Source organism: Ambystoma mexicanum, chromosome 6p (assembly GCF_040938575.1).
Source record: "Ambystoma mexicanum isolate Mex_15411 chromosome 6p, UKY_AmexF1_1, whole genome shotgun sequence".
NCBI lineage: Eukaryota > Metazoa > Chordata > Amphibia > Caudata > Ambystomatidae > Ambystoma > Ambystoma mexicanum.
The window spans coordinates 79,137,413-79,281,591 of NC_090935.1; the positions used below are offsets into that span (position 1 = coordinate 79,137,413).

The 144,179-nt window shown below is 45.0% G+C and overlaps 1 pseudogene; it reads left to right on the forward strand.

Annotated features, from left to right (window-relative positions):
- Positions 1–12,388: 12,388 nt before the first annotated feature.
- LOC138510679 (vomeronasal type-2 receptor 26-like) lies at positions 12,389–96,482 on the forward strand (annotated as a pseudogene).
- Positions 96,483–144,179: the final 47,697 nt, after the last annotated feature.

A 144,179-nucleotide genomic window follows, 5' to 3' on the forward strand; every position in this document is an offset into this window, starting at 1 on the left:
AAAATTCAGGTGATATAGATAGTCTATGATCGACTGACCCATCAGCGTCCTCCTTATTGCCTACAGTAGAGTTGTTAGATATGGCTTGAGTTGACTGCGCTACAGGGCGTATAGGATGAGAAGGTATACTTGATATCGGTAGTGGGAGCACCGAATGAACCTCCAATTCTGCCTCTTCAGCCTGAGCTGACAGTCCTCTAAGAATTTCCAAATAGAGGGGCAGAGGAGTAGGCGAAATCATGGATTGTGACTGAAAGATGTTGTGCTCAAACTCAGAATCCCAGATGGAGTCAGATATAACTACACAGGGATCCTCATTTCTGTGAATATAATAAGAGTCATAGGATGCCATAGTGTGGTCTGAAAGAGATTGTATCATAGGGGCAACATTTCGCGAGGTTGGCAAGTGAGAGGGCAGCTCGCATGTACCATGTGGGGGCTTGGTTGATAACATAGAAGCAGGAGGTCTCACAGTGTGGATGCCCATAGAAGCTAGATGAAAACCATGGCGTATGTTTAAAGGCATCCGCTGGTAACAGAATGAAGGAGCAGGCATACCCGTAGTAAGCCGCATCATGTGCAGTAACAAACTTAATATTGTTTTTTTTTGGTTTTTTTTGTGGTTAGTGTATTAAGAAAACAGAGGTTGACTCATTCGCTGGTGAAACTCCAGTGAGTAATGAAGCCGTAGAAGACAATGGTAACAAAAGTTGCAAGAATGCAAGTATTTAAATTTAGAACTGTTGCTTTAAAACAAACCACAAACTAATAGCGTGAGAGCAAACTCTTCCGTGTGCTTACTTGGCTCGGGAGTAGTCACGGAAGGTTTCTGCAAGGCCACAAGATGCAATGAGATTGCTGGCAGCTAATATTGATTTAAACAGAGCTCTTGGTGAGTTAAGATAATGCAGGTTCGACTATCCACCGGTGCCAGCCGCTGCTTTCTTGTGAGTAAGAAATGCGGATACTTTAGTACCAGGGTCTGGGAGATGGGGAGGGAGAACGAGAAATAAGAGCAGGGGAGCCAAAAGGGTGCTAGAAAAGTAGTAAAGAAAGGGGGCAGACTAGCTAGTGAAGGTAACTTCGAGTCTAATCAAGGAGAGAATAGAAGCAAGGACAGAAACAGAAAGGACAAAGGACAAAAGCAAAAAGCAAACAGCGGACAGCAGACAGTACTCGTCGGTACTCGTTTCTGGTGCGCGCACGCTAGTGCGCGCGGGACTTTGCTTTATAGTCGGATCACGTGCAGAGGGGGCGTGGCTAATAAACAAGAGAAAAATGAACAGTTAAATCGTGTTGTTAACGTTCTTAGAGTTCTTGAATGTTCATTGAAGGCTTAATAATCCAAGTGGCAGCTGTGAAAGTGTGCTAGTTGTACCCAGTCTTAATGTTGTAGTGCAGCAAAGCAGGCCAGGCAGTGTGGCCAGCAGGACAGCAGACATTACTCATCGGTACTCGCTTCTGGTGCGCGCGGGACCTTGCTTTATAGTCGGGTCACGTGTAGAGGGGGCGTGGCCAGTCTTAACGTTGTAGTGCAGCAAAGCAGGAGTGGGACAGGCAGCGTGGCCAGCAGGACAGCAGACAGTACTCATCGGTACTCGCTTCTGGTGCGCGATCTAAGCAAAGGTTGAATTGCTAGTTCACCTCCTCCAAGTTGGTTTACCGGGGATATCACCTTCCACAGTCCTAGTTAACTTAAATAGGCCCAGATTTCCCAGACTTCTCAGCCATCTAGCGCCTTACGCGTATTTCCTTTATCCGGCACCAGCCCGGCTTCCATATCAGAGCAATTAGAGTATAAATCCCCTAAAACAATCGCATTGCCCTTTTTCTTTTGACCTAGCCAGTTACTAACACATTTTTACAACCTCTCTAGCATAATATCAAGGGTGCAGTTCCCTTCATGCCAGTAGATCTTCCCTCGTGCCTAACGTTCTCAGGCCCGATTGCTGTTACATCCATACTGCTTGGGACAAATCCGACATTTCTTGTACTTGTGGCCCTACCTCGACTGCTAGTAGTGCCTTTAAGATCTCTCCATTTGGAGCCGCTTCAAGACGTCCTTGGATTTTCTCCAGAAGAATGGTGTGTTTTTGTAGCTCAATTTTGATACCTTCTTACATAGTCACAAAAGAGGACACCACATAGCTTAACGCTATCAGTGCTTTTTCCACACTCTGTCTTCATGGGGTCCCTTCGTACAAATGGTGGGTCAGCGTTGGCTGACGGTGGATTACTAAACATATATTTTCGTTTTTTGGGGTGAGGAGTAGAAATATAGACTGTAAATTCCAACACCAATAAATCGTCGCTCTCCGAGTAAAACAGCCCTGACTGAAAGATAATTTCTTCAGCCAAGCATCTGCTCTACACTCCCGTCAATAACTATTGAGTTGTTCAAATGCACCTCTGAGCCTTTAGACACAGTGCCATAGAGAAGTTCCAATGGGACAGCTGATCCCATGCCCTCATTTACAGATTGCACTTCCAAGCATTTTAGCATGTGGGGAAAGTGTCAAAGAAAGATTCCTCGCCATTTCAAGCATTTCCACTGCAATTGGCTTTTCAAACGTTATGGTGAGGGTTTTTAACACACACATGGCAATAACCACCCAGTAGCTAAACATTTAAGAAAGGAATGCTCTTACTATGAAGGTCAGAGACTGATGTCCAGATCTTTTCCCTTTTGCACACAACTGCTGCACAACTGGTGGAAAGGCAGGAAAACAGGAAAACAGAAAACAAACAGACCGAAATATCCGCACAATTCCTATAATATCATCATTAGCAGATCAAAGGTACTAGGCAATCCTGTGTAACATTCACTGAGAGGTCAAAGGCTCTAGGCCCTCAGTCACTCTCTATTTTCACAGGTAATGCTCAGGCGATGTGCAAAACTGTGAACTAATCAATGTACAAAGTACAGTCAAACGGCAGCTCTGCAGGGGATCCTTAAGGAACTAGCAAATCTGTTCCAACAGTGCCGTTCCCCACAGTTCTAAGCAGTTGTTCAGTTTGGGATCAAAATATGAAGAAGAAAACAAGTTTAGTCGGATTATCCAGCGAGCACTCTACAAGTTTTCATATTCTCAGGGCTCAATGCCACAATGAACGTCTGCACTGCTTTCATTCGTGGGACGTGACTCTGTGAGTACCGCGCCCACTACTACATGACCAGGACCCCTGGCATCTATTGTGCTTTGTTCATCAGACAGCGTCTCCCCAGGCAATCATCCATGGAGGCATTGCATGCCTAGCCCCTGGCCGGCATACGCAGTTGCATCCTGTCAAGGCTCCTAGATACAATCAGGACCTATAGCTGGTTTCGAGGAAGAGACACCCGCAACCTAGCACCCTTGACTCATGTTGCATCCATTTCTTCATTCAACAGTACACTCAACTACTGAGTTCCCCAACCACCCCTCCTGGATTCAAGCTCAAGGGAGACACAATCCTTTGGCCTGGAAGAAGGCACCATATCCTGGAAGCCGAAACGTCCAAGGGTCCAGCTTCATTCATGCTGGCCCCTACTACACCTTTGGGAATTTTTCTTTGCTCCCGGCGTAGACCAAGGGTTGCTCACCTATAATTAACGGACTAATGTCTAATACATACAGGTCTTGTCTTGACTCTATAAGGACGGGCACCCTGTCGATATATTTGCGTCTGCACTAGAAAATAGTTCCCACTAGATATGCTTATGTTTTACTACAGTCTATCACCATGTTTCACTGCACTAAATTGTTGGAAATGAATTTTATATGTTCTCTGCAATTATTATTCATCAGTCTATAACTAATGTGTTTTCCTGATGAAATACAAGTACATGCGAATAACCTACACCTCTGTAAATTCTCTGCTGCAGAAGGTCCTTGAAATCCATGTCTTTAAAATGCTATCTGATTGTTCCCGAAAGCATTAAGTTGCTATACCATGAATGTTGTTGGTTGATGAGTTTGTTGTAATAAATTTACATCTTGTATAACTTCTGTGCTCACATGTACGAATGAATGTGCATAGAGCTCTTACCCCCTTGGGGCCCTTTAGACTTTGACACAAGTTTAAATTAGTAGTGAACTTTGCAAACACCACAACTTCCTTTTTGAATAAAAGGCATACAGTACCAAGAGTATGCTCTAACTATTGTCAGGCGGCTACCCCTGCATGTGACATACAATGAACGTCTCAGCACCTCACAAAACATTAAAGGTAAGCAACCACCTCCTATCCCCACTGATTACGGTGCTTACCACACAAGCCTTATAGTTTTAATGGATGTTCGGGTTAATTAAAAGGCAGACTTGGCAATTGGGATATTGGAGGAGGGTTTGTACCTCTGAGAGGCCTGTGTGGCTGGTACAGAGTCAGTCTCTGATGCTGTCTTTGGAGGAACTCATTCCTTGCACACTGGAACCAAAACTGCACACCCTGCCCTTGTCATTTACTGTTTCTCGTTCGGTCCAAATTGTGTACCTGACTGATGTGCAGAGGGGTTGGTCTACATTTTCATACATTTCTCCTTATGAATGTCACTAGAATAAAGCATGATGAAGAGAAACTGATATGTGCAGGATCAAACAATTTGATCAAGCCGTAAGCCCCAATTAGTATGCACTTCCTCTGCTACCACAGGGCACAGATTATAGACTGCACCAACCCCATGTATATGAGCAGCTGAATAACTCACAATAGCCAGAATATAGACTACACCGACCCCATGCATCTGAGCAGCAGAATAACTCACAATAGCCATGCTGTCACTTGCTCTATGGCTCTCAGAAGCTACTGACCTGCAAATGTGTTAAACATACGCGAGCAGGTGGCAGTTCCATCCAATGTATTGCTCCGACAATCTGGAACAAGCTACCAATATGTGTAAGGACGGACTCCACCCTCTCCTCTTTCAGAAACAATTGAAGACCTTTCTTTTCTCTGAATACTTTACTTAAGATAGCTGCATTCTTTTTTGTTGTTTTGTTTTTGTTTATTTGTTATATGTCTAAGGGTTTTGATAACTATAGGTTTAAGCGCTGTATAAATAAATAAAATAAAATAAAAAATAATAAAATAAAGCACGATGAAGTAAAAATAATATGCGTAGGATCAAACAATTTGATCAAGCAGGAAGCCCCGATTAGTACACACATCTCCTGCTTACACGGTGCACAGATTATAGACTACACTGACCCCATGTACCTGAGCAGTGGAATAACTCACACTAACCAGATCATAGACTACACCGACCCTGTGCATCTGAGCAGTGGAATAACTCACACTAACCAGATTATAGACTACACCGACCCCATGTACCTGAGCAGTGGAATAACTCATAGTAGCCAGATTATAGACTACACCGACCCCGTGTACCTGAGCAGTGGAATAACTCACACTAACCAGATTATAGACTACACCGGCCCCATGTACCTGAGCAGTGGAATAACTCACAGTAGCCAGATTATAGACTACACCAACCCCATGTACCTAAGCAGTGGAATAACTCACAGTAGCCAGATTATAGACTACACCAACCCCATGTACCTGAGCAGTGGAATAACTCACATTAGCCAGATTATAGACTACACCGACCCTGTGTATCTGAGCAGTTGAATAACTCACACTAACCAGATTATAGACTACACCGACCCCATGTACCTGAGCAGTGGAATAACTCACAGTAGCCAGATTATAGACTACACCGACCCGTGTACCTGAGCAGTGGAATAACTCACAGTAGCCAGAATATAGACTACACCGACCCCGTGTACCTGAGCAGTGGAATAACTCACAGTAGCCAGATTATAGACTACACCGACCCCATTGCATCTGAGCAGAGGAATAACTCACACTAACCATTCTGTCAGTAGTAGGAGGGGAGTCGTGTGCACAGCAGCAATGGGCTCCATACACGCTCAATATTAGTGGATTTACCTCCATATTATTTATCTTTGTTGTACTTTTATTTAAAGCTCTGTACAACGCAATGAGGTCCGGGCATTTATCTTTTTTGCAGGGAAATATGGTAAGTGAAGGGAATCTATATATATATATTTGAAAGGGGGTTTCTATGTTCGGGGTTGGCTCCAGCCGCATAACATTTGGTGGGCTGAACTGTTGGCCCATGGTCGGTATAAGATCTGGGGTATACTGGCGATAGTGAAATTTGATCAACCACACCCACTCACCCTGCACCAGGTGTGGTCTGGCCCTGTGCTATCAGTATAGGGATTACGGGAGATTGCCGATTTTGCAATTGTTGTCTCCAGCACCCTAACAGTTGGTGCCCTGAAACTTTGTCCCACGGTTGGCATACCAGTCTGGGGTGTACTGGCGATAGTGAAATCTGATCAGCCCCACCCTTTTGCCCTGCGCAGGGCGGCCTCTGGCCGTGTGCTATTGGTATAGGTGATTTCTGGAGATTGATGATTTTGCGACTTTTCCAGTAATAGGACGTTAGGACACAAGGTTGGTATACCAGTCTGGGATGTACGTGCGATAGTGAAATTTGACCATCCCCACCTATTCGCCCTGCACAGGGGTGGAGCCGGGTCCAACCCTGTGCTATCAGTATAGTCAATTTCGGTAGATTCAGCTATTTTTCAAAAATAGGAGGTTCTGACACAATAAAACATACACAAGGCTATAGCAGACCCCCACATGCATGTCAGCTACAGACCCGTCCAATGCCGTATGGTACCGCTAGTAACATTATATTCAGCAGTTAATTATTATTATTTCAGCAATCGTGCAAGGCACTGCACACCAGGAAACAGCACACTTCAGAGGCAGGTGCCGGTGCTATCTGAAACCTTGCATCAGCATTGCCAGTTGCAGAGCGTGCAGGTCCCATTCTTTCTGATGGTCTGGATCCCCATGTTTTAACAAACTGCAATGCACAACCAAAGGGGTAGCAGAAGATGGGAGCACCTAGCACCATAGGGAGCCACAGTCGGCTTACCAACCCCCTACCATTATGCCAACCCCACTGGCACCAGAGAACTAGTTTTGTTCTGTTTTTATCTCATTAGCAGGTCTTTGCTATAGGTACATTTTTTACCACCCTTACACGTTGGATTTGGCCCTTAAGACCTGTAGGTTATTCAAAAATGTCAGAACTAGACACATTAACCCACTGAGCTATTTCTGTTTGACTGCCATACTTATTACAGTCTCAGCATGTGCACTAATATTCACTGTTAGGATGTATTACAATCACAGCTAGTACAACATTGCCATTCAAATTGAAATAGTGCTTCCTTGAGTCCATTATAAGTGCTCTTTATTTGAATGTTATAGCTCATTCTCAAATCCCCACTGCTGCGGCTAGTTTGAAACATATAATGTCTGGTAATAATGCAGTCACAGCTCTTACCTGCTACTTCCGTGTACGTTTCAGAAAGGCGGGGCCTGCGAGTAAAGTACGAAGGTAGAGGACAGAGTGGGGAAGGGAGGGGAGTCAAGTCTTCTAGGCTCAGCGGTGCTAGCACATCTATGACTATCCTGGTGCTGGCCACCCAGCTGCCATGTTGCGCTTTCTCTTCATGCCAAGCTCCTTGATTACTGGCCTGGCTCCTGGCACTCTCCGTAATGCCTCTCATTCAGCCCACACGTTCAGACTGCTTGCTGGAGCTCTGCAACTCTGGCAAGCCATGAAAAGGCCCCATGAAAGTGAGACTTGGGATTAGGGGCATTGTTCCTTTATATTTGATGCCACGCTGCCCGGCAGGCGCCACATCCCATTCTGAGCTTGGAACACTTCAAGTAAGGAAAACACCACTTTTATAAATCCCCTGCCACACCAAGAGCTCAATGCTTACCCTCAATACTGCCGATTTTGTGACTACTGTGTACACTGCCCATTAGCCGTGAAGCCTGCCAGAGAATGAAAACAGACCACATTGAGAAGTGGAGTCTTCCAAACAGTTAAACGATACCTCTGTGAGCATTAAAGGAAGCCGCATAATAATGATCATTGTGAGTAGTGGAGCCTCCCAAAAGGTGAAACAATACCCCTGTGAGCAGTAAAGGAAGCCACAGCGTAGAGTAGAAATCATTGTGAGAAGTGGAGTCTTCCAAAGAGTGAAGGAATACACCTGTGAATAGTGTAGGTGGACAGACAGTGAAGTTCCATGTAAATATTGGAGCCAGTCAACGAGTTAAAGAACCCCCAGTAAGGAGTGGCAGCAGATAAATAAGGCAAGGTCTCTGTGAGTAGTGGAGCCTGCCACAGATGGGCAGTGAGGCAGCCACAGAGTTCAATGCAGGTAGTGGAGTCTGATACAGAGTGAAAGACGACCTCTGTGAACTGTAGAGGTGGGCACAAAGTGCAAGTCAATGTGAGTAGTGGAACATTACAAAGAATGAATGTAACCCCCTGATAGTAGCCGAGGCAGCCACAGAGAGACTGTTCATCTGAGTAGTGGAGCCCACCAAAAAATGGAGAAGGATACATGTGAGTAGTCTAGGTGTCCACTGAGTGATGGCTAAGGTGAGTCATGCACCCTGCAGGGGAGGGAGGAAAGAGTCCTGGAAGCAGTGGAATGCATGCACCACAAGGTGGAGGTCCTTTTGAGTAGTAGAGCCTGCTATGGACGAAGGACGAGACCTGGAAGTAGTGGAATGCCCCGTAAAGTGAAGATCTGTGTGGGTGATGGAGCCTGCCATAAGATGTAGCTTTCTCAGACTAATGGTGGTAGCTTGGTATGACACACAGCCAGGGCTTTCCTCGTGGACTTGGCCTACCCTCATCACAATCTGAGCTTCTAGACCTCCATGCTTCATACTGCCACACTGCGCTGCCGAGAAGCTCATGGCAGTGATTGAAGTACATCAGACATCCATTCGGGTCACACATGTGCTGATTCACTGGGTCAATATAGGGCTGCATGGACTGTGTCAGATGGTCCCCACCACCATTGGTAGCCAAGCCTTAACCCTGGCATCCATCACTTCCCTAGGTGCTAAGTCTAGACGTGATTAAGTGCACAATTTGTAGTGTATGAAAGTATTACCTGCCACCTGCTGAATTTGCCCCTCTCCGTCCTGTGCGGTGGGTGCATCACCAGTTGGAAATGGCAGTAGAAAAATAAAAATATAAATGCAATAAAATTAGATGGCAACCTCCGCCACTGCACATTGCTGTCTAATTGCCCCTTAAGCACATGTAGTACTCTCATCACACATCTCTGTGGAATACACCTCTCTGCTGTGCTGCAGGGTTCAGTCACCAGTACATGATAACTATTCTCAAGAAATCTGTGGCTTAACATAATGTAGCATAATAATGTATATTGCCATGCATCTCTTCCCTGTGAAAACGGTTGACACACTCTGCTAGACAGTAGTACTTTTAACATCTGAAAAACATTAAATATACACTTACCAGTTACCTTCAACCCTGATCCTCCTGCCCCGTGTATTATGTTCTTGCACACTGAAAGCCAATTTTCTGCCAGCAGAAGCAGAGTCTGACACTGTGAATTAGGGGTGCAGGGAGAGGACTGAGCTAGTCACTGCCGGGGCCCTGTACTTATAGAGGAATCTATTTTGATGTCTGTATACGTTGCATTATAATCATAAACTTGGCACAAATCCTATGCATAGAATCTAAAATAGAATTCAAAGTCATAATTTTCATTTTGATGGAATAACAAAGCAATTACATTTGAATTTACATTCTGAAGGGAGAAATGCATGTAGATGATAAACATGATTACGTTGCAATATCGTAACCCCTTAACTGCCAGGCTGTTATGCAAGTCTCTCGGTTATTTTCAAAGAGATACTGATGTGAAATAATATGAACATCATTTGCAGCTCATAACTGCTTTAACCTTATAAACACTCATAGATATTATTTCTTAATATCGGCTGCAGAATCCGAGGCGTGGGCTGCTGTGCACTGGCAGCCATTTTGTGTATGACCCATGGGATGCAGATGATGCCCTAATATCCATTTGGTTCAGAAACCATGGGATGCCATTGGTGCATTGAAATCCATTTGGTGTATGAACCATGGGATGCAGTTGCTGCCTCAACATCCGTTTGGTCCATGGATCATGAGATGCAGTTAGTGCATTGATATCCATTTGGGGTATGATCATCTTGCAAAGAACCTTGAGATATTCATGAGCAATCTGTGTCTTGTGCAACTGGTGAAGGTTCCAACTCATTCCAAGGGTAATACACTTGACTGGATGGCCTCTGAAGACGGAACATCTGAGAGTCCCTTCCCTCTCGTTGGGACCCCCAACCGGAAAAAGTACCCCTGGCAAAATAATTATCGACCATACAAGATTGTCCCCAGTCCCACCGCTCCCAGCATAAGCACAGATCATGAACGATACCCAGCCACTCGACCATACAACCCCGCTATGGTACGAACTCTATCAATCCCAAGCAACGACAACCAAGACCGAGCTTGAGATGATTATATGGATCGAATCGACTGACGCTCCCACTAAACCATGGTGCAGGTCGTTAGAGACTCCATGATGACATAGCTGCATTAGACAGGAAGAACACGGGCAACCTGCACAGTCGGGACACTCACACATAAATCCACATGAAGAACATACGCGCACAGTTCTATAACCTAGAGGACAGTGACTTGTACATACTGTCTGCATGTTTTTTATTTTGCCACATAAGTTCGCTACCGCACCACAGAAATGCAAGAAGCCAGAAGAGCTTGTGTATATGCTTCCACATGCTACAGGCCACTAGCCCTATGGCTGGACAGGAGCACTCAACAGACCTGACCAACCATGGCAAGCCCTAACCTATGGACAAATATGTCAAATGAATAACCGGAGCTGAAGTAGGCTTCTGACAAATCCAGCACGCGAGAATCATCTCACAGATATCCCGAAGCTGCAAGCTGCTGAGCAAGCAAAATAGCCCTGGCGGGGACTGCCACCGCCAAGGCCACGATGTTGCAAGGGATATTCCTCACTCACTGTGCCACAATGAGCCCAGCTACATGACAGAGTACCCCACACTAATATACAAATCAAATCGAAGTAATTTAGCCTCACCAGCAGTCTCGTCACATGTGATCCGGCTGACCTGACATGATGCCAAGGCCTGAAAGCTGGGAAGCTGCAACTGTCTCACGCCGGGGACTGAACTTGCAACAAAAGTGCAACAACCCATCTACAATATGCGCTGGGACTGGACCGCTCTCATGACATTAATAAAACCACCATTGTTACACACTGTCATATAGTCACACCTTGTTGATACACATTGTATGAAAGCAGGTGTCTCGTGGGCTGGGAACAACAGTATTCCCAGGTTTGGGGGCCCATGGCCTGACCAATGAGGACACTAGGGGAAGGGGCTGGCGGCCGGAATCTCCAGCCAATCATCACGATTTCTATTGCAAAATTTCTCAGGTATCAATTTTTAGGGACGTTCCAAGTACACCACCTGACACAGGGGCCACTAATAACCTTATGCCCTATATGTCCCTACCACTCTGGGAGCCAACCCGGAGTGGCGTTAGGTCCGGGGATGGATTTTTGGTAAGTGACGCTGATTGTGATGTCACGAGCACACAAAAGTGGCCTGCGAGCCCAAAATTGATGAGAGGTGCCTGGACTGGATTTTTGCTCCATGCGTGTTATCCATGCTCGTTTGTTATAATAAAACAGCAGTAACCCTTTTCTCCTTGTGTGGACCTCGACTTCCTAGCACCCTAACACCTCTCACAATATCATTACTAGTGATGCAATAGTATACTCCGGGCCATTGTCCGATCACTTTTTTGATCAGCAGATAAAGACTAAGGTAATAAAAAAAATGCAGGATAACCTCTATAGATATGAGAAAACTATTTCCTGCATCTATGGAGGAGTGGTGATTACTATTAGTAGCAGAGGTCTGCAGGCTGCACTCCACGGATGTTATAGCTAAAACGGTCCAGGAGCCGACACAGATGGCAGTCAATGGCCCTCATTCCGAGTTTGGAGGTAAGTACCATCCTTTACCGGCAGGGCGCAAATAGCGTGTCCGAGCTGGTCAGCAGCCCGCTAATAGAGGACTATTACGACTTCGCGGGCACAAGCTTTACGCCATGCCGGTAAGGTACCTTGCGCCATGCTTTAAAATGGCCCCTAAAAGCCCTTACCGGTATCAAGCGCACCGTAGATAACACTACCGCCATAGCCCAAGGCGGCAATAGCAGTAACCGTAAATAGCGGTGACTGTAATTAGCAGTCACCACTATTTACAGTCACCGCTAAATAGCGGAACCGGAAATTGCGTCATTGCAGAGGAACGGGAAGGAGCATGGCGGCCATCTTTAAAAACACAATCCATTGCCATCCTCACCACACAGGACCACTGGCACACTGGTGATCGACCGAAAAGCACATCCTACCTTCCAAGAATGCCTAAAGCACCCAAGAAGGGATCTGCCCGCCTCCGAAAGAAGCGCTTCAGCCAGGATGAACTACAGATGCTCGTAGACACCCTGCATGAGAAAGCAGGGACAGTGTTCAACAGCAACATGAGGAGGGAGGCAGTGTTGCGGAAAAAGGAGATTTGGGCACTAGTCGGGCAGAAGGTCAGTGCAGTGGGCAACAACCCCCGCACGGTCAAGAGTTGCCACAAAAGATGGGATGACCTGCAGCTGAGGGTGCGGAACATCCTTTTGGCAAACCGTACCCAGGCCTTGGAGAACAGAGGAGGACCAAGTTCTCCAATTAAGCTCACACCGTGGGAAGAAACATGTGCGAGCATGATTGGCCCAGAATCCATAGAAGGCGTAGGAGAGATGATATGATATGATATGATATGGTATTTGTAACGCGCCTATACACAAGTGTTTCAAGGCGCGACGAGGCAGGGAGGGAGGGAAACAGGGGGAAGACAGACAAACGATCTTACTAGGCCAGGTGTCATTCAGATCGCGCAAGTGCAGAGGTAAGGGGAAAAGGAGAAAGTGCAGGGGGAGGAGGTGGGGGGGAAGTGCAGTACAAGGAAGTAGCGTAATAAAATAATAAATAATAAATAAAAAGGGCCAGCTGGTGGCAAGTGCGAGGTAAGTGCAGAGCAAGTGCTGAGAAGTGCTGGGAAGGGGGGCTGTAGGGATACAGTGACAGTCCCACAGTGCAGGGGGAGCCAGGGAGGCAGTGCAAGTGGAGAGTGGCTGGGCCCTGGACCGAGGTCGCTGAGAGTGGCCCAGATGCAGGTTTAGTGCAGAATTCAGTGGGGAGTTAAGCAGGTTTAGCAGGGGAGAGGGAGTGAGAAGGCAGAAGCGAAGAGGAAGGTTTTGAGGTACTTCCGGAACCGGAGATGGTTCTCCTCAAGTTTCAGGGAGGCAGGAAGGCTGTTCCAGAGGGAGGCCCCTGCTGCGGAGAGAGATCTACCCCCAGCTCGTTGCTTCGAGAAGCGGCTGACCATGAGGGAGTTGGAAACGGATGAGCGAAGGGCTCGTGAAGGAAGATATTTAGGAAGAGAGAGTTGAAGGTATTTAGGCCCCAGGCCCCAGAAGGCCTTGTGGACAATGCAGAGGGTTTTGAACTTAATCCTCGCATCCACTGGGAGCCAGTGAAGAGATTTCAGTCCTGGAGAGATACGGTCCCTGGGCTTGAGGCCAAGGACAAGTCTCGCAGTTCTGTTCTGGATAAGTTGCAGAGGGCGGAGAGTGGAGGCAGGCAGATTAAGATAGAGGCTGTTACAGTAGTCCAGCCTTGAGAGAACCAGGGCTCGGGAGACAGTGAGCTTCTGGGGGAAGGAGAGGAAGGGAAGAATACCTCTGAGGAGGTGCAGCTGGTAGTGTGACTTCTTAGAGACGTCAGATATATGAGGAGAGAAGGAGAGTGTGGAGTCGAAGATGACCCCGAGGTTTTTAGCCTTGCAGGTAGGGGCGGGAAGGGGGCCAAGGGAGGCCGGCCAGAGAGCTGCAGGGAAGGAGGGAGTGGGTGTGCCGATGAGTAGAATCTCAGTCTTACTGGCGTTAAGGCAGAGGTCATTGGCAGCACACCATTCCTGGATAGCAGACAGACAGTCGGAGATGAGGGAAGGAGAGGAGGAGGCCGAGGGTAGCCTGAAAATGAGCTGGGTATCGTCCGCATAGCACTGGAAGTGGGGGCAGAGAGCGGCGATGCGGTGGGCAAGGAGTGCCAGATACTGGTTGAAAAGCCAGGGAGAGAGGTTGGATCCCTGGGGGACACCACAGGTGGAGAAAAAGATGTCAGAGAGGAAGGAGCCCATTTGGACCTGGGAGGGTCGACCGGAAAGGAAAGAGGTCAGCCATGCCAGAGCCTGACCAGTGATACCCAGGTTATCACGGAGACGGTTGAGCAGGATGGCATGGTTGACAGTGTCAAAGGCAGAGGAGAGATCGAGCAGAATGAGAACACAGGGAGTGTTGGAATCGAGGTTAAGGAGCAGGTCCTCACGGATGTTCAGGAGAGCAGTTTCCGTGCTTCTGGCTGCTCTGAAGCAGGATTGATGGTCATGAAGATTACCAACAGATTCAGCATGGAGGTTAAGCTGGGAGATGGCCAGTTTCTCCAGGAGTTTGCCCAGGAAGGGAGTAATGGAGATTGGGCGATAGTTGGCCGGGCAGGAGGGGTCGGAAGAGGGTTTCTTGAGGAGGGGGTGCACAAGGGAGTGCTTGAGGGGGGATGGGAAGACTCCAGAGGCGAATGAGTGGTTGCAAAAGACAGCCAGGGCAGGAGCCAGGGACTCGATGTGGTCCTTGATGGTTTTAGAGGAACAGGGGTGAACCTGTTTAGACGAGGCTTTCATAGATCGGACTTGTCTGGAAACCTCATCAGCAGAAAAAGGTGGAAAAGCAGAGAAGGAGGGCGGAGGGGCTGCTGCAAGAGAGCAAGAGGAAGAGCCGGGAAGAGAGGGAGGGAGGAGAGCGGAGGAGAGCGAGGACAGGATGTCCTGAGTTTTTGAGATGAAGTGCGAGGCCAGTGCAGTGCAGAGGGCCTGGGAGGGGACAGGAGAGGTAGAGACTGCAGCAGGGTTGGCCAGCTCCTTGCAGATTTTAAAGAGTTCGGCCGAGTTGTTAGATGCCTCAGAGATGCGGGCTTGGATAAGGGCTCTCTTCTTGGTGAGAACGGAGAGCCGGTATTGCCTTTGGAGCAGGCGGCAGGCCAGTTTGTCAGAGGATGAACATGAAGCACGCCATTTCCTCTCTGCCACCCTGCACTTGCGTTTTAGGGTGACGAGATCCGAGTCATACCAGGAGTTACATTTGGCTTTGGGCTTCAGGCGGATTCTCATGACGGGGCAAGGATATCGAGAGTATCAGATATAGAGGAATAGAGCATGGAGAGGGCTGTGTCAGGGTGGGAGTCAGCCGGGGGGGGAGGAGGGGGCGAGAAGGTAGCAGCGAAAGCCTCAACTGACACGCGCTTCATGGGCCGGATGACCGAGAAGGTGGGTGGCAGTGAAGAGGGTGGCTTTGCCTGTGGGGTAGGGAGGGAGAGGTGGGAGGATAGGAGAAAGTGGTCACTCCAGGAGAGAGGAGTGGAGAGAGGGAGGGAGAGGGGAAGGTCAGAAGAGATCAGAGCATCAAGAGTGTGCCCTGCAGAGTGAGTAGGCCCAGACGGGAGAATAGAGAGTGAGAGAGAGTTGCAGAGTTCGCGAAAGAGACCAGTAGGGGGACAGGAGGCATCGAGGTGGATGTTAAAGTCACCGAGAAAGAGGAGTTGGGTGGTTGAGGACAGGAGTGAGGAGGAGAGGTCAGCCCACTCAGAGAGGAAGGAGGAAATTTGACCAGGTGGCCGATAGATAGTAGCCACGGTAAGGGAATGGCTAGGAGAGAGAGAGAGTCGGCAGACAAGACATTCCAAAGAGGAGTAGGTCTGCGTAGGAATGACAGTGGCAGGAATCCACTCAGGGAAGATAAGGGCAACACCACCCCCTGAACGGTTGGGGCTGGGCACAGAGAGGATCTTGTAGCCGTCAGGTAGGAGTGTGTCGAAGCTGGTGGCAGAGCTGGCAGTGAACCAAGTGTGGAGTGTGGCGCCACGTCTTCTGCTGATGGAGGTGAGTGTCCAAAGTAAAAACTGCTAAGCCAAATCTGATGAAAGTCAATGCCAATGTCTGTCCAAAGAGTGACACCATGGTTGGCCACACACACACTCCCCGTAAAGTATGCTGAAGCAAGTGAGACACATGCCGATGCCTGGTGCAAGGCCGTAACGAACATGACACATACCACACAAAGTAGGAAATTCCATGAGGCACACACCGTGCATGACCTAAATTGTGAGCATGTCAGACAGCACAGTACCTGGCCAACATGAGTGACACTGACATATGGCTGCATTTACCACCCATGTATGGAATGACGTGCCGTTCCCAACCCAAATGCCTATTACCCACAATTGTGTGGATGTGCAATCGTACCAATGTATGTATGATGCCTATCCAAACATCACTCATGCCGTCCCTCTCTTTCACCCCCACAGGCAGTGAGCATGACAGTGAGGAGCAGGACACCACCCCTGCACAGGACAGCACCCTCCACATCCAGGGGCCAAGTCAGGGGGCGCCGTGTCCCAGCAAGGAAGACACCACAGGGACACATACCACCAGCAACAACAAGGCCTGTGGAGGGCACATCACCCCCACCCCCACCCCTCACTGCACTACCTGCAGACACCTGTCCAACGCCACGTTCGGAGGAGTCCAGTGTGGCTGGGGAGGTGGCAGCCACGGCCCCCCTCACAGTCGAAGACAGCCCCGATGACATCTGGGGCACCATTGAGGACGACTCAGTGGATGTTGTCCACACCCCAGCACAATTGTCATCCCCCCAGGTATCCATGGGTGACAGTGTTGATACCAACAGTGGGTGTGTGGGGGAGTTGTGTGGGGAGGGGGAGGAGGGGTGAGGGTGGTGGAGGGTTTGTTATTCACGTTAATATTATTACTTTCAATACACCGGTTGTGTTAAAAAAAAAGAACCAGAGAGGACATTCATCATTGCGCATGTGTCATTTAATTTTGCACAGTGCATAGTGTACATCTACCCCCACACCCAGTTCCATATGTCCTACCATTATGTCACCCTCTGCTGACATGTAAGTCTGAAATATTGTGCTATCACTGACTGGCGCACAGCACGTCCCTCCTGTGCATCGCTACTGTGAAGAGGTCCTGCCACATCTTCATCATCCCCTTCTTCTTCATCAAGTGGTAGGTGTTCCATGTCAGGGGGAAGGGGCACGTTCCGGCGGATGCACATATTGTGCAGCATTACAAATGCCATGGTGGTCTTGGCCACCTTCTCATATCTGTAGAGGAGGGCCCCACACGACCAGCTGAGGCAGCGAAATCATACCTTCAACAGGCCAAAGGTCTGCTCAATTACCACACGTGTACGGGTATGGGAACGATTGTAGTCCTCCTCGTGCCTGTTCTGTGGGTTTCGGACAGGGGTCAGGAGCCACAGCTTCAAGGGATAGCCACCATCACCTGCATGAGAGTGGAATGAAGGTAAATGTTCGCACATTCATGTTGGACAACTGTACTAGTCTCACATGGCTGCAGGTAATTGGTGCCCACATGCACATGTCCCTGGATGCATTGACCCCATTTCTGGTCCCGCTATGTGTCCTGTGCAATGGACTAATGGTGTGGGTTGCATCTTCAAGATGATTCATGGTGTGCACTGACATCTTGTTGCACGTGCATTGTATATGCATACAGCAGTGCTATGGTAAAATTAGTGATGTGTTGTGTTCTGTGAGATTTACTAGTAGGGAGTGTTGGCTGTAGTCTGTACAATATTGGGCCTTCTGCACTGATCATTTCCATGGTGACATCCAGCACTCCTATGGGTGTGCCGAACCAGTGACACACTGTGGAATCCCTGGTTGGCTCTGTTCAATGCACTCCCAGGGATCATTGTCCTGTGTGGTGATATGCTAACGATAACGATGCGATAACGATAACAATGCGTCTCACTTGTGATATTCTCTGGTTTACGGCATGCCGATAATGCCGGCATGGTGTGTCGCGTGCTTTACTTTACGATGCTGTTAATAGTGGTCTGGTTGGTCAGAATAGCCCTTAGTGGTAAACCTTTACCGGCATCCTTTTTCCCTTTCCTTCAAACTCGGAATGAGGGCCAATGTCTTAGCGCCATTTAGGACTAGGCTGGTACAATAATAAAGGAAAATGTGTGGTTCACACAAGATCTGCAAAATCTCAAAACTGCAAAAAATAAATGTTTGTATGCATGGAAAGCATCTAGGGATGATAAGGACAGGGAGGGTTATGGTAACGCCAAGGAACATTTGAAGTTCTTGAAGGAACTGGAAGAACTGTGTCCAAGTGAACAGGAGTGTCCGTTAAAAGATGCGGAATGGTGTTCTTCCATTCAAGAGGCTATGATGAGCAAGGTAAATTGCAATCAAACGAAATATCGAGGTTAAGAAGAAAATGCTAGATGCTACAGAGCCAATGGCTAATAGTACTATTAAAAAACATTCAGTGGCTCAATTACCTTTTGATCTATAATGGCGACTGAATTTTTGTTTATTTATAAACTAAAGCCAACGACAAATTGTAAAGGGGACTTTTGACCATTATTGCTTTTATGCCTATGATGATTGTTATTTTAACAACATGTGCTAAGGCCTCCTTTGCAGAAATCCATGTTCCAGACAGAATCAAAAGTGCTTGGATTTCTCCTTTGTTGAAAAAGTCGTGTCTCTGCCATTTGAAGCAACGAATTACAGGCCGATTAAAAAACACAGTTTTTACAAAACATTTTAGATTGTGTGGCATATTTGCAGATTTTAGAATGTTTTAATAATCATATCATTTTACATAAAAAGCAATCTGGTTTTAGACAGGGTCCTGGCACTGAAACAGCATTGTTGGACTTAAAGTCCAGCTTTTTACATGTCATAGACAAGGGACAGACAGCTCACCTTGTGTTATTGGATCTGTCTGCGGCCTTCAACCTGGTCAAACATGCTTTGTTGATCACCAGATTGAAGGATGTGGCTGCATTTTCGGATGCACCTGCAGATTGGATAGTATAATTTCTAAGAAACAGGCTGTGTAGGGTTTGCAATGATATAGTGGAAGCAGAACCAACATTTTTGCAACCCACTTTTTAATCTGTTAGAAGAAACTGGTATCGGCTTCATAAATTACGCACATGATCCACAATGTGTCATCCTATTGACTGGTGATTATGACCAAGACACGAAAAGGTTAAATTAAGTTTATGAAGTAATTCAGGTATGGATGGTGGTGAACGGTCTTGCTCCGAATGATATAATATGGCATTTATGATGCTCCTACACACAAGTGTTTCTAGGCGCAACAAGACAACGAGGGTGAAACAAAGGGACGACAAAATAACGATCTTACTAGGCCTTGTGTCATTCAGATCGTGCAAGTGCGGGGAAGTGGGAAGGGGAGAAGTGCCTGGGGGGCGTGGAAGAGAGAAGTGCAAGTAAATCAATAAGTGCAGCCAGCAGGTGGTTCATAAGTGCAGAGAGAAGGGACTGCAGGGTTGCCGGAACAGACCCTTAAGTGCTGGGGGAGCCTAGAGGCAGTGCAAGGGCAACTGGACATGCATGAGCTTTGGCCCGAGTTCAGAGGTATCCATGTGACCAGTGTGTGAAGCAGTCAGGTACATCAGCAGGTGAGAGGAAGAGAGAAAGTGGAAGAGAATAGGAAGGTCTTGAGTTGCTTCCAGAATGGAGGTGGTTCTGCTCAAGTGTGAGAGAGGCATTGAGGCTGTTCCAGAGGAGGCCCCAGCTGAGAAGAGAGATCTGCCCCTAACTCTCTGCTTGGGGGTAGATGAGAGGAGAGTTCGAGAAGGAATGAGAAAAAGACCAAATGGATGGTTCCTGGAACTGCTCAGAAAATTCTTATGCAAATGTAGGAGTGCGCCTTTGGATCACCGTTACCAAAAGCAAACCCACCCTGAAAGAGTATGTACACACTTTGACTTAAAGCAAGTTTATTGTACATATTCATCTAAGCACCATCCTCTTTAACTTGTAAATGCATGTTTCATATTTACACTACACCCCTCTCTCTGGCCTTTCCATATTTGGTCATAGCCTCATCTCCTAGTTACACAGTGTATACACATTACAACAATTTCAATTATCACAGGTTCCATCTGGTTAAAAACCTTTAACCCTACTTGTGACGCACACGGCTTCTCTAAGAAAATATAATTAGTGTGAAAAGTAGGAATGTAAACACATTTCCTTTTTATATATATCATTGCTGGTTTTATCGCCCAAACATGTCGGTGTCCACACTTACCATTCCAGCCCACCTTATCCCAACCCACACCTTGAAAACCCATGAGCTATCGGCGCTGCTTTCCTTGCAAGCAACCAGCATCAGGGTTAATTTTCTGGCCTTAAAATCCAGCACTACCAGGTGACCGGAATCATTGTGTGATTTAATAACAGACTCCTATATAATTTGTATCTCCCCTCTTCAAGACAACCTTCGAGGGTAGCGGGCAGGAGCCCACCTCCTATCCTGCAGCCACGGACACCAGGCTGTATCCTACAGCTAGCGCAGACTGGCATCACACGGCCTGCCTGACCGTGTCCCAATCTTCCGCCTGACCCGCCCATGCCGGGTGCGACGCGGCACCACAGCGAGGCTGAGCCGCGACCTGCCCCACATTTTGAATCCAGTATCTGCCGGCAGGCGGATGCGCCGGCGGCCTGCATGAAGGCCGTATAAAGGCCCTGTTTGCGCTCAGGTCCCCCTCTTCAAGACGACCTTCGAGGGTAGCGGGCAGGAGCCCCCCTCCTATCCTGCAGCCACGGACACCAGTCTGTATCCTACAGCTAGCGCAGACCGGCATAAAACGGCCTGCCTGACCGTGTCCCAATCTTCCGCCTGACCCGCCCATGCCGGGCGCGACGCGGCACCACAGCGAGGCTGAGCCTCGATCTGCCCCATATTTTGAATCCAGTATCCGCCGGCAGGCGGATGCGCCGGCGGCCTGCATGAAGGCCATGTAAAGGCCCTGTTTGCGCCTGTTTGGCGACTGGAAGGCGAGGAAGTGCCCATCCCTTCACCCCTGTTTTCCAAAGGTAGCTCGGAGGGAGCCTCATCCTCCTCTACGATGGGCCCCCATCACGGTAAGCCTTGGGGCCTTAATTTGCACCTTTAGCAGGGAAACGAAAAACCTTGAAATCGAGATCCAGTATCTACGCTCCACTTAATGACATAGAGCCTTTCTGTAACACTTCTTGCGCTGCTGCGAGCTGTGCTCATATAACTCTGCCCACTGCCGTGCAGCTCGCACAGGCCCAAAGCATGAGGCTCGACATTCTATAATGACCGCACTATTTCAATAAGGTGTTCCCCATATGTGTTGAAACTAGCCACTACATGGGTGCTCAGGCTTGCCCATCACAGTTCAATAGGTAGCTATAATATGCTATCACTCCCTCCCAGCGATATGGTCACCTGCTTTTACCTTTTTGCCTGCACTGTGCCTATGCCATTTGAAATGCAATCATTATAGCCCTTCGTGCCTTGCTACTTGCACCCTAGTCACTGCAGCCCACTGTGCCTAGGCTGATCTTTGCCCACTGTGCCTACAAGCATCTTAGTCACTGTAGCCCTTGCTGATCTCTGCCCACTGTGCCCATGAGTATTGTAGTCATTGTAGCCTATGGAGACTACGCTGAACCATGCCCTCTTTGATTTTGTGTAACTTAGTTTCTGCTACCCACTGGACCTATGCTACTTGAACCTTAGCCACTGTGGCCTACTGTGCATATGCTATTCCCTGTCCAGTATGCCCAATTGAAATAGCCTATCCAGCTCTCCGTGCTTATTGAAATTTAGCTTCCACAATAGGCTGACCTTCATAGTACTGTTACAGCTTTGAGCAGCCCTGAACAGTGTGTTTTTCACCACCTACTGCATAAACATGGTCCCCTACTAATACACCTTATGACCCATTTGAGACCCTCCTGGTCGCTTGCCAATTGTATGGTCGCTCAGAGACCACTATGATATTGTGTTGTGCCTTATGGTCGCTCAGAGACCACTATGATATCGTGTTGTGCCTTATGGTCGCTCAGAGACCACTGTGATATTGTGTTGTGCCTTATGGTCGCTTAGAGACCACTGTGATATTGTGTTGTGCCTTATGGTCGCTCAGAGACCACTGTGATATTGTACTATGCCTTATGGTCGCTTAGAGACCACTGTGATATAGTGTTGTGCCTTATGGTCGCTCCTGACTGCTCACAGGCCCTCCTAGGATTTTTGCTATTAGCCTACCAGTATTTTACTGTTGACTACTGTATCTAGCCCAATTGGTGCAAATAAAGCGAGCCGAGCCTCACTTTACACCACCCCCCTATATCCCTAGCTATGTTAAGTTGGATATTGTGCATCATGTTCCCCTTCTGCCTTGTCCGAGCGGACACCCCGTGCACTGGCACTCACTTCCTCGCCCTCAGTAATGGGCTCACCAAACTAGCTTGCCCAAGACACCATCCCATCCCCTGTCCTACCCCCTTCCTCCCTACCACACCTCCCTTCCCATCCTCCTCCATTCTCTTTTCCAGGCTCAAGGACACCTACGCAACCAGTAAGGAACACCATCCCACCTCGACCATCACTGATGATCCACATGTACACCCCAACCCCTCAAGCAATGGTAAAACACACCCTATCCTAGGATATGAGAGAACATCCCGTTTAAGAGCTTGCACAAGGCCACCACACCACAACCCTACTACCAAGACCCAGCCTCCCAGATCACCCAAACCCACGGCCCACACAACAAATGACAAACACACCCAGCCTAGAGCAACTAAAACTACTCCACTAAGTGGCCCACCAACTATAAATACTCCCACTAAGGAGCCCAACCCTCCCATTAGTCTCAAAAACGCACTCATCAATGCCCGCTCCCTTGGAGCCCACGCCATTGATATTCATGACCTCATCATCGAACTTGACCTTGAAATGTTAGTAATCACAGAAACCTGGCTACACCAAGCATCAGGCCCTCTGCTAGCATTGGCTATTCCACCAGATTACACCATTCTCAGATCTGATAGAACCACCACTCCAGGAGGCGGTGTGGCCATCATTGCAAAAAACACTATCAAACTTAGATCAAGTTCCATTGAAATAATCTCAGGGTACGAACTACTACTCGCCAAACTCTCATTGAATGAAAACACCACAATTAACATAGTGGTCATCTATAGAGCCCCTAGCACAAACAGCCACCCAGAAACAGACATCCCACTAATACTGGCGCCCTTCCTCAAACCCAAAACGAAATGTATCATCATTGGTGACTTGAATCTAGGTTTTAATGATAACCAAGACACCAAAGCAACCGCCCTCATCCTGGCACTAAATGACATGAACTTCTGCCCACACGTCAATGTCCCCACCCATACCAAGGGCAGAACCCTTGATTGGATCCTCACCCTCAACACCAACATCACCTTAGGCCCGATTACCGCACTGAATTGGACAGACCACTACTGCATAGAATTTACAATCACTAGTGACGACCCTTGCACACCCAAGAACATATCTATGGACATCATCGAAAGTAGAAACTCTAAAAAGCTCACAGCTGAGAACTTCGACCCCACCTTGAACAAATTGCTAGATACCCACTCAATCCTCAGCAATGACCCAACTACTATCGCTGAGTACTACCACAAATGTCTCTCCACAGCGACTAACACCATAGCACCTGTAACCTCCAAACTAAGGCGCCTCAACAAAAAATCCAACTTCTGGTTCAACGAGGAATTAATCGCCCTTAGAAGGAAAAAACGCTCTCTTGAGCATGCCCATAATAAACATCCCTCCTCGGACTCAGCTAAAGCATTCAAAGACGCAAATACCCTCTACAAATCAGCTATCATCTCACATAAAGCTAACGCCTACAATGCTCGCATTAGCAATGCAGCATCCGACTCCAAAGAGCTCTTTTCTATCCTTAGAGAACTTGAAAATCCACTTCCGACCGACACACCCATAAACACAAGCAAAGAATGGTGTACCACCATACAAGATGCTCTTGCCTCCAAAATCACTATGTTACAAAACAAAATCAACTCCAAAAAATTACTCCTAGCTACAAAAAAAAAAAACCCTTCCCTAATCCCTGTGCCCTTTCCAGTGACAACTCCAACCCCCCCTTCCAATTCACACCAGTCACCCACAATCTCGTACTCGATACTATCTCCAAACTAAAAGCATCCAACTGCAAAGGAGATACTGTCCCAGCCAAACTAGTCAAAGCCTGTGCACCCACCCTGACCCCCCTCATCACTAAATTTGTCAATGCCTCATTCAACTCCAATACAGTTCCGACTTGCATTAAAGAAGCCTGGGTTACACCACTTCTAAAAAAACCAAATCTTGACCCCACCATTCCAACTACCTATCGCCCCATAACCACGGTCCCATTCTTACTCAAAATCATCGACAAACTAGCCTACAACCAAATTCAAACCCATTTAGAATCTAACCAGCTCCTCGGCACCAGATAATCAGGCTTCAGGCCCAACCACAGCACTGAAACAGCTCTCTTGGACCTCAAAATCCAGATGGATGCCATTAGAGATTCAGGGAAACTTTGCATTCTCCTGCTGTTGGACCTCTCAGCTGCGTTCGACTTGGTGGACCACGACAAACTCTGCAACTCAATTGCCCGTGAATTTAACTTCTCTGAGGCAGCCACTGCTTGGGTGAAATCATTCTTAACTGACCGCACCTCCAGAGTGTCCATAGGCAAAGAAGCAGCCAACCCCATCCCAGTCCCCATAGGAGTGCCCCAAAGCTCCTGCCTTTCTCCCACGCTGTATAACGCATATACCAAGCTCCTGTTCTCAGCACTTGACGATATGGGTGTCATATACACAAATTTTGCGGATGACACCCAGATCCTTATACCTCTTACAGGCAACTATGACCAGGACACTTTAACAATCAATAAAATGTACGTCATCATACAAAACTGGATGGCATTAAACAGCCTATGTCTTAACGATGAGAAGACGGAAGTCCTCATCGTAGGAGCTCCAGCCAAATTAGCAACCCTTCAGCCAGAATATTCAACCAATAACATCGACGGCACCAATATCCCAGTGTTAAAGCAAGTAAAAACACTAGGCGTGTACTTTCGATGCTAGCCTGACCATGACTAAACAGATCAATGTACTTTCCTCCTCCACGGCCTACACTTCCAAATTAATTGCACTCAGCCGACAATTTCTGACCCCAGCAAACTGCCTCACCCTGGCCAGAGCACTGGTCCTATCGAAATTGGACTACTGTAATGTATTACTACTGGGCACCTCCAACAACAACCTAGCCAAAATGCAACTTTTGCAAAACAAAGTCCTGAGGGCAGCGCTAGGCATAAAAAAATCAGACCATGTATCCAAGACCAGGAAAGATGCCCACTGGCTCCCCATCAAAGGCAGCATCATTTTCAAAACATTATGCATCACCCACAAATGCATTACAAAAAAAGGACCTATCAACCTCAATAACACTCTGCATCCTAAAACTAACATAAGATTACTGAGATCCAACGACAAATTCCTCCTGGACCCCCCCGATTCAAAACCACAAGAGCAGGGGGCAGCAGCTTCACCACTTTAGCCCCCAAACACTGGAACACCCTACCCATCATCATCAAAAAAGCATCCTCCTTCACAATCTTTAAGAAACAGCTAAAAACCTGGTTATTCAACCAATATTAGCACCTTAAGATAGGACCCCTTCCATCGGATACTGTTGTGAATACTTAGGCCACAGTATATTGTTGTGAATATGTTGTAACCTATATCATGTAATGCAGCTAATGTAATGTTTGAATGTGACTAATTTCTAAGCTGTCTTATAACCTCGCCGTGACACCCGAGGGTCTGGGCGTGTAACAAATAAAAAATAAATAAATAAATAAATAAATAAACAATGCAACAAGGCCATAAAAAAGGCCTGCCTGAATCTGACCATCTGATATTCATCCCAGCTGCTGCTGTCTTTCTTCAACCTTGTAAAACTAGTTTCTCAGTCGCACAGAGTTCTATTGCCTAACCCAGGTTTTCAGCCAGTACACTTTCTAACTTATCAGATAACTACGGCATACAGATCTGTATATTCATGCTACCCAAAACCTATTTCCGTAGTGACCCCATGTATGTTTACCTGTACATGTATGTTCAGACCTCTGCATCCCCTCAAACTGATTTTCCCATTGCAATTCTCCTACCTCGCATGCACATGTATGGCTCCTCGCTGCCTGGTTGTTAAGCGCTCTGTGGCCTGACACACCTATATTGCATTTATATTGTATCAGCAGTTTTAACATTTATCATGCTGTACACATGCAATTCGAAAAATGTATCAACTAAAACACAAACTCCACTAAATGTATTGCTTATCTCATTCCCATTAGCTACACTGGATTCACGCTAAATTGCCACATTATTTCAACATCACTGTCACCCCGCCACCAGTGTGGCACATGCAATTCAAACTTCTCTTTACGCGTGGGACCCTTAACTACCCCAACAGGAGCTTTCAGGTGGGTGGGACTGTTATAGAAAAGAGAAAGTAAAAACCTTGGGTATTCATTTGGATCAGGATCTTCAAATGAACGCCCAAGTAAGTAGCTTGCTGTCTACATCTTTATATTATATCAAGCTGTTAGCACACATTTGTCCATACATCTAGAAGGTTAATTGATTGACAATAGCAAGAGCTATTATAGGGTCTAAGATTGATCATTGCTGCAGCTTACTATGATATCATAAGTCATTTGTAACGCGCCTGTACACAAGTGTTTCTAGGCGTGACAAAACATGGTGGGAGACATAGGCAAGATGAAACAAATTATCTCAATTGGACCTGTGACATTCAGATCATGCAAGTGCAGGGGGGAGAGGAGAAGTGTCTGGGGAGGGAGAAGGGAAGTGCAGTCAGGCAGGGTCAGGGCAGCAATTTCTCTGAGTAATTGCAGCCGGGGGAAGGCAGCTAAGGAAGCGCTGAAAAGGGAGGGGTGGGTGGCTATATGGTTACAGATACAGCCCCTAAGTGCACAGAGGCCTGGTAATAGTGCAGGTGGAGGAAGCCTGGTCCCCTTTGAGTACATAGGATAGCCAGTCGACCAGCAAGCGCGGCAGACAGTGGTCAACAAGGGAGAGCGAGAGAGAAAGCAGGAGAGAAAAGGAAGCCCTTCAGCTGCTTCCAGAACCTGAGGTGGTCCTGCTCGAGTTTAAGAGGGGCAGGGAGGCCATTCAAGAGGGATGCCCCTGCAGAGGAGAGAGATCTACTTCCAACTCTCTGCCAGGAGAAGCATCTGACCGTCAGAGAGTTAGAGGTAGCTGAGCGAAGGTCTCGATTAAGAAGATGTTTAGGAAGAGAGAGTTGGATGTAGTGTGGGTCCTGACCACAGACAGCGTTGTCGCCAATGCAGAAGATCTTGAACTTCATCCTTGCAGCCACCGGGAGCCAGCAGAAGATTTCAGGGCTGGAGAGATATGATCCCTGGGCTTGAGGCCAAGTACAAGGCTTGTAGTCCTGTTCTGGATTAGTTGCAGATGGCAGAGAGTAGAAATGCAGGTTGCGATAGAGGCTGTTGCAGTAGTGCAGCCTAGAGAGAACCAGGGTTCTGGAGACATTGAGCTTCTGGGGGAAAGTGAGAAAAGGAAAAATACCTCTGAGGAGGTGCAGCTGATAGTGGTACTTCATCGAGAGGTCTGTGACATTAGGGGTGAAGGAGAGAGTGGAGTCGATAACCCCAATGATTTAAGCCCTGCAGGAAGGTGCAGGGATAGGGTCCAGGGAGGAGGGGCAGAGGGAAAGAAGCTTTTCTGGAATTGAGGCAGAGATTGTTGCAGGCGCACCATTCCTGAATCGCGGATAGACAGGCAGGAATGAACGAGGGAGGAGAGGAGGCAGAGGGGAGGCTGAAGGAGAGTCATCTGCATAACACTGCATAACAGTGAAAGTTAGAGAAGGTAGAGGTGAGGTGGGCCAAACGGTCTATGTAAAGGTTGAACAGCCAGGGAGAGAGGTTGAAGCCCTGGGCAACACCACATGTGGAGAGAGAGGTGGTGGAGAGAAAGGACCCCTGTTGGTCCAGGAAGAAGGCAGTCAACCAGCCGAGTAACGTCCTGCAGAGTAACTAGTTAGTATTAAAAAGGCAGAGTGTGATAGACTGCAGGTGATTCAAAATAGTGCTGTGAGGGCTATTGCTGGATTGGGATGGAGAGACCATGTTTCCAAGGCAAGAAAGGAACTACATTGGTTGCCAATAGAGGCTAGAATTGAGTTACGGTCTCTGGTAATCTAGATCACAAGTCAACACTTCGTGCCCAAGTTGTTTCGGACCTGGTCCAAATCCGTCTAATGTGTTAGGCTGTTTGCTTTGGCATAAATTGACCTTTTTTGACTATGGGAAAATTAATGGGAAGTAGGCTTTATGAAGCTTTGCAGTCGGTGGGGTGCAGACATGTAATCACTTTCAAATGTTTGGCCAAATCCATTACTCAAATTAAAAGTTATTAACAAAAGAATTTTGAGGGTTTCCTATGTGTCTCTGACTCACCTTTTACTATAGGGCGGTGACCGACCATGATTAAACTTCTGCCTGTCATGAGTGTGTGCATACTATTTCACAAATGTTAGTTACTCAGAAGTAAAGGTTTATAAAATGTATACTTTTGAAGACATTTTATACACAAACATTACTGTTGATAGGCGATCAGAGTGATCTCTGTCACTTTAAGCAATAGATTGTTTTACTACTTCACAGAAGTATTGTTTTAATCTCACACTACATATTTCCAACAGATGGATGACAATCATTCAGTGTGGAAAAAAAACATTTTTATTCTATCATGATAAAACTGGAAAATAGCTGCACATTTTCATCTTTGGTGTCACTGAAAGAAAAGACAGTCCGTCAAGAGCAGAATTGGGAACTGTGCAAAGCTGTGTGGGCTGATTTCTGCCCAGTATTCCATGAAACCCTTAAGCTAGACTCCAGCTTTGGCTTTGTTGCACAATCCACTACCCACCTGCCAAAATCAGCTTTCCTTCTGAGGCGCTGTTGAGCCCAGGGGACAGGGGTGGTATTTTTTTACTGGATGTCTATCATAGATGTCCGGTCAAAAATACCATGCTTTCCCACTTGGCCCCCAGCGGCAATTGCAAACTAGCATTTTACCCATTTTTTTTAAAGTATGCTATATCATGCAACATTTTAACCCATTATTTAAAAAGAATTCACAGAGGGAAAACCCCCTGCACCCGCCTTGATTGGTTCCAGCTCCCTCACTGCACTCGGCCGCTACGGCATTTTTGTGGGAAATATGTATGCCCCTCCACTTTAAAAATTCACCAGCTCCACTGGCACTCAGACCTTGTTGGGAACGGGGTGAGGGGAGCCCAGGGACTGTGGTGGGAGCAGGATGGGCGTGAGAACTGGAATAGTGGTGGGAGCAGGGTGGGTAGAGCCCAAGGTATGTGATGGGGCGGGGAGAGCCAATGGACTGGGTAGGAGTGGATGAGGGAGTCCAGCGACTGTGATGGGAGCAGGTGGTGCAGCCCAGTGACTAAATTGGGAGTAGGGTGCAGTGACGGCATGCAATAGTTCATAGCCATTTGTACATACTGTCCATTTGGCATTTTTGGGGGGGCTGGGCTTTCCCACAATTTGCTCAAGGGGGGCCCAGGGCCAAATAAGTTTGAAGACCAATGAGCTAGAGGAATTATCAAGACCCATTCTTGGATGTTGATAATGGTTAGACAGCAATGATATGATCCATTCTAGGGCATGTTCTAGTGACCCCCATCAACTATTTTGATCTGTTAATCGGAATGACTTGACTTGACTTTGCTTCGGAAGCATTCAGGAATGACGGTGTTGACGTGACATAGTTCTGAAGATGATCACCCAGACACAATATACCATAAATGATCACATTTAGCAATGCTCATTGACAGTAACAAACCCGACTGGTACATTTAGAAATAGACTATTCCAGGTTGATACCACTCCTGTTTTTTCACTGTGGTAGGTGAATAACATTGTCTAGTGGAAGGAAGCCAGAAGTTACTGTGCCACCCCAGGTGTAGGTCATTTCAAGTCACAGATGTTCATATGCCAGGACATTTGGCCCCATCGTGACACGAGTAGCCACATGTTTAAGTGGAAAGTTAATATGCACATGTGTGGAAATCCTTTCCCCGGGGGGACTGATTATTGCCCTTACTACTATTAACATGCATCCTGCCTTGTCAACACGCTTGGGTCTCCACATCCATATTAGTTTGTGCCACCTGTTGTTAGGCAGAATCCTGTGCAGTGCCCTTAGGGACCACTACACACGATTAAGGCTACAGGTGGCAATACAAGTTTTACCTTTGGTACAAGCCTGTACTACTATGTCAGAGTGGTAGCAGTGGCGGAGCAGCCAGGTTTATCTCAAGAGTATATGAGCAGTAGCAGAGAATACACAAAGGGACCACAATTACTGTGACTCAAGCAAACACTGACTCAAGGTTTCAGGTAGAAAAATATAGGTACATTTATTTTTAAACCACTCGTTATAAACACAACACTTCTATGAAAGTTCAATAAAAACCACACGTTAAATATACTACAACTAACCAATTCACTTTGTACAGTAAGTCTCAAGGTAAGTACCCTGTGTTGGAATGAACCGGTGTTAGGCACAAAAACATGTTACCGCGGATACGATTGCGATCACTTTTTGACAGTTCGTTCTACTAAACAAACGCATATCCGTGACATGAAATGCTACCGGGGCAAAAACACTCTTAGCACCTGAGATACCCAGAGGGAGTTGGAGGTAAAATCACAGTCAATATTTTGGTTAGGCAGACAGAATCGAGAAACACTCAGAGACAGGAGTTTAAAAGTCAAAGGGCTGGAGCCAGGGTCAAAAGACACTGGGGCCAGTTGCTGAAGATCACACGGTCAGACAGTTCACGATTCAACGTAGCCAAAAGTACTTGGATATTGTCAATGTTGGGAAGCAAAAGTTATAAGAAGGAAGGAAGACAAGGGCAAGCCTTGGAAATGAAGAAAAAGGGGTTCACCCAGTTTCCTCAAGCAGAACACAGTACCTTGTTCCAATGGTGTAGCTGGTGCCCTGGCAGTTGGTTCTGTTGGTTTCCCGCAGACCCACAATTCCTGTAGCTTCGTTGTGAAGGAGGACGTCTGAAGGGGATCTGCAAAACACAGGGATGAAGCCAGCAGCAGCGACAAGGAATAAAAGGTGTGCTCCTTAAAAACAGGAGAGGCTCTTGAGGTGGATATCCAGACCACTACAGCAGCATGCAGCGATTTCGACCACGGAAGAGGATCCTCTGGCTGTAGAAGATGAGCTGGTTATCCCCACCAAGCTCAAGGGAAGAATACTCCAGACTGGATCTTCTCTAAGTCGTTGAAGGGAAGATAGCTCAAGACTGCACCAGGGCTTCACCTTTATGGGGTAGTTGCAGCAGCCGTTGTTCTCTCCACTTCTCTTCTGTTCCTTGTAGTTCCAGTGATGACTCTCTGAGTTCTAGCCCAAGAGACCTGCCTTTTATGAGAAAAAAAACCCATTCACACAGCGTGGCTGTCAATCACCCAGCAGGGGGGTTGTCCAGCCCAGACAACTACCCTGGCCAATCATGACAAAGTGCAACTTGGGTTTCCTAGGATACCCTGTGCAGGGGGTGACTACATCCTTCCCTCACATTCAGCCCACCTAGACACCCAGGCGCCTGGTAGAGGGCTTCTGAGCAGAAAGCCCGCCAAAAGACAGTGAACAAAGAAGGTGAACCTAAAACACAAGAAGGACTTTAACAAAAAGAAATGGCGAATAAACCCAACCGGAGCCAAAAGAAAGACGATTTGGTCAAGCAGGTTTATGTTCGAGGCTAATATAATAGCCAATAACAGTACCACGTTTATCTAATATAATCGTGGTAGAAAAGTTAGGGTAGATACCACTGCCACTAGCCAAGTCTAAATGTTAAAAGAGCGAAACAATGCTCTAGGAGTTACAGATAAAAAGGGATACAAGTTAACCCTTTCCAGTTCTCCATGGAAGATGGGGTGTACTGGATCTGTGGTAAATTGACTAGTAAAGTTAATGGTAATTTTATCCTTTTTCTGGGGGACAGTAGTCGCCTCAGAAATGGAGTCGAGGGAAGTCTTAAAGACAACCCTGTGCCACGTCACTGCAAGTGCTGTGTGACACACACAAAGAAGGGTGCTACTGAAGTGGTATGTTTCAGAGTCCACAATCACAAAAACAGATAGAAACACACAGCAAAACATAGGTAAGAGTGGGAGAAAAGCTCTCACTCTTACCAAGTGGAAAAAAATAAACTCCAGAAGTCCAGCAAAGCTGCTGGGGGACTCATTAGGTGAGGGAAATCAGCCATAGATGAGAATTCTCCCTAAGACCCGTGGTTTAGCAAACTAATTCTGTCATAGCTTCTAGGTAGCATCATGACTTCTACTACTTTCCTTATACACATGGCTTCAGCAGTACATATTAATAAACCCGACTCAGGTGCATTCATATTTGAAAGCTCTTCATTTAAAAAAGAAAACAAGAATTGATTGCAATCGTAATCAACTTTTTTGACATTGACACTCAACCTAAAAAGCTCATCATAATTACTGAGAGTGACTGAAACATTCTCAATTCTAGGTTATTTCAATTTCAGTAGGTGATTTGGAAAGTACAATGTCCCTCCAATGCTACAATTGAAATACCCATTAAAGATATACAGGGTCATTCCGATTTCAAGTGCTATTGATATGACGTTTTATTTAAAAACAAGCGATGTGCAAATGTTTTTTCCTCACTCAAAGGTTGGCCCTTTAAAGTTAGACGATCCACAATGAGATTGAGAATATCAAATCTCTACAAAAAAAAAATATATATTTTCAATCAGTATCTAAATATGATCTAAATGTAATTTTAACCTTCAACCACTGTAAAATTCATCCTACATGAAATGGCAATCTCTTAAAGCAACTGTCGACCATTGTCATGTTAAAGTCATGTCCTAGTAAATAAACACTGCTCTTGAATAATTATTAATTTAACATCGCAAAGTTTGAGTCAAAAAGTTATAAGCAATTCCTTTGGTTCACTGTTTACATGATCCTGCCTTTATGGCCAAGTGATCTCAACATAATTAACATGGAGCCTTCTGCAAGACCATCTAGATTTGTCTTACTAGATTGCATTCTGAATCCCTTCATCACAGCTTACTCATGCTCACTTGCAAGGGCTGAAATCACTGTTTCAACAGATGGCAAAAGGCTTTTCTCTTTTAGTGGAAGGTGGGACCCCATACCACTACACTGTGCCCCACTCTTGATGTTTGTTATCCTGTAACTCTGCCTTGACTCTAATTTCTCAAGGCTCCTCAGAGCACACCACTGGCAATCCTCCCACAGAGGAACAGTCAATACTAAAATAAATTCTAGATTCTACTGTCTCCTCCTATTTCAATTAGGAACTACTCCATACCAGGGCCATCCCAGTCAAATACTGCATGTAAAGTTTTGAAAAAGGACATACTCCATTGCCCTTTTTGTGGGACATCTTGTACCCATCCACTCTCTTCCTCACACTTTACTAATCATGCACCAATGCTCTTGTATATGCTGGGGTCCACTATGGGTCTCCTTCAGCTTTCACTCTTGTGATGGACATGCACCAAAGGCTAGATAAAGGGTCATGTCCCTAGATCCATGCTGTATTCCTAAATGCTTCCAGACACGATCTGAGGTGGAGCACAGTCCCTGTACTAGCCTGCAGGCTCCATTTCTTCTTCGTCATCCTTGGAATCCTGCCCACCCATTCCCAGAAATCTCTTTGTTTACTACCTGTTCACCACTCCGTTCACCATTGGATCTATTAATATTCTGGGTTTAGAGGACAGAGTTGCCTCCTCCCACTGGGGCAACCACATCTTTGCAGATCTTTGCAGATCCTAAGTTCTCCAGGCACAATTACTGGCCTTGAAGGTATTTTGGTAAAAGTCTATGTATTACCAGTGTAGCACATTTACCACGTTTGAGAGGGTAGAGAAACAACTGTATGTGCCGCCATGCCCCTTTGAGGAATGTGCCAACAAGGCTACCTTTTGCACTGCAGAAAGTCTACCTCATGAATCTCAGCTTATGCGGCTGCTGGAAGCTTTGGACCAAGTCTACTGCACAGTGCAGATAATCAGCACAGTGTGGGGGGGTTAAGCACTCTCTTCCGACGTCCCTCCCAACACACCTCCTCCTAAATACATACAATAAAATTGTAAAAAGAGATTTACATACAAAGTCAAATCCTAAATAAAACAAGATGCATCTCATGTACTCCTCTTCCCCATCCACTTTGCAAACCATAGAGTAAAAAAACAATATGACTTGTTGAACTGCAGAAGTAGGGCAATATTGATGAGTTCTCTTGCAATGTCACTCTCTCATAACCCAGTACCTATAGTGTGTGGCTGTATAATCCTAGTTCTGCCCCATAGATCTTTCAGTGCCCAGTCCTGCCCCAGGGTTGCTGTCAGCACCCTTGTTCTGCAGCAATGTCATTTTGTCGGTGACCATGTTCTGTACCATGTCACTCTTTGTGACCAGTTCTGCCCCAACATTTCTCTCAGTGGCAATATTTGCCACACCGTCTCTCGAAGTGTTCAGTACTGCCACAATCTTACTCTGCGTACTACAAAACAGCTCCTTTGCTAGCCCAATCACACACATATGCAGACTCATAGACATGCATGCACATCCTTACGTTACATACACTTAAATTCACAGAAACACCAACTCACCCACACATACAATTTTATTTAGATTTGCCCTTTTGGGCTAGTCCCATGACGTTGGTCCTCCTCGCTGGCTCTTGGTCCCGTGTGTCACTGCTCCTCCTCACTGGCTCTTGCTCCTGTGACTCTGCTCCTCCTCGCTGGCTCTTGCTCCTGTGTGGCACTGCATGCAGAAACAGGAATCAGGGAGGGAAGTGATTGATACTTCATTCCCTATATCCTGCTTCTGCGTGACCTCTAGACGGCAAAGTAGATGCCCTCATTGCCTCCCATAGGATAGGACATGCTGAGCTCCAACCAGAGGCCAGAACTTGTAGGGATCCTCCTTATGTCTGCGGGGGCACAGGCCCTTTATGGCACCTGTAAAATTACGTTCTGTCTCACATGTGGGCCTCTAGGGATTTTGTACCTGTGCACAGTGGTTTTGTCATGCAGAGTGCTTCCTGTCAGGTTTACTAGCAGGAACCGCACTGAATGACACTTGGAAAGGCAGCATCAGCAGGAGGATCTGAGCATGCGAGGGCACTGCCAATCACCCATTATGATTAGGCCACAACTGGCAGGAATAGCATGGCAATAAATCAGCATCAGCATGAGGATCTGAGCATGGGAGGGCACTGCCAATCACCCATTGTGATTAGGCCATCAGTGGCAAGAATCACAATGGCAATGAATCAGCATTAGCATGAGGATCTGAGCATGGGAGGGCACTGCCAATCATCCATTGTGATTAGGCCACCACTGGCAAGAATAGCAATGGCAATAATTCAGCATCAGCAGGAGGATCTGAGCATGGGCGGGCACTGCCAATCACCCATTGTGATTAGACCGCTACTGGTAAGAATAGCAATGGTAATAATTCTAATGACTGCAACCTCTGTCTAATAGACCCAGCTAAATGTTTCCATACATGTATGTACGGTATTGCCACATTACTGCCATAGGACATTGGTGAATGCAGTATCATGTTATACATGGGTTCTCTTATGAAAGTGTGTTTCCTTTCCACCAGACCCTCATGCTGCCCTGTTTGTAGCCTCACAGTCGGATTACACCATTATATTAACACAGGTGTCCTTGAGCAGACCAATGCTGCTTTTTAGGTGTCTCTCTTGAATTGCTAGAGTTTTCCATCTTGGGTTTCCTCTTTCTTACCAGATTCCTCACTCTGGTTGCAGTGAGAGCTGCCCTCCAGGGGACCGGAAAGCTCCTATAGAAGGAAAGGCCATCTGCTGTTTTGACTGTGTGCCATGCGCAGAAGGAGAGTTTTCGAACAGTTCTGGTGAGTGGGACTTTACACCTGATTCAGGAGTGGATTTTCAGTTACTCTTTTTGTTTGCAATAATTCCTGTTGCTGGAGGTGGAAATCTGAAGGTCTCCACAAGTCCAGGTTTTTACTGCTGAAATGGCTGTAATACTTGCAGATATCCTGACAATTCTTCATTAGTATTTCAGAAATTCTTCAAATGTTTTTCACATTTTAAAAAAGAACATTTGTTTCCATCCCTGTTTGGAAGATCGAATTGGATTTGGTTCAATGTAACCTAACTCTGCAAGCATGTGACACAATGCACAGAAAGATCAGTATTCAAGGTGGGCATCATTTTCACTATCTTTGGGTGTCTCCTCAGCATATAACTGTCTCTCAACCCATTGATTGTCCGGAGTAATATATATTGGACCTAAAAAGTTTCCCATTGTTGTTAAATATATATATTTATATATAGTATGCCTTAATTGCCATTGGAGATTCTTGAAGGAACACAATTGATAAGTGAAAGTTATTGGATTGGTTTCAATGCAACCTAACTCTGCTAGCATGTGTCACAATACACAGAAAGGTCAGTATTCAAGGTGGGCATCATTTTCACTGTCGCTGGGGGTTTCCCCAGGATATAATGATCTCTTAACCCATTGAGTGTCCGTAGTAAATATATATTGGATCTAAAATAGTAGTGGTTCATTTTGTCCCTTGTGAAATATAGATATTTAGTATGTCTTAATTGCCTTTGGAGATTATTCAAGTACCAGTTAGTAAACGAACACAATTGATAAGTGACGGTTAAAAAAATTCACATGCTGGAGGTTTTTCGAAATGTTTACCTCTACCTTTTGAGACAGAATTAAAACTTGCATACAGTTCTATGAGGTTTTTAACCTCATAAATGTGTGGTATTTACCACGTCTGTAATTCCTCAAAATACTGCATGATGTAAATACTTCATGACTTTCAATCAGGCGGAATTTTAAAACAGGCGATATTGGAAATACCGCCTGTTTCACCATTACCACCTGCCTCATAACGGGGGTCTAAGTAAGGTCAGTTTCTTTCCAGAAGGATCATTTTCCTTTTCGAAAGGCTGAACACGCTTCCCAACATCATAAGGAACCAAGTGAAGTGCAGTTTCTGATTCTGATAAACCCATCATCTTGCTACAGCCTCTCTGGAATCACTGAAACTTTCCCAAAAAGCCACAGCCAGCCTCCTTCATAGGAATGAAAAATAGGACCACATTAACGCAATTCCAAGCTCCATTCTACCTAGATGAATAAAAAAAACATCTATAGATGCCTCGGCAGCACCAGACGTCATAGCATGAGGAAAGCACTGGGAAACAGGCCTTCTCCTGTTACACACCAGGCTTTGGAATAACCTTCCAATGCGCATCAGATTGCTCCCCAGCACCTCCGGAGATTGGAATCAGCTCTCCATCACTTCCCGAGATTGGTCCCAGCTCTCCAACACTTCCGGAGATTTTTCCCAGCTCTCCAGCACTTCCAGAGATTGGTCTCAGCTCTCCAGCACTTCCAGAGATTGGTCCCAGCTCTCAAGCACTTCCGGAGATGGGTCCCAGCACTCAAGCACTTCCAGAGACTGGTCCCACCTCTCCAACACTTCCAGAGACTGGTCCCAGCTCTCTAGCACTTCCGGAGTGTTGGTCCCAGCTCTCCAGCACTTCCGGAGATGGGTCCCACTCTCAAGCACTTCCAGAGATTGGTCCCAGCTCCCCAGCACTTCTGAAAGGAGCTGAAGACACTGCTCTTGAAGAAAGACTTGGCCACCAATTTACTCCTTGATAGCATATCTCCCTCTTCCTCAGCACCTGTTCCCCCTCCTACACCTATCCTTCATACTCTATATGTTCCCATTATATTTGTCCAGCACTACATTGATTTTCACAAAATTCATCCTAGGGAAAGCCACTGCAATTATAAATACAACATTATTTTATTCATGATTTCCATGGTTTTCTAACCACAGCAATCATAAATACAACAACGTACACTTCTCTGCTCTCTGGCACTAATGAAGCAAAAGCTGCTGTAATAAAAGCTACCAGCAGGTGGCTTTTTCTTCATTAATGCCACAAGGGCAGAGATTAACTTGAGCACAGGAGGCTCATCCATTTCACAAAATGGATGCCTCCTAGTGCTTGAAATTAAAGGGGTTTAAACAACAGTTGTGTACAATTTTACATAGTAACTTTCAATAAAAAGATTTTATTATATATCTTTTATTATTGCCCATATTTTAAGATCCAAAAATGTGTTAGCGCACTATTCCTTTAAGAGTGGATACATGGTCAGAGTCAAGGAGTTCAACGATTCTATTTTCCCCTTCTGGTGGTACAACGATTATCAGCATGGATTCTCAATTTTTATCAATTGAATAACATCCCACTCCTAATAGCACAAGTAAGGAAGGCATGGTATCAACAGTAAGACATACACAAGTGACCATAGTTCAAGGGTGTTTATGGAGCTAAAAAAGGGATTTGTAAATGCCTATCTACTCCTGAATCTACAGATGCAAGCTACGACCATCAAATAATAACACAGTACTAGTAGTGTCTTGTCAAAATAAAAGGGCCTATACTAACACATCTATTGCCAATCCTTACCTCTAAATACAAATAATGTGGGAGACAATGTTACAAAAAAGAAAGAAGTGTTCACAAATTGATGTGTCAGGATATGTTGGCCTCCCTTCCCCATGTTTTCAGCGTGGGACAAAATGGTGCACTCGAGTTTAGTACAGTCTCTGGTTGCTCTAGCACGAGGGTACAGTTGAATCATTAGCATCAGGGCCTTCCATGCCCAAGTCTCTTTGCCTTTCAAAGTAACTTCATTCAGAGGGCCTGATGCAACAAATGAACAAGTTATTTTCCTCTTTCAGATTTTCACAAGTACTCAATTTCTTAGGCGATTCACCATTCATCACAGATCCCCCTCAGCCGGGCTCAGATCCTCTCAACACTATGTTCGTGAATTATTTATGCATCCCACTTCTCATAGGATATTCTTTCTCGGGTGACTCACGGTTCACCTCGGATCCCCCTCAGTCGACCTCATATCTCAGATCCCCCGCAGTTGGGCTCAGATCCTTTTTCACACAATGTTCAATTAGCCTCCGTCTGCCGGGTTTGGATTAATTCCAATTTCCAATATAACTTTACACACTTGCTTTAACCAAAAGCTTTTAGCTGATCTCCCTCCGCCGGGCTCGGACCAACTTCATATTCTTTTTCATTAACTATCAAAGACTTTCTAATGTGCACAGGGTGTTGCATGATCCATTGCAGGACCACTTTGATTTCACAATTCTTTATCACTCTTCACATTTGTTACCTTTCAGCTGAATACCAAACAGAGACTTTTGAATGAGCACCCACGTGGTGCCGGACCACTCTGTCTACGGTATTGTATCTTGACTTCAAAGTTCAATCACTCATCTGATGTTTAATTGTGTCTGCGTCACTTGCCACATAGACTTCATACACTGTTCCCTTCAGTTTTCACTATGAAATGTTGCCGTTTGTAATCTTGGCTTCAACCCAGACCGGTCTGGTATCAGTCTTCCCTACTCACTAGCTGTGCTGACTTCACTGGCTCTGTTTTGTTGTAGGAGCCAAGGACAGTACCACAACAGAAAATTATTCTCCCCGCCATGACTATCAACGTGGGAGAGCTCTGGGTACCTTTGACACACAATGCAGGATTCTTCAGCCTTGATTCCTGGTCTTATGTTTCTTATTCTTGAAGGTTCATGAAAGTAAAGGTCTGTCGTTGAAAAGGTCAAGGGCACTTCCCTCCTTGCAATCCTCTTCGGTTTTGCCATCTTTAATCTTGTTTTAAAGTTCCGTCTTGGAACTGCTGCTTCCTCATGTGCTTTGCCTTGCTCAGAGTGTGCTTCCGTGTTCCACCTTTTATCCGTTGGAAAGTGTAATGGAAGTCAGGTGTGTAATGGTCAGCAGTAATTGCCTGACCCTGCCTGACCATTGTATTGGGACATGTCAGCTATACGGCCTGATGTTAGTCCGTTTTCTCTTGTAGCGAGCTGTCTATGAGTAAATTATCATGTTGGGAAAGGGGGGGTTGTATTCCTAAGTATCCTACTTGGTAGAATGGGGAAAAGGTGTTACATGGAAGGGTTTGCCATATCTCGCCATCCGGTGTCCCACTTCCACTCCCCGAAGACCCCTCACCCAGGTGATCCTCCCACACTGGTTCCCCCCAGGAACTGGATCCAAAAGCGATTGCCGTGTCCTGGACACCTGGATGACAGATCCACAGGGACTAGCAAGTGAGACACCTTCAGGATTCTCTCACAGGTCACAGTCATGAGGTATGAACTCTTTAGCATGTTGGATGAGCTGTAGAACATGAGAGGTGAGCAAACAGCTATGAGGTTACAGCTCATTTTTCAGCTAGTGACCATGAACAATAATTTGTCTAGATTCCAAGATGTTTTTATATGAGAACCTATTTGCTCTCAGGTTAAATTGTGCAATACATTTGCAAGCCACAGCAGAAAAACGACCCCTGCGGGTCGAGACTTCCTTCTTGGGTGCTCCCCATGGTACGACATCCTTTCGTCATGGGATGTTTTTTCACAGGGTTTTTTACCGCAATTTTTTTCTCGAAAAAACCCATTGCATTTTTTAGAAAATGGGGGAGGGGATTATAGGGGAACCACACCCAAAAAAAAAGTCGATGGGTTTTTCCCCCCCCAAAAAAATTGCAGTAAAAAACCCACGAAAAAACGTCCCGTGAGGAAATGACATGGAACTGCTCCCCACGTAGAGGGGGAGCACCGTCCAAGCATCACCACCACTAGAGTCACTTCCGTCATTATGTGGCACTCACCAGTGAGTAAGGGAAGCACTGCATGAATGTTGCTCGGCTCGCCCCATCCTGGTTTGGCGCCAAATCTCTGGGCCACTTTGCCTGTACCACCTGGGTGAAAAAGACTTTGTGGGGCTCCCACGTTGTTGCTGAATGTACCGGGCCACTTCTAGCATACACGGCCTGACAGGGAACCATTGCCTGCGCCCCCTGCTGCTGCTAACTGTGCCGGACTGCCCCTGCATAAATTCCCCACATTGCCAGGACAACCATGGAGTACACCTGGCAGAAGCCACCCTGGTAAGGACACTGTCGGCCTCCTCCATGCTGCTTCTTCCCTGGAACAAGTGAACGATCAAGCACAGGAGCAACTTTAACCCTCTCTCCTACAAAGTGGGCGATAAGGCAGCCCTGGCTGCATGCCAAGTAAGAAACTATTTATATAACAAAGTGCACTTTATTTTTAAGCACTCTTTATAGCTTTATAACATGCAGTTGATTACTAATAGGTGTTATTAACAGTGTGCATTGTGGCTACTGCTTTTGTATACAAAATATAAAACTGCTGGTGTGCTGGGGCTGAGATTCATTTATTTATTCATTTTAACATTTCTATAGCGCACCGAACCGTGAGGCATCTAGGCACTTTAGCTTAAGGAGTCAGTTACTTGGTTTCTTGATCATGTTACAAGCATTGCTTAAGTGGGATACATAGTATGTCTTCATTCATAGCATAATACATTATATTGGCGTAAGCAATTGCAAATGTTCTGAGGACAGGTGGTAGAGGGAGAGTCAGGGTGTCAATGTGTAGGAACTTAATAGTCGTGGCTAAAGAGCCAGGTTTTGAGGCTTTTGCGCAAAGACCAGGTTGAGTGGTCTTATCTCAGTGCTAGGGTCATGGCATTCCATTGTTTGGCTGCAATTACCGGGAAGCAGCAACCTCCCACTTTTTGCCTTTTGAATCTGGGGAAGGCCTGGTGGAAGGAGTAGGCAGAGCGGGTAGGTCTGGTGGATTAGGCTTTGAAGATTTGTTTTACTAGGTAGGTTGGTTCGCTGTTGGATAGGCAACTGTGGGTGAGCTGAAGATTTTTTGCTTTGGTTTGTTTTGAAGAAGGTTAATCTTGTCAGTGAGGGCATTTTGGATGTTCTCACATCAAGGAAGGTCTTTGATGCAGTGGTCTGGGGATGGAGCTGGCGATTCTAGTTTTCGTAAAGTGGTGAAGAGATCTCTTGGGCCTGAGTTAGCATTCTCAATTCTCATGTTATACGAGTTGCCCTTTGCTAGAATGGTGGCTTGCTTGTAATCTGTGGCTAATGTGTTGAAGTGCAGTTTGTTTATGTGGGTAGGTGCTTTTTTCCATGCACATTCAGCATTTCTTTTTCTGGCATAAAGGTCTTTGCGGTTGGTGGCGTACCAAGAGTTGGTGTGGATTGCAGGTTTGTCATTGCGGTTGCCCGAGGGAGCAACTTTGTTGATGCCGACCTGGAAGGTTTGGTTATAGAATGACACCAGGGTTGTGGGGTCGTTGGTGTGGTTGATGTGGGAGGTTAGTGGTAGTAGCATGGGAAGCATATTGTCAGGGGTGATGTTGCGGTGATTACGTGCAGGTGCCGATGGTGTCTGTTGGGGGAAGTGATGGGCTGGGATGAGGCGTTGACGGAGAATAGTATGGCATTGTGGTCTGACCATGGCCATGGGTTGTTGGCTAGTATGCTTGTAAGGCAGTTGAGGTCAGCAAGCCATTCCAGTGTGCGTCCTTTCTCACCTGTGAGGTTGGAGATGCAATGGGTGAAGCCTTGTGCTTCGATGGTGTTGGCAAGGGAGATGGCTTGGTTGTCTGTAATGAACTGCCCAAATTGAAATCCCCCAAGATGACAATTTTTGACAATTTTTGACAGGGGCTTGGTGTTGGTTGCAAGGGGTGAGGCTATTTCTTCCTCAAATGTAGACGTAGGGCCTAGGGGTCTATAGATGAGCCGCAGAGTGAGAGAAGATGTGGCTGAGAGGGATATCTTGACAGAGATCAGTTCTCCTGATGGGAAGGATTGGGTAGTTGTTTCTCTCAGTCCAAGGTTGTTTTTGGTGATAACTGCTTCTCAGCCTCTTTTGGAGGTCATTCTGTCTTTCCTAAAGATGAAGTACCCATCCAGTGTGGCCATTGGGCTGGCCGATGAGTACAACCAGGTTTCAATGATGATGATTGTGTCTAGGTTGTTGGTGGTGATAAGGTCAGCAATGTCCAGGGTGTGTGCCAGGAGGGGTATGGCATTGATGAGGGCTCCCTTGATATGGGTTGAGGTATCTTTTTCCACATTGTTCACAGTGGTATTTTTACAGGAGTTAGGTTTTTGTGGTTTTCTCTTTTCATCTTTAGGTTTAGCGGCTGGATGTAAGTTTGGTTTTATAGCTTCCCTAAGGGCTGTTTGGCAATAATTGGTTGCTTTGAGAGCGATCCGTCTAGGGGGAGAACTAATTAGCCTAGGCAGGTGTAGGTTTCTGGTAGATGATGGGGCTTTTGTCCTGGCTTTGAGTCTTTCATTTTGCCAGGAGATGGGGAGGGTGGTGGTTCTTGGGTATTGTTGTGATGTGAATTGGCGGGAGGTTAGTCATTCGTTTCTGTGTTCTAAGGGGCAGGGTTTTTTGGAGAGTAGGCTACCTTTGTGGTCTGTGGTCAGCTCAGTGGAGGAGGTGGATATCGTGTGGGTGGAGTAGTGGGATGCTGATGCTGGCAGCTTGTTCCCGAGTTCCTGGGGGTCAGGAATGTTATGATACGAGGTGGACGTGTGTGTGGTGGTTGGGGAGTTAGTGGGTAGATGGAAACGTCCCATCTGAGGGCGGAAGTGGGTGGGTGGAATGGTAAGTGGGCTGGGGAACACCTGTGCCATTTGCAGTCTGCATGGGTATTTGGTCTGGGGGCTTGGGGGAGGGAGATGGTTAGTGGGGCCCTCTATGCAGGCAGATATCTCAATGGTTTGGTGGGTGGTTTGGTGGGTCCTGTTGGGGGTTGGACTAATAACTTGAGTCATCCTAGGATTAGTGGGGATATGTGGGGAATTGAGCGGTTGTCCGGGTTGGGCAGTGGCCTTGGCATAGCTCAGTACAGAGGGTGATTGAACATTCTTAACAGCTGATCTCTAAAAAGACTGTACACCAGCACAGCGTTGTCTGCTCTCTCTTGAGTTGCATTATACTTAAGTTAGCATAGTGCTTCCTTTTAAATGTAATCTTTTCATTGAGACAGTAAAATCCCATACAAAATAGAGCATAACAAAATGAAATGGAGCACATAGCAGTGAGCATGGGTGAAACCGTCACATACAGGCAGTTGGTGCACTGTGCATCATACAGCATCCTATCTCCAAAAAACCCACTGTCCCCTGCTAGTACAACAGCCAACCACAAACCTAAATATATCTACCCATTTATCCCAGGTTGCCTATTTATGGGGACGTTAGAAAGTCCTGTTAGAAAGTCCCACCACAGATAATAGACTGTAAGACTCTGCCGCACGGTCAATCTGGGTTCCTCAGTGCACCTGCTAAATCCCCAGTGCTCCAGGCTAATTCACAGTACCATTCCCTGCCAGACTGCATGCCTTCTTAGTTGCCCCATACTAACTGTCATGCCAGAGTACTGAAGTATTACATTCTCAGATGATGAACCGCAAGTCCTGGTGAAGGGTGTTATGCAAGGGGCAACATGTCCCTTACGTTCAGAGAGGCATACATTTCTATTCTGCCAGTACAGTAATATCTGGAAGGCCATCATAAAGAAGGTCAATGCAGTGGCAACGACTCATCAGAGTTTGGCCAGATTGAGAAGTGCTGGCAGGACCTACTGGGACATGTCCGGAAGGTGGTGTCAAGAGGTCATAGGGAGTGCCTGGCCACAAGAGTTGGCTTACCAACATCATCTCTGGAGCTGCAGTCATGTGACCGCCAGGTGCTGACAATCATCAGTGTTCTACAGAGAATGGAGACTGGGACTGAAGGAGAGTCACTGCATGTATGCATACTAATAATAAATGCTGCATTCCCTAAAGTGTGCTTGCTTAACCCTGGCACAGAATATTCAGAAGCCCTGCGACAACAACAAACATTGAATATATGTCATGCCAAAAGTATGTTCCTCAAATAAATCTATATCCTGCAACTCTGTATCTTGCTAGGACCATAAAGGCACACATGTGGGCTACACATGGTCAATTGATGATGTAATGGCTGAACAGCCTTGCCCACTGCACTGTAACTGTGGTGCATCAAGGATCAAACAATGCAGTCTGATGCATTGACAACAAAAGGTACAAACATGTATGCACACTGTCAACACATTGGACCCACTCAAAATGACTTCTACAGAACCCATGCACATGTGAATAGTCTTGCCTGCATCACAATTTCAGACCCTGTCCATATTTTTACATACACACATCCACTCACCTTCCTAATTCCACGGTCCTCATGAGATCACAGACCCATGTACACTAATCATTCTCACTATCCTCTCTTTCCATTTCTCTCAAAGGCATTGGGCCTCATTACAACCCTGGCGTTGGACCATGGTGCTATTAGCACCATGGTCCATGCCGGATTCCGCCATGGTGGATGGCGGATTTACCGCCCCATTCCAAGGTTGACGGGGCGGTAAATTCACCATGGCCCCTTCCCCATTCCCATTTTTGGCCCATAGTGCTCAATGGGAATGGGGAAGGCGCTAATTACGGCACCGTAAATTACGGTGTCGTAATTAGCACCAAGGTCCCTTACCGGGTTGGACTTTAACGCCTGCAAAAAGCCCAAGTCACACTCCTGTTTGATTGGCTGGGTGACTGTCCCCGCCAGGACAGCCACCCTACTGTGTGCACACGGTGCGAGGCAACTGCCTGAATGCTGAAATACTAACACAGACAAGAATGTCAAACTATGCAGAAATACATTGTTTTTCTCTCTCACTATGAAGCCGCATCTAATCAGTAATCCAGGTGCACTAAACCCTAGCCTGAATGATACGTTTATGGGTGGATCAAATTGCCTTCGTAAAGATTATACGTAATGTATATATATTGCTGCTTGAGTGTTGCTCACTCTCTTGCGTCTCACGAGATCTGGGAACACACGTTGCGAGACGTTGAGACCCAGTTGTCCGACTGAGAATACTTTGAAATAAACCAGACTTGTTTGGAAAACGAGCCTCGTGTCTGACGTGTCACTTGGGTATATGGTTTTTGTGCCTTAGTTTCCATATGCAGGCTGTGTGAACGGGGGAAAACTGCATAAAAAGCATGTCTCTGGGATTGGCAAGGCAGAGTCGCCACTGGAACGAAAGAACCGACGAGGAGCTGACAGAAGAGGACCCCTACAACGACTGAACCGCCCGGTGAAGCCCTGATGAAGGTCAGAATCTTCAGACTCCAACGACAGAGAAGATCCTCCCGGAATCTTCTTCCCCTGAGCTGGTGGGACCAACCAGTTCACCCAAACTGCAAGCCAGGACTCCCTCCTCTGGTCGAATTCGTAGTACAGAGCTACAGTGGGCCGGATAGCAAGGAAGGTCAGACCCTGCTTGGGTTTTAAGGAGCACACCTTTTATTTGTTGCTTTGCTCTGCTGTTGGTTTCTTGCCTGGGTAGTGCAGGACCCTCCAGTCTTCCTACTTTGTGTCAGTCCAACAGTCGCTTCAGGAACCGTGAGCCTGCAGGAACTACCAGGAACGTTCACCTCAGCAGCAGCTTCTACTTCATTTAAAGGTACTGTGCAAATCCGGTTGTGCATTTCATTCAGCCGCGGTGAAGGTGTGTGAAACCTTTCACCAATCCGAGGGCTTGTCCTTCTCTTCTCTTTAAACAAACTTTTCTACTGACCAACTTTGTACAGAACTCTTGGCAAAGACTTAACCGTGAACTACCCTGAACTGCGTCATCTTAAGCAAAAGACTTTTGTCCTATTGACTTTGGCCCTAAGCCCTTTTAATTTGATTCCATCACTGTAGTTCCTCTTTCTAGATTGCCCTGCTTACTTACCTGTTGGTGCTGCTCAATTTTAGCCTAACTTGTTTTTCCCTCCCTTTTAAATTGTTGGAGTGCCATTTTGCTCACACTTCATTTTGAGTTTAAACTTGCCCAGAATCTATTGGGAGTGGTTTGGTGTATTGGTAACATGGTCTTTCAACTGCTTTACTTTAGTGAAATGTTTCATAACTGATGTGTAAATAAATGTATATTCTTTTACTCAGACGCCTTGAGTCCGTGTTTGTTTGAATCATAGTAATTGCTGTCCTTTGTGTAACTATTGATACTGCTCACTTGCTCTTGAGATAAGTCTGGCTGCTCAGCCATCGCTACCGTGTAGTCCAGGCTTGTACCAAAGGTGAATTTATACTGTCACTTGTAGTCTTAATTGTGTGTATAATTCTGCCTAACAGCAGGGTGCGGCCAATTTGTGCTAATCTTATCCGTTGTCGCATTGCCCTAAATTGAACTGCCCTCGCAGTACTAAATAATATCCCCCACCCCTGAAGCTGAAATCACTGTTCCTAGCAATATTCTCCACCTATTTCCATGACGTTAGTGGGCAGCGTAGCCAAACGTGCCCAGTCATCACCTACGTCTTAACGTTAGTTGATGAAGAACTCAGAATATCAACACACACATCCTCTCACAGCACAGCGCGTCCCAAATCGGAATAGAAAACACTATTTTTAAAGGAAACACCAATACTCTGCAATTTAGAATGTGCTTTTATTTCACAATAAACGTTCCCGAGAACATCCGTCAATTTTGATTATCAACCAAATGTTTAATATTGTTCTGTTCGAGCATCAAATCTTTATCATGAGGCACACAGTGTTCCTTTCGGTAGAAGAAGCACATTCGACGCACCTTGAATCACAAGGCTTTGGCATCAGCTTCTTACTAGACCACTGTAAAAGATGACCGGTTGCTCCTTGTTGCTGGTACCGCCAAAGGGCATATTGGTCCCAGTCCCGGGCAATCATCCCACATCAGTGTAATGAAGAACAATCCTTTTAGGTATATCTGCCACTGCCTGCTGAAAAACCCATCACTGGGTATCTGGAAATGATGACATTCGCAGAAAGGAAGGATGTAGCTGTGTAGAAAACATAACAGAAATATATTTCATTTACCCTTTAATTCTGCACCGGGTGAAACCTAATAATGTACTCAAGCCAGAAACAATGGAAAAAGAGACATATTGGAAAGTTGGAGTCTACGATGTGCTTGAGATGTTAGTGTTGTGGAGTATGTTTATCTTGCAATGGAAAGCAGATGCGGTAGCTGACGGAAGAATTCGAACAACACATAGACAGCATTGTAACGGAATATTAGCAACAAACTTGGCGTTGGTGGAACCTGGGGGAACCCAGACGTGGACTCCATGCATTTCGGTGCTGGACTGCCCATGTGGCCGGGACAAAGACAAATACATACAGGTTATGTTTGCATCTCATCACAATATGCCCCAACCAACAACCCATTACAATGTAAGCCAGCAATACCGGTCATAAAATGAAACCATGATTTGTTTGTCTATAAACTTGTCTACAGTAAAACGTATATTATATTTGGTATTTCCAATCTCTTGCCGTAAAGCAGAGTGTCCGCTCAGATCAACGGTTTTCATGAAATGGAATCACATGTTCCTTTGTCCAGTTTTAAAATGGTGAACATTATCATTTTTGCGGGTATTACACACCTCCCGTCCTTCAATCCATACTGAATCCTCCTTTTCTTCTAAGGATGAACAACAATTGAACCTTCTTAGGAGCGCATATGCTAGGTTTCCTTTTGGTGAAGGAAAGGCCCAAATCAAAAACATACTGTACAGGAAGCGTTGATGGAAACTGCCCACAAACAGCATCAAACACAGATCCTTCACTCCATGGGAGCGATTAACTGGCCGTCCGATGTGGCATTCAAAATATGTTAAAAAAATAAATGAATTGCTTGCTGGCATCCACCAATGCCGCGGTATCGTGAATACTTTTTTTACTCATCTATATTGATATTTTTCGTTATTTTAGGGCAACAGTTCCAGTTAGAGTCGTCCCCATTGTCAAGTCTGCATACGCTCAGTTTTTGTGGAGGAATGTACTCTGCGGATATCGTGGGACACTGACAAGTTATAAATCCAAGTGCCCTTCCATCGCCACTGAACTTCCCGTGCACTAACAAATGTAGGAGGAGAGGCGGTATATCCCGCCCCCTGCACCATTCTTGTACTGGGTAAATGACGTATAAGCTAAAATGGGAGACCGCTCCACCCCTCCTGTACCTATTTGCGTCACCCATGTTTCATATAAGTGTATTAATATTGTGCTAATGTGTATACTTTGAAATCCATTTGTGTCCTTCCAAATGTCATCTTTTTCTAGACCCTCTGCCCCTCTGGCGAAAGTTCACTCTCCCATTACCACGCACAGCCAGCCCCCACCACGTCTGTCCTCTGTCAGCTGAGCACGTCTCCTGATTTTACGGAAATGCAGCTATTAATTTTTGCCAGTAGGGAGTATCGAGCCCTAACAAAATGTGTGCATCCAAGAAAGTGAGACCAAGGCCTGCTCCGACCTTAGTGCCCCATTCATCTCTGTTGACCGATCATGCCATCTCCACCTCCTCCCTGCCAGGCCCTGGTCCTCTGAAACCATGTCCCCTTTTCCCTCTCAATGCATCTGGTCACCAGACCCTACCCCTGCACCACCTCCAATTCACCTACTTCTTACCTAATCTAGAGTGGTCATATATTTTGGTAACACTAACACCTACCACCACTGTGTTTGAAATCGTAAGACTCAAAAGGCCGCAAATCAAAGATCGTCCCTTCTGATAAGGCACCCGAAGGGAATGACCCCTAACACATGCCCCCATCAAAATATAGGTCAGAATGCACCTATTTCACACCAACAGCCCCCTTTTAAGCAGTTTTTGATCACAGTTATTAGTTCTTGCATGCCAAGTTTGTTATTTAGCTTACGTCTCATTCCCTAGTGGGATGCATATTTATTCTGTCTATTTGGACAGGTGCATGCTAAGGCAACTGCAGACCCCGCAGTTGCTTTCATGTAGATATCCATCTGACCCTCCTGTGCCCTGATCAGTGAAGGACCCACACGAGCTACCTGAAAGCGTGATGCGGGTAAACACTGAGTTACACTGTATGGCATCCTCCAACAGGCACTTCTTGCAAAAAGAATTGACAAAGAGGATACATTTGAAAAGACAATTTGGATGCTTAATACCTCTTAATACTTTTAATAGCTTTGAAATTCAAGTTAAATAGATTTCCATTGGTCATGTACAATGTACAAACATTGTGGAACATACACACTTTTGCTAATCATTTATAATTGCAAGTCAACTGTTCAACGAGGTCTGCTTTTGGTGGACAAGACTTGTTTGCAATGTTTTGTTTCAATGTATGTGGCCTAGGAACAAAATCAGGATCGATTCTATGAATATGCATGGCCAACACAATCAAAGTGAGATACTTCACAAAATCGAAATTCGATTTCCTGATATATCGACTTGGCAACCCATTTTTTGCTTTGTTTTGCAAAGGCCATTATGTAATAAAGCATTCCAAAGTTTCCAGCAGCTCTCGATTGTTCTCTCCCCAGATTCTCATTATGCGCTAATACGGATAGTAATGTTCGAGATTGCATACCGTCTATGCCGAAATGCAACCTCTGGGGCCTCTACATTAGCCACATATTGTGGAACACCTTCAAATCTCTGGTGTGACAGAATTCTCTAAGTCCCTTCAGGTCTCTTGAAAGAGTTTTATCAAACACGATCTACTCAAGAGCTTTGTGTAGAGGTGAAGATGGAACCAAACACTTCTTCTTGCGTTCCTGTTCCTCCGATAAAGGTCCATGTGCACATTGGTGAAAATGTTGGTTTTCTGTCCATTGTTAGACCAGAAAACAACCCTAAAGTATGTATAGTATGTTGGCCAGAAAGCATCATGTGACAAACATCGCAATCCTCGAATCGTCATTGTAACCAGAGGGTGTCCATTTTGTGAAATGTCGGCCATTTGCTTTTTTCCTTTCCGTCAAACGCTTTGAAAAATGTATTCTATACTTCAAACTCACACACGGTGCGAGGCAACTGCCTGAATGCTGAAATACTAACACAGACAGTGAAAGGAAGCGCCCCCAATTTCAGCACGATCCTCCCCGCAATGAGAGACAATAAGGGACTCTCCCGTAGTGGGAATAAGGCCAAGACAGAGTGCGGGTGAGCGTAAGTGGGAGTTTATCCAAAGAATAGGGCATGCAAAGAACTCTGCAACCTCCGAGAGCGCTCTGTCTGACAATAGCAAAGACAGGCGTATTTCTAATACAAAAAACGTCATCAGCACCTACACACTATAGGGGGCACAAGTTAATTGGGATTGGGTGGCGTCGACTAACTATAGGTGTTGCTGCAGCGTGGTTGGTCTTGGCGTGAGGACGTCACTGGTCAGCCTCGTGGGTTGGGTTGGGCCTGGCAGGCCAGCTTGAGGTCATCCGCGCGGTGTTGGTATGCTGGGGCAGCCTGTGACAAAGATGAATACCTTTCCTGACTCGTTTGCCCTAGGCCATGCACACTGCAGTTATTCAAGAAACGACATTTGAGTTCATCAATAAATCGCTCAGCAGTTTATCTTATAAAGTAAACGCAACACATGAGGAATGCACCTCGTGAGAGGTCTGGTGGTTGTCGGTTGGGGTGAGATTTACCTGTGTCCTATTGACCGGTATTTTAGGTCGAGGGACTGGGCTCTGGGGCCTGGGCCGAATGATACATGTCTGTCTGCCGCGTTAGAAGTTATTATATAAATGGGTCTCTGTGTCTTGTCCCAATGATGGGGGTCGTCCTTGCACGGGGTCATGATTCTTGGGGGGTCTAGGGGGGTTGTGGGATTTACGAGAGGGTGCTGGTAGATCAGTGGATTCAAACGTGGGTTTATTACCGTGCTGTAAATAACACAGGTGGCGGGCTGTGGCCTTGGGTGCGGTACCGGGGCCTCTGACTCTCTGAAGTAGCTCCAGCTTGGTTGGGGGAGGTGAGGGAGCGCGGCACAAGTCTTAGCTTTTTTATCTGGCAGGCTTGGTAGGGTGGGAGGGAGAATGGCCTTGCATATATTCACAAAGGTCTTTTCCTCGTGCGTTGCTGACTTTTGAATGCAGAATTTTTATAATGTTCTGCCTTATTTTGATGTTATTTAAACACACATATATATATTTCAATTTCGTTACACATTTCTTTAATACAGTCGGTTCCAGTACCTTTTCATTACCTAACATTATATTCACTACATTGTGTGCGTATTTTATGTACATTAGACGTTATACGAGGTAGTTCTAGGTTATGGCCTACAGAGATTGATGCTCGCCGCTTTGGGTGATTAAGAAAACATATATGAGTTCAGGTTTCTACATAATATTGAAAGAACACTTATACAGATAAAGGTTACACGTTTGGTCGACATCTTTCTCTGTGGTTATAGCAGCACTAGTCCAGACCTGGGGTGATATCATATAACGTTACATCTTTATGGTTTATTCACAGTTTACAGGATCTGTTTAAACAGAGGTAGTTCGTTAATACCAATACTTGAATTGTTTTCTACTTTCTTCAGATAGTGATGCTTCAGCTTTTTCCCCGTCACCCCGGCCTCGCGGACCAGGTCATGCGGGGTGCAATATTACATTGTGAATGATAAAATGTTACAGTGTTGGCATCTCGGGTTTAGCTCATATCCGACTTTCTCATGGGAACGCGCTCGCAGCGGATCTACCAGGGCTACTGCGGCGGCAGAGATGCATGAAAGGCCCTCCAAAGGTGGGGGCCGCGTTACAGTGTGCTGAACTCATGCCATGTTTGCTAGACAAGATGGCTTCTAGGCCTAACTGAATTTTGGTAAATGCAAGGAACGGATACGTGTGGGCAATGTCGTCGGCGGGTGAACCCTCCTCCACCTGGGCCCGGGTGGCATGAGGGGACGCCCACCGAGTCATGGTCCTCACCTGGGGAGAAGGCTGCAGGTGAGGAGGGCCTCGCGGCCAGTCCTCCCCTACATTTCCCCCCTTTCGTTACTAAAGTAACGAATTCTTTAGCTCTTCTAATCTTCTACATTCTTGTTCCTCTATCACTGCGTCATCCCATGCAGGTGTTCCTTTTCTAGGCATCCATGCTCTGCACACCCCCCTTAAGCTCTCACCTCTTCTAGCATACTCATCTGGTGTACATGTTAAATATATACAGTCACCAGTTCCTTCCAAGTCTACCCAGACCTCCTCATACCATTCCAGTTCCACGTCTCGTGGTTCTTTGATAGTGGTGTGCCATAGTTTATCTACTAGGTACTTATCATGGTACATAGGCACTAACTGGTACCTGGGAGTGTTATCTGTTCCTGTCTGCACATGTACTTCTTGTGTCGCCTTAATTGTACCACCAGAGTTGCCCATTGTCACCATCATCATTGCACCGTTAGGGACTGCGTTAGCACAACATCGGAGGCCCACCTGGCACAGGCAGAACACCACGAGGAGGACCACCACAATTGGTATCAAGAACTTCATTGCCATTCCAAGCCATGAGGGAACCCAGGAGAAGATATTGTCGAACCATGAGCTATCTTCGGCCCCACCTTCCATTTTCATCTTCTCTCCCAGGTTATGTACTGCTTCAATGACGTGGGATAGGGACCCATTTTCTGCGTCTTCAGAAGGTACGAACGTGCAGCACGCACTTCCTATTTTTCGGCAAACACCTCCATCGATCGCTGTTAACAGGTCCAGAACATACCTGTTCTGCATGGTCATTAGTCGCAGAGCTCGTAGTTCCACCTTTATTATGTTGAACCCTTCTTCAGTGTCATTGGCCAGCTGAATCAGTTCCCACCGTGTGATCTGGAGCCACTTTGCATTTGCTCTTGCTTGGACACTTGAAACTAGTGAGGCAAAAAATGTTTCCACGGAGCTGAACAGGCGATACCTGTCTGGGATCTGTGCCAATAAATCGGATGATGCTTGTGATATGTAGTTCGATGCTCGCTTGTTCCGTGATAGCTCCTCTTCTTTCCCTCCGGAGGACAGGACATAGAGGTGCGCTTTTGCAGTGGGAGAAGTCACATCCTGGTTCACGTTTCCTTGCATCCTTTTATTTCCGTCGACGTGACTTTCTGGAATCACCATTAGGGCTGAATGCAAAGTGGCCATTGAGCAGCTGCCACTCCATGCCTGGGGAAGGTGCAAGTAAGCCTGATTCCCGCATACCCAGTATGTGTCCATTAGTGCTGCTGTTCCTTTTTTCATGTCTGGGATGGTGAGAGTTTTGTTACAGTTTTTATTCGTTCCCATTGCCACTTTTCCTTCTCCCTTGAAACATAGTTCGTTTTGTATTTCACTTTGTAGCTTGAAGGGTTTCTCCATCGCTGTTACCCATGTTAGTTTAGAGATGTGTTCTTTCCATATTGGCAAGCACGTTTTTTCCATCCACCGCAGCTTGTCTGGTTGGACACCTCTCAGTGCTTCCGCTTTGCACAGTACTTCTTCATCTTTCCATTTGTTTTCGGAAAACAGTGTCCCTTGTATTGCAAAGAAAGGTTCTTTAAGACAGACCACTCCAGACGCTTGTGAATAGCACGTTTTGTTGTTCTGTAGCATTTTGAAAGAGACATCGTGTGCTTGGAAGGTGTTCTTTATTCTACACAGTGTGAGATGAAGGAGACATTGGGCATCCACAATGGGCAATTCTCTTGGCAACAACACTTTGGGTGTGCCTGATGCATGGGGGATGAGCGAACAGACATAACAGCTTTCATTGGTTGTCTGTTTAGCTGTTGTACTCATATCTGCATACCATTTATTTGCTTGGTGGGGGTGTCGTGGGTCTTCCATCTTGTCTAATCCTAACCCATAATACTCATCATACCCCCTCCTACTTGTCTCTCTTCTCCGCCTACTTTTCTCCCTCCTCCTATACCTTTTAGTTTCGATAGGTGAAAGAATAGGCCCCCCTTTCTCCTTCCCACCCCCCTTTTCCAATTCTTCATATAGGAACTTGTGTTCTGTCATCGTAATTACTTTTCCATTTTCCTCAATAAACAATAAATCGCTGTTTTGTATCGGGGCGGGAAGGGTCGTGGGGCTGTTATATATTTCAGATAGGGACATTGTGTCATTTTCCATTTCTTTATTTCTTGATTGTGACAGGGCAGCAGTGGGTGGTGTAGTATAGTAACCCCATACAAAGTGTGATCCATCCCAGACCAAAAAATCACCTTCTTTAATATTCATACTTGTAATTGAATTCGTGCCAGGGGCAAGGGTGGTGTTATTCCCCCCTCCCCCCTCGTTCATCTCGATAGAGATGAACGCTATGAACCAATATGTTACCAGGCAAAATATTGAGATGAAGAACACAATAACACACATTGATAAACCACATTCGTATGAATATGTTAATCTATCTACTAACATTTCTCTAAATCTAACACATCTATTAGTTGCAGGCTGCCCATTGGATGCCATGGTAAATCCTGTTTGAAACACAAAAGTGCATTAAGTACAAGCATGTAAACATTTCTAACGTTGTGACGTTGCTTCGACAAAATATAGGAATGGGTGAGGGAGGGGGTGTGTCGACAGACAAGGTAACTTTACAATCATTACTATCCGTACATTATTTTATATATAAAAAATGAAAGTTGAGAGACAAAAACTTCTTCAAAAACCAAAAAAAAACCCCACAAAAACCTTCAAAAGTTGTAATCAAAAAAAAAAATCATATATATATATATATACATATTTATTTCAGTACACTTGTCGTGCGCCAGTCGCGTTCAATGTTCATCACTTAATGCACACAAAATTCCCATCATTCATTCTGCACAACTTCATTGTCCGCTGTTGCCTGTGCCTCGTCCTGCACCTCACCTTCCACGGCGCTATAAGCTCTGCGTACGTCTGTCAAATGCACCCAGTATCGTAGGCCCTTCACCTTTACTGCCGTGGGCGTGCAAAACACTACCTCATAAGGGCCATGGAAACGTGGCGCATTCCACCTTCGCACAAAACTTCTGACATATATAAGGTCACCAGGCATTAGTTGTAATGGTTTTTCAGGCAGTGTCTCTGCTTCGGTTGTGTTCCCCTCCTCTCTTGTAGAGGGGGGGGCTAGTTGCTTCGCAATTACGCGCGCTGCCCGTGTCAGTTTTTTCAAGTACTCTGTGAACTCCTCTCCCAATATCGCTGCGCTTCTGTGTGCATCAGAACGTTCACGGAGAGGCGAATGCGCTGTGTGCATTCTCCTTCCCGTGACGATCTCATGTGGGGACAAGTGGTGGTCTTTACTTGGCTGATTGCGTAACTCAAACAGGGCCAAAGGCAGGCAGTACATCCAGGTCTTTTTAAGGGAAAAACACAGTTTTGACAATCTGCTTTTTAACAGACCGTTCATCTTTTCCACAACGCCATTACTTTGAGGATGATAAATCGAACATAATTTGTGCTTTATTCCCAATAGCGTAGTCACTTCTTTGAATAGTTCATTAACAAAATGTGTGCCGTTGTCTGAGCGAATGACCTCGCAAATTTACCAGCGCGGGAATACTTCCCGCACTAGGAACTTCGCGGCGCCCTTCGCATCAGGGCGCGCACAAGGGCCTGCCTCCACCCACCTTGAAAATGGACATACAACCACAATCATGTAGCGAGCCCCGTTACACCTTTCTCCCATGTCTACATAATCAATGTGGAGCTCTCTGAATGGGCCATTTGGTTTTGGTATCGTTCCTCTTAGTGTGCGCAATGTCATACCTGAGTTGTAAATCTGACATGTCGTGCATTCTAAAGCCAGCCTTGTGATGTGTTCCTGGAGGCAAGGTGCAAACCAATCTTCTTGTATCTCCGCCATTATGTGTTGCTTTGCGTTGTGTGCGGGAAAGTGTAGTTGTTGAAATGCTATTTCTAACAATGTAACTGGCATTACGCTTTTCCTGAACTTTCTTGTCGCCACAATAAATCAGTCGGCGATTTGCTGCATCCCCTCTTAGTCCACAGCAATTTTTCTTCTGCACTAGCTCCCTCTTGCAGCTCTATTATTTCCTGTGTGGGCATCATGTTGTATCCTGTGGGGACCTCTTGGCTTGCTGTGTGGTGCAACATGTACTCTCCTACTTCACCTTTCTGTAAATACGAAGCTGCTTTGGCAGCGGCGTCTGCTGCCGCGTTCCCCAAGGATATAAAATCTGTATTTGTGGTGTGGGCTTGGCATTTTACGATGGCCACTGCCGTGGGGTCTTGCAGGGCCTCAATCAGTTCTTTCAATAATTCTGCATGCTGAACCGGTGTTCCATCTGCTCGTCGAAACCCTCTCCGCCCCCACCGTGCCAACCCGCCGTGGACTGTTGTTGTCATGTATGCTGAGTCTGTATATATTGTCACTGCGCACCCCTTGGCGGCATGCAATGCTTCTATTAGCGCTATTAGTTCTGCTGCTTGCGCTGAATAGTGTGATGGGAGGCGGTGTTGCACTAGTGTCTCGTATTCATCTTCCTCTAATCGTACCACTGCCATACCCACATGTTTCTCTCCTGTCTCCATGTCTATTGATGCTGACCCGTCCACGAAATACACCTCTCCCTCGTTCAGGGCATTCTCAAAAATCACTTGATCCTGACCTTCGTCACCTGTGTACGTGGCGCAGTTGTGGTTCTGCATGTCCTCTACGGTGCACGCCTCTGTGATGAATATGGCCGGGTTCACTGTTTTACATCTTACTATATGGATGTTAGCGCTGGACAGTATTATTTCATATGCTGTGGCGCGTTGTGTCGTCAATGTGCTCTTTGATCGCTCTAATATTGCAAAGAGTGAGTGTTCCACAAACAGTGTCACAGGACAGCCCATCACTATCGTGGCACTTTTTTCAATCGCGAACGCGGCTGCGGCTAGGGATTGCTCGCACGCGAAATGACCTTGCATTACTGCGTCTAGGGTGCCACTATAGTAAGCCAGTGGTTTGTGCCCTAACGATGTCTTTTGTGTCAGTACTGCTGTCATCAGTGTTCCTTTGCAGTGTGAAAATAAGAAGAATTCGCGCCCATAATCCGGATTTACCAGTACTGGAGCGCTTGATATCAGCTCTTTTAGTGAGTTGAATGCTGTGTTCATCTCCTCTGTCCATTCTATGTGTTTGTTTTCTTGCTGTGCTTCTTTTAGTGCCTGTAACAAGGGCCTTGTGTACGCTGCATAATCCAATATCCATGCTCGGCAATAGTTGCACATACCCAGAAATTTCTGCATCTCTTTTACTGTTTTGGGCTCTCCAACTGTTCTAATCGCCTGTGCCCTGTCTGGTATGATCCGCTTGCCATCCTTTGATATCAGCTGTCCCAAGTATAGGACCTCTGTCAGACAGTATTGTAACTTCCCCTTGTCCACCTTGTACCCTTTATTGGCCAATAATGTCAGGAGTGTTATTGAGTCCTTTCTACACTCCTCCTCAGTTTGTGCACAAACCAATAAATCATCAACGTATTGAATCACTGTGCTTTCTACAGACAAATTCCCCAGATCTTCATGTAGTACCCTGTTGAATATGCTTGGGCTCTCGCAATATCCTTGTGGTAGTCTGCAGTGTTCGAACCTCCTCCCCCCTAGTGTAAATGCTGTTAAGTACCTGCTCTCTTCTGCTAAGGGAATCGAGAAAAATGCATTTTTCAAGTCAATAACTGTGAAGTGGGATGCCGTTTTCGGAATGTTGCACAGTATTGTCGCCGGGTTCGGGACTAAAGGGAACTCCTTCTGAATCACATCATTGAGTGGGCGTAAATCTTGTATCATCCTCCATGAACCTCCCTTCGCCTTTTTAATCGGGTAAATGCATGTGTTGCATGGGGAGTTTGAGGGCACTATTATTCCTTGTGCTAGTAGTGCATCTATTGTCTCTCTGATCCCTTCTTCTGCTTCGCGTGACAATGGATATTGTTTTACCCGGGGTAGGATTGCTCCCTGTTTAAGTTTTATTACCACAGGCTGAACCCCATGTAGTAACCCCACATCGTGGGGGCCATTTGTCCATAGGTTAGTGGGTACTGACCTCATGTCATCATCAAAAAATGTATGTGGTGCTCCTACTACTGCCATTAATTCAACTTTAGTTTTTCTGGCTGTAACTACAATGTCGCATGGCATTGCTAGTTCCATCACTATTTCGCCATCTGTCTCAGTGTCAGAAAATAGCTCCTCGTCCGAGAGCTCCCTCAGTGGGATATTTGCATTTGTACACAGTACTGTCCGCCACTCACATCCTTCCATGTCAACGCCAATCACACATATTCTGTTTGCTGACACGTGTACTGCGTGTAAATCCAACGATAGCACTGACCCAGGAGCAGTGTCGGGGCTTGCTATGAGGCGGAAAAGGAATTCGGCTGGAATCCTCCAATCCATCCTTTTTAGTTCTGGTACTATGAGAGCCAATGTTCTCATGCCCTCAACAAACATCTCCTTGTTTCTTGGTAACCCTCTGATCTCTTGCATGATTGTGTGGCCGTGTATTACTGCTAGTATGCGGAGGGGGCATATGCCTGGCGTCGAACATACGATACCGCTCCCTGTGAATGATATTGTCATATTTAGTTTGCTTAAGAGATCTCTCCCCAGCAAATTAATGGGAGAGTGTTCATAGTACAGTAAGGGTGCTTTCACTGTTTTACCCCCTACTGTCACATCCAATACCTCTGTGTAAGGAACTTCAATTACAGCCCCAGAGAACCCCTGCGTCTCTAACGTTCTATTAGATAACGGGAACCGGCCCTCTCTAATGCATGATTTCTCCGCTCCCGAATCCACCATGAATATGAACTGCTTGTCTCCTATCTGCGCTCCTATCAATGGTTCCTCTGATGCATTGTGGGTCGTAGATAGTACTGGACACGCAAGTGCTCTCTGTGGGCTGTCCTATGCGGGGTGTCTCATTGCCCCCCCTTGATCGAAAATGTTCCCCGAAACTACTGACACTCCGCTGTAAGGTGCGGGGGCAGGCGCTCCATTAGCTACTGTGGCGAAAGTGTTACCTGGCGTGTATTGCACATTGTCATTATTCTGTGGGTGGTTTTGTGTTCTGTACTGATGTCCGTGTAGTTGTGCGTTACTTCTTTGTCCTACATTTTCTGGTTGCTGGTATTGTCCCATGGGGAGGCCGTAGGGGCTTCCTGGGTGGGGGTGTCCGTACTGTTCTGTCTCCTGGAACCCGTTGTTTTGTCTGCTCCTGCACTCTCTTGAGTAGTGACCCCATCTCCCACAATTCCAGCAGCTCCCCTGTGGACCTCTGGGACCCTGCCACCCATTTCCTCCCATTCCTCCATACCCTTGTCCTCCTCTTCGGCCCCTGTACCCACCTCTTCCCCCTCTTGGGGCCCACTCTTGCCACGTTGGACCTCCGTTCTGCTCCTGCTCAGTCCACTGTCGTTGTCCTTGTCCTGCCCAATTTGCTGCTATTCTTCCTTGTATTGCTATTTGCCCCTCCTCTCCTTCCTCTCCCTCCCTCATGAGTGGGAGCCCTGCTACCGCTGCTGCGACCTTCACCAGTTTTGATTGTACCAACTTTGCCTCGTCTGCCAACCTTTTCTGTGCTACTTCCCTCTCTCTCTCTTTGATCCGTTTGCAATGGTGTACTATTATACTTTGGATCTCTGGCCACCCCTTTGCCTCAACGCCCGCTATTTTATCGAGTGCCTTCTGCACCTCTTTTGGGAGCCCTCTCTTAATGATAAAATAAAATAGAGATGTGGATTGGTGCCAGGGCGTGCCCGTTTCCGCTCTCCACATCTCCTGCACCCGGAGAATGTAATCCATAGCATCCTCCCCGTCATTCATTGTACATTGCATTACTGACTGCAAATCAGGGGTATCTGGGAATGTCTCCCGCAGTGCGTCCCACACCCTTGCTCGTACTGTATTAAAGGAAGCCCCATCATGGCGATCACACTCTAACGTCACGGCCGGGAAACCAGCCTTAGCCCATACTCTGTCCGCTTGGTCTCCTACTGCGGATACTAGTAGGCTTTTCACATCGCCTACTGCCAACGGTATGCCGGCGGTATGTTTCTCAAATGCATATATCCACTTGCTCGCCCCTCCTGACAGCTGGGGCAATAATTTCATTAAATTAGCCTTATCCATCTGAGCCCATGGTATATAGTTTGGTCTCCCCCCCCCTCTGTGTATCAATGGAAGTTGTAACTTCCCTTTTGCAGTTGCACCCTCCCTTTCCTTAGTCGCTGTGGACTCCAATGACGCCATCTTCCCCACCCTATTTCTTAGTCGTCCTATCCATTCGTCATCTATAGTCCCTAGCGAACATGCACCGTCCACCTCCTCGCTTTCCCCTCCTACTGCCATACTCAACCTATCACTCTCATCCAACCCTCCTCTGACATCACATAACAAGTCCTCTCTGATCCCTCTCTCTCGTGATACATCACCAATGCTCCCTTCTACTGCTCCTACCTCTATTATTCGTGTCGGCTCTTCCTCAATTCTGAACAGTATTTCCCCCTTTTTCCATCCTTCCTCAATTTGTCTACTTTCGCTCGACGCTCTAGACGTGCGTCCTGATTGTGTAGGGGCGCACGCTGTGCGCTCACATATGTCTTTTATTCTTGAGAGTTCATCCCTTGCCACAGTAAGCCTCGACTCTAAGTCACTCGTTAGCTTCTCTATATCCACCCTCTGTGTGCTTCCCTGGGCGCGCTCTCTGGTGCTTTCGTATGGCGGGGGGCGGTTGGTCTTTGTGGTGTACTAGTTGAGGGGGGAGGCACATAAGTAGGGTCGCTATATCCTGCTGCGGGGGCTGGTTTATGTAATATTGGGTACAAACTAATCACCTCCGCAGGTTGTTCTGTACTTAGCTGTTCCTTTTCCTCTCTTGGAATCATCAGTGGATTATCTGTGGTGGAAGGTAGATCAATATTTGGTGCCGGAGCTTTGGGTGGGGGTACTTCCTCAAACAATCTCCAGAGATCTAATATCTCCTTCCTATTTTGCCATTGTTTCCCCTTATACTTGAGGCTAATACATGCTCGTACCATATCAAGAACGCTTTTGTCAAAAGACCCCCCCTCGGGCCAAATCTGGGGCAGACCCTCCCCTTTCAATTCTGTTACCCATTGATCGTGATATTTATTTATTCGTTCAGCGTATCCCGGTAAGCTCTTACAAATATGTGACAAGGGAGTTTCTGCCCCCATTCTCTAAATCACTAACACAGCCGTGTCCACCTTCTTTACTTTTAGTTAGGTGTAGATATGCGTATGTATATCTTTATGGCACAGACAAGAGCGGACGTCTCAAAGATTATCACCCAATTTTATTCACTGCACAAATCCTTTCTCACTCACCATAGCTCATCTCCTTCCCATTCCCAGACACTCTCATGTGATTTCACTTGCAACTGATCAATTACTAGTTATGGCCAACACTCTCTGGCACCACCTCGCGGTCAACCGTTCGTCTCCAACACTCACACGGTGCGCGCACCCTTCACAATGCTTTTCCACTCACACCTCGTCTTTTTTCCTCCCTTTCCTCCCTGGCCAGCTGTCCCTGTTTTTCTGCTAAGGTTACTGTGTTCACGTCTGTACGTGCCACTACTTAGTCCCCACTCCTCAAAATGTGCTCCCTATTTTATAGTTCTTCTACAAGTATATTTACCTTATACCCTTTTCGCTTTCACCCCCTGCCCCGTGGAATGGAAAAAAGAAATAGAGAGAGTAGCAATCACTAAAAAATATTCCCGGTGTCTCCTTTTGCCAGACACCAATAACTTATTTCTTACTTCTTCATATATTCCCAGTACTAGTTTAGATAGCACTATGCGGCGCCGCCTTCCACCCCCTTTCGGAGCTAGGTTTCCGTCACTTCTACCACTTCACTTATTTCTTACTCCTAATGGCCATATGCAAAGAAAAGATAAAGAAAGTTTCAAGACCCGTCTTTAGTAGACCCCCGTTATTCTTCTCCTCTACCTGTCCCCGTTCTTCTGTTCACAATTCCCCTCCCTTCCCCTTTACGATCGCTCGCACTCAGTACTCACGTGCCCGTCTTGAACCGATAGTCTCCGAAACTGGGTCCGTCCAGGCAGTAACACCGGTAACTCAACGGTCAGCCCCTGGCTCCGGCGAGCGGCACTCAAAGGGGATTTCTTTCCAATCGGGATCCCGTACCCTTTCTCATTGAGTGCGCACTTCTTATTGTGCCGGTCGCCGTTGGCGGGCAGCCTCCCGGAGCCGGCTCACCGTGCGTATCCCTTCTCGACCGGAGATTCTCGTGCCACAAGGGGGTCGTTAAAAAGGAGTTAGGAAAAATAATTTGGAGATATCACGCTATCGGGGTCACCACTGAAAGGAAGCGCCCCCAATTTCAGCACGATCCTCCCCGCAATGAGAGACAATAAGGGACTCTCCCGTAGTGGGAATAAGGCCAAGACAGAGTGCGGGTGAGCGTAAGTGGGAGTTTATCCAAAGAATAGGGCATGCAAAGAACTCTGCAACCTCCGAGAGCGCTCTGTCTGACAATAGCAAAGACAGGCGTATTTCTAATACAAAAAACGTCATCAGCACCTACACACTATAGGGGGCACAAGTTAATTGGGATTGGGTGGCGTCGACTAACTATAGGTGTTGCTGCAGCTTGGTTGGTCTTGGCGTGAGGACGTCACTGGTCAGCCTCGTGGGTTGGGTTGGGCCTGGCAGGCCAGCTTGAGGTCATCCGCGCGGTGTTGGTATGCTGGGGCAGCCTGTGACAAAGATGAATACCTTTCCTGACTCGTTTGCCCTAGGCCATGCACACTGCAGTTATTCAAGAAACGACATTTGAGTTCATCAATAAATCGCTCAGCAGTTTATCTTATAAAGTAAACGCAACACATGAGGAATGCACCTCGTGAGAGGTCTGGTGGTTGTCGGTTGGGGTGAGATTTACCTGTGTCCTATTGACCGGTATTTTAGGTCGAGGGACTGGGCTCTGGGGCCTGGGCCGAATGATACATGTCTGTCTGCCGCGTTAGAAGTTATTATATAAATGGGTCTCTGTGTCTTGTCCCAATGATGGGGGTCGTCCTTGCACGGGGTCATGATTCTTGGGGGGTCTAGGGGGGTTGTGGGATTTACGAGAGGGTGCTGGTAGATCAGTGGATTCAAACGTGGGTTTATTACCGTGCTGTAAATAACACAGGTGGCGGGCTGTGGCCTTGGGTGCGGTACCGGGGCCTCTGACTCTCTGAAGTAGCTCCAGCTTGGTTGGGGGAGGTGAGGGAGCGCGGCACAAGTCTTAGCTTTTTTATCTGGCAGGCTTGGTAGGGTGGGAGGGAGAATGGCCTTGCATATATTCACAAAGGTCTTTTCCTCGTGCGTTGCTGACTTTTGAATGCAGAATTTTTATAATGTTCTGCCTTATTTTGATGTTATTTAAACACACATATATATATTTCAATTTCGTTACACATTTCTTTAATACAGTCGGTTCCAGTACCTTTTCATTACCTAACATTATATTCACTACATTGTGTGCGTATTTTATGTACATTAGACGTTATACGAGGTAGTTCTAGGTTATGGCCTACAGAGATTGATGCTCGCCGCTTTGGGTGATTAAGAAAACATATATGAGTTCAGGTTTCTACATAATATTGAAAGAACACTTATACAGATAAAGGTTACACGTTTGGTCGACATCTTTCTCTGTGGTTATAGCAGCACTAGTCCAGACCTGGGGTGATATCATATAACGTTACATCTTTATGGTTTATTCACAGTTTACAGGATCTGTTTAAACAGAGGTAGTTCGTTAATACCAATACTTGAATTGTTTTCTACTTTCTTCAGATAGTGATGCTTCAGCTTTTTCCCCGTCACCCCGGCCTCGCGGACCAGGTCATGCGGGGTGCAATATTACATTGTGAATGATAAAATGTTACAGTGTTGGCATCTCGGGTTTAGCTCATATCCGACTTTCTCATGGGAACGCGCTCGCAGCGGATCTACCAGGGCTACTGCGGCGGCAGAGATGCATGAAAGGCCCTCCAAAGGTGGGGGCCGCGTTACAGTGTGCTGAACTCACGCCATGTTTGCTAGACAAGATGGCTTCTAGGCCTAACTGAATTTTGGTAAATGCAAGGAACGGATACGTGTGGGCAATGTCGTCGGCGGGTGAACCCTCCTCCACCTGGGCCCGGGTGGCATGAGGGGACGCCCACCGAGTCATGGTCCTCACCTGGGGAGAAGGCTGCAGGTGAGGAGGGCCTCGCGGCCAGTCCTCCCCTACAACAGGAATGTCAAACTATGCAGAAATACATTGTTTTTCTCTCTCACTATGAAGCCGCATCTAATCAGTAATCCAGGTGCACTAAACCCTAGCCTGAATGATACGTTTATGGGTGGATCAAATTGCCTTCGTAAAGATTATACGTAATGTATATATATTGCTGCTTGAGTGTTGCTCACTCTCTTGCGTCTCACGAGATCTGGGAACACACGTTGCGAGACGTTGAGACCCAGTTGTCCGACTGAGAATACTTTGAAATAAACCAGACTTGTTTGGAAAACGAGCCTCGTGTCTGACGTGTCACTTGGGTATATGGTTATTGTGCCTTAGTTTCCATATGCAGTCTTTATGGCCTAGCAAATATGGCGCCAGAACAGGGACCCTCCCACTTATGCTCCATCGTATACATTGAGTTTGAAGAAGTCAAAAACGAGTCAAGGACGAAGCTTGAGCTGGGATCGGAAGGTGTTAGTGGCGCCCCTGTAGAAGTGATGAGAGACTACTCCGCAGATCTGCACACAGCCGATCCCTGATCGACGAGCAGCACCCAGAGAGCATTGATGCGAGGGTCCTGGAACAAGGCAGATTGAGCCAGACACGCAGTCACAATGATTCTTGGTTGCGTCTGTATGCGGACAAATTGCGTCCTGAGTGACAAATTGATTGATCAGGTGAGTCATGTCCTGATATTGGTTGAGAGTTGCTCTTGCAAGATCAAATGCCCAGGGTAAGGAAAAGGGTAAGAATTAACCATGACTGGGAAATTGTCTTCTTGTCTAGTGAGATTTTTTTCACTGCAGTAGACAATCTTTGGAAACTGGCCAGGTCGCGCCACCCAAGGTGTCGCTGGCACATGAAATGCACTTAAAATACGGTATAGGGGCAATAATGTTTAATGCAATCTGGCATAGGCAGACCAGACGTGGCATAATAATGGAATTAATTAGCACGTATAGAACACCTAGAATCAGTATTGCTATGCATAAAAGCCCGACCAGCAGCGTTCGACATTGTAAGAGACTGGAGGAAAGAAGCAAATCTCGGTCTGAGAGGTAGAGAGAAACACGCGCGCAGACATAAAACGAATGTAGAGAAAGCGCTAGAGCATGAACAGCATGAGCAGTAGGAAGGCATTAGGAACATGGACAGGGCTTTCCAATTAGATGTACAGAAACTATATCCTCAGCAAGATTTGCATACCTCAGATGAACTAATAAACAAAATATTGAATGAGCGAAAAAATTAACATCAAAGTTCTGACCCAGTATTACCTCCTCTGTATGTACCTCCCATTCCCGCTATTCCATCTGCACCAGCAGTAAGCAGTTCCTCTCCCCCTGTGCTTGTGACATCAGTTCCTCCACCACCGCCAGAGCATGAGTTAGCCGCTTTAGTAGGGAGTTCTACAGAGATGGGGCCTGTGCAAGGAAGCAGTAGACAGACTCGTAGTACGATTAGCAAAGAAAGGAAAGAAGAACTGAAAGATTGGGCAGAAACATATATTGATGGTGATGATGAAGCAGCTGTGCAAAGTTCCATATCTGACCATAGAGGCCTTGGTGAACAGCAGGTATTATTAGAATGCATGGGGAATTATCTTGTGAAAATGTGGAGTGATTTGACCGATAGAGTGGTACCGCAAGCTTGATTTGGTTGTCCTTTCAAATTTGCAAGATAATGCGATGAAAGTACAAGAACATGTATGCCGAATATTTGTGTTCAATCATGAACTTTATCGATTGCTTAAGGAATTATTGAAAAAAGATAAACCACATATGTCATATGTCCAGCAACAATTTTTTCTGCCATTGAAGCCTGTTAGTGAAGAGATGAGAATTTGTATGCGAAATGCGCTTAGATGGATTACAGATGCCGCCATTTCTACAATGGAAGTGCATGATACGTTTATTCAGTATACACCAGAAATGCAGAGAAAGGTATTATAGGTCATGGTAGAGTACTTACAGGATGAATGTATGAAGAATAAGATATGTTGTCCCACTGATTTGATGACAATTTATAAAAGAGTATTTTTCGCCTGAAACTGGAATGACTGCTTTTTCTCTTGATTTAGCTTTGTTGCTTAATAGACAAACAAATGTAGAATTGCCTAGTTTACAATTACCCATGAGTGAAGTGCCTCCCACGTTTGTCCGAAAGTAGAAGTTGCTGCCGTTGGAGGAGCTCCAGCGCGAACGATAGAAGCTCATTATATTGCACAGTTTGTACATGCCCCTTTTTCTAGACAAGAAGTAAATACTTTAAAGTAGACGATCCCTGATATTAGGAAGAACCCGTGAATCTGTTATGAATTTGTCTGTTTTTACATTGAGTGACATTGATTTATTGTTTCCCGTGATTCTTCCTGTAGACATATGGAAACAGGTTAGAAATATAAATGACACACCGATGTTAGGTGACTCATGGGAGAATTTGACTAGAATTGATAGTGAGAGAAAGGCTGGAGAGAAGCCGGCGCAAGTTATGTTGGCTTTACCATCACGAATAGTAGAAAAAATGAAAACTTTGGTACCCGAAAACAGAATAGTTTGGGATAAGTTGACTGGTTGTTTGCAGGGCAAAGAGGAAGGAGCGACAGATTATTTTAATCAATTTGAAGAAGTATTTGCAGATGTTAGTGGTCAAGATTTAAGTCGTGAACCCGGGAAGAGATTGTTTGTTGATAAATTTGTGCAAGGGTTGCTAACGAAAATTCAAAGTTTAATAATGACATCTGAAAGCGCACGGCAAGCAAAAACACAAAGTATTACATATGTCCCAGTATTATGAGAATAGAGTAAATTCAGAGAAGGACAAAGGACTAAGAGATAAAGGGAATCTGAAAACAAGAGTATTGTTGCAGCAGGTAGCAAACAATAATAGAGGTGGTGGGAACGTCCAACATGCAAGGTGGTCCAATGGGGATTAATCAGTGTGCATATTGTAGACAAGAAGGCCATTGGCGAGCACAGTGCCTGCATATAGAGATTTGAAATGGGACTTTACTGAGAAGGCAGAATAGAGGTCGCCCGGGAATACAAGGACTGAATAGAAACCAAAGAGCGCCACAGTTTCAGAATAACCAGGGTAATCAGAATCAGAATCAGAATCAGAATCAACAGCGAAACAGCACAAGTGATGGAAATATTTTTGACAATCAGTCCAATGCATATTACTCTGGCGATTTTACATCTGACGATGTATTTAGTATTTTAGTATTTAGAATTATGTATTTATTTTATTTATTTAGCACACCAGGCCCCAGGGCATACGGCGCATCACTTGGTTACATCAGAACAGTGAAGTGAGTACAGACAGTGCATTAGGATCGTATATACACATTATAGAGGAGATACAATATATGTACAGATTTACAGTATAGGTTATACAAGGAGGCTGTTTGCACTATGGTTATGACTCAGAGGCCAGGAGCACGGTTAAGGCAGGTCTTGGGTGGACAACCAGGTTTTTACTTTACACTTGAAAGCCGGGAAGGTAGATTCAGCTCTAAGAGGGTTGGGTAGTGAGTTCCATAGTTTTGAAGCTAGAACAGGGAAGCTACGACCACCAGATCTCTGGAGGTTGAGGCGCGGGTTGGCAAGGTAGTTAGTTTGGGCACTTCTGAGTCTCGCAGAGGTGTGTGGTGTAAATCCACTGGCTAGGTAGCTAGGGGCTTAGTTGGCGAGGCTTTTGTGGTTTAGCGCAAGTGCTTTGAGAGAGATTCTTTGGGAGACAGAGAGCCAGCGAAGACTCTGTCTAGTGTCAGAGATGTGGATGTTCCTGGGTAAGTTAAGAGCCGCTCTGATGTCATTGTTTTGGATTATTTGTAGCTTTTTAATATTGCATTGGTTGGTGCCCATATAGAGGGCATTGCAATAATCAATTGTAGATAGAACCAAACTCATGGCTAGTATGGTGCAGTTAGCTGGAGATAGGAAGGTGCGGCAAGCTGTGATGAGCTTGCACGTGTAAGAGTCAGCCGATGATACTGCATTAGTTTGCCTATCTAGAGAGAGAGTGGAGTCAATGTAGATTCCAAGCGTTTTTGTATCTTTAGCCACTTTGATGGTGTTGCCATCAATGGTGAAAACGATGCGTCAATTTTACTGAGTCTTTGGGGGGAGCCGAGGATGAGAAGCTCAGTCTTTTCATCATTCAAGCACAGGTCGTGCTGGGCCATCCAGGCCTGGATGACTTGGTAAATGGCGCTGATGGCTAACGAGTCAGCTTTGTGGTCACCTGTAATAGGGATGAGTATCTGAGTGTCATCGGCGTAGTTAGTATAAGTGACACCCAGATAATCCATAAATGTCAAAAAGGGGTTTTGTAAACACATTGTAGAGTGTCGGGGACACGCATATGATCCTTGAGGGACTCCACAAGTGACTGGTGAAAGATCAGCGGTGGCGGTGGGGGAGAAGACCCTCATGGATCTATTAGCAAGGAAGGAAGTGATCCAGGCTGTGGCTTTGTCCGAAATGTGGGCGGCTGTTTTGAGGTGGCGGCATAGGATTTGGTGATTTACTAAATCAAAAGCTGCATAGAGATCTAAGAGGAGTAGAAGAGCTAGTTTACCCTTGTCTTTTAGATCTTCAATCTGGGTTTTAAGGTCAAGGAGAGCAGTTTCTGTACCGTATCGAGGACAGAAGCCTGCCTTAGTCCCAGGAGTTTATTAATTTCCAAATAATCTTGAATCTGCAAGTAAGCAGCACGATCCAGAATTTTTAAGAGGAAAGGGACCATGGTGATCGGTCTGTAGTTGATGGGTACATTAGCATCCAAAGTAGGTTTTTTTTTAGAAGAGGGCTAACCCAGGCATCCTTGAGGTTATCCGGGACAGTCCCTGAGCTAAATGAGGAGTGTGGTGATAAAAGGGCGCTAGGTTATGCGATGCCTTTTTGATAATAGTGGCAGGGCATGGGTCACCCTGACAATTGGAAGGTTTAAGGTTGTTGATGATGTGTTCAACTTCAGTGATGGAGAGGGGTGCGAAGCTGAATAGTTTCAAGGATTCAGGGTTGGCGTTACTGTTAGCCTGTTGAAGTTTGTGGTGCAGGCTGTCCTGCAAACTGATTTTTTTGTCATTGATTTTGGTTTGGAGAGTGACGATTTTTCCAAGGAGGGCCTTTTGAATGTTCGCACACCAGGTACTGTCTTTGGGACAGGTGTCTGGTGGAGTAGCAGGGGATTCCAGTTCCTTTAGAATTTTAAATAGCTGTAGTAAATGTACTGTTCTACTAGGACAGCCCAAGACAGAGGTTGGAACCAGTAGCTATTCCCGTAGACCAGAAAGGGCCATATGTAGAAATGAATGTTGGGAATAGGGAGCACATTTTTTTAGTGGACACAGGTGCACAAAAATGTTCAATTGACCCTCAGCGGGTTCCAGATATACCACTGTCAGGGTATAAGAATGTCTCAGTAGAGTTCTCAGGTACACCAGTAATTAGTCCAGTCTCACAACCAGTACCTATAACACTAGGTCCATTCACTGAATCTTGCCCATTTCTGTGACGGAAAATTGCGGCGAAAATTTGTTGGCATTAAATTTGTTGAAGAAATTGAATGCTGTTATTTATTGTTCTCCTGATGGTGTGTATTTGATGATTTCGCCACAAAAGACTCCTGTATCGCAATTTGTATCTAAGCCATTACCAACTAAATTGAGTAAAGTACCAGCTTGTATATGGGCAGTGAACGACACTGATGTTGGTTGTTTGAAAGTAGAGCCAGTGAAGATTGTTTTGAAAGAAGGAATTACATTGCTGCGTATTCCGCAATATAAAATTTCGACCGAAAGAGAGAAGCATTGAAATGCATTAGATCAGATTTAATTAAAAGAAACGTAATTGAAGAAACTTCTGGTAGTACTTGCAATAGTCCGATTCTTCCGGTTTACAACAAAGGAGGTAATGACATATTGTACCGTTTTATAATTGATTTGCACGGAGTGAACAAAGTTGTTGATCCCCAATTTCCATTAGTCCCCGATGTGACTACAATTTTGACTATGATTCCAGCATCTGCATCATATTTTAGTGTTGTAGATTTGAAGAATGTGTTTTTCAGTATTCCAGTGCATCCAGATAGCAGATATTTATTTTCTTTTACTCTAGGACGACGTTCATTTACATTCACACGAAAGTCAGAGTATTTACAGTAGAGCTTTAAAAGAACAAATAGATATGTTCGAACTACCGGCAGGTTGCGTTTTATTACAGTATATAGACGATTTGTTGATAGCAGCAGACACAGAAGAAATTTGTAAAGAAAGTACAGTTGCGCTATTGACACATTTAGCAACACATGGACACAACGCTTTGCTAAAGAAATTCCAGTATTGTCGAAAGGAAGTGGCCTACTTGGGCTACCTCCTTTCAAAGGAGGGAAGAAGATTGACAGCAGAAAGAATAGAAAGCATCTCTGATATGCCTATTCCAAATACGCAGAAAGAAGACAGGGCTTTAATTGGCATGGCTTCATATTGTAGGCAGTGGATCGCTAATTTCTCTATGATTGTGAAACCAATAGTGGCATTGACAAGGAAGGATGTTACCTTACCTTTTCCATCGAACATGAATGTCAAGAAGCATTTGACTTGCTCAAAGCTGCATTGTGTTCAGGTCCAGTTTTGGGCACGCCAAATTATGAAAAGAGTTATTTGTGCATGAAAATAATTTATGTGCTTTGTCTGTTTTGACTCAGGAACAAGGAGGGAGAAATAGACCATGCGGCTACTTCTCTTCCATGTTGGATCTTGTTGCATGTGCTTTACCGTGCTGCTTGCGAGCTATTGCTGCATCTGCCGCGTCAGTAAAACAAACCGAGGGAATGGTTTTAGGTCACGCTTTAACCGTTATGGTACCTCATTCAGTGGACGTTCTTATAAATAGAACGCAGACGTAACACCTTACATCAGCTAGTGTCACAAGATATGAAATTGTCCTGTTTGCACCACATATCCAAATTATAAGGTGTTGCACTTTAAATCCGGCCGATTTAATGCCCCCTTCCAATGAGATAGGGGGTGAAAAACAATTCCCCCATGATTGCTTAATGGTTACTGAGCAAGAGACGAAAGGAAGAATTGATCTAACTGATACCCGGCAGAAAGAGCCAGATGGAGAACTGTTTTGTGACAGTTCTTTTTTTAAATTACCCAATGGTGCATCAACTGCTGCATATGCCATAACTACACTGAAAAGTATTGTAGAACGCAAAAGAATCCCATATAACTCAGCACAAGCTGCAGAGATAATAGCGTTAACAAGAGGATGTGAAATTTCTGCAAACCTTAAAGTAAACATATACACTGACAGTCAGTATGCCTTTTGGGTGGTACACAATTTTGGTCAATTATGGGCTGAAAAGGGGTTTCCTGACATCACATGGAACCGAAATCCAACATGGCACTTTGATAGTAAGACTGTTGTCAGCACTTGCGCTTCCCAAACGATTAGCAATAATGAAATGTGAAGCACATAAAAAGGTAACATGTAACGTTGGAAAGGGAAACACATTTGCAGACAGAATTGCAAAACAAACTGCCACTGATTTACACACAAAAATGTATGTTGAAAAAATAAAAGAAATACCATGCGTGATAGAGAATGGGATTGCCACAGTTAAGGAAATGCAAGCAGAAGCTACTGTAGATGAAATAAAAAACTGGTCTGAGGGTCCAGCAGAATTAGATTCTGAAGGCTGTTGGGTGGACAAACAAAACAAGAAATGGATGTTGCCAAATGCCTATGTAATGGCAATGGTCACCATGGCCCACAGTACAACACACATATGTGCTAGGAAAATGATTCAACATCTGGATTCTATATGGCAGAATCCATACATCAGAAAAACTGCTGACAGATTGGTACAAAATTGTATGTCCTGTTTACAACATAACATTGGTAAGGGAACAGCAACGCCAGTAGGAAGTTTTGGCCCCCCTCTATGCCGTTGGAAGTCATCCATTTGGATTTCATAGAAATGGAAAGGTGCCAAAACGATAAATATGTCCTTGTGGTGGTCTGCACATTTAGCAAATGGGTAAAGGCCTATTCCCAGAAAGATTGTACAGCTATGTCCACAGCTAAAGTCATGCTAAAAGAATATTTTTCCCGTTTTGGACTACCCGTGTCATATGGTCAGATAACGGTCCGCACTTTATTGCAGCCGTAATATTGCAAATTTGTGCAGGCCTTCAAATTGACAAACAATTCCATTCGGCCAGACACCCGATGAGTGCCAGTCTGGTGGAACGTCAGAACGGTAGCTTGAAAAATAAATTGAGCAAGATCTGTGAGGGGAGCAATTTGAAATGGCCAGATGCATTAGCGCTAGCTTTGCTATGCATGAGAACAGCTGTACAGACGAGGACTGGTCTCTCCCCTTATGAAATTGTGATGGGGACACCAGCAAATGTTTGGAATGTCCCTCGGCTGAAATGGCTGTGGGATATAGAGTACCCGTTGCTTATTAATTATTGTAAACAGTTAACTCAAAATCTGCATTTAATTCATTAGCAGGTGCAGGAGGCTCTTCCTGTCAGATATACCGGGCCAGGACATAGTATGCAGCCTGGGGACTGGACCTCTATTAAACATTTTGAAAGAAAGTCTTCACTCACACCGCGATGGAAGGGGCCCTTTCAGGTATTACTGGCTACGCAGACTGCAGTCCGAGTGGGTGGGCACAGACACTGGCTTCACGAAACACACACAAAAAGAGTTCCATTTTCTATGCCACATGGGAAAGAGCTTGATCCTGACATCGAACTAAATACAGCTGCACTTTATTACAAAGATACCGTTGCCAGTTCTCTGCCAGAAGTGCTTCCTAAGCCAGAGAAAGGGCCTTGGGAGTTTGTAACGAAGAACGAAAGGCCAAAGGAGCCTAAACCTTGTCCGACCGCTGCCTCATCATCATGTATTGCATCACAAATTGGCACTGATACTGATCCTGCGTCTGGAAATGAGAGTGCATTGTTCATCGATCATACTGTACCTGGAGCTATAAGGTACAATCAACGTTCACAAAATCGGAAGTGATCAGCGTTTTGTTTTGCCTTTGTTCCCAGCACGGATGAAGTTGGAACGGAGGCCTAGGGAAAAGGAGCGTATGAGCTGTATCAAGCTGCATCAAATTGAAAGCTCTGACATGCAGTTTCCCGGTGCTACCATTGAAAAAGTGAATGACCGTTGCAACCTAGCACGAACAAGCGGGGGCAACTGGTACCGACACTATCGAATTGATACTCGCTCCTGCTTTTGTGGAGCTCTATGCAAATTCACATCGGCTTGCTGTCATTTGTTAAGCAGGGTAGCCTGAACTGGCCTGAACGCTTTTGTTACTAACGTGTGTTGCTGTGGAGAACTTTCCCCGATGGACACTGAAAATTTTTCCTGAGATAAACATTGCAAGACAATGCCTATATTCGTTCCTTCTCCCTCCTGCACCAATGCTGTTGATATTATAGAAATAGAGGCTAAGCCTGCTCCTATAAATATTTGGTTCGGAAAGAATAATATGCTAATGATTATGATACCGCTTTGCATTTTGATTATACTGGTCCCAATATTCTGGTCTCTAGAAACTGTGCATCCTTTGAACTCCCTTTTAACTACTACCGATGCTCCTACCGTGAGCAGCCCAGTACATGTGCTCTCTTATACTCTCCTCTCACAAGAAGTGAAACATAGAAAAGGTTATGACAATAATATGTTGCTATTGATTATGAATATGACACATGCTATTTTGAATAGGTCCAATTGTTGGGCCTGTTCCCATTTACCGCAGCATGGGGAAAGAGGAATGGGTTGGTAAGTACATCCTTTGCCACTTAATACCGCCTGTTAGGCGTCATTAAGAGCGTTATTTTATGCCAAGTGGAACGATAGTGTTACTGGTCAGTTTGATGGAATAAACATAAATGAATTTGAAAGATTAGTATTGGAACCATTGGGTAATTCCGTGTCTACAAGCAGAAGCAAAATAAACATGGTAACAACAGGTCCAGTAGATAGGCTCGGTAGGCCTTACAAGTCCCTAATCACCTTCAAAATGGCTCCAGTAGGAAACAAAGTTGCTGTTCCTACCTCCTATACTATCAATCACAGTCCACGTTCTGTCCCATTTTGCTTACGGAAAAAGGGTTCCTATCCAGTGAGAGCGTTTACTAGATGCATGAATATTGCCGTACTTGAGCAAGAAGAGAAACCATTATATATAGGAGGTTCTATTTTGTATGTGGCAATCAGTCCTATCTATGGTTACCTAGTACTTGGGAAGGGACCTGTTATTTAGGTATACTTTTACCTGGTGTATTTCTTTCCAGAAACTTCTGAAATTTCTAAACTATCTAGATCTCAGCTACAATGAGATGATACCGCAGGACAGATTTTAAGGGATATAGCGAAGTTATTCATACCATTTTGGGGACAAGCAATAAATTCATGGAATATAAGGAATCTGTCCAGGGTGATAGAAAAAACGATAAATGGAACTACAGATAAGAACAGAAAGCAATCTGATTAGTTGAACTTCAAAATAGAATGGTGCTTGATATAATTTTGGCTAATCGTGGAGGGGTATGCAAATTGGTGGGGTCAGCGTGCTGTGTATTCGTAAGTGACTCTTCCCCCACGATATTTGAAGCGATCAAGAAATTACATGTCCTAAGTTATGAAATTCATGTTCCTACAGGTGATTGGAATCTGAATATATGTTCATGGTTTTGGGAACTGCTGTGATCATGGGGATGGAAACTAATTGCAATTTTGGTCATGATATTTTGAATCCTTATGTTCTGCTGTTGTTGCATGCAATGCCTGCCAGTCCTCTGCTCCCAAATTACAAATGAGTGTGTACATGCGATCAAAACGAAACCTCCTCGCATGCTAAGTGAAGGTGTACAACACGAAAATGAAATAATTAAAGAATTTATGGCAATTAATATTTCTGATGACGATTACAGCAGTATGGGTAGTTCAGAATCAGACACGTGGTCCGATGAAGCTGCGATGTATGGATGATGCTCTTGTTTTACGGCCAAAAGGAGGGTTTGTTAGACCAGAAAACGACCCTATAGTATGTATAGTATGTTGGCCAGAAACCAATCGCATCATGTGACAAACATCGCAATCCTAGAATCCTCATTGTAACCAGAGGGTGTCCATTTTGTGAAATGTCGGCCATTTGCTTTTTTCCTTTCTGTCAAACACTTTGCAAAATGTATTCTATACTTCGAACTCACAAATGGTGCGAGGCCACAGCCTGAATGCTGAAATACTAACAAAGACAGGAATGTCAAATTATGCAGAAATACATTGTTTTTCTCTCACACTATGTCCTTGAAGCCAAGCAGAATCTGCATCTAATCAGTAGTCCAGGTGCTGGACTGTCTTGCAAACGCTGTAGTAAAGGCAGTTAAACCATGAATTATATTCTTCTAGCGGTGCTCCTTTGCGGAGAGTGGTATTTTCTGCTTCAGAACTGTCTGACCCTTAGCTCATGATCCGAGACACACAGATAACGTGCTAAGGAATGTTTCTCTGCTACGAACATGATATCTTTGCCGAGCTAAGAGCTCTATGTTCCCCATAACAGAAAGATGTCTCTGCTGCCATTGCTAGAATCACTATGTTTAGACTGAATGAAGACTTGTCATAACGTGTCATAATTGTCATGACTGTCGATCACTGAACCCTAGCCTGAATGACACGTGTATGGGCGGATCGAATTGCCTTTGTAAATATTATATGATATATATATATATATATATATATATATATATATATATATATATATATATATATATATATTGCTGCTTGAGCATTGCTTGCTCTCTTGCATCTCACGAGTTCTGAGAACACACGTTGCGAGACGTTGAGACCCAGTCGGCCGACTGAGAATACTTTGAAATAAACCAGACTTGTTTGGAAAACGAACCTCGTGTCTGACGTGTCACTTGGGTATATGGTTATTGTGCCTTAGTTTCCATATGCAGTCTTTATGGCCTAGCATCCATGCAAGTTTTGGAGCGCCACCAAAGATGGTTGCTGAAAGACTGGGACTACTGGAAAATATTTTCAGAACCCATTTTTTACCTACAGCTGTGATTTCTTTATTGATTAATTTGGCAACATGCCATACATCAAATTGATGGCGAATGTTTGGAAACTGCTCTCACATGGCCTTGGCTATTGAAACATGTTTGTCAGTGGCTATAAGGTCTATTTGCATTCCACTCGATTGAAGATGTTCGATGGAATTTAAGAAAACGTGTTTCTCCATGGCCACTGAGGAATTACTTTCGGACACCTGCACAACCGCCAAACTCACTTTTATATTAGTTTCCATGTCCTGAAAGTAGTATGCGCAGTACTTTGCTGAAAATCCACAGCTGTCACACTGTCCATCCCTAGCTAGCCTGAACCGTTTGCCAGAGAATGTCCTTTCAATTGACATTTCTTCAATTTTCCAGGCTTGACTAATAGCGGGGAATCAAAATTCTCTTTGATATTTGTAGTACTGCGTTTTAGCAAGGAACTGAAGGGCATCAAATTGACAGAAACTGGACAAATTACTAAAAGTTGAGCCACTGAAAAGTAAAGCTGCTGAACATGGTAGATTTCTAGCTGGCACTTTGTCCACCATCGGTTGAGCGGACCATGAAAATGTATCATGGAGGAGGGCACAGGTGGCTTGGATATTCAGGTTAGTGCCTTGTAATGCACGAGTCAAATTCACCGATGTCTCCCTGCATCTTTTCCCCCTCACTGGATGGACACATTTCAGCATCAATATAATCTCTACCAGGCAGCTTTCGAATACAATTTATTAGCCAATCATCCGGCATGAATGTGGTTTGTGACTCAGCTGTGGTGGACAAATTGCCCAAACTAGACAAACTGTAGTCGATATCTTTTGCAAGTTTCTTGGTAAATTGCGTTGAGGCTTCAGTCTCTGTTAGGTCAGCTTGTGTTATTTGCACACGAATTGGAGAAACCATCAACGTCGATTGTTTATTGGGTGGACTTTTTTTGCGGGTGTAGATTGTGTCAAGTGGTCAGCAAGGAATTCAAAAGCATCTACATTATATTTAGTTTCATCTTCATCTTGTCGAGATGTCACATTGTAGCAATGGTCCAACAACACTTTGCTGGCTTCGCCGGTCACATTCAATTCATTTTCTGGCCATTGGACATAAGCATCTCGAATCTGCATATTGACTCGACCACGCTGAGCCTCAAATAGTAGTTGCTCTATGGTGCAAGCAGCATCTGTGGTTTCATTTGTTGTCTGTGTCTTTATACTTCCTTTCCTTCTGGGCCTCTAGGAGATGGGTGTTGGAAACATACAGTAGATAGCCCTTAAAAAAAAAAGATTATGAAGAAAACATCAGCCCAAAACACTTCTAGAAAACGAAATTGTTTGATAGTTAGCCTTGTTTTCTTGATTTTCTGTGAAACCGTGGTCTTCTCTGTAATGACCGCACCGGCAAGCTGGTCCACCACCTCTGATCCATGTGTCTCCTCTTCTAATTCCCGACCATGTATACAATCCTTAAATAGAATATTCATTACAAAAAAAACAAAAGTCAAACATTTTTTAAATTAAAATCTAACATAGCACACATTGCTCATATAATTACCTTCCTACAAAGTATACACCATTTAGTGAAAATATACATTTCAAATTTCACCTGATTGGTGGCAAGTGTACTCGATCAGAGATCACTGTGCAAAACATACTAATTGTAATGTTGCCCTCAAACATTTTGCAATGTAGTCTGCATTAGGGAGACATTGTAACGTTATAACTGAAAAGATACAAGTTTGAAACACTGCATGTTTATATGAATGTCACTGTCTAATAGTATCCTATATAGGATTTTCTTTTTTTCATTCAAGGGAACTGTCACTACGTATACAACATAGTCTGGACCAGCTGCAAAGGATGATGTAATTGTAGTCGAAGTACCAGCATCCCCCTGTAACACAGTACTTGTTTTAGTAAGGCTGAAACAGAGAAATGGAACAGAGACAATGGGATGCAGACAATGGTACATATAAAGAGAAACCCATAAATGACACATAGAGCCTCATCATGAGTTGGGCGGTAACGCCGGCGCTATTAGCGCCGGTGCTAATAACCCTACCACCAAACCCCCCGGCGCTATTTGCGCTGGATCACGGGTTTGGCGGAAGGGTTATTGCCCATTCCCCATTGGGCCTATACAGGAATTCCTCATTTTCCATTGGGCCCAATGGGGAAAGTTTGTGCTATTACCACCGGTGGATTTCCCGCCGGCGGTAATTGCGCCAAAAATCGGGGAAATCCACCAAAGCCATGATCTGGCGGACCCTTAAATGCGGCAGTAATAGCCCTACCGCCACATTTAAGGGTAACCGCCACTCGTGGTGAGGCCCATAGTGTAAACAACTGACAAAATACATAAACAATTTCATATTAATTTAAATTCCAAGTATAATACATTCTCGTAATTGAAAAGTGAAATAAAATGATCTGCTAGGTGCTCAAAGTTGTTGTTGACTCTGGAAAAGAAATGGATGCAGAATCTTGCTCCCTCATTTTCAGTGCATTTTCAGGAAGTGGTAAAAGGGAAAATTAGATTTGCATTGATATGTGGGAAGATCCAACTCTCGATAATATGAACTTCTGCAAGTCTGTAGGGCTCACCATTTGTATACTGGATGTGTCAGTGGTTTTGTCACTTGCGAGGGTCTGTGTTCCGTCAGTATGCTCTCCTAAAAAAATGCACATGTCAAGCAACCGATTACGAAAAGATTATGTTTATTTCTAGGGCACTATGGCATTGTTTTCTATGGTCATAATTACTTTCTATGATGCTCCATAAACCAGGGACAGATGTGTAATACCATCTGGTAAATATGCAAACTTTAGTCAGACACATTTACACCGAAAGCACCAATCCGTTCATGTAGTTACCTGTTCAGTACCCCACGACCTACAGCTAATTCATCATACAGGGCACACTTGAGACAGCCTATGCAGGAATAGAGTTGGAATTGCATTTGGAAGCTCTTTTACGAGACATTCTGAGTCAATGCTTTTTTGTGTACTGCGATTGGTCGTACATATCCGGGGTAAAGTGCAGGCTGCAGATGCGGAATCGATTGGCCCTCGAGTCTCCCAAGACATCCAGGGCTCTACTTTCAAGCTCGTCCACCAGAAATCCACAATGTCGAACAATATTTGTTGGGAACATATTCATGATTGTGCCCTTCCTTTTGACATGGCTCCTAGAACAGCAACTGAAAAGCATACAAGCAGGCATTCTTGAAAAATCTGTATAAAGAAAGTACACATAATTACAAAAGAATTCTACTAAATGTATGAGATTGATGGAATTATATCAAAGTTTTCTATGCAATGTTTGTTTTGGTCAAAGAAGCAAAACCTGTGTAGCGTAGTCGATACACTGGGATAACGTTCATACAGAATTGATTGATGTGATGGATATCATAACGTGTTACTCGTCCGTTGAATGTACTTTCATACATCAAAAGGAATATGCTTATAGATATCGTCCGAGATAGACGCAATTCTATCACGATTGACACTGATGAAATTTGCTATATATCGAGATCAGATCACTTAAAACAGTAGACAATGGTAAAGTCATTGAGATGAATGAACATTACACTACTGGTTACATTTGTTCGAAATAGATAGACATTTTGAGATCAGAAAGAGATGATTAGGTGACCTGCCCTTACCTTGACTAACAAACACTTAGATTCAGCAAAGCACGGTAGTTAGTAGCAGGAGAACAGGTAGCACGATTAAGAGTTGACTTCCAGTGCTCACAGATGTTCTCAGGTAGCATGTTCACGAGTTAACTTCCAGTGCTCACAGATGTTCTCAAGATAAATATCAAGGGGTTTATTAAGAATTAGAAAAGTGTGTGTGTATGTGAATGAGTGACATGTTTCTTGCGCGGTCTGCTTCAGGGTAGCCAGCCTGGAGACACTGGGTCTGGTGAGGCCATGTGAACAATGGCCCATGCGCGGAAGATACCTTTGAAGTGTACATGGTGTTTGACCATTCCCACCCTGCCAGCCCTGTCAGGACAAGTGAGCGTGTCCTTGATTCACTGAAAAATGGAAACAACTATTCATAAAAGATGAGTTGTGTTTTATTTTGTTGCTGATGTTGATGGCACAAATATACTACAAATTGTAGACTTTGGTTTGCAGCACAGTTTGGGAAAATCCCCTCTACTGACCTCTGTCACTGGGGAACTTGGCTCGAATGGCACGACACAGGCGGGTATTACTCTTCGAATGCGGTAATCAAGCCTCCCATGAAGCCACCATGTAAATGAACGATAGGCCACCAGCCTGTACCACCTGTGGAAGAGAAACATACAAACAGCATTTAAATGAACCTGATAAGTGTACAAACCTTAGTTGAAAATGCTATCTTGTATCCTATGGCATAGTTGCCAGTATAAATGTTACTTCATGTATCATTCAACTTGGGCTTTAAAGTGTAGACACATTACAACAGTGACGATCCATGCAATCAATAACGTTTGGGGCACAGAGAAATATTGTTTCTTGGTTGTACGTGAAAGACACATAAGATGACCACTTTGATTTCCCCAAAACTCGAGAGATGTGTTGAATTGCCAAACTACATTCATTTGGCAGTGATAGATCAAAGTTATGACAATATAGGTTACAAACATGAAATGTTAGTGGCCTAAGTGCCATCATATCTACACTTATTCGTTAATTGGATTGCGAGGGCAAACTGTTGCGAGAAGTTTGTGCATAAGCACTGTAAAGACCGGTGAGGGTGTCTGTACTTCCGCTCTCTACATGGTAGAGGAGAGGCACAGCGGACCCCAGCCAAGATTCTCTATAGGGTAGCAATGGACGAGCAATCAAGGCCTAGCTTCTCAGGAGGTGATGCGGGCTGGTTCTTAAGTACAGTGTAGTCCCCGAAGCCCCACAAAGGAATGTCCACACACTGTATTACTGAAAACACAGTCTTTATATAATTAATATTCAAAGGTATGTACACGATCACAATAACACACTTTGTACTTGGAGGTCAATAATGATAAATATATACACGTCTAGAGTGGTACCACTAATGTTATCAAATCTCATTAAAGTGCATCAACTGTACGGTTAAAATGTCACACAGATTAATAACGAGTAAACCAGCAATAGGGATAGGAAGGAACGCAAGATGGTTGAAACAATAGGCAGAATACTGACCCCTACCACTAGGCACAGTTCTGTGTGGAGATCCCCCCACCTGGGCAACCTGTAGATAAAGATATATAGCACAAGCCCAGTCCAGATGTTCAATAGTCTTACTTCTTCCTGTTAAGGTTTTACCCCCCAATGATCCTGGTGGAGTAGAGTTCTCCGACGATGCACCGACTGATCCTTCTTGAGTGCCTCCCTTTCAGGCGGGAGCCACGGATCGTCGAGAGGTGTCGGGGAACTTGGCGTTCGGTGTCGGGGAATCGACGGCCCTTCTTGAGTGCCCTCCCTTTAAGGCAGGAGTCACGGGTCATCGAACGTCCGACGGTGAACAGGGTGAACTATGGCAGGGAAGTGGCAGCTTCGTTCCTAGCGGTGCTCGTCGACGACAGAGCGTTGGCGTCCTGCAAGGAAGAGGCGTGCAGGGCACCTCGATGACAACAGTTCTGGACCGCAAAGAGATGATGAAGAACTGTGGCACATCAAGGGCGTCGAGTCTTCGGCGTCTCTGTGGTCTGTAGGTGGCGGGAAACCCACCGGTGGATGCTCCTCGGCGCGTCGACGGTTGGGCCTTCTCCAGCGGGAGACAAGCGGATGACGATGCAGACGAGAGCGTCCGATGATCAATGGAAGTTCTTAGGCAAACGGGAGCACGGCGGCTCCGGTCGGCGACGGCGGTCGTCGACAGTGGCGGACAACAGTCTGGGTGCTTCTCCTTGGAGTTCCGCAGCAGTCCCCGTATCGGGTCGGCAGCCTGTCGAAGGTCTGTCTACCAGGAAGCGTTGGCAAAGATCAGCTGTGCACGATGGTCCCTCGTAGCTCGGGAAGAGGGCGCCTTACCAGGTCCTCTCTGGGTCAGTCCTTGGAGGCACAGCAGCTTTCAGATTGTGAAGGAGAGCAACAGCAATTCTTCTCGTCCAGCAGGGCTTCTAGGTCAAGCGTCAGTTAATCCAGTTACTCGTTGTAGTGGACTTCAGCGTCTGAACACGATTCCTAGCAGTGAGAGGTCCCCAGATATACTGTTGATCTCCCATTCATTCCGCTGGGTCACACTCAAGCATCCAATCACGACTACGGGCATTCATGCAGGCAGGCAGCCAATCAGGCACAAGAGGTATTCAGGCCATTCACTTCTCTCCAGACACTCACAACAAGTTATGTGTATTGGGACAAGTACCGAGCCATTCAACACTCCAAGCTGCATTCATACCGGTTTCGGGCAGGGTTGTCTCAGTCATTGTGTCAACCACCAGATACTAGACACCCACAACACAGAATGCATATTCGTCACACATTCTATTCACCCAGGTCCCACCCACAGGAGGTACCCACAACATACATCACCGGGAAGGCTCCAGATAGTCTGACTGGGCCTTCACAACAACACCATATATGGCACTTCCATCCAACAGCCAGTCAGGGGGAAGGGACAGAGTCAGGGCTTCCCAGGACTTTGGGAAAACAAGGTAATGGGTAATAGAAAGCAAGAGGCCACCGGGGCCATCTTGTTTTCCATCAGGAATCAACTGATCCCAATGGCAGGGCCGGGGTAACCCAAAATGGAGGATACTCTGCGCACCTGTCAAATTCAGCATGGAGCTGCCACCAGCCCATACCGTGCTCTGTGGGCCACCCACAGGTGCCCAAAAACATAGACTAGGGGCACAGGGTTGTACCCCCACCCATGGGTGCCATAAGGGTATCCCACGGGTCCGTTCACCAAACCAAAAGAAAGAGAGCCGCACCGCCAGGAGTTCCACATGAACTCCTGCATGGAAAACACGACAGAACACATGATAAAAAGCAGTAAAGGACAAGGATACGGAGGCCCTGTCCCTCCGATGCATTTCCAGCATCACAGTCGCCCCCCCAGACTGAGGTGGAGGGTGCCTAATCTCCCACGGGATAGACACCCTCATCCAGACGGTCAACATACCTTCTGGAAAGGCCATCTGCATTATCGTGACTCTTCCCTGGTCTGTGCTCTATGGTGAAGTCTAGCCCTTGCAGGCTAATGGACCAGCTGAGCAGTTTCGGGTTCTCACCCTTCATCTGCATAAGCTACTTTAGGGGCTTATGATCCGTTTGGAGCTTGAAGGTAGACCCCGTAAGGTAGGGCCTAAAACGCCTAAGGCTCCAAACTATACTAAAACACTCCTTTTCAACAGTAGCCCACCTAAGTTCTCTACCCTTGAGTTGTGTACTGATGAATATGATAGGATGTTCTCTCCCTTTGTCATCTAACTGGGACAAGACAGCTCCAATTCCGGTGTCGCAGGCATCCGTCTGGACGATAAAGGGTCGGCTGTAGTCAGGCGCACACAACACGGGTGCCCGACACAAACTTTCTTTCAAGCCTTTAAAGGCCCTCTGACAGTCTTCAGTCCAATTGGCCTTCCTAGGCTGCTTGGGTGAAGTCAGAGCTGTCAGTGGTGCAGTTATGGTTCCATAGTCCGCCATAAAATTGCGATATTACCCGGTGAGGCCCAAAAAGGCTCTCACCTGGGTTTGAGTAGTGGGAGTCTCCCAGTCCTGTACATCCTGTACCTTGCTGGGGAGAGGTTGGATTTGACCCCCTCCTACCTCATGACCAAGATACGTGACTTTCCCCTGAGCTATCTGGCACTTGGTGGCCTTGATAGTGAGGTTAGCCCTCTTTAAGGCCTGCAACACTCTACCCAGATGTGTCAAGTGCTCTTCCCAAGTGGAACTGTAGACGGGAATGTCGTCTAAATAAGCCACACAAAAGGTTTTCAGCCCACTGAGAGCATGATTGACCAATCTCTGGAAGGTGGCAGGGGCATTCTTCAACCCAAAAGGCATGACCCTAAACTGGTAGAGTCCCTCTGGTGTAGAGAACGCCGTCTTTTCCTTGGCATGGTCCGTCAGAGTTATTTGCCAATAGCCTGAGGTGAGGTCAAAGGTGCTCACAAATTTGGCAGCACCTACGGTGTCCACAAACTCAGCAGCCCTGGGCAATGGGTGCGCGTCAGTTTTGGTGACGGCATTGACTCCTCGGTAGTCCACACAGAACCTCCAATCCCTGGTACCGGCCTGGGAAATTGCCTTGGGGACAAGGACCACTGGACTGGACCAGGGACTGGTTGAGGATTCAATAACACCCAGATCCAACATCTTGGCGACCTCTGCCTGGATGTGGTTCTTAACCGTATCTGACATTCGGTAGCTCCTGCTCTTGACAGGCACCCTGTCACCAGTGTCAATCTCGTGCTTACACCAGGGTGTAAGGCTTGGCGTCAGCGAAAACAGAGAGGCATACTGCTGGAGCAAAGTCCTGCAGGCCCTCTGCTGCTCGGTTGTCAAATCTGGAGAGAGCTGTACTCCCTCCACTGAGCCATCCTGAGGGTTGCTATGCAGCAAATCAGGAAGGGGCTCACTCTCATCCTCTTCTTGCTCTGAAGCCAGCAAGAGACATGAGACTTCTGCTCACCTGTGGAACGGCTTGAGCCTATTAACATGGAATACCTGAGGGGCTACCCCTGGGATTCCCATGTCAACCAGATAATTGACCTTGCCCATCTTGGAGACTATCCGGAAGGGTCCAGTCCATTTATCTGCCAATGCCCGAGGCTTGGTAGGCTCCATCACGAGGACCTCCTGTCCCGGAGTCCACTCCACTTGCGATGCTTTAAGGTCATGCCAGTAGTTGTTCAATTCCTGGCTGTGCTTGAGATTTGCCGTTGCTTGTCCCATCATCTGTGTCATCCTCCATCTGAGGCCTAACACATAGTCCCCCACTTGCTTGGTGGGACCCGGAGGGGCGGCTTCCAAGCCTTCTCTGATCAAGGCGAGGGGCCCCCTCACGGGATGTACAAAAAAAAACTCAAAGGGGCTGAAACCAACACCCTCTTGAAGTACCTCTCAGTAAGCAAACAGCAGGCATGGCAGGAGGAGATCCCATTTCCTCCTTAGGGGCTCTTCCAAAGCACCTAGCATGCCCTTGAGAGTTTTATTAAATCTCTCAACCAGACCATTGGTCTGGGGGTGGTAAGAAGTGGAGAACTTGTAGGTTACCCCGCATTCTTTCCACATGGTTTTCATGTAACTAGACATGAAGTTGGATCCTCGGTCAGAGACAACCTACTTGGGGAATCCAACTCGGGTGAAAATGCCCAGGAGGGCCCGGGCAAACACCTTGGCAGTAACAGTCCGAAGGGGTATAGCCTCAGGGTACCCGGTGGCATGATCTACCAAAACCAGGATGAACCGATGTCCACCTGACGTGGGAGGGTCAAAGGGACCGACAATGTCAAAGCCCACCCTCTCAAACGGTGTGCCAACCACTGGCAATGGCTGAAGTGGGGCAATGACACTGCCTCCAGTCTTGCCAGACAACTGACAAGTTGGGCAGGTCCTGCAGTGGGACTCCACTTCTACTCCCATCTGAGGCCAGTAGAAATGGGCAGAGAGCCTCTGCTTAGTCTTCTTGGTACCAAGATGACCAGCCAAGGGCACCTCATGCGCCAACTGCAGTAGGAAGGGCCTGTAAACCTGGGGTACCACCAACCTCTTGAGGGCACCAGGTTCCGGCTTAGTGGGCTCACTAACAAGGAGCTCACCCTCCCAATAAATCCGGAAAGTCCTAGGCACTTCGCCTTGTGCCTGGGACAGGGCCTGTCTCCTCAGACCCTCGAGAAAGGAACACTCTCTCTGTCCTTTACAGAAGTCTGCCCGGGAGGGTCCCCCTTCAGCTAACAAGCATTTAAGATCCGGATGATCCTCCGGTTGAGAACCTCTCCTACAGGAGAGTCTTCTGGCTCTTCATCCACATGAGTTGAGATGGGGTTTACCACTGGACCCAGCCTGTCCGGAGCATGTATCCCAATGGGTGCTGTAGGAACAGCAGGAAGAGAAGGGGCTCCCTCCACAGAGGTGGACTTCTTGCTCTTCCTTCGTCGTGCCTTAGGCCGTGCCTTCGGCTCGGGTACCTGACTCACAGCCAGACCCGGTGTCACCTGTGACCTAGTGACCGCAGCAGCAGTCATGGGAAGATCATCTGCGATCCATCCCAACTCGACTAGATCGTTACCTAACAGAATGTTAGCAGGGACGTTGTCCTGAACCAGGACAGGAAGCTTTGCTGTCTTGTCTCCAATTACGAGTGTGACTCGGGCTACATGCGATAATTTGGGAGGCCCACCAGCTAACCTGGTGGTTCTCAGAGGAGCATCTACATAGTCCTCTGGCTTGAGCAGGGTCCTATCCACCACTGTCATGCTTGCCCCAGTGTCTCTCAAACCAGTAGAAGGCTGGCCATTCAGGAGGACACGTCTCAAAAATCTACGGGTGTTCTGTGGGATAGTCGCCAGTACTTCTGCGTACTGGTCCCAGGCCCCAAGGGACACTAAGGAAATCTCCACAGGAGCACCAAAGGTGATCCCTGTAGAGGAGGGGAGGACGGTGGCCTCCACCTCAGACATGGGGTAAGGGTAGGTCAGGCTGACAGCCTGTACTCCGAGTGCCTTACCTTTACACTTGGAGTCACCCGTTTTGTGATCCAGAGCCCCACAGTCCCAACAAGTGCCGGGAGTGCGGGGTACGGTACTGGAACCACTGGGAGCCTGCTTTGCAGCAGGTGGACCACTACTCTTATTCCCACCCACAGAGGACTTATCCCCACTAGATTTTTGGGTCTTAGGAGAGGAGAGTTTAGGTTTATTCGACTGTGACTGCTTTTGGGACTCCTCAGCTTTCTGAGAGGCCCCCTTTTCTTTGTCCTTGCCCTTCCCACTGGAGTCCTTAGGGGACACCCGGTGGGAGACCCACTTGTCAGCCAACCTAGCCAGCTTAAAGGGATCCAAAATGTTCTGGTCAGCAACATACTGACACAGCTCGGGTGAACAGGCTTCAGAAAAATGCTCAAAAAACAATAGGTGGGACAATTCAACAAATGTTTTCACCTTGTAACCGTCAATCCACCCCATCATATTCATGTGCGCAGCACTCACCCAGTCGACCCAAGACACATTCTCTCTTTTCTTAAAATCCCTGAATCTTTTAAGGTATTGTGTAGGTATCTTGCCAAACTTGGCAATCAAAGCAGATTTCATACACTCATACTGACCCCGTTCTTCCACACTCCGCTTCAGAATACAGTCATATCCAGTTTGAGGCACTCTGCTTAGCAAACACTTAGCCCAATCTCTTTTGTCAACATCATGAATTGCACAAGCCATTTCAAACGCTTCAATCCATTGGAGGATATCAGAACCCTCCGAAAACACACCAACCAAATCCTTCATAAATTTAGTGGCTGGGGACCTGACAATCTCACTGGGTTTCGCTGAAGTCTCCACTCGAGCTTTCTCTAGCTGGATTCTCTGACATTCAGTGTCCTTGTCTTTGAGTTCAAGATCCCTATTCTTGAGCTCCACTTGTTGAGCCAACTCCTCCTTCTTAAGCTCAGCATCTATCTCCAACTTGCGATATTCAAAGGGCAATTTCATCCTTAATAACTCAAGCTCCAAGGTATTGCTGGGGTTCGGAACAGAGGCAGCAGGAATGGCGGCATTCCCAGAAACAGATTCAGTAGAAACCCCAGGGGCAGAGTCCTCATTGGTTGCATTCCCCCCTCATCAAGTGTTTCACCATCGGTCTGGTAGTCCTCCAGGGCAGCTATCAACTCAGCCCTAGACTTATCCACAAAGTCTAACTCCCTGGCTTCACAAGCACTCTGGAGAGCCTCTAAGCTCATCCGAGTCAATTTACCATTCACAATAGACTCCATTGCTTGTAATGCAGTTATTTTGTACACACCCAAACCTTAATCGAATAAAGTGCGGATATTTTGTAAGTGGCACGGTTATACACTGAGTCTTAAAACCATAAGCATCCCATCGCTGCCACCAGTGTAAAGACCGGTGGGGGGTGTCTGTACTTCCGCTCTCTATATGGTAGAGGACAGGCACAGCGGACCCCAGCCAAGATTCTCTATAGGGTAGCAATGGACGAGCAATCAAGGCCTAGCTTCTCAGGAGGTGATGCGGGCTGGTTCTTAAGTACAGTGTAGTCCCCGAACCCCCACAAAGGAATGTCAACACACTGTATTACTGAAAACACAGTCTTTATATAATTACTATTCAAAGGTATGTACACGATCACAATAACGCACTTTGTACTTGGAAGTCAATAATGATAAATATATACACGTCTAGAGTGGTACCACTAATGTTATCAAATCTCATTAAAGTGCATCAACTGTATGGTTAAAATGTCACACAGATTAATAACGAGTAAACCAGCAATAGGGATAGGAAGGAACGCAAGATGGTTGAAACAGTAGACAGAATACTGACCGCTAGCACTAGGCACAGTTCTGTGTGGAGATCCCCCCACCTGGGCAACCTGTAGATAAAGATATATAGCACAAGCACAGTCCAGATGTTCAATAGCCTTACTTCTTCCTGTTAAGGTTTTACCCCCCCAATATACCTGGTGGAGTAGAGTTCTCCGACGATGCACCGACCGATCCTTCTTGAGTGCCTCCCTTTCAGGCGGGAGCCACGGATCATCGAGAGGTGGCAGGGAACTTGGCGTTCGGTGTCGAGGAATCGACGGCCCTTCTTGAGTGCCCTCCGTTTAAGGCAGGAGTCACGGGTCGTCGAACGTTCTATTGTGAACAGGGTGAACTATGGCAGGGAAGTGGCAGCTTCGTTCCTAGCGGTGCTCGTCGATGACAGAGCATTGGCGTCCTGCAAGGAAGAGGCGTGCGGGGCAACTCGGTGACAATAGTTCTGGACCGCAAAGAGATGATGAAGAACTGTGGCCCAGCAAGGGCATCGAGTCGTCGGCGTCTCTGCGGTCTGTAGGTGGCGGGAAACCCACCGGTGGATGCTGCTCGGCGCGTCGACGGTCGGGCCTTCTCCAGCGGGAGACAAGCGGATGACGATGCAGACGAGAGCGTCCGATGATCAATGGAACTTCTTAGGCAAACGGGAGCACGGCGGCTCCGGTCGGCGACGGCGGTCGTCGACAGTGGCGGACAACAGTTCGGGTGCTTCTCCTTGGAGTTCCCCAGCAGTCCCCGTATCGGGTCGGCAGCCTGTTGAAGGTCTGTCTCCCAGGGAGCATTGGCAAAGATCAGCTGTGCACGATGGTCCCTCGTAGCTCGGGAAGAGGGCGCCTTACCAGGTCCTCTCTGGGTCAGTCCTTGGAGGCACAGCAGCTTTCAGATTGTGAAGGAGAGCAACAGCAATTCTTCTCGTCCAGCAGGGCTTCAAGGTCAAGCGTCAGTTAATCCAGTTACTCATCGTAGTGGACTTCAGCTTCTGAACACGATTCCTAGCAGTGAGAGGTCCCCAGATATACTGTTGATCTCCCATTCATTCCGCTGGGTCACACTCAAGCATCCAATCACGACCACGGGCATTCATGCAGGCAGGCAGCCAATCAGGCACACAAGGTATTCAGGCCATTCACTTCTCTCCAGACACTCACAACAAGTCGTGTGTATTTGGACAAGTACCGAGCCATTCAACACTCCAAGCTGCATTCATACCGGTTTCGGGCAGGGTTGTCTCAGTCATTGTGTCAACCACCAGATACTAGACACTCACAACACAGAATGCATATTCGTCACACATTCTATTCACCCAGGTCCCACCCACAGGAGGTACCCACAACATACATCACTGGGAAGGCTCCAGCTAGTCTGACTGGGCCTTCACAACAACACCATATATGGCACTTCCATCCAACAGCCAGTCAGGGGGAAGGGACAAAGTCGGGCCTTCCCAGGACTTTGGGAAAACAAGGTAATGGCTAATAGAAAGCTAGAGGCCACCGGGGCCATCTTGTTTTCCATCAGGAATCAACTGATCCCAATGGCAGGGCCGGGGTATCCCAAAATGTAGGATACTCCGCTCACCTGTCAAATTCAGCATGGAGCTGCCACCAGCCCATACCCTGCTCTGTGGGCCACCCACAGGTGCCCATAAACATACACTAGGGGCACAGGGTTGTACCCCCACCCATGGGTGCCATAAGGGGATCCCACGGGTCCGTTCACCAAACCAAAAGAAAGAGAGCTGCACCGCCAGGAGTCCCACATGAATTCCTGCGTGGAAAACACGACAGAACACAAGATAAAAAGCAGTAAAGGACAAGGATACGGAGGCCCTGTCCCTCTGATGCATTTCCAGCATCACAAGCACCTTCATAATCCTCAACAAGGACCTTGTGAGGCAGGCTGCCCTGAAGTCATGCATTTCGGTAACGCATAGTGGTGGTTTGTCTTCTTCCGAAAAGTTGGGCAAGCATCCAGAGTTCTCTCTGCAGCAGCAGTTCTCCTCCTCGTTTGGCATGACCTTGCACCATTTGCAGGTACACCATGTGGAAACGTCTTCCATGCGACTAGGCTCAGGCTCATGATCCGGTGATTCACCCTCCCAACTGTTGTCTGATGCCCCATTGTACTGGCAGGGCTGTATTGTTGCCATTATACGACAAAATCGATAGTAATGCTAATACTAGTATCTGTTCGCACAGTCTACGCGCAATGAAGATAGCTGAACACAGCAGAAACGAGTCACAGGATATACAAAAAAGACAGTGAAGCAATTGAAAAAGCAACTATGATGTTGTCTGGTGGGAAGCGGTCTGTTTATACTTATTGAGGAAAGAGACATCCTGCCATTTCCATGGAGACACGTCATTAGCTGGCGCACAGAGAACGTTGACATGAGACGTGCATTCGCATTGTGAAATGGGGCGTACGTGTCTAGTGATGTCAGCTTCAGCAGGGGCGGGTGATATGATTTAGTGCCGCGAGGGCTATTGAACTTAGGCCGATGTATCAACGGACAAGATTAGCACAAGATGGCCCCGCCCGCTCGTTGATTTTGCATGAGTAAAAGTGAGGAAAACTAAGGTAAGGTGCCAAGGAAATGTTTTTACAATCAATCACAGTTTGCTTAAAACCACATGCCCAAACGCTCGGGACAATAATATGTTTGAGTGCACTATTACACCACCCACGTTATATTACCAAAACGTCAAACATTTCGATGGAAATAAACAAAGATGTTTTTCCCAAAAATACAAAAATGTCGAACAGCTTAAATAAGATAAGGGAATCATTAAGCATTGTCATACATCATACATGTGGCGTACATTGCGTTTGCATATGTGATATATAGAAAGAAAAACGTACTTGTAAAAAGCAGAGTGCTAACAAGAGTGAACTTCCTGATTATGAAATCACGCAAGACGGAGCATTGGTATGAAAACTTTATAGAAAAGAGCAAATAAACTGATCAGGGCAAGCATGCGATCCACACAAATCAGGTCAGACTAGCATAAGTTAAGGTTAGTGAAAACAAATAGTTTAAAAATAGCCATTGCTATGCATATGCAGGAAACAGAATAATTTGCGACTTCATAAGAAAAACAAAACTGAATAAATTATGCGTGCATTCATATGCGAGCTTGCAAAAAGGCAGAGGTAACTAATCAGCGCGATTAAAATATATAAATGCATATTGAAAATGGCAATAGTGAACGAGTAATTGCGTTTAGAGTGGACATGAAACATAATGAGTAGAAGAAATGCATGTATTAACAACAGTCCTCAGTAATGTAGAGGTAACATTTACGAGTTACGGTAGAAGAATGCAGGCGATCGTAATATAGAAGGCGATGCACGAGAAAAGAAGGGTAAAAGGCGGGTTAACAAGCTCGGAATGGAGGTAGCAAATTAAGAGATGAGACCAGAGTAGACAAGCACCAAATAGGAAGAGAGTGTGGTATAATTGTTCAGAATTTACGGTTGTACATAATTTTAGTACAGCCAAAATTCGAACACTTGTACCATAGATGCTTTTATTTTTGAAATTTTAGGGTGAAACGGAAGGCACCACCAGTCTTGTGCATTTTGTGCATACAATTAAATCTGTTTTGAAGTACATCATGTGCCAGTTTGATGGGTTTCCGGTACAGGCATGGACAGTGTTGAATGTATGTGTACATGGATGTAGGTGATTTCTATAGCGGAAACCTACATAGAATTAAACGGAGAGTTGTACAATAAGAGCAGTAGAATAGAGGGGGGGCTCTTGTTAGTCTATGGTCCTCATTGGTCCTTGAAGCATTCCTTGTAGAGCAGGGCCTTCAGATCTTTCCTGAATCACAGAGGATAGGGTGTGCACCTGGTTTTAGCAATAAGGTTGGTCCAGAGTGTGTGAGTGTATTTGGAGAAGGCTTGTTTTCTGATCATCTCCTTCTTGCTCATCTGGGATTCCCTGCTAGTGATAGCTTGCCTCCTGGAGTTGCACTGAGATGTGGTATTTTCAGCTAAGTCTGATGGTTGATCCGGAAATTCAATCTTTTTACGTGATGCAGGCAGTCTTGAAGGTGATGCAAGCTTGGAGAGGTAGCCAGTTTAGTTAGCTTAGAGTTGGAGAAAAGAGGTTGCATTTCTTCAGATCAGTGGTTGAAGCACCTGCTGGTAGCATGCTGTTTCTTTCTTTTTGTCCATGTGTGTTTTGAGGGAGGGTTCACAATCAATGGTGAATCTGTCGGTCTATGCACTAGAAGGGAGCCATTGCGATCCACCAGTGTCTGGCAGTTTCTAGATTGAATGCATTTGGTGGTGCTTAAGATGACCAGGGATTCAATAAAGGGATAACAAACATAAATGTGATCTTATTCAAAACCTTTGAAAGACTTAGGACTCTCCATTCTGATTTCAGGGTGCAAGCCACAGTCCCAAGGGAAATACCTAGAGGCTTCAGGGTTCCAAGACAAGCACCCCATCCCCTCTATTGAACACCAGCACTCTTAGTATTAGTCAGGATGTGCAGGGGGTGGTGTGCTATTCACAAGACTCCTGCTGAAGCCTAAGGTAGGGTGTTACATCTTCCCTGATATGTGTATTTTCTGTACTTGCAGATTAGGTACTATTATGGGTACGTTTGAACATTCCATTCATTCAAAGTTCTACAAATATGATTTGGTTTTCTAAAGGCCCACATCCCTGTGTGCTTTTGCTACTTCACCACAATTACCATAGGTGAGAGGAGTACACTGGAAAGATGCCTATGCCTACTCTGACTGGTGCGAAATCACCTCTGCCAATGAACAGAGGCTGCAGCGATTTCTACCTGGCATTCCTTCTGATAGAGATTCATTATTTTGGAACTCAGTTGTCAATACACAATGGTCTCATTCTTACCCGAGTAGACTTATTTACCATTCATAAAAACAGTCCCATTGTCCCAATATTAGCACTGCTGTTTGAAGTATCTCAGCAATGGGTGATGTCAGAGGGGGCAACTTGTTTCACAGTAGCAAGCTTGCCAACATGCCCCCTTCCATTTGGGATATGTCGTCCAGTCACCTATTTCTCTTTACATTCTGGGACTTGTAGTCCTAGATTAATAATCCAGGACTGCAAGTATGGAAACGCAAGGAAAAGAAGTCACGGGACGGGACTCCAGAATGGCACGGGACAGCTTGTCTTGTATGAGATAGATCACAAAAACACAATTTGCTTTGAAGCACAATTTCTTGATCTACGAGAGCCTTACAATTACACAACAAACTAAATAAAAATAAATAATTGAGTTTTTCTTCAGTTATAATTACTTTCAAGAATAGGCAAACTGCTGCAGAGTGGGGTCTTGATACTGTGGCAATGAAGGGTGTCTTTTCACATAAAAAAATCAAGTACTAAGCCAGCTTTCACTGCTACCAGTCCACTGGCAAATTCCAAATATAAAACTGTAGCACAAGATACTTATGTGCAAATGTTACTCCAATTCTACTGTCCGTCCACATGAATTCATTATGAGTTACTTTAGATTGTCAAAATGTTTAATCATTTAAGCAAAGGAAATCATTGCTTATATGACTGTTTTAATTTTGTTTCAATAGTCAATGCATTTTAATACATGAAGCACTTTTTAGAATCTTGTAATTTAGTTTTGATTTATAAACTGTTTAATATAGTTCATTATATAATGATTTTTATTTGCAGACATGGAAAATTGTTTGAAGTGTCCCGATGACCAGTGGCCCAATGACAAAAAAGACGGCTGTATAAACAAGGTCATAGTTTTCCTCTCATACAACGATGGCCTTGGTATGAGTTTAGCTCCCATAGCTGTGTTCCTCTCAATAACCACAGCAGGAGTGCTGGGAATCTTTGTCCAGCACCAGGACACACCGATGGTGAAGGCCAATAACCGGGATCTCAGCTACACACTTCTAATCTCCCTAATGTTGGCTTTCCTCTGCTCCCTCTTGTACATCGGACACCCAGCAGAATCAACCTGCCTGATCCAACAAGCTGCACTTGGGATTATCTTTACTGTTGCAGTGTCTTGTGTATTATCAAAAACCCTCATTGTTGTCATTGCCTTTAATGCCACCAGGCCTGGGGGCAGATTAAGCTGGTGGCTGGGATCCCGGGTATCTGGGTCTATGGTCCTCCTGTGCACTCTGGGAGAAGTGGCCATTTGTCTCTCTTGGCTGCTCACCTCTCCCCCTCACCCACACACTGACATGCTCTCGGAAACTGGGAAAATGGTCTTGCACTGTGATGTGTGATCTACCACTGCCTTCTATACTTTGATTGGTTATATGGGGCTGTTGGCCTTTGCCATCTTTACAGTGGCATGTCTAGCTCGGAACCTCCCAGATCGGTTCAATGAGGCCCAGCTAATCACATTCAGCATGCTGGTGTTCTGCCGCGTCTGGATCTCCTTCATCCCAGCTTACTTGAGCACCAAGGGAAGGTACATGGTGGCTGTGGAGGTCTTTGCCATCTTGGCATCTAGTGCTGGGCTGCTGGGCTGTATATTCATTCCCAAATGTTATATTATTTTGTTCAGGCCAGATCTAAACACCAAAGAAACTTTTGCCTTAAGGAGTAATTTGCAGTCACTGTAGCATATTGTGCTAGAATGTATTTTGTCTTTCCTTTTCAACACAAGATATGCATTAATCTATTTTACAGAACAATCTGAACTATCACATACCACAAGAAATTGCAAAGATTGTAGAGGATTATTATTGAGAATTGTATCAAATATTATATTGCATTTCATAAAGAATGTAAAATCAATGACTTTCAATAAAATATAATAACAGTATGTTTTGATGGAGTCACATTTATGGGGCTCGGGGAGTGGAGGGGGAGATATGGGGTCTCAAGTAGCCATCCACTTGGTGATGCAACCCCTGGTGGTGGTATATTGGGGATCCCCCAGAGTCCACCCAGACTCCCCAAATTCCTACAGAAGGAAACCTCGGAACGCCTCATCCGAAGTGATGCTCTCTCCGTACAGAGAACCTGGAGAACTATGCAGAATGGCGGGATCTCACATATTGGAGCCTCAGAGGGCACTGAGTGCCAAGAGTCAGAAATGCTCAGAATTACAGTAATAAAGTGGCTGCAGAAAAGATTCTGTAGAGACAGTGACTGCACAAGTATTGCTTGACAAAATTCACACGCATCTCCTGGACCTAATGATTCCTCATCTAGCAGCTCACATGCTGGGGTGTAATCTTGAAAAAAAGGCAAAGCAGAGCAGTGTCTCATGAACGACTGTGAGCAAATTAGCCATGAGCCTAGAACCCCATGATAAAGAAAACACAAACAGGTGAGGGACATGCCATATTGATTCTGATAGATCCTAAGAGGACAGCCGGTCGGCCGGCATCTATAGGAAATCTGGAGATACACAACACATTGAAATGACAATAAGGAAACCCAGAGACCAGGGGAGGAAGGGCGCAGCAAACCCCTTCTATTATTAGAAAATGTGAGTTGTCAGAAAAACAAAAAAAGACCACCAAAAGAAGCCATGAATGAGGGAGTTGGGATAATGTACCAGAACGTTGGTATGTTTACTGTAGAGGAGAAGGTGATTGGAGAGAAACAGATAGAGGTGGTTGAGGTGGTTGGAGGTAACGTTTCCTTCCAAGTGTGTGATCTTGAAAGGTGGGCTTCCCTGTGCAGACCCTGCTTCTGGACTGTAACAAAACATTCTTCTATCCTTATTATTTTAGATCTCTTTGCTGCCTTTGACACAGTGGATCATAAGTTACTTCCCCAGTCTCTTTCTTCTTTGGTTTGTCTGGTTCTGTATTATCTTGGTTTCAGTCTTTTCTTTCTAAGCGTACATATTCAGTTTCTTGGGCTTGCACTTGTTCTGATGCCTCTACACTTTCTCACGGTGTCCCACAGGGTTCTGTTCTCAGTCCTTTTCTTTTTTCTCTCGCATCTATTATTTCCTCCTTTGGGTTATCTCATCACTTTTATGCTGATGATATGGCATTTTTCCTGTTATTTTCTTCTTTTACTCCTATTAATCATTCAAACCTGTCTACCTGTCTCTCTGCTAGCCAAACGTGGATAGCTGATCATTTTGTTGTCCTTAATGCTTCTAAAACTGAAGTTCTCTTGTTCCCAGCGTCTACTATCACTTCTTTGCTCCCTCCTCCATTTGTCATTTATCCCTCCTCTTACCTAACTATCTCTCTTTCTGCCCGCAATTGTGATTTTTATCTCGATAATGATCTATCCTTTTCAAACCATTTCTCTATTTCTTGTCGATTTCATCTGTTTAACATCCATAAGGTTTGACACTTTCTTACATTCAGTGTCACTAAACGTTTGATATCTTCACTAATTCTTTCAAGGTTTTTCTACTGTTCTGTGCTACTCTTTGGTCTTCCTGTTCCTCGTCCTTCTTATGGGCAATCACGTTTTTGTTCTTTTTCACTGCTTGATATGATAAGATGCAGCATTTATAATACGCCTGTAGATAAGTGTTTCTAGGCGTGACAAGACAAGGAGGGGGAAACAAGGGAGGCCAAAATAACGATTTTACTAGGGCTTGTGTCATTCAGATCGTGCAGGGAAGATGGAATGGGAGAAATGCCGGGGGGAGGGGTAGAAGTGCAATTAACTCACAAGTGCAGCCAACAGGTGGCTCATAAGTGCAGAGAGCAGGGACTGTAGGGTTGCAGATACAGAACCTTGAGTGCCGCGGAGTCCGGGGGCAGTGTAAGGGCAACTGGACATGCAGGAGCCTGGGCCCGAATTCAGAGGGTGACTAGGTGACCAGTGCGTCGAGCAGTCAGGTGCATCAGAAGGTGCGAGAAGGAGAGAAAGCGGAAACGAAAAGTAAGGTCTTGAGGTGCTTCCGAAACGGGAGTGGTTCTGCTCAGGGAGAGAGGCAGGGAGGCTGTTCCAGAGGGAGGCCTGAAGAGATAGATTTGTCCCCAACTCTCTGCTTGGAGAAGCGTTTGACCCTCAGAGAGTTGGAGGTGGATTAGCGGAGAGCTTGAGAATGAAGATGTTTTAGAAGAGAAAGTTGGAGGTGAAGCCATCCAAGGCCCCAGAAAGACTTGTGGATGATGCAGAGGGTCTTGAAGTTGATCCTTGCAGCCACGGAGAGCCAGTAAAAAGATTTCAGAGATGAAGAGATACGATTCCTGGGCTTGAGGCCAAGGACAAGTCTCGCAGTTCTGTTCTGGATAAGTTATACAGGTCAAAGAGTAGAGGCAGGAAGATTTGGAAAGCGGCTATTGCAACAGTCCAGCCTATAGAGAACCAGAGTCTGGAGACAGTGAGCTTCTGGGGGAAAGTGAGAAAGGAAGAATACCTCTGAGGAAGTGCAGCGGATAGTACAGTATAGACTGCTTGAGATGTCAGAGATGTGAGGAGAGAAGGAGATGGTGGAGTCAAAGATGACACCAAGGTTCTCACAGGAAGGAGCAGGAAGAGGGACCAGAGTGGGCAGCCTTGGAGAGAGAGAGGAAAGGAGGGTGCAGGTGTCCCAATGAGGAGGATGTCAGTCTAACTGGCATTAAGGCAGAGATCATTGGGGGCACACCATTCCCGAATTGAGGGCAGACATTCTGGTTTGAGAGAAGAAGCACAGGTGGCTGAGGGGAGCTTGAAAGAGAGCCGTCGTCTGCATATTGAAAATTGGAGCAGAAAGTAGCGATGCGGTGGGCAAGTGGTGCCAGGTAGTGGTTAAAGACCCAGGGATAGAGGTGAGACCCCTCTGGAACACCACAACTAGAGAAAGACTTAGAAGTGAGGAAAGACCCCAGTTGGAGCTGAGAGGTATGGTCAGTGAGAAAAGAGATCAGCCAGGCCAGGACCTGATCAGTAATACCAAGTTTGTAACAGAGACGATTGAGCAGGATGGCATGGTTCACCATGCCAAAAGCAGAGGATAGATGGAGGAGAATGAGAACAGAAGGGAGATTAGAGTTAACATTGGAGTGCAAGTCTTCACAGGTGTTCAGGAGAGCAGTTTCTGTGCTTCTGATAGCTCTTAAGCCAGGTATCACAAGAAAAAGGTAAACTCCCAAATTGTGAAAGCAATTCTCTAAAAGACACCAGAGATAGTGTATAATTTACTATATGACTGAAACATGTCGACTATCTCCTAAAAGACCACTAATGATAGTAGTCTGATGAATTAAATTTGCGAAGCATTGTTCATTCAGTGACCCATACCCCTGTTGTTTGATTCTTTGAATCTATGTTTTAGCCTTCTGTTTGGCTGTAATATTTATGTATTCAACTGTTCAGTCTTTGTTTAGCACTGTCTTTTTAAGTTTTGTACAACCATTAAAAAGCTTAATTTTGTTCTAACTCATTTGTGCTATGTTCTTGTGATCCAACAATATCTCACTAGTGAGTGCCTATCACGTGATTTGTATGTTAAATTATGTGCTTACACCCCCCATCTCTAACTTCCAGGCCTGTGTAGAGAGAGGTAATCAATTCTTGTTTTCATGTTCAGCTCTTAAGGCAGACTGGTGTTCATTGAGGCTACCAACAGATTCAGTATGTACATTAAGATGGGTGATGGCCAGCGTTTCCAAGAGTTTGCCCAGAAAAGGAGTGAGAGAGATCGGACTATAGTTAGCCGGAGCAGAAGGATCGCTCTCTTTCTCTGGAATTCTCTTCCTCTTTCTCTTCACTCTATTGACACTTATTCCGCTTTTTGCACTGCTCTGAAAAACTTTCTTTCTCAATCCTAACTTTATCATTATTATTTTCCTTGTTTCTTTAATAGTTTATTATTTTCTTATGGGTACTTGTTGTTAGAAATACCTTTGTATTTGGCTCCAAGCACCTTTACAAATATTAAAACATAAGTACGATAAATACAAAGCAACACAACAACAAAAACTTATTTTCATTTCCTAATAACACACAAAACATAAACTATACATACAAATAAAACTGATTAAAAAGAACTCATGATTAAGATCAATTATTACAAATTCACACATTATTCCTGTATAACAATAATTATTGATGCTACTCAGACACACCTTGTTCCATTTCGGTTAAATGAACATGAATTATTGTTAAGAAATGTGTTAGTGCCAGTACCAGCGACTTTCTTATGCCCCACATACATTGTTGTCGACAAGAGATCTCGTGAGAATACCAGATCTACATCAAAATACTTCCCCAAATGGACTATCTGGTAATTTTCAAAATACCAGCAATATATCACCAGATGTGTCAATGTCTCATAACTTTCATTTTCTCCACAAAATCTACAGCCAACATTGTCCATCACTTTTTTGTTCTTAACCCAATATTTCATCTTTTCATTTGTATGGAAGAGATTAAGCTTCAATTTCTAGTACAGACTCCTTGCTTTATCACAAGGAAAGATTACCAGGTATTGAAGCCGTGGATGTTGTTTGTGAGTGAAGCACGACTGATCAATATAAGATTTGTACTTAGCGTTTAGATCAATGAAATGTGTCCAATCTAACTGAACAAAAATGGATTTTTACCACACCAGGGCGCTCATACAATTCTTTTTGCTCCATAGCTATTAGCTGTAACATCGCTTCCATCTTCTTAGCATATCGCTAAATCGAAACGGGGTCGGCATTCATCACCATATTACCAAAATCCTCATAGAACGAATTTGGTGGAGGATACCACATTTTACCATAATTCGTCTGCATTCTCCAATAGAAATTAAGCAGCAGGGGAGTGCAGTCCCAGTTCATGAAGGATCAATGAATTAGGCAGTGATTTCTGAAATCCCAAAACCGCTTTCCATATCCTTCCTTGTAGCTTGTTAAGGGCTTTTGTTAAGTTAAGTATACAGAGACCCAGTCCATACAAAATGATTGGTTTAACCTTTAAAGTATAAAACTCAATGGTAGGTAATAGTGAGAATTTTGAGTACCTGTGATATATAATTTTCATTTGTGAAATGAGGTGAATTACTTTTATCTTTAGCGTACTGCTCTATATAGCCAAGGAGCTTGAGTCACGCAAATTGTATCCCAGATACCTAGCTGCCAGGACACGTTGAATTGTAGCTCCATCCATCTTCAAAGAAAATCTGCAAACTTTCTTTCTGTTTGCAAGTACTATTATATTCAATTTACTGGGGTTGGTCGCAAGATTGTTTATTTTAGCATATGCAAAAAACAAATTCAATTTACTTTGCAGGCCATACGGCGTACGGTCAAACAAAATAATGTAATCTGCAAATGCTAACCAGTTAATTCTGGCCTCTTCTAACTTGACTGGAAATATACACAAGTTTTGCCATATCTTGTTAATGTCACATACATATAAGTTATAGAGTATAGCTGCCAATCGACAGCTCTGCTTAACTCATAATTCCGTGTCAATTGACTCTGTCATAAAGCCAGCTCGATTTATCCGTACCCTGTAAGACGTCTTGTTATGAAGTAACATTATTAGCCCCACAAGATGTTTTGGTATTCCATACTGAATCAACTTAGTCCATAGCTGAGCCCTAATAACACTATCAAAGGCTGTGGACAGGTCTAACAATGCCATGTAGATAGCCCCTGAACAAGTACGATGAGAAGTGTCTAACAGATGGCAAAGGATCGTGGCATTAAGAGAAGTCCCCATCGCCTTCCTGAATCCCACCTGGAATCTTGAAAGAAGATGGTTGTCTGCTACCCAATTCTCCAGTTTCCTTAATAAAAGAGTTGAAAATACCTTGGCAGGCACATCAATCAATGAAATTGGGTGATAGTTACCTGGGACATCAATTGGCATGGGTGAATAGGTAGAACAATTGCGGTGAGCCAGGAGGGAGTAATCATTCTGGTTTCAAATAACAGATCAAAACTAGGTTTGATCCTTTTGGCCCAAAAGTACGGATCATCAGAGGGTCTTCTAGTTGTAATTTAATTAGCTGAGGTTTCTCAGTTACGTATGCGCTACCTCTACGCCTTCACGTATCTCTGTTTTAGGCATAGTTTTAATTTTGGTCTACGATCATTTTTGTACTTTTTTGTGTTTATTTTTGCACGTGTATCATGGATGTTGTTCTGCCTTACGGGTGGATTTCTTGTTTTCTATAAATTCTGTTTGCATGTTTGTGTTATTTGTTCTGTCAGCGCCCCTAAGCCTTCGGGTACCGCGGTGCGCAATTCAAATGATTAAACATAAACATAAACATAAACATCTTTGTGACAAGAGAATTAATATCAACAGGGAGATATCCTATCGGTAGAGCATGTCTCGCTCTAATATATGTACTCCACTCCTCACCCATAATTGATGAATCAAATTGGGTATCGTCCATTTTTCCATGAGAGCGAAGTATGGCCCAAACATCTTTAGTCTTATGCTTGCATAAAAGCCCAATCATTTTTTTATTATCTGCCAATCGATTTGCCCTCTTCACCTTTTTATTCGCATATCTACAGCAAGCTTAAATATATTTTTTTGTGTTGTTAAATAGGGTATTATCAGGCTTATTGATGTTATAAGCTATAATATTCTGTTTTGTCCAAATAGACGTGGCACTAATGCCTCTACTCCACATGTCTCGATTCACAAGAAATGACACATTTCTACACAATTTGGGTTCCATCTAATTGACATCGGACATCTATCCACCTTAATTAGTGTCAACAGCCTTGATTTCGTAAACATTTCTACTTGAACATCCAAGCTGAGCTTCAGCATCATACGATCACTAAATCCCATATTGCTTACCACAATAGGTCTACATATTTTGAATAGATTTTCTGATACCAAGATATAGTCAATCAAAGAACGTGAGTTCCCTCTTATCCATGTAAAATCACATTGGTCCTTTGCATGAGAAACGATATGGATATTCCGGTTTCCCAGAAACTTCATCCAACAATACCCTCTTTCATACGCCAGGTCGTTGTATACCTGCTTTTTCGAATGCGCCAATTTGTATGGTGAGAAATCCGTCAGGATAGAACTGAAATCTCCACCAACAATTACCGCATATTCTTCATTACGAAGTAAAGCTTTCTGTAAGATCGCATCTAATTCCGTTAGTATACTGAACTGCGACCTCAGTTTAGGATTACAGTACAAGTTAATAATCAATATTTGGCTTTGATTTGATATTACTTCAATAACAAGTAGTTTATTGGACGAAAAAATAAATTTAGCTGACATCTTTAAGCTATTGTGCACTAAGGTCAATAGACCTCCTGAGGGTCATCCAAGTTCCCCACGTCTAGCCGGGTGACTAAAAGAACTAAAAGAAGTAAAGCCATCCAAATGAATGTGTTTCACAGCCATAGTTTCTTGTATTAAGATGATGCTGGAATTGGCAAATGCCGGGTTTGTTTTATAACATTTCTGCAAATTGTTAAAACCAGAACAATTCCAACTAAGAATGGAAATCTCTGGGAGTTATGCATGATTTTGCTTGCTGTTGAGGGAACTCAAATCTTTCAAAAGTGGTTCTAAACCTGCCAGCCCCTTTATAGCATTAACAACCGAAGTTAACTGATTAAGCAAATTGTGGGTCAGGGCTGCATCTGCATCCAATTGGGTCACTGGGGTCATAATACATATCAACTGCTGTGTCTGAAATTCAATGAAGCTGGTTGATTCTCGCATACTTTCAAAATAGTGTAGTTCATAAACCAACAGATTAAAGTTATCTCTTTGATCCCATAACATTTTGGTGATCAGGAGAGATTGTACTTTACATAACATCCTGTTATTATTAATAAGAGGCAATTTTATCCATTCAATGTCATGTGTATTTTAATTCCGCAGAGTTGGTATTTTTTAAACATATTTAACAAGTAAGTGCGGTTGATTCTAACATTTCCATGCATCGAGACATCACTACTCCACCCAATTAACATTTGCATTTCTTTTGGGATGTTGTTGCGTGTCTTCATGATGTCAGCACCAGGATGAAGCTGATTTACATTTCCACCCTTAATACCTTCCTGATTGCTCACCATTTGGGATCGTAACCTCAGATTGAGTGTGGTTTTCACATTTGTTTGAAACAAACTGGTACCCTACATTTACAATCAAACCTGGTTTATCTGTGTGACTGATGCTATTCATATCAGTGTTTAAAGAAGTTCCTTGGCTTGGATTGCTATGCTTTAAGCATATGTATGGTGGTTTTACTTCTGTTTATTTTTGGGGTCCTAACAAGGTTATCATTTGGGCATGCTCTCCATCACAACTATCTCTCCTAAAAGTTTTTTATGTTTAGTTGCTTGATATAAAGCTGCCTAATTAGATTGTTTCATATTACTCCCTTGGCTGTTGGCACTACCTGAGGTACTAGCACACGATCCTCCTTTAGTAGCTGCTGTAGGTTTAACTGCATTTTGCCCCTTTTGAGGTGATTATGTCTTGTGTGCTGTTTTTTCCAAACGTGTGCTGAGCATTACTAGGTTCAGTCTGAGGGTCCTGCATATCCTGCATATCCATCTGTAGATGAGCCTGGATTCAGCATCTAACTGATTTAAGTCAAGACCAGTCTCTTGTAGCAAGTGTATAACAACCGCTTTAGATTCTTTGCTTTTTGTATTCAAGTAATTTTTACAACTTTGCTGCCCCTTTTTGTTTTCTGTTTTAAATGGTGAAGTGCTAGCATTTCGTTTAAGTAGGTTCTGTCGTTGTTTCTTTTGCTCTTAACTGCAGTTTTTTAGCTTTCCTGGACATAAAATATGTCCATTCCTGATTACTCTCTGTCTTATTTTCTTCTCTATTAACAATATCCTCCTCATTCTTAACCCGTTTTTGTTGCTACAAAATGTCAGTCAAGACAGAAGGACTATCAGGTGTCTCAGCATGATCTACCACCATCTGACAACTCAACCTGATAGACTCAACTAATGTCTCGATTTCCCACAATATCTTTGATAAATAGACTTTCCAATACTAGAAGTCTGCCATGATGTAGCTTCGCTACTTTGATTAACTCAATTTTATCAATCTCATCCTGTGAGGAAATATGTGTCTCACTTTTTCCCAGCACCTGCACCTGCTCTGTGTAAGGCTTCTCTGCATTGTAGTCTAGTCTATTAGTTTGTGTCTCTTGAGTTGTCATCTTGACATGAGGGTGGAAAAAACAAGGTGGATTTTGGCAACTTCTATGCATGTTATCTGTTTGGGTTGGCTTGAATTTTCCCAAAACTTTGTGTGCTAGCATAGAACCCTCTAACTTGTTTAATTTCCCCAACATCTCTGAAGGTAGCTTTACGCTTTTCAGAAAGGCTCCATAAGAATGGTGAGAAAACAAATTCACAACATTTTTCGAAAATTTCTCATTTTAAAAATGTTTTCTTATAAAGACTAAACAACCCAATTTATTGTGCTCCTTAAAATTTAATTTCTGAAATGTATAACTGCATGTAGAACAACATGGATATTGCTCCCTGTGTCTTAACCTGAGCTTATGAGTCCTACAGACCCAGGCTGACCCTGAGCTACAACCATAATCTAATGAAGAGCCCGCCAAAACTTACTCTTCAGGCCCTTCCCTTGTTTATTCCACAATGAAGAACAATGGATATTTGGCTGCATCTTTTTTTTTTTTAATTCGGTTTGTTTTACAAAATACATGGCAGTAATAGACACAATTGCATATCAGAAATTCCACAACAGCCACAGTTCAATTCCAATATGACAGTGCTTGGGTGCACAGATAACGGTGGCAGTAGGGGGAACTACGCTCACTTGCTCAGGTAACTTCACCTTCCCGATGTCCTTGAATGACCCCACCTACCATCCTAACCCTTTACTCCTCTGGAACCAATCCTATACATTTTAAGATTATTTGGGCCTTTGTGATCCAATACGATTAAGAGTGCCTCGACATGTGAAGGATCTGTATAGTATCCTCCCAGATCAGCCTCTCTCCCATATTACTTGCACATTACGTGATCCATCTACAATCGTTCCGTCTTTTCCTTCTACTAACATTCACATATCGTGAACCAGAGTATCCACCCCATTAATGTTCCCGATCCACGTCTAGTAATCCTTCCCCGCGCCGCAGCCAGAGGGATGGGAACATGTACCTAAGAGACCCACAGCATCTACACATCTGGCTCTGTACCCTCTCCACGTCTAGTAATCCTTCCCTGTGCAGCAGCCAGAGGGATGGGAACATGTACCAAAGAGATCCACAGCATCTGCACGTCTGGCTCTGTACCCTCTCCACGTCTAGTAATCCTTCCCCGTGCCGCAGCCAGAGGGATGGGAACATGTACCAAAGAGATCCACAGCATCTGCACATCTGGCTCTGTACCCTCTCCACGTCTAGTAATCCTTCCCCACTTCACAGCCAGAGGGACAGGAACACGTACCTTAGAGACCATCAGCATCTACACATCTGGCTCTGTACCCTCTCCACGTCTAGTAACCCTTCCCTGTGCAGCAGCCAGAAGGATGGGGACATGTACCAAAGAGATCCACAGCATCTCACGTCTGGCTCTGTACCCTCTCCACGTCTAGTAATCCTTCCCCACTCCACAGTCAGAGGGATGGGAACATGTACCTAAGAGACCCTCAGCATCTACACATCTGGCTCGGTACCCTCTCCACGTCTAGTAACCCTTTCTGCACTGAAGCCAGAGGGACGGGAACATGCACCTAAGAGACCGACAGTATCTGCACATCTGGCTCAGGGAAGTCTTACCTCAGAGCGGGGCTGCAGCAGGTCCCACATTTCATGCCAGACAATGTAATCATCAACTGCCCCCCCCAGGTATATCAGGGGTAATGACCACATCCACCTCAGACTTTACCCATTTCCTGGCATCCCTTAGCCAACTATTGAAACTAGGTCCTCCTGGGGAAATCCATGACCTCCCTATTCTGCAGGGGGAAAGGTCCAGGAGACACTGCTTTACCCTTGCCTAGACCCTTCTCCCTTTCAGCTCAAACAACTTCCCAAAATATCTTAACTAACTCACAGCCCCACCACATATACAGATCTACCCAGGTTCTTTCTTGCAGTTCCAGCAGAAGCCCCCGTTGCCAATTCTGCCCCAATCACTGGTGTAATATACACCCATATGACCCATTTACATTGTATCCACTGGAACTGTGCGTTCCTGGATGTTTCCATCCTGGTGATTTTATGGCTTCTGGTGTTGCGCTGGCCTATGGTGATGGGGAGTTTCTTGGACAAGTAGTGTGATATTTCTGTTGGGAATAATATCTCGTATGGGTATACCGCTTCCGAGCCTTCCTCTTATTATCCGCTGTAGGTTATGGGAACACAGCAGCTCTAACCTTCTCCCTGGAGTTTGGATTTGGAGAGCTCCCGATTCATTGGCCTTGGGTCTCTTCTTGGGTCACCAATTGTATAGTAAGTGCCGCTTTTTCCTTGCCCTGGTAATGTCTCTGTGTCCTGAAGACGACACTTCTCTACGCTGGCCACAGCTCCCTCTAATCCTTGCTCTGCAGTTGCCAAGCTGTACTGCAGCTCTCCCTCTTTCTTGTATGGGATATCCTGGACTGCAGCACCCCATTTTCTTGGCCCTGGGTGATGGGACTTACTTCTGTGGGGGCAGTGGTTCCTTTCCTTCTTCTCTGCACCCCCCACAGCATATAGGTCACCTTAATCTTCACGTTTGCCGTGCAGGATCTTTTTCTTTACTTGAAAGACTGACTCGTCGCCAGTGTAATATGCAAAGATCCTCAGACATCTTGTGTAGGTTCCATAAAACAGCTTTATTCATTATTACACAAAGTCTCCTTAGGATGGTAAACATGAACCACTGGGTGCCTTCAACCAGGCTAGCGCTCTCCAACTGACACCCAATGGAACCTTAACCGCAGGCATTCCTGCACTCACAGCCAAACATTCTCTCAGGCACACCAACATTCTCTCCTGCATTCCCAAGCACCTGCATTCACACCAAGCACGATACCACAGTAAGCCTTGTCCTTTCTGATCATTTGTTCTTTAGGAAAATAAACGTCGGTTTCAAAATGTGCTCATTGTGGCTCTGCTACACAAAGTGATATAGATCCTCCAAGATGCTTATAGCTTGCGAGTCTACTCACCCAAACCAACCATTTATGAGTGGCTCATTCTGGGAGTATGGCTGCTTGCTGTAAAGAGGTTTACAAGGGAGGCAGGCATTATTTATAGTCTGGTAATCGTTCTGGGTATATTTACGAAAAACAAGGACAGTTATATTTAAAGTTGCTCTATAGGTTTCTAAATGTTAATTAATACTATAATGGAGATGTAGTGGAACACATGGCTGTGTTTCCTACTGTCTCCAACTCTTACATATCTCGTGAGTTTCCCATGCCTCCAAAAATATTGTTAATACATGCATGTGTTTCCTACTATCTCAAACAATTCTATATCTCGTAGGCTAACCAAGCCTTCAAAAATATTTCTAAAGGTGAAACTGGCAGATGTCTCCATGAATTTATGCTCCCGTGCTGCAATCTATGAGCGGCTATTGTAGTTTCTTACCTTTAAAGTCATTTAGCGTTGCAGTGTTCTGCCTAAGTGTTCCGTATTACCTGGGTCTGACGCCATGTTTTCTAATGTTTATATAGATGGGTTCGTTGTCATGTGTTTTGCATATGACGTGATGAATGGTGACGTGTTAAATTGCGTGCAAAATATGTATTAAGGACACAGAGTTCTAGTATAGAACTAGAGTGCCAACATTCCACCAGAAACTGTGTCCGCACTGGACGCTGCCATGCTGGTGGATAAAGCAGCCTTACAACACCTCACTTTCCTACGCAGCCAGCACCATTTTGAAACTGATATTGTCCTCCTTTCAGCTGTCTTGCATTTTATGAGTCAGATAGGGACCTAACACAAAATAGATTTCATTTGACAAGTCAGAAGGTGTTATAAAGTCTGTTTGGTGATCATTCATGCTGGCACTCACACACAGACCTGCTGTGGAGTCACACATTGATCTAGTAAGCTTTATTGTACATAATGTACATTATATACACAATCCAGTTACTTTTGTACTATGTACATTGACATGAAGTACAGGACAGGGAGTGGTATTGGACTTACATACATAAGAGACAACCCACCGGCCATCCTAACATCCCAGCTCAGGCCCCCAACTGACACTCTCAGAACATTCACTCACAGATCCACTCTACATTCTCCTGAGCTGCATTCATGCATCAACATTCTGACAGCAAACACTCCAGGCCAGTGACATCAAATGACAAGACTACATTACAACATCTCCCTTTCATACCCTGACACAAACCACACTACATCACAACATCTCCCTTTCATACTCAGACACAAACCACAACATCTTCCTTTCACACCCAAAAGCCTTCCAGCCACAACAACAACCTTCCATCCGGACCTGCCAAATCCAGACACAGAGCCTGCCACACTCTGGCACAAACCAAACAATCAGGAGAACATCATTAACCATACAGGTGGGAAAACGGAAGGGGGGACACAGATTGCATCACAACGGACCCGAATGCAACATATGCTGTGAGGCAGAGCCAAACAGAAACTTTTGTCCGCGGAGGTCCAAACACTAACATACGGGAGAGTGACGTTGCCAAGCCCAGGACCATTTTTGCAGGAGGGATACATTGATCACACTCCTTCCACTCTCACAACCAGAACTCATACAGCACAATCAGTTCCCACTTATCACCCTGGCACACATCCCACAGAATATAATCCAAAAAAACATAGCATGTCAACCTCCAACCAAACCTAAAATTGGACACATGCACGCTGCACACCACATTCATTAGGTGCTAACATACCTATACAGGGCACGGTGGAACAAGGCAGCATTCACACAGAAGCAGCCTCTCACAACAGGCGAGCACAATCATACCCACCAGCGCCACGTACATCCTTAAACCCATTTACTCATGCATGCATCAAACTGACCAAACACTATCAGATTTGCGTACAATGAAACAACATTTAAAATGAATTGTGCTCCTAGTAGCACTGAAAACATTGTTGAACTATATCAAAATTAGAGAAAACATAACTTGGAGAAAACATAACTACCTTAAATACAACCTGCAGGTTTTACATTTCCGTGCACAATTTATAATTTGACTTTTTCGCTAGCCATTAACCTCTATCTCCTGAAAAAAAAATTCAGGATCACTCAGTAATATTAACTTTTAAATATCAGGCTTTTCCGTTTGGTGCCTTTCACCTTGACCTCAATTGCCCATGCCATAAATTTATTCAACAGATTTCTTTATCTTACTCCGGAAAATGCATATCTTCTTTTTCTTTACCATGTGTACCTCATGTGTGAGCGTACCTATTGGTTGTTTCTTTTGCACCTCCTATTAGAGCATATCTATTCATTGTTTCACTTGTACCTCCTATTAGAGCGTACCTGTTACCTATGGCAATACTATAACCCCCACTGCAAACATAAACTTCTGTACACGAGTTATACTTGGATGACACACATTTTCTTTTTTTCTTTTTTATATATTGGGGCCACAACATATCGCGAACAACACAAGACAACGGCCCAACCTAACCATAAGGTAACCGTCAGTTATCCATCAAATCCTATAAATAATTTAACATCATCAATACAACCATGTTTCTACTGTAAGCATCACTTTGACTTTATACACAGAATGCCTCCTAATTCTATGACAAGACAGGAGGCTCATATTATGCATATCAATCTTTACTCTGAAACCACAGCAGCAAAGAAAAAACTTTTACAAACAAAAAAGTTTCAACAACAGAACTAGATAAAGTTCAATGTCAATGCATGGGGAACTCCCCAAACCATCATGGAGGATATGTCATACCCTGCAGGGGACCAATGAGCAGGGACCCTCCTCTATATATGTCCATTACTCTAACCCCAACCCCTCTTTCTTTGCTGCTGACACCACAGAGCTAAGTCACCCCTTTCAGTTGTGTCTTACATTGTTTGTCAGTAGTAGGCTTTATTAGTTTGAATATGGCATATATGGTAAATATGTGTTAATTACCTTTTATTATAAAGGAATTAGTGTATTTGATACATTGTATCTGGATAGCCGCGTGCAGCCGTTGTTTTCATTTTGGTGTCTTTCAAAAAGAAAATATGTATTATGCTTATACATCATGTTTCAGCTGAAGCAGTGGTGCAATGGTTGAATTTCGGACTACAGTCCATGAGGTTGTGAGTTTGAGGGAGCTCTCTAATTTATTTCTTCTTTAAACATTTCTCGCGCTTGTAAACTCAGGTGTTTCTAGTGCATTAATCAACTCGCTCCCGGCGTGCACGAGAGCAGTGTTGTTTACACTGTTCCCTCTTCATTTCGCCTGTGAATTCCAGGTGTAATGGTTTATTGGGCGTGACACCCTTTAGGCTCCTGTTGCGCGCCGGTCAGAAAGAAGCTGTTGCTTTGACACCCGGCGTGTACGGGGCTCTTGTTTGAATTCGTGCCCCTTGACAGATTTATGGTCACCTGGGGATTCCAGGTGCTGCAGGCTTTGGGTTCGGCCTGCCCCTGTGGCTTATGTTTGTAACAAAAGCCTCTGTTTCAGTACTGAGCCAAGTTAGCTCAAATATAGAGCTGCAGGTCTCCCATGCAGGAAGACCTGGGTTCGCGGCAAACCAGCGCATGTTTATTTGTATATTTTAAGATTAGATATTTTAATTATTATATTTTAAATGATTGTATTTTACAGTGGAGGTATTTGATTGTCACCTTTTTTGCTCAGTTGAGCAGGGATTTCCTAATGGGCATTTGGTTGGTTCATGACTTCTTCAGAAAGATTATAGCACAAACATTTTAATATTAAAAATGTGGTTTTGTTAAATGTTTGTAATTTTGTATCCCTGGTGACACAATACATTTCCTTACCTTTAGTGCTGGAAAGAAAGAATGTATACTGATAGACTGTGGGTTTGTTAGGTCAAAGTCTGACCATCCAGCGCAAGAGCCCGATGCACTGCCAGTCTGCAGTTTTATTTTATTTTCTTTGTTTATTTATTCATTTACTTATTTCTTAAGTTATGTGCTTTTCCTTCACTGTAGGTGCCATAACCTGTTCGGTTTCAGGTTCAGCCTGATTCTATTGCGAGGTTACCCCCTCGTGTACTGCTGATTATCACACCCTGCTCTGGCGAGGAGTTGGAGGTGCACTTGCTCAGTGTATCCTACCTTCAACTTGACAGTTTTCTTTTGTTTGGGTTATCTTTCCTGGAAAGGTGCAGTCACCTGCTCGGTGGCAAGGTTGCCTGGGGTTTCATTGAGGGGTCCCCTCGTATACGGCTGTGTCCACACCCTGCTAGGGTGAGCAGTTGAGGTACACTTGCTCAGTGTTTCCTCCCTTAAAGTCGGCAACTTGGGTAATTACCTTAACTGGCATGCACCATAACCTGCTCGGTTTCAGGCTCTGCCTGAGTTCTACTGCGAGGTTACCCCCTCGTGTACTGCTGATTATCACGCCCTGCTCGGGCGAGCAGTTGGAGGTGCACTTGCTCAGTGTATTCCTTCCTTAAGGTCGGCAGCTTTGTTTAGGTGCTGCATATGGCTGACGCCATTGTTTGGTCTTGTAGGCGTGCAGTAACCTGCTCGGTTTCAGGCTTCGCCTTGTTCCTACTGCGAGGTGCTCCCTCGTGTACTATTGGTTGCCTCACCCTGCTGGGGTGAGCAGTTGAGGTGCACTTGCTCAGTGTACGCTTTGATAAACAATATGTTTAAGTGTTGACTGGAACACATTTGCGTTTTTCAGAATTGTCAGTGGCCCAGATAACTCAGTGAGTATCAGCTTATATAAGGGCCGGGGATTCGGTCCCCTGTGAGGGCGTAACCCCTCTTCTTTGGATATTTTATATATATTTCATATATTATATATTCTTTATTTATTAAGTACTTTAAAGAAAAGAGTGTGGAAGTGGTTGTAAACAGACCCATATGGGGTTGTACCTTCCTCTCTAACCATCTCTCTGGTGTTATCATTCGTCTTTTAGTTAAAAATTCTGTCACCCTTTACCTTAGTTGGTTTCAGGACAACTCAGTCCTTTCCTTAGGTTTTGATTCCCGACCTCAATTGCTCCACCCAATACCCGTGCTGATTAAGCTACAGTATTTTCTCTCAACATGAGGAAGAATAAAGATGATGCGTTATGCCTCTATTGAGGTCTGTAGGGCTTAAGGCTCTCTTTAGTGGGGACGTTTGTTCTCCCCTACTTTTGTCCCATTGGACATTCCTTATTCTATTGGTTTCTGGTGGAGACAGGGTCAGCTCGAGGGTAACCGTTCAGTTTTTTACATGACAAGTTGAGCAACCATGTTTTACTTGGATGGAGTGTTTGGAAACACTTGATGGTATCAGTTAGACGAGTTGCCAAATAATAACTTTCTGGTGCCTGCCCCATGTTTTTCCTCCCAAAGCTTGGCCTATGGTTCAGCTAACCGTCTAACAGTGTGTTGCAACTTCTCCTCTGCTCGAGGAGTACACGCAGGCTTCTGTACCCTCATGAGCGTTGCTTAACCTCTTTAGAGTGCTCTTTTCATATCCGCGCTGACCCTTCTGATACAGGTTCCTAATTTTGGAAAGGTCTACATCAGTCTTTTATCCTGCTGAGATCGATAAGTGAACACCTCACACCACACAACGTTCGTAGTAGTGATAAGCACCACTCATATACCTGAGGGTTCGTAGTACTGTATAAGTACTGTTTTGCTATGGACAATGTGCTTAGTTTTTTCCTTCCCCTGATTCCCTTAGTGGCCAGTCAGCCTCACATGAATACAGTGACTCAGACCTCAGGGTTTGAGGGGACAGTGGTCCCAGATTTCTTCTCAACCTTGCATTTACGGGGCATTGATAATTATCCAGAGTCCTTTCCCCCTCATTCCCCTTCCTGCCATCCTTGGGGGAGATTGCATCATTATGTTACACCTCTGGGAGCATCCAATGGTTTCCGTTTTTTCCTTTTTACAGGAGTTCTGGCGGGTGACCAGTGCAGACTCGCACTGAGCATTTCCCTCCTGTCTGTTACTTTCCTTTGTGCTAATCTCTGGTATTTCAATAAGTTAACCGGAGCCTGTTCACAGTCAGGGGATTGGTTAGAGGCGCTAGTGGGTATTTATTTCTCTTAACGGTGTAAAGCGGGGCTTTAATGTGGTCCTCAGGGTAGTTTTCTTCTGGATTGCAAGGTTTTTCCTTTGGATAAGTGGGGGAGGTTTCTCCTCTTTTGGGAAGGCTCAATATCCCTTGGTGGGATAGAGGGGTCTGGGAGTGATACTATCCCCCATCCACGTTATTATGACCCTCTATCACGATGCGTTCCAGAGTCTATACATTAACTTTCAGACGGTGTCTGCCGCTACGATTACCAGAGTGCTGGGATATATATTTGGTTGATGACTTGATTATCATAGTCACCTGCATGGCAGGTGGACCTTTGGGGTTTTCACAAGAGTTTGTTTGCAGTACGGTGCCAGCTCAGGGTGCTGTGAGCTTCAAAGATCTGCAAATTGGCTGAAATATAGGTTGGACCTCTTCTGGTGTACACCTTCAGTTTAACTGTTTAGTGATCAGTTCTTTGCAGTTTAGAGTCTTGCTAAGATTTTGGAAATTTGGTATCCTCCTTCGGTTACTTTTGATCCTCTAGGGGATTTATCACCAGGGAGGAGGGAACAAGGTTCAAGCACCGGGCATACCTACAAGGGGGTTTAGATATCACTATAATGGTAGTGATTGGATGTCGGATGCATTTTTTCTTCTTGCCAAGTTTGGCCTCTTAAGGATCAGGTTTGTAATATCTGCCTTTTGTCATGGTAGCAGAGTCCTTCTTCAAGAGTTCGGGAGGTCTGAGGGTCTCCGTGTTGGCAGTTTGACGGGTTTAGCTTCTCAGGTGGGGTTTAGCTTCTCCAGAAGACTTCCCTCCTTAGTATACACATATGTCTGAAGACAATTGTAGATTAATTCTATTGCTTTTCAGCTCCGCTCAGGATGGATTGTCCTATTACAAAATTTATTAAAATGATTTTTTACTCCCATTTTACCCTTTTGAAGATTTGTCTTTCCCTCTTGGTTCCTCAGTGTAGTTCTGTGACATGCCCTGTTTCTAATGCGATATCTTCCTTTAATGCATGGGATGGAACCTATAAGACTTTCACCCCTATGGGGTACTTTTCTTTATCTCCAGGAGAGCTAGGTGTTTGTTTTCATTGGTTTGCTTTCTAGGTCCCCAAAAAATGGTACGAATTTAAGCGTTTTGAATATTTGATTGAACAACATAGGTGTTTATTTCAGATGGTTTTGTCCTAACCTATTAGTATAGGAAAACTTTGTTCAATGTTTTCCCCTCTTTTAACCAGTTAGTTTTGGTGGCCTTTAAGGAACGCTGGAATTGGCACATTTCCTGTTTTCTTGCAGTGGATTTGACTTTGCCTTATAAGACAGCTTTTCGGGCAACCTAGTTTTGGGCAATTCTCTGATTGGTCAACAGATTGATTTAATGAAATCATTTAAAAAATGTTTCCTTTCCTATTATTTTATTATATTATCTATTATATTGGATCATTTTGTACGTACTAATGAGATGCAAGGGCTTTGAACTTGCATAATATGAACCTCCTGTCTTGTCATAGAATGACTAATCCCCCACACTAACGTGAGATAGGGGTTTAGATTCTATTAAAGACAAGGAGGCGATTATTATCCCTCCCACCCACCCTGGATATGATATGATATGACAATTGTGATACGCATGTACACAGGTGGTTCAAGTTAGAACATTCTTTGGTTTGTTGTTCTTCCCAACCACCCACCCTTCTTGCTTGTTGTTCTTACAGGTACGAGTTGAGGTTCTGCTCAGGAGTGTGGATCGCAGTTAAAAGTTCTGGAGTGCGTGATTTCGGGTGAGAAGTCCTATCCAGAAGAACTTCTTCATTGCTTCAGGCTGCGGAAAGGTTGAGATCTCTGGTTTCGCTGGATCCTTTTCTCTGCGCTACACAGTTCAACCGTTCCTTTGGGCGTCTGGTGCAAGTCAGCTACAGAAAGAGGGGTTGGGGTTAGAGTAATGGACATATATAGAGGAGGGTCCCTGCTCATTGGTCCCCTGCAGGGTATGACATATCCTCCATGGTGGTTTGGGGAGTTCCCCATGCATTGACATTGAACTTTATCTAGTTCTGTTGTTGAAACTTTTTTGTTTGTAAAAGTTTTTTCTTTGCTGCTGTGGTTTCAGAGTAAAGATTGATATGCATAATAATCGCCTCCTTGTCTTTAATAGAATCTAAACCCCCATCTCACGTTAGTGTGGGGGATTAGTCATTCAACTGGACATTCAAATGTTGAACCATAAACACATACCTCCAATACATTGCATTGAAATACTTTCCAATAATTCTCATTGTATATGTAAACATTTGCTTTATTCATTTATATATTTCCAAAAATTCATTTAAAAAAATGTTTCCTTTAAAATACCCAATTGTTGCAACGATCCAATAAGAGCTGGCTTGATCAGGGCAACGCACCATACATACAACTGAAACCCAAAACCAGCAATACCGTGATAATTCCTGTAAGAAAAATCATTGTTAAACACATGATTACTGCATTATTACTAAAAATAAATAAATCCATCAATGTCCATCCACCCTGTTGTGCACCTCATTATTTCTCTCATAGTTCAACAAATCCGTTTGACTTCCTATGAATATATGAACAAACCAATATTTCCGTCCGCACGCTTTAACATTATGTGCAAAATCTGCCCAGAACTTCTGCTTCTAGGCACGTTACGCATGCATAACAACTTCTGTTATTTAGTCACAGAAACAAAACAAAAAAAATAATTATTAATACATCACACTGTTGTTGCCAAAAGAAAAACGTTCCTCATGTAGCTTCTTTTACCCTACTGAAAAAAAGCCACCCATGTTGCAGTTCCGTGGACAAAAATAACAATAAAACCGTCTTCCAGGTGGAGTTCCCTCCTTTATTGAAACGGATCCATTGAAAGCAAGTTCCTGGACACGTCGGCACGTGCACGTCGGGACGCACATCAATGGTGCAACGTCATTACGCTTCGGAAAGAAAACATCACGCTCAGAGAACTTCTCTGCAACTTCCTGGCCACCACGAACCGAACGTTCTATCACGTGATCATTTATTCTGCGTCACGGACAGGGCCGGACTCCACTGAGCCTCGGACGCCAAACGTCACTTGTACTGATGCTGTTTCTAATAAATCCGGCAAGCTTGCCCGCAGCACTGCATCCCGTTCAGAAACTACGGGGCGCTGACAGACAGCCACTATTTCCACAGTTCCACTGCTTTAAGCTTTAGTTGTATTCCTCATGAAAACACCAGCATCACTAACGGCACATCTCTATAAACGCACACTGCAAAGATACATGGAGCACTGACGCCACCTGCGGATTCCTGCAGACGCTCATAAGTCATTACATGTATATTTGAAGCTCTCTTTCATTTTTCTTCTTATTGAACTAGAAACGTTCATAGTCCCGTGACTGTGGAATACCAGTTTTTGTTTTCCTTGAATGTGGATTCCTGGGAATGCATTTTTGATGGATAAGGGCCTCCTTCCCAGGGAATCCTTAGCAACATCAATGCACACTTGCTGGGCAGGATGGCATTATTTTACACATGGGGGAACGGTGGGTCTCTCATTTAACGGCTGTTTCCACCCGCCCTCTCCCACCCCCCACACAGGTCTCCTTGCTGTATTTCAGTTGCTGTAGCTTCTCCTCTGTCAGTCCATTTTCTCTTTTGTGTTTCCTTACTTCCAGGGTTCTTTCATCATCGTCGCCACTGTTATAAAGTCATTTTGGTGATCATTCATGCTGTCACTCACACACAGACCTGCTGTGGAGTCACAAGTTGATCCAGGAAGCTTTATTGTACAGAATGTACATTATATACATTCATAGGAAGTCCAATACCCCTCCCTGTGCCTGTCCTGTACTTCATGTCAATGTACATAGTACAAGAGTAACTGGATTGTGTATATAATGTACATTCTGTACAATACAGCTTCCTGGACCAAATTGTGACTCCACAGCAGGTCTATGTGTGAGTGCCAGAATTAACTATCACCAAACAGACTTTATAACAGAAGGGCACATTTAAAGTGTTTTCAGATCTGTGTGCGTTTTTCCTACTGAACAATTCTTCAGCATTTCAGATGGTGCTGTGTTTTTACATCACACAAATGTCAATAGTATTGTTTATTTTACAAATAGCACATATATGCTGCAGTATTATACATTGACTATTGTCTTATTTATTTTAGAATCTGTTTCTCTTCAGGTAAATGTGGTATACATTATAAGTGATATTCAACAGAAAATTGGCATGTATGACAATTGACAACTAAAAACATGTTGTGTAACAGCCAAGCTGTCCATGTAATCTTTGCTGTACAATGAAGTACAACACATTTCCAAAGGTAAAATACATTTTAAAGTGCTATTAGCAGCACTACAACCAAAACGGTGTATTCATATCGCAGCCATAATAGCATCCAACATTTGGGACCAGTAAATGGGGAGATTTTGTTCCCTGAAAAGGGAGGTTTATTTCCTTTTAGGATTGTATCGCATTGGTGGAAATGAAGTCTTGCAGCACAAAGTATTTTTGTAGCAGATTTTTTATTTTGTGGAGGGTACGAAGGAGTGCTTGGCTTAGGAGAGAGTCCCAGACACAAGAGCAACAGCAACTAAAATGTAACACGTCACTGTAAACAACAAATGCTTCTGCTTATGGTGGATAGGCATGGTCACTATTATTATATGCAGAGCAACACCAGTAAAGTGAGGCTTTAGCATCCAACTAAACAAGTTATCTCTGTCTATCTCTTGACCCTCATCTTCCATGCTGTTCTCCAACCCCATTTTTGTCTGGCGTTTTATTTTATTTTATTTCTCATCATATTTTTTGCATTTCTCATTTTGTTTTCGATTCGTAACTATGTACTTAATTGTGTGTTTATTCTCCCATCTAATTGGAAAATGAGTAAAACATGTGTTTTGACACACTCTTTTATGTTTATGTTGGAATATGCTATGTAATATTCTTCATGTGTTACGTTTAATCAAAAGCCCTAATTTGAGAAAGGTCTCAAGGGAGACCGAAACACGTGTCATCTGAAAGGGCACCTTGTGAAATATATTAAACCATTTTTTATTTTTTTTTTATCACTGGGCGCAGTCTCATCCTGGGTTATTCCCTTTTACCTATCTGCTATTTATTCAACCCCGTACTGACATCCGCCCTTTTTGCCTCTGCTGCCTAACAATGTTAGTTTGCTAGCCAAAGCTACGCATTATGGGAGGAGTCAGTGTGGATTGGGAAGGACCAGAAGTCATGAGGATAACAGGAGTTGTGGAGGCTGCCTTGCAATGCTTAATCGTTGATACAATTTATTTCAGGGGTTCTTGTCCAGTGCTGTCTTTTTTGATTTTCATTTCAGACTTCCGCTCCTGGATTTTCCATTATAAATCCTGTCCTACAAGTCTCAGAATCCACAGAAAAAAGCAGGACTAGAGAAATTACGGCCAATTGGAATCAAGCATGTTGATGATGCAAAGCTGGAGCAAAGCAAACCTGCCAAATCGAAGGATGAAGTCACAGAGAGGAAGAATTAAATTAGAAGGATACACCACTAGTGCATCGCAGGAGTGTTCCAAAGGTCAAAGAGCCCTTTGTGCCTGCATGGTAGGCAAGGATGATTCTCCCATCATGTTCTAACACATCCATTAAACCTTCCCGATAGTCAGAGAAAGCTGACCAAGTTTGTAACCAGAATAATTTTGGCATGAGCGTCATGTCACATCCTAGATCAATCCAGTCTAACTCTAGCTTTAAAGGAATTTTAGGGGTGCTCTTTGAAAGACATAGGAGTTTCTTTAGAAAAGTCATTTACATTTGTATTTGTATTTGTATTTGTTTTATTTGTAACGCGCACCATCCGGCCCGGAGGCATCAGGGCGCAATTTAGACATGGTTACATAAGCATACAATTAAATATATTCAAAGCATTGAACAGTACATAGTATACAAGGCATACAGCAATATACATATTTACAGAAGGTAGATTAGCGCAGGAGTTTCCCAGGGCTGGTCCGGACATCATGGCTGGTTGGAGAGCCAGGATTTGGTTTTAGCTTTGAAGGCACTAAAGCATTCTTCGGATCGGATGGTGAGAGGGAGGGCATTCCAAAGCTTAGAGGCTAGGACGGGGAAGCTAGATCCACCCGCCTTTTGTAGTTTGAACCTAGGGATGGTTAGGCAGTGGGTCTGAGCCGTTCTTTGTGGACGGGTGGGCGCGTGTCGGGATAGCCGGCTACAGAGGTATGGTGGGGCTTGGTTAGCTAGGCATTTGTGGGTGAGGCCTAAGGCTTTCAGTGAAATTCTCTGTTTGACCGGTAGCCAGTGTAAGTTAGATCTAGATTCCGAGATGTGGTGGTTTCGTGGGATGTTTAGGGCTGCTCTGATAGCGTTATTCTGGGTAATTTGCAGTTTGTTCATATTCTCTAGGCTCGTTCCAAGGTAGAGGGCGCTCGCATAGTCAATTTTGGCCATGATAAGAGTTCTGGCCAGAGTGACTGCGTTGGGGGTGGTCAGGAATGGCCTGCAAGCTGCAATGAGTTTGCAGGTGTATGCTGAAGAGGATCTGACTGCATTTGTTTGTCTGGATAGGGATAGGGTGGCGTCAAGATAGACACCTAGGGTTTTGGTGTCTTTCGAGACTTGGATGGTGTTGCCATCGATGACAAATGATTGGTAGGATGGCTCAAGTTTACTAAGGCGTTGCGTAGTGCCCAAGATGAGGAGCTCAGTCTTGTCATCATTGAGGCATAACTGGTGTTGTGCCATCCAAGCTTGGATAACCAAGTAGACCTCGTTCAAGGCCTTAGTGTCAGCCAAGTAGTCACCAGTGATGGGAATGAGTATCTGGGTGTCGTCAGCGTAGTTCGTATAGGAGACACCCAGATAGTCAAGTACATCAAAAAGTGGTTTTGTAAAGACGTTATAGAGCGTTGGTGACACACAAGAGCCCTGGGGGACGCCGCAATGAATCGGGGAAGGATCTGCAGCTGCAGATTGAGAGAAGACCCGCATAGATCTATTACTCAAGAATGATTTGATCCAGGCCGTGGCTGATGGTGAGAAATGGGCGGCCGAGTGAAGATGCTTGCATAGGATTTGGTGACTGACCAAGTCAAAGGCCGCAGAGAGGTCAAGTAGGAGTAATAAGGCAAGTTTGCCATTGTCCTTTAATACTTCGATTTGGGTTTTTAAGTCAAGTAGAGCTGTCTCTGTTCCGTGTTTGGGTCGGAAACCAGATTGTCTAAGGCCTAGAAGATTGTTGGCTTCCAAGTGCTCTTGGATTTGCAGGTATGCTGCACGGTCTAGGATTTTTAGCAGGAACGGGACAGTGGTGATGGGTCGGTAGTTGGTGGGTATGCTAGGGTCGAGGGAAGGTTTTTTGAGCAAGGGGATCACCCAAGCATCCTTAAGGTTGTCGGGGACAGTTCCTGTTTTGAAGGATGCGTTGATGAAGGATGTGATAAATGGGGCCAGGTCGTGGGCGGACTCCTTAATAATTGGGGAAGGGCAGGGGTCGCCCTGGCAGTTGGACGGTTTGATCGCCAGGATAATGTTTTCTACCTCCGCAATGGTGAGCGGTGAGAAGGCAAATCGTTTGCAGTTGGGGACGTCAGGAGGGAGGGCCCGTGCTGGGATGGGAGGGCGATTGTCCAGTTTCAGGCTAGCATGTTTGGCTGTGATTTTAGATTGAAGCATGGTGATTATTATTATTATTATTATTATTATTATTATTATTATTATTATTATTATTCAGTAACGCTGCCTGAATGTTGGCACACCATTTGCTGTCTTTAATGCAGGTGTCAGGGGGAGTAACAGGGGTTTCAAGCTCTTTTAAAATCTTAAATAGTTCCTTGGAGTTGGAATCAGCATGCAGAATGCGATTATTGAGGGATTCTTTTTTTGCCTCTATAATGGCTGCTTTGTAAGTGAGCGAGGCCAGGAGGAAGCTGTCTTTATGCACGTCAGAAGGGTGGCTTTTCCATCGGTTTTCGGCACAGCGTTTGGATTTACGGAGTATTCTTAGCTGTGGGGTGAACCAAGAGTTCAGGTAAGCACATGGTTTGGCCTTCCTCAGTTTGATGGGGGCCAGAGAATCTATAGCTGTCAGCATGCTGCAGTTATAGATGTCAGCTAAGGCAGTCGGGTCGTTATAGGAATCAGTAGCTATTTTAAGTGAGGGGAGTAGTAGAGGGAGGAGTTTCTCTTTGGTTATGTCCTTTTTGTTTCTGGTCGGGAGAGCCGGCGCTATCGCGGTTGGGATGCGGCGGGCGGCTTCAATATTAAAGGTGATAATGTGGTGGTCTGACCAGAGGCAGGGGGTAATGGCCAGTACATTGATCTTACAATTAGAGCTGGCTAGCCAGTCAAGGGTCCTGCCTTTAGAATGTGTAGGCTCTTGGATGTGCGAGGTGAAGCCAGAGTTGGAGAGGGAGTTTTCCAGATCAAGTGCAATAGGATCTTTAGGGTCACCTAGTCCCAAGTTGAGGTCGCCCAGGATGATGATTTGTGAATTGGTTTTAGCGCTGTCAAGGAGGAGGGTGGATATGTCGCCGACAAAGGAGGGTGCAGGGCCTGGGGGCCGGTAAATTAGGTGGAGGGTGGCTGTTTGGTTGGGTGTTAACGTGAGTTTGACTGACAATAGCTCAGCTGATTCAAGTTTGGTATTGGTCGTTACTCTTAGGTCCAAAGTGATTTTATGGATGATGGCAAGGCCCCCACCTCTAGAGTGGGAGGCAGAGGTACGGTCACATCTCAATATGCTAAAGCCAGGTGGTATAGCAAGGGACAGTGAAGGACCGGAGGCAGCATGTAGCCAGGTTTCAGCTATGGCAATGAAATCAAGATCTGACGATGTTATAAGGTCTGCTACGTCTAAAGCGTGAGCTGGGAGGGATCTAGCGTTGATAAGGGCGCCTTTGATGACAGGCAGTTTCACTTCTGTAGAGGGGGGTTTGCTGTTGTTGAGGGCCGAGGGTGGGCCCGGGAGTGTGTGTTGTGTGTGTTTGGAGAGGTTGCAGCGGGTAGGGCGTATGCGGAATCTGGTGCCTAATCTTTTATTTCTAAGAGATGAAGGGCACGGTTGGTTCGGCGTAGGTTTGCTAGCAAAGTGTTCCAACCAAAGGGCTGGGTCATTGAGGTAGGGATTGTGGTCGGTAGTGAGGTGTTCATGATCAGGACTGAAAGGAGAACCTGTCAGAGGCGGCCTTACAGAGTTGTGCGTGCGTGACGGCTCTTGCGAGGTGCGGCTTGATGGTCTCTCTGGAACCCCAGGTCCCTTACTCTAACCGGAAACTCGACAAGGGAACCAGAGGCGTAACGGCCGCAAGGACGCGAGCGGCTGAGAGCGAGCGGCTGTAACGGACGGCCAGCACAGCGGGTGGTCTGACCCTCGCTGACTCCCGCGGATCAGGACTGACAGCACGGATAGGGGCTGACTGCCGCGCTGGCCGTACGCTGTGCAAGATTATCGTGGATTCAGGGACACAGCGACATAGCGACACGGTAAGCCTGCACTAATCAGGAGTGCTGGGGCACAGTGTATATTGTACAAACGGAGGGCGTGGTGGAAAAGTGGCCCCCTGCACAACTACCTTTGATCCAGCACAGAGGGGAGGCGCTACCTGCGGCTTAAATTGATAACACTTTGCAATAAAATATATAAAGGCTCTTGGTGCAATGATCCAGCTCAGAGTGGAGGCACTACCTGCGGCCTAAATTGGTAATACTACGTAATAAAATACATAAAGGCCCATGGTGCAGTGAGCCTTTATGTAAGCGGTCCGTAAGCGGGCTTTCTTTCCTGAATATTGCATAGTACATGCGCATAGGTGTGAGAGCTGAGAGATACCGGCGGGGGAGACTGCGGGGGGGTAAAATCCCCTTGGATCCCTACTGACCCAGTAAGTACCTCGGTGCACACTGCTGGGGGGTGGCCAGTAAAGCCTATCCCTTTCTGTTCAGTGTGAGTTTACTGGAAGCGGCCGCTGTAGGCATCCCGCTTTCATTGAAATAGCGAGGTGTGTTTCGAGTTGGGACCCAGATAACTGGATTGGAGTTTAGCTGTAATAATGCAACGAGGGAAAAGAGCTCCCCACTCCATCTACAACTTATGGAAAATTAAGTCAAAACCTGTGAAGGAAAACAAAGAGACCAAAAAGAAAGGAGACAAGTCCAAGAAGAACGAGGGGGCTCAAGGAGCGATCACCGATTTCTTTGCAGCAAATCCTCCCCTTGAAATAAATTCAACTATTAACGAGGAAACGGTGGTACCTGCCCCAATTAGTAACATTACCCTTAATTCCACTAACTTTGACGACATAGACAACAACTCGCTGCTTGACCTCTGTCTAGACATACAGAGAGGTATGTTATCTCAGATCCCCCAGAAGGTTTCTAGCAGTATAACATCCACCAAGGCTAACCCTAACTCATATACAGAGATACAAACACCCGAGGGTAACATCAGTCGTCTGTCCGCTTCCCCAAATCTAGCGATGGCATCTATGGAGGATGGACCTGAAAACGAGGTTGAAGATGATAAAAATCTACATCCAAGCATAACTGCGATAGCTGAGCTGCAATCTTCGGTGGCCTCCCTCCAATTTGCACTTAAAATACTTCAGCAAATGTCAGGACGTATTTTGACAAATACTAACACAATCACCTGGGCGTTAGAACACAAGGATCTTCTCCACGAAGATGCAGAGAAAAATCTATCTGACGCTGTACATTTTGTGGAAGAGTCTGAAGAGCCGGAAGTCCCGCCTGTGGAAGTTGGGGAACACGATACGCCTTACGGGAATATCCCGGAGGGGGAAACACCCTCAGCATCCGCTGAGGAACTGGAGCCTATACAAAGCCCCGGGGCTACCTCATTTCCTACTCGGAAACAACGCAGACTGGCTAAGAAGGCACTTAAAAACAAGAAAGCAACAAAGAGTGCCTTTAGTCCTATTGTTGAGCCACTGATGGCTCCGGAACCTCGCTCTAAAAAAGCTAGGAAAAGGCAAGCACGAGCAGTAGCCCGAGCGGTAGAAATAAAGGGTCCGCTCTCCGGATGGCTAGTTCCGGGAGAGAAATCCATAGTGGTGGAGCCAGAAGATACCTTTCTGGGGGACCTTGAGCTGGATCCTGACTCCAGTGCCCATGTATGTCCTGAAGAATTGTTGGAAATAGGAGCAGCAGTAGAACCACCTGAGCCTATACGGCATGCCCCAAAAAGTACAGTGGAGGAGAGCAACAAGAACCACATCTGCTTCATTAAGAATCTGTATCCTAGTGGCAAAAACCCCTGGCTGTCACGCTCAGAGTTTCTAACTAGACTTGTTGGGTGTTCTGACCCACGTTTGGACTATTAGGCTACAACATTTGGTGCTGTGGGCTTAGGAAACCCAAGATGGCCGAAAAAGCCCACATGTGCGCCAGAATCTATGAAAACCGCGCAGTTGTGCACACTAAAATGGTTGCCTAACTTGCCACCCACCAGTGTGAGCAGGATGGGCCGGTGTGCCATGAGTGAAATGTGTGCCAAAGGAAAAACCGCACTTTAAAATCACCTTTTGTTTCTCTGATTGCCAGCTCAAAATGCCTATTTGCAACACATCCAAAAATCTCACTGAACACCAGCGGACATCTGGCAGAATAAAGTCTTGTGGGCATACAAAATCTGGAAAGAGGATGAGCCTAAAACAATGTTCATCACAAGACTGGCTGAGCTGTGGATTTCAGCAGTTTAAGTAAATTTGGACTGAAAGACACTAAAAATCTAAATGTTTAAAAGAAATGAGTGACCTACTTTTGAGTGTCACATAGGCGGCAATTGTTTAAATGTCATAGTTTTAAACTTAGAATCAGCATTCTAGCTGCATATGTAAAAAATTGTTAGTTATTTGAATGCAGAAAACTGGGGAACAGAAATGACATGTGGCTAAAAACTGGCTTAAAGAGATTCCAATTTTGCCTGGCAACTACCCCCATCAGGAGTGAAACTTGATTCACAAGTAACTTCCCAGGCCTGGCTGTTTCCTGCTGGCCACACTAAGGATATGCCATCTCTCTGATAATTGAATTAAGGGGAGCCCCCACAGAATACAGGAGCTCTGAACAATGCAACCCCCTTCACCCAGGCAGATGGTTTATTGCAGATGTCGTAAAACAGCTTCCTCTTGGCAGAAGCTGGGAGGGGCAGGGTCTCTGAGCTTGGCAGAAACTGGAAAGACTGGTTTCTGTACCATGTGACCTGAAAAGACACACCCCTGCCAGCCAGAATATGGTTTTAGAAAAAGATGAATAACTCATAGAGCGGACTTGTGAAAATTATTTAAATGATACCATAATTCTTGTGATTTTTCTGCCCACATTTTAAGACATGTTACGACCCGGTGGTATGTTCAGGGGGGTTTTAGCGGAAAAGAGGATATTACTCAAATGTGTGCATGTGAAAAATCTGACACTTCATCAATTAATGTCCATACTCCTTGCGCACATGTGTGTAAATTTGGGGTAATGTCCGGTATTGCAAACCAGTTAAAAAGTGCAAAATATTGCCATTTCTGAATGCAAGCTCTCAGGAAGAGCAGATTTGGACAGGGTATACCTCCTGTAATGCATGATGAATGCATATGATTTTAAAACAATATGTACCTCTGCAAATATGTATTTGGTTCAAATCTAGATTTGTGTGCAAGTTGACAGGAGGAGTGGACTTTCTGCAGGCTGTAAAATGACATCACTCTGACACAACTTAGCTCCCCCAATCAGGGGAGAAATGAAAGCTTGGCCAATGATAAGTGGAGAGGGGTAGGGTCTAGTGATGCTGCACACACACCCATTTTAAAAACAGATAAAAGCAGACAGACCGGACAGATAGGGACATTCATTTCCATCTGCTGCGGGACGCTCTGCCGGAAAATCCATACGTTACCTCCATCAATCTCTAGAGAAAGCTGTGCAGAAAGATCCAGACTTTAAATCCATCAATCTCCAGAATCCAGAGAGAGAGCAGACCAAGACCAGACCGCTGTTAGCAGAACCAGAGAGAACTGACCCAGATCACTGTGAAGTGCAGAGACCAGACCAGAGTCCAGTCTAAAACCTGACCAGATTCGTGGCGAGGCCCATCTAATTCAAGAATATAGTGTGAGTACCTAGCAAGACTGTGCAGAACCAATCTCTTAGTTAAACTAATATAATTCAATCTATTTTAATCTAAGTAGAACTGCCTCCTAATTGTCACTTGTCATTTTCTAGTTGCAAGCTGCACTTGTCACTTTGTATTTTAACCTTCCAAATCCGAAAAACTCCCGATACTTTTGCCGCATTCGCGAAAAACGCACTCGCGAATTTGTCACGATTTGCAAATTTCTCAACGTGTGAAAACAGCAGTTTTCTTGCTTTCATCTGCCAAAAATTTGTTTAACCTCCTAGTTACATCCTAGATCCTTGCTAAAGTGAGCCTGAACTCATCCCAAGTATATTTCACTCACCCTGAACCTCCTAAAGGGAATTAAAACCATTTTTAGCATATTTTTCACTTCATTGCCAGCACATATAAAAGCATTTTGGGCCTGTGTTGTAAACCTCTGTAGTCTAAGCTTGCTGGGGTGAACTGAATTACATTTGATTGCATTTCTGAGAACTGTGTGCTTACCTTCCATTTCCTTGCATTGCATAAAGGGGGGAGGGGATTGCCAGAGAAAAGTGATTACATTGTTTTGTTAAAATCATATTGAGTATTTTCTGTATTGCATTTTCATTCAACATTACATCCATCTGAACTTATATAAAGCATTCTCTACCACCTTATTCTTCCGTTCCTATTCACAAGTGTGCTAGTGCCAGACTATCCATTATTGATTACTGATCAGATTAAGTGTGATATTCAATTATTAATTTATTCTAAAGTGTGATATATATATCTATTGTTTAAATTATCAAATAAACCTTTTAACTTGCAAAACAGAACTACTTCTTGGCTCAGTGGGGTCAGGAGGATTCCAAGAGAGGGGTGTTATATAGGGGTAGTCATCCAGAACGCATGAACTGGACATAAAGATATATCAATAAGGGTTTCCATTCAGTATCCCAGACTAGGCATTGACTTAGCTGTAGTGTTGAATTGAATCCTCTTACAGACTCCATTACATACCTCAACTCAGAGTCTTGAAATCTGATGACTTCTTGTTCATTGAACCGTTACAGGTGCCTAACTTACACGTCTCGGCCATACACTGCACCTTTCTGGCCTCTGCGCATCTAATCAGAAACTTTAAGGAAGAATTGAAGGCTGTAGACATTGACATAGATGTGGATCCTCAGGAGAGAGACCCTCATGACGATTCTGAGGTCACGGTTACAACGGCTCCAGCAGCCATCGAAGCCAAGTTTGTAGCAGTAGAAAACTCTGCCTTGGCTGAAATACAGCTTGCACTCCAATCACTTTTGGCATCCCTCCCACGAGTACTTCAGAATCATTGATGTTTTTCTTTAATTTCTTGGAACTGTCGAGGTTTCACGCATCCCCTGAGGCCCGAGGGTTCAGTTGCTTTACTGTTCAAACACAGTTGCATCTGCCGCCAGGAAACTTGGTCCTCAGACCCCCTATTCCTCGACGGTTTCGTTACATATCAGTCATTTGCTAAAAGGGGCGAGAAGGGCCGCCCATTTGGGGGCTTACTTACAGGGGTTGTGAATACAGTGACATCACGAAAGATAAAGTGTAAATCTGAGGACTACCTATTAGCGGTAGAGATTGATTTTGTAAATGAAGATGATCTGTGTAGATTCTTATTGTTAAATCTTTATAACCCACCAGGTGCCGTGGTAAGAGAATCCTTACAAGAAGCAATTCAGGATGTATTGTCTTATTGGGCACTCAGGCCCGGAAATACTGCAGTAGTGGTGATGGGGGATTTCAATTGCCATATGACAGGCGACCTCCTTTTTATCCCCTAATCCCGAACTCAGTGAAAGATGTGTGATGATGCATGGAAGAAGGGAGGAGGAAGGTTTAGGCTGGTTGCAACTGTTCGACTCCTGGGACCTTAGCATGATCAATGGCCGGGAGACCGGCCCGGGAAGCATACTTGGACTAATGGTAAATCGTTCAGTACACTGGACTACATCTTTATGTGTCCTGAGATGCAGTCTAGAGTTGTGGACATGACTGTAACTCGTAACATATGGAGCGACCACACGTTGCTCCTTTGCTCTCTCCGCCTCCCTACTTCCTCTATCCCTCATTCTAATATCGGAAGCATGCAAACCAACTGCTCTGGCACCAGAATAATCTGGTCAGAGAAGAACATAACGAAGGCTTCTGAAGCTCTTAAATCAGCTGACGCATGGGACCTTCCTCACTTTGAGCAGATGACAGCAAATGACATAGAGGACTGGATTCGGGGTTTTACTGGCCGATATGCCACAACAAAAACTGGGTGCATGTAAAAGCCCAAGGGCAGAATTCCCTACTATAACAAGGGTATCCGGGATGCTAAGAGAGGATATAGAGCGGAAATAAGGGGGCTCAGGAGCATGAACATAGTGGGAGAGGACTATTATGAGAAAGTTAGAAAAGCGAAATGCAGATATAGAGCCTGTGTTAAGAGCATAAAAATGTCAGAATGGAATAATAGACATCAAAGGCTCATACAAATTATCTGTGCTAGAAATTCTCGTAATATATGGTCACTCCTAAACGAGAACAGTGAGAAGGTTAAGAGACCACTAGCTAACCCAATAGGCAAAGAAACATGGATAAAATTTTTATTAGGGCGTAACTCGGGAGAGGTTGAGACCACTAGGATAACACAAGAGAAGGTTCCCTTTCCCCTGCCTTTTGATGTCTCTACTGAGGCCATCTATAAACTAATGGTTACCCTTAAGGTCTCCAGAGCCCCCGGCCCTAACGGGTTGGCTAATGTAGTTATAAAGAACCACCCTGCATTTTGGGCTTATCTCTTATCCATTCTCTTTAAGAAGATCCTAGCTCAGGGGACCATTCCCCGCTCTTGGCAAACAACCATTCTGATACCTGTGTTTAAAAAAGGCAGCCGCACAGACCCCAATAACTATAGGCTCCTTTCTATGTTGGACATCACTGGCAAACTTTTTGCGGCATTATTGCTCAATGAGCTGCAGAAATGGGTGGAACAAACTAACATCCTCAGCAGGTTCCAATGTGGTTTCCGGCGAGACTATTCCACCTCCCATAACCTTTGGGTGATGGATATGCTTCGCACACGTGCACTTAGCAAGGGACAGCCCCCGCTATATGCGCTATACATAGATTTTAGGGCTGCTTTCGACACTATACCTAGAGCAAGATTATGGATGAAGTTGGAAAAAATGGGTTGTCCGCCTGGTCTCTTATATTACCGTAGACAATTACACCACAACACTTCTGCCTGCCTCAGACTAAATCAGTAAGGCAGTATGACTAAACAGGTGACCCAGAATAGGGGGGTAAAGCAGGGATGCGTAACTGCACCCCTCATTTACAATCTATGTGTTTACGACATCCCTGCAGCATTGGCTGAGACAAATAACTGCCCTCCAAAAATTGGTGAGGTTCCCTGTAGTGTCTTAGCATACGCTGATGACCTGGTCATATTTGACAATACCATAGCCGGCGTTCGGCGGTCACTTTGTGGGATTACGCTAAGAATAACGGCTTGTCTATAAATTTAGATAAAACAAAGTTACTCAGATTTACCAGGAGAAGAGCTTCCAGAGTGAACCTATGGGTATACAACAAACACATACTCTATGCTCCATCCTATAGATATCTTGGAGTAGATATTGAGCCATTGGGCGACTACTCCTTGTGCAGGCAAGGGCGTATAACCAGGGCTATGCAAGCAATAGCATTAATATCATCTTTCACAAATAAGCAGGGTGGCTTTACCTTGTGGGGGACAAGACATCTATATATACAAGTGTTTGCGCCCATGATTATCTATGGCCTGGAGACTCTTCTCTCTTCTGACCTTGCCTGGTTGCAAGTGATAGAGGGCAAATTCTGGCGCCGGATACTCGGTTTACCACCGAGTGTCCCTATGGCCTTGATTAGGCTTGAACTGGGCCTGCGCTCACTTAAAGCATTAGTACTCAAGAGGAGAGCAGGATTCTATCTTAAAATGAAGGGCGTTACTTCCAACCAATTATTGGTTGTGATCCATCAAGAAGTGAGCAAAAAACATTCCACTTCCCCCCTTCTGAAAGATATGACCACATTTCTTGCGAACATAGGCTGGACGCATATAGGAGAGACAGTCTCTAAGGAGGTGCTAGTAGCACTTGGTAAAAAGGTGGATTTGTGGGACTGGCTAGAGAATTTCTCACACTTAAGCAGTCTAAACTCCTACCATTTTATTAAATATAGATTATATACCTTAATGCAACCACAAGCATTTCTATATCTCTGCCCCACCAAAAGGCTTAGACGGTTCATTATTTTGTTCCGATTGGAGCAACTACCAACCCTGTATAACACAGGAGTCAGAGAAAAAATTCCTGCTAGTGAGCGTGTTTGCCGTGTATGTAAATACCCTGAATGTGTGGAAACAGCTAAGCATTTGTTAACGGAGTGTATGATGTTGGAACAGTCAATACTTAAATATCTTAGGGAATTCGTACACGACCCGCTTAACATATGTGGAACCTCTTTCTGGCGCTATTGCACCAATACCAGCAATATGCACCTGTTTATTGCATTGTACAATGTGTGGCAACAGATCGAAAAACAGGTTGGCTGGGTCCTTTACTCTGATCTGAAACGTCCGATCACTGTGGGCTAAAGATTGCCGGTGTTGTATGGACTGGTTAGGTATGCCACATTTAAGGCAACCTTATTTTCTGGAATCCTACATCTATGGCACCCTGATTTATGTATTTGGGTTAGGATAGTAGTGGGTGAGAGATGCAATGCTCGTATTTACGGCGCTGATTCTGTCAATGTAACGGACAAAGATCTGTTTTTATTGAAGTCTTAATATTTTAATTTACTTTAAGAAACTCTGTTTGATGTTTTATTATATTTCCACATATATTCTCATACATATTCTCATATATATGTTGTTAGATTTGTATTTGTATATGATATATGATATATTTTATGATCTGTTTTTTCTCTCTAACGATTTAATTGTCAATGTATGTAATTTATATTATGTGTAAAGTTTGAATTTATTTCAAATCTATATCACATTAAAGTTATTATTATTATTATTTACATGATCAATAATTTGTGATTTTTATTGTGGCCCCATAGTTCAGCACCAAACAAAGTAACTGATTTAGACTCTGCACGAAATACTTGTAGCAAAGGTTGCACAGCACCATGACCAGGTACACAAGAAAACTTACAGATTGTGTTGCTGGTTGTCTCTAGTGTAGTCTCCGCTCTCTCGATTTGACTTCCCCATAAGTATTTGCTCAAAAACCTCAGTGTGATATGATCGCACTCAGCGGCCTGCTCAAGAGGTGTTTCCGTGATAGTTGTTAATAACTTTGGCACTTTCCTCCATAGTGGACTGAAGACAGCTTAATTTCCAGTCCATGTATCTATCAACATAGATTGAATAGATTGAAAAGTTCAAACCGCTTGCAGAGACCAGATGGAGACATAGAGAGGAGTACTGAGTCATCCGCAAACAGTAGCAATGGAATCCATGGGCACTTCACCACAAATACCTCACAGTGCTTATTAACTCTCCGGGCCTCCTCATCCTCATCTGGGCACCGATTGGCACCTGGCCAGAAATATTGACCAACTGGGGACCCGCAGGCTTGAGCCGGCCCCTCTTCTTCCAAGGCCCACTTCTAAGGCCCATGTCTGCTTCCCTGTCCGCTGACAGGCCGCTAAATGAGACTCCTGTTTCTGCCACAGCCCAACCCTCCCTCAGGCTGTTACCCCTGGATTATTGGACTACCATGACTCTCATACCACATTCTGCATGGGTTAGTGCCCTCCCTCTCATGTACTCACCTGAAGCTGTTTTCCATGCTCACCTTTACCATCTCACTCCCACCTTAATTCCCTTTCGCAAACTTGGGTGTGTTTTGCATTTAACTGACAAGTCAAACTTGGGTGTGTTTTTGCATTTAACTGGAAAGTAAAATGTATGTGTGTTTTGCATTTGACTGGAAAGTCAAACTTGGGTGTGTTTTGCATTTAACCAGAAAGTCAAGCTTGGGTGTGTTTTGCATTTACCTGGAAAGTCAAACTTGGGTGTGTTTTTGCATTTAACTGGAAGGTCAAACTTGGGTGTGTTTTTGCATTTAACTGGAAAGTAAAACTTATGTGTGTTTTGCATTTGACTGGAAAGTCAAACTTGGGTGTGCTTTGCATTTAACCGGAAAGTCAAGTTTGGGTGTGTTTTGCATTTACCTGGAAAGTCAAACTTGGGTGTGTTTTGCATTTAACTGGAAAGTCAAACTTGGGTGTGTTTATGCATTTAACTTTGCCCACTGATTGTAACCTGCTTGCCCAGTGACTGTTCTATACTGCTGTACTTGCGTACTCCTCCCTCTGCCTCCTCTCCTCCCACTCATGGCGCTTTCAGTTTCTCCCATCTATTCTAACTGCTTCTCTATCAACTATCCTTCCCTTTTCACTAAGTCTGGAGAGTAGAAGTTTAAAAGGGATATATTGGCCTCAAACCCTGGTCTTCCTATTGCTGATACCTATACCAGCGCCTCTTCCAGACAGAACCTCACTGACATCCTCTTTGTTGTTCCTTCGCCGGATCTATGGACCCCCCATATGATCTCTGTGCTCTGTCCTGTCTCCTCCTCTCCCATTAACGGTGGCACTCACTGGGAAGTCCTCATGGCTTCATTTGACTCCTCCAGAGTCATCCTTAATGTCTACCTAAACTGCACTGTTATGGTCCAAGGTCCTCAGGCCAATCTCCTCCTCTTCGATAGGCGGTTCCCTCGCCTCATCAACTTCCTTTCATCTCCGGCTGTCCCCTCCTCTCATTCCTTGGCAACCATCCCCACTGTTCCCTTCTCCTCTGCCCTTCTTCAAGCTACCTTCACAACTCTGCAGGGCTTACATCTGATTTGTACCCCTCCCCAGAAGGTCTTTATGGCTGGCAACCTTCTTCATCTTGCCACTCTCAACTCTCGCTCTGCTGTCTGCCACCTCCTTGAAGAATTGGACCTTGATGTCCTCGGGTTTCGAAGACATGGTTCACGGCCAGCTCTGTTTTGAGCTTTGACACTCTCCTCCCTGATGGTTACAAGATCCTCTCCGCTCCCAGATCCACCTGGCCCTGAGGGCGTGTAGCCCTGATCTTTCCGAGTGGATTCCTGCCACTATTATTCCAACTCAGATGTACTCCTCTTTAAAATGCCTTATCTGCAGGCTCTCAATCTCTCCTAGCCACTCTCTTACTGTTGGTACTCTCTACCGCCCCCCTGGGCAAATCACCTCTTTTCTTTCTGAGTGGGCTGACCTCTCCTCCACCCTCCTGACCTCCACCACTCAACTCCTCCTCCTTGGTGAACTCAACATCCACCTCGATTCCCCCTGTCCCTCATCTCTGCTCTTTTGCAACCTTTGCTATTCCCTCTCCCTCTCTATCCTCCCATCTGGCCCAAAGCACTCTGCAAGACACACACTCGATGTCCTGATCTCCTCTGGCCTCCCCCTCTTTATCCCGCTGACTACTCCTCTCTCCTGGAGTGACCACTGCCTTCTCTCCTCTCATCTCTCACTCTCTTGCCCCCAAGCCAAGCTCACCACAACACTGCCACCAACCTTCTTGGACGTCAGACCTATGAAACTTGTGTCAGTTGAGGCTTTCGCTGCTACCTTCTCTCCCCACACTCCTCCTCTGGATGACTCACACCCTGACACAACCCTGTCCCTTCTCTACTCTTCCATTTCTGATACTCTTGATTCTCTTGCCCCTGTCATGAGGATCCGCTTGAAGTCCAAAGCCAAGTGTAACTCCTGGTACGACTCCGACCTAGCCACACTTAAACGTAAGTGTAGGGCGGCTGAGAGGAAATGGAGGGCTTCTTGTTCATCCTCTGACAAACTGGCCTGTTGCCTGCTCCAAAGGCAATACCATCTCTCTGTCCGCACCAAGAAGAGAGTCCACATTGAAGCCTGTGTCTCTAAGGCATCTAACAGCTCGGCTGAACTCTTCAAAATCTGCAATGAGCTTGCCAAACCTGCTACAGTCTCTACCCCTTCTCTTGCCTACCAAGCTCTCTGCAATGACCGTGCCTCTCACTTTATCTCAAAAAGCCAGGACATCTTGTCCAACCTCTCCTCCCCTGCCCCTCCTATTCCGCCTCAGTCTGCGCTTGCTAACCCCCCTTTAACCGCCCCCACCCCTCCTTCTCTTAGTGTTTATGTTGCAAAAGAAAACCTTCTCCTCGCTGAATACACTTCAGACAACACGATCACTATGCTGCTGATTGAATGCTTCGGTTCTCAATCGTTGTCTCTACTGAACCTTCCTCAGGAGAAACAGCTAAACCAATTTGAAACACCCAGTGTGAAAAACTAACCAAATAAATAAATAAATAAATACATGTTAATTGTGATTTGCCCTCCTTCACCCTATTACACTAGAATGCATGTGAAGAGCAAACTCTTGCTATTCCATTGATTAACAATTTCTTAAAGTCGCTCTAGTCTTTGAAACAGACCTGCGAGTAATATGACCAGAAACACTGGTATTAATATATACCCAATGTTTAAACCACTCTATCAGATGTGGCTTTACTGAAATATATACAATACCATTTTCTTGTCTAAATACAAGTCCACTTAGTGCACCCATCAAAAGACCGGAGATCTGAAAACAATTCAGATATGGTCCAGTCAACGCTATAAGGACACTACATGGGGGAGCAAAACCAAGCCACCCGTGCTACCATAATCCATATTAATGGCAAAACACATACCTTTTCTCAATTCTGTTTGTTATTCACTTGATTGCAAGTAATCTATCAAAAACAAATTTGTTTTGCAAAGGTTGATATAAAATATGTTTGCTAGTGTGATGTTACATGGTTATTACATCATAAATGGTCAGCCAGCTGACTGGGTATTAAAATAGTTTAGCATAGATTACTTTTACGCTCTCATACTCTTACAAATGGGAACAGGCTTACATGTCATTGTAGTCCATTTTTCTATTCCTTTTAACAGGCTCTCGCATGCCACAAACTGGGTGACTGCTTTTCCCCAGGAGCCTATGACAAAATTAAGTGAGTGTTATGAGTGTTGTCTCACATACGCTGCATTAATGATTTACATTAATTATAATGTTGAATTGTATGCGTTATGGTGTTACCTCGCAGATGCTACACAGGCTTCCACTTTCACTAACCTTGTTGTTCTCTTCTGGTCAATATACGTTACTTCCAGGGGTACTTTTGATCTGTTGTAGCACTGTCCAGGTCAATGCATCAAACTTGTGTCTTGCATTGATAAAGTGTTTAACCATAGGAGCTTCCTCCTTCCTGTTTTTTAGACAACTGCGGTGCTCGATAATTCTCGTCTTTACTTTACAAGAAGTCTTTCCAGTATATCGTTTCCCACATGGGCACATTATCATGTATACTACATCACTGAATTGCAGTTCATTAACTGACACGGCTTCCATTTAGTTTTTAACCCAATATCCATTTCTGTTGACTTTTTAGGGGAGTTGCAGATGCTGCACCTCCCACAGGGAATGTGTCCCTGAAGTCGCGATAAACCCCACACTTCAGTAAGCCTTGGTTATTTAACCGATCTGGTACTGATGTCATTATGCAGCACTAGGTCCCTGATGTTATTACTCCTTTTGAATGCAAAGGCTGGTTTTTCCAGCTTGTTGTTATCTCTATTGAATACTCGCCAATTTTTAGAATAATGGTTTTGACTTTATATGAGAGATTACTATGGTCAGTCTTCTCTCTTGGTTCCAACAGAGCTTCTCTGCTGTTATTAAAAGCTCTTTTAGAAGCTTGTCGAACAACCCCTTTTGCATAATGTACGCATAAGAGTTTCAGCTTCTGCTCTGAATCTATCAGTGGAGCTACTGCTCCTTTTCAACCTCAGAAGCTGATTAAATGGCAGGTTCTCATGCAGGTGTCTGGGATGGTGACTGGTAAAATGCAATCATGCTTTATTATTCATGTTTTTGTGGTATGGTCTGACCTTTAATTTTCCACCATCATGAAAGATAATAATATTCAAAAAATGGATTTTGATACCTGCAATTAGTGTGGCCCCAGATTTTTTCCAGACCTAGCAACACCACTGCTAGGCCTAATGGCTCCAATACCAGTGATACCAGTGATACTACTTACTGTGGTAACTGGGCATAATTGTAACAGGGCTTCTTGGGCATATTGGTCTTGGCCAAGCCATGGAATATGGCACTTCTCTGATACCCAGTCATATTTAAAGCATCCTGTACTGTGCTGTGCTAAGTAGGTTTAAATGATTTTGGCACTGCAGTCATAATTAGCATAATGGAATCTGGCATTGCAGCCAAAACTGGCATAGTGGACTCTGGTAAATGTATTAAACCTTGCATAAAGGAATCTCACATTATAGCGCTTACGTGGTATATTAGAAGAGCCGTCAGGTAGACCAATGTCAGGCAGGTAGAGCAAATTCACCCCCGCTTTTATTCTTTGCATTCTCGAGTTTCCATTCATAAATGCACAACTGCCAGTCCTATAATGAAGAGAAGTAAACAAAAAAGACAGGGTTCACTTGCTCATCATGGCTCAAGTTTAGAGCTCTAACAACACCTGTCATGGCTGTGATCGCTTGTGCTAATTGGGTTATGTAAACTTGCATTCAGATTGGTTGCTTGTTACGCATTAGGTTAATTGTAAGGTGCATTATATAAAAGTGAAATGCTGCCATGCTGTTCTGTGCGTAAAACATATCAAAGTATATTACAACCTCTATCTCACCTCTGCTGTTTCTTTATAAAGTGTACTTAAGAGGGTCATTTAAAAATACCTGCCCACAAGCTGAGACCATTTTCTGGTCATACTGCATGAAGGGTGAATTGCGCAAGTTAGCAGGAATATATATTTGCATCACCAGACACTGTCATTAAGTGGTATTGGCACAATGTGTTGTGAACGTTGTAGCATGAAGCATGACAGCGCTCACAGCACATGGTGTCAGCGCCACTTTATAGCACTGCTTGGTGCTGCATCAAACTGAATGGTGTCTGCATGAGAAGATGTTTTGCATAAGACCACTGGCTCCGTTTCCTGTCAGATATTGCCCTGATGAAGGACTTGCTTGTCCGAAACGCATTGTTCATCACATCTGCTTCACTAATGTTCATGAAGACAAAGCAAAAACAAAATGTCATGTTTTATAATGCACAAACCTCTTCACATTGACTAAATTCATAATTAAAAAACAGTAGTTGCTACTACAAGGATTCAGCAAGTACCGGTGGGGTTTAACCAGTTCAATATATAAATGGCAAGAGACATGTGAACAGGTGCCCTGTCGGTTCTATGTTTTCTTTGCATTATGGGACTTGCAGTATTGTATTTATGGTGGGAATGAAGTAAAGACAAAACTGGCCTGCACATACATCTCTTGAATGGAATGGGACATGTTAGCATATTGACTTATATTGGCAATGTTATGGGCAATTTGTAAAGCTCGGGTTCTCCAAAGATGATTCTGACATCTGATGTATCAGTCACTTCTTTATTACAGTTCTTGTACATCATATTAGGTTTGTCATGTCAAGTACATTTAAGCTTAAGGCAACATGCACCGGCATCCTCTCTCTCAGGGGTCTACATCTCTAACCGACTCTCACAGAACACATTCATACATCAACATTCTCTCAGGCTGCATTCTCTTTCACTCACTCCAACATTCCAAGCATTCAGCTCAGGATCCAGAGGAAGCTTAGTCACTACACAATGCCAAACTGAGCTTAATGGAAATATACAAGGACCACATAAGGAATGACAAACTGGGACTTTGCCGGGAATACCCATCTGAGAACGTCTTGAGGGGTCAATCTTGGACCTTACCGTCCACTAGTAGCAAAGAAAAATAAGGATCAGGGTGAAATGGCATCATTGGCCGTGGCGGGATACAAGCTCCTATTTATTTCCATGAAGGTCCGTCTGCCTCCACAACTCGCTCTTTATTTGGATGTGTAATGTTTCCCTGCACGCTGTTTTCACTGGAGCCGGGTTTCCCTAACCCGGTGACGGCACTGCAGGAAACACATGATCCCTGCTTGGCCCCTTCCCTGGTATATGGTACCCCATGCAACCCTCATTCTCTCTCCCACCCCCTGCCCTTTATTCTGAAGGGGGCACCCCAGCAACCCCAGCTCTCGTGGCCCACCTCTCTAACCGTTCTGTTTACCACATCCCACATTCTTCCCACACACACATACGTAACTGCTAGGAAAGAGCCTCTTTTTGCTCCTCTCCTCCCACACACTGCAATGGGACACAGTTTCTTTTTCCTTCCTTTATACTCCTTTCCTGACATTTTGGATTTAAGTAAAGCCTTATGCTTTGCTTCCCTTGCCCTTTTGGTAACTCTCATGGTAATTTATGTTTGGTTACTTTTACAATGTGCCTACGATGCGCTGTTGGCAGCAGTTATTTGTCTACCGTGTTTTGGAAATTTTACTTCTGCACTTTTGGATTTACTGCAATTGGCTACTACTTGTTGCCAGCACCCTTTGATGGCAGTGCCAAGAGGTTTTATATTAGTCCTCTGGCTATTTTGCTAATTGGACTTCCTCCTGCCTTCTCAGGCAGGAAATTCCATATATAGAATGCACTTTACCATATATCACATGCCCCTTTGGTGGACAAGTGGGAGGTTTGTGTGTGAGACAGGATGTGAAGGCCAAATACACATGCTGGAGCTTGAATGTCGGTTGCTGGGCAGAAGGTGTGGCCAGTGGCTATCCAAGATTGGATAGCTACTGCCCGTTGCAATGGTGCAAATCCTTATTATCGGTGAGCTTGCTTTCAGAATAAATCCTGGATGACAGGAGGACTCCTGCAGCCGTTCAACAGATCATAATTGGAGCCACGTTCTCTACAAAGAAGAGCAGCCAGTTAATGACCTGAGGACGACACCTGCAGCTGACCATTGCCAAATCTAGTGAAGTCCTGATGAAGCTCTGCTCCTCTGCCTGATCCTCGAGTAGGGGGAAAGACTAGTTGTCCCCGCCATCTTAGAGGACGAAGCACCAACAAGGGCCTTCTTAACCATTTCAACCATAGAAACATACTGCAAGTGTCATAATGGGTGATTACTGTGACTGTTACTCTGGGAGCTTATTTGAAATTTCAAACAGGGTATTTACTGAGCATGTCACACTTTGAACTTACTCAGAGTATCAATTATGTAGGTGGAAGTGACAAATTTGGAGTTTACTGGAAATGTCATACTGGGAACTTACTAGTAATTTTAAACTGGAATCTTATAGCCAACGGCACATTTTAAGCATACTATGAATGTCTCTCTTGAAGCTGGAAATGTCAAACTGGGAGCATAATGCATATTTCAAAATAGAATCTTACTAGACATGGCATGCTTAATGTGAATGTCAAACTGGGACCTTACTGGAAATGTTATTCCAGAAGCCTAATGGGCATGCCATGCCCACTGGGAATATCAAACCATACTGAGAATTTCAATATTTGAACTTACTGGAAAAGTCAACATTGGTGCTGGGAATGTCTAACTATGGCCTTACTGGGCACATTAATCATTCAGAGAATATGAAACTGTTAGCTGACCTTCAGAGTCAAACCAGAAATGTTGAGCCGAGAGGTTAATGTGAATGGTATACTGGGAACTGACCTTCAATGTCAAGCCAGGAATGTAGAGCCGAGAGGTTAAGGTGAATGGTATACTGGGAGATGACCTTCAGTATCAAGCCAGGAATGTAGAGCCGAGAGGTTAACATTAATGGTATACTGGGAGCTGACCTTCAGTGTCATGCCAGGAATGTAGAGCTGAGAGGTTAATTTGAATGGTATACTGAGAGCAGACCTTCTATGTCAAGCCAGGAATGTAGAGCCGAGAGGTTAACATTAATGGTATATGCAGAGTTGACCTTCAATTTCAAGCCAGGAATGTAGAGCTGAGAGGTTAATTTGAATGGTATACTGGGAGCAGACCTTCTATGTCAAGCCAGGAGTGTACAGCCGAGAGGTTAACGTGAATGGTATATGCAGAGCTGACCTTCAATGTCAAGCCAGGAATGTAGAGCCGAGAGATTAATGTGAATGGTATACTGGGAGCTGACCGTCATTGTCAAGCCAGGAATGTAGAGCCGAGAGGTTAACATTAATGGTATGCTGGGAGCTGACCTTCAGTGGTGTCAAGCCAGGAATGTAGAGCCGAGAGGTTAATGTGAATGGTATACTGGGAGCAGACCTTCTATGTCAAGCCAGGAATGTGTAGCTGGAAGGTTAATGTGAATGGTATACTGAGAGCTTAATAGTACATTCAAACTCAGATCCTTCTAAGAATATCATATTAAAAGACTGCTGGGAACGTCAACCTGGAGTCCTACAGGGAATGACAAGCTTACTGGGAATTTCAAACTGGGATTGTATTGAGAATATCCAACTTGGCGCTTACTAGGAATGTTAATTTGCTGTAGGGAATACCTATGTGGGAGTTTCCTAGATATGTCATAGTGGGAAGGAAGTGGGCTCTCTAATCTGGGATCTTAAAGATAGTATCACATTTGGAGCTTACTTGGCTTGTCAACACTATAGCTGGAAATGTGAAACTGTGAATGGCCTTCTCATCTTTTTCCTCTGTCCTCCCCTGACGAGATTTCCAGACAGGTCTGATCTATGAAAGTTCTTCCCTGCTCTTCCAAAACCATCTAGGACCACATTGGCACCCTTGCTCCGGCTCGCGCCGACTTCTGTAGCCATTCCTTTGCCTCTGGAGCGTACCCCCACCCTTTGAAGCACTCCCTTGTGCACCATCTTCTCAAAAAACCCACAGCCGATCCATCCTGCCTGGCTAACTATTGCCCGATTTCTATCACTCCTCTCCTGTGCAAACTCTTGGAAAAGGTGGCCATCTCCTGCCTTAATCTTCACACTGACTCTGTTGGTTGTCTCCAAGACCATCAGTCTCGCTTCAGAGCTGCCAGAAGCACACAAACTGTTCTTCTGAACATCTGTGAAGACATGCTCTCCAACCTTGACTGTAACATCCCTTCTGTCCTAATCCCACTCAATCTCTCTTCTGCCTTTGACATGGTCAACCATGCCATCCTGCTCATCCGTCTCTGTGATAACCTGTGTATCACCGATCAGCCCCTTGCCTGGATGACCTCTTTTCTCTCTGAACGACCATCCCAGGTCCAACTTAGGTCCTTCCTTTCCTCCATCTCATTTTACAGTGAAATGTTTACTAGGGTAAATATTATTGAAAAAATACTGAAATTCAATTATATATAGGGGTAAGGTATTGAAGGGGTAGGGAGTGGGTTGGTTGGGGTTTAAAACATAAGTAAACGGGGGCTTCAGAATCAGTATTTCTTTTATTTTCTGTAACATTTACCTCAGTAAAAAGGGCTTTGGTAAAATGACAGTAAACCGCCCTACGCCCTCATCTGCGGAGGTGAGACCAGAAAACATACAACACAGCCAAGATAGAGCAGAAGTGTTATTATCGTATTTCATTGTTGTCATAGATAGTGAGAAAGGACTAACCTTTTCTATGAATGCACCCTTTATATAAGGTGGGAGGCGGGAATGGGGTGCTGGAAGGCCTAGCTAAAAAATTCTTCATCGCTCTTTGATCAGATGATGAGCATCTATATGGGTCTGCAGGGCGGGTTGAGATAGTCAGGAAGAAAAGGGTTAATGTGTGGCATACTGTATGTTTGTCAAACTAATAATTAGTCTTTTGTTTTTACCAAAATAGAAAATCAGATGAGAGCCTGATTACTCTAACAACATCATGACATGAAGTATGTTGACGTGCCAAGACATATAATGACATGACATAATGGCATGACATTGTGGTCCTCCCACTCACTGTTGCTCACTCTGTCAGAAATGTATTGCTGGCATTCCATCCTCTCAATCGCACACACAGGACCGGCCATGGTGGCAGCCACAGTGATGCTTGAATAATTCTTTTGGAGGTGCCTGCTCTAGTGAATAAAGCCCCCTTCTGTTGATGGAGCTGCAACGGCGTTTGGTTCAGAGGCTGATTCTGTGATTC